Here is a 144,179-nt window from a genome sequence, read left to right on the forward strand (position 1 = left end):
TGGAAATCTCTGGGTTGCTCAAGCAAACTGGATAGAACACAAATAATTACCCAAAATTTGAGCCTCACACAAATTATAAAAAAAATTTTTATATTGTTTAAATGCAAATATGAATTCAATGAAAGAACTAGATGAAACATAGATGTACATGTTAGGTAAGAATTTTAAGATAGAATGGCAGTGCAAGAACTTTAAAGACGGACAACTCAGATTGTACAAAATGACAAATTCTGAAGTAGATGTGAAATAAAACTAAAGGTCAAAGCAGAAGAGATGGCTCAAGGTCCGAGTATATAGGTGGCATGTAGAAATCCTGGGCTCAATTATAAATATAAATTATAAATAAAATAACAATATAAGTAATATAATATATAATATAATATAATAACATAAATAATATATTTCTATATTTTCTATATATTTTTATATTTTATATATCAATAATATATAAATAATATAAATCCAAATTATAAATAAAAATATTTTTAAACTGAAGGACATATAAAAAAGTGAAAGGAAGTAACTGTAAATATCTGACAATCTTATTTCCTTTTATAGATGATCAATAAATTATTACTGCTTTAAAAGCAATTCTTGTCTAGTTGCTCCAATGCAAGAATGTACTCTTACCCTGAGATTATTAAAACAAGGTAGGAAGCTTACTCATTAGAATTCCTGACTAGGAGCAGCTGATCCCGGTCCTGTGCCATTATTCTACAAGAGTGTTCCTTAGAAAGGATATACACAGGCATATTGGGAAGATATGTCAAAGCACAAATAGTGGTTCTTTTGCACTTGGAGTAAAAATGTTCTTGTTCCATGCATTGTATTTTCTGAAGTTTTCTAAATTGAATATATTATGTTTGAAAAGAAAGAAATAATTTCATTCCTTTCATGATTTATTAATATATAAATACATACTTATCTATAATACATGAATTTATAATTTTGTTGTGTGTAATAACAAATAGTCTTATTTCTATCAGCCCAAGTTCTAAATTGCACACAATAGAAACAAATTCTGGCTATGGTAGGCAAGTCGGGGAATTATTAAGGTTGTAACAAGGAGCTTACTGAATTGCAGAGAAGGTAAAAAAACAGGCTTGAAGCTGAACAGACAGAAGCATTTCTCAAACCACACTGCCAAGTCTGGGGAGAAAACAACAGCCATTTTAATCAAGCCTTCAAGATTCATATCTGAACCACCTCTATTTCTGTACTTTCTTTCTTTCTTTCTTTCTTTCTTTTTTTGGTTTTGGTTTTGGTTTTTGGGCCACACCTGGCGGTGCTCAGGCGTTACTCCTGGCTGTCTGCTCAGAAATAGCTCCTGGCAGGCACGGGGGACCATATGGGACACCGGGATTCGAACCAACCACCTTTGGTCCTGGATCGGCTGCTTGCAAGGCAAACACCGCTGTGCTATCTCTCCGGGCCCTATTTCTGTACTTTCTTAGAACAAACACAACTGTCCCTTCTACCAGAGAGAGAAGTCCTACTTCTTCCTCTTACTAAGTCCTTTATTCAAAGCCCAGGACATATTTGTCAGAATGGCCCCATGCCCTTATCCCGAATATTTGGAAGAAACAAACATTTGGAATTTTCTATCTCTACAACTATCTTCATTTTATTGACTGAGGTAGAGAATTATCTAGACTTAACAAACACACAATAAAAAAAGCCCTCTGCACTCCTATGCTCACCACAGCACTATTTACAATAGCTAGAATCTGGAAACAACCTAAGTTCCCAATAACAGAAACTGTAGTCTATCCACACAATCAAATACTATGCAGCCATTAGAAAAAAAATAAAATTATGACATTTACTTAAACTTGGATAGATATGGAGATTATTAAGCAGAATAAAATGAGTCAGTGAAAGTGATTATATATATATACTTAGAATAATCTTACTCATCTGTGGAATATAAGTAAAACAAGACATAGTATGGTAATAATATCCATAGACAATGAAATAAGGATCAGAAGTCCAGCCCAGGTTAGAAAGCTTGCCATAAAGAGCAGGGAGTACAGTTAGAGTAGAGAAGAGTCTACTAGGACAATGATAGTTGAAACTGATCATTCTGGACAAGAACTCAGTGCTCAAAAGTAGAGAAAGTGACATGCAAGGCACCCCTCTATTAACACCCCTCCATTTACAATTAATAGTGCAAACCACAGTGTCTAAAAAAAAGAGAGATAGGGAGAGAGAGAGAGAAACAAATTGCCTGCGTAGAGACAGGCAGGGTGGAGGGCTGAGAGGGAAACAGGAGACATTGGTGGGAGGAAGGGTGCACTGGTGAAGGGTTGGGTACATTCTATGAATGAAACCCAACAATGACCAATTTTGTAACCATGGTGTTTAAATAAAAAGAGTTCACATGCTGGGAAGCCCAGGGAACAGTAAATGACCACTATAAAATATACTAAAGGAAAAAATATTTTCATTAAAAATACAGAACGGCTAGAACAATAGTTTAGAGAGTAGGGCATTTGCCTTACACATGGCTAGTCTGGGTTGGATCACTGGTATCACATATGGTATTCAAGCTTGCTAGGAGTGATTTCTGAGCACAGAGCCAGGAGTAATCCCTGAGTGCTGCCGGGTGTAGCCCCAAACAAAACACAGAGGAGAGGATCCTGGGGAAAGTTGTTTTAGTAAGAATGGTCAAAGGAAATAAGCATCAAATTTGGGCAAGGGTGAAAAATAATTCACTAATTAGTATCTCCCATTCTTCAAGTAGAAATTTGAACCTCAATATCATTATCTCCCTAGACCAAGAGGGGCTGAATCTGCACAAGATCAATAAGGCTGCAGGAGGCAGATCCAGAGATTTTTGGACCCGAAATCACATCAGCAGTGCCCAGGTGATAAACAGAATCTAAGTCAAAGACAGAGACAAGAGCGCATGGCTGCTCCACCTTGCACACTCCTCCTTGTCAAGGAACACCTGCACTGGACATAGAAAACATCACACTACAACTGCAATGATGGGAAAACAATGCAGGGCCCCACCATGCTTAGAGAATGAAGATGGTATCTCTGATGACCTGAAAAATACCAACCACCTATTTGCCCTCTCAGTTAAGGACTTCAGAGAAGAAATATGGAAGATGTTCACAGAACTCAAAGAAAACATGGAACAAATAGAACATGCCACAAATAAGAATCAATAAGACCTGAAAGTAGAAATAATAAAACTTCAAGCTGAAATAACAGGGCTGAAAAACTTGGTAGGTGAAATGAAAAATACCACTAGAAAGTCTCTCCAACAGAGTAATAGAAGTGGCAGATAGGATCAGTGAGCTAGAAGCTGAAATGCATAACAACTCCATACAACAGAAGAGGCTGGAAAAGAGCCTCAAAACAAGTGAACAGAAAATGGGAAAAGTCCTCAAAGAATGTGATCAGATGAAAATAGAAGTCTTTGATAAACTCAACAGAAACAACATAAGAATCACTGGAATTCCAGAGGCAGAGGAAGAAAACTCCCATGAAGTTTCAATAATCAAGAAAATCATTGCAGATAAACTCCCAGATCTAAAGAGTTATTCAACTAAATCCTGCAGTGCCCGAAGAGTACCAGCCAAAAGAGATCCAAAGAAAAACACCCCCAAACACATCCTAGTCACAATGATGAACCCCAGAGATAGGGATGGAATACTGAAAGCAGCAAGATCAAAAAGAAAAAGTACATTCAAAGGAGCATCCCTAAGATTTACTGCAGACTTGTCACAAAAAACCCTCAAAGCCAAAAGGCAGTGGTGGGATATAGTGATGAAACTCAACAAAATGAATGCATCACTAAGAGTAGTTCACCCAGCCAGCCAGACTTAAATTCAGGTTTGAAGGAAAGATACACAGCTTCACGATAAACAATATCTTAGAAATTTTACAGGCTCAAAACCAGCCTTAAAGGATGAACTAAAAGATCTACTTTAAGATAAGATAGACCACAAGACATGCCAAACTCCTACCAAAAGATGACACTAAATACCATGACAATAATCTCTCTCAACAACAATGGGCTAAATGCACCTGTTAAGAGACACAGAGTGACCAAATGAATCAAAAAGCTAAATTCAACGTTTTGCTGCCTACAAGATACACATCTGAATAGCCAGAATAAACACAGACTCAAACTCAAAGGTTGAAGGACAATCATTCAAACAAATATCTCCCTTAAAAAAAGGCTGGAGTGGCCATGCTAATTTCAGATCACACAGACTTTAGGCTTAAAAAAGTTATAAGGGACAAGGATGGGCATTTCCTAATAAAAGGGATATGTACAACAGGAAGAAATCACACTCTTAAATATATACGTACCCAATGAGAGACCAGCAATATATTTAAAACAACTACTAAAAAACTTGAAGATATCAATAACAACACAATAATAGTGGGAGATTTTAACACTGCCTTGTCACCACTTGATAGTAAACAGGGCTGAAACCTAACAAGAATATACTAGCACTAAAAAGAGTAATGAAAGAAAGTGGCCTAGATATACAGGGCTCTCTCCCCATATAGTACTAGATACACATTCTTCTGCAATGCACATGGTTAATTCTACATAATAGACCACATGCTAGCCCACCAATCATACCTACATAAAATAAGGATGATAGAAATTGTACAAACTACCTTCTCAAACCATGATGGACTAAAATCAGAAGTGAATGACAAGCAGACAAGGAGGAAAAAATTTAAAGCCTGGAAATTAAACAACTCACTACTGAACAGTCAGTGAGCCAGAGACCAAACCAAAGAGAAAAATCAAAGATTCTTGGAAACAAACGAGAACAAAGACACAAAATACCAGAATCCGTGGGGCATAGCAAAAGCTGTATTAAGAGGAAAATGTATAGCTTTGCAATCCATCAGGAAGGAAGAAGGGGCCTACATAAATAACTTAATGTCACAAATTACGAAACTAGAAAGTGAACAAAAATGGATCATTATCTCGCTAAAATTATCCACAACTATTGGGGGTTAAATGTGAATTCTTGAAATAAAATTCACTTCTAGAAGTTACCATGTTTTTAATCATTTATAACTTATATGAATTAATTTTGAGTGTTTGCCTGAAAAAAGGAATGGAGGTGAGTGAGGTGGAAACAGGAGCAATGGTGAGGGAAAAGGCAACACAAAAGTGGGGGTGTCATGTTAGAAGGCAGCTGAGGGGGGACTGGGCAGACATCAGAAATAGATGTAAACCTGTAAAGCAGACGAAAAGTTGAAATACCAGACTGATGTCTACTTTAGAAATATGTTGGAGACATGTGTGGACCATAGATAAAACAAACAGAACCGAAATTTTTCTTTATAGATCTAAAATGTAGATTTTTATTACTTTTCTTTCATCACCTCATAGTCAACCTAGTCCCCAATAAAAGAAACTAGAAATAGTGTCTTACCAGCCAGACCCAATAGAAGCCCATGGGATAGGTTGTCCTCGATCTGCTTAAGCCCTGGAAAGATACAGACATTCCCCACTTTTCAGAGGCTCCAGTGAAGTCACTTTATGTTTACAAAAGACAACACCTGATCATAAACTTGGATTTCCACTTTTATGTCACTAGATGAAAACAAATGTAAGTTTCATTGTTGCTTTGTGACTGTAGATCCTGCCTGGAGTGCAGGCCAGCTCCTTCCATTGGGGAAGTCTGTGGACAATCTGGGCTACATGGCCCAACTATTACTCCAAGTTAGAGTGTATAGTGTTGTATATGATTTGATAGATCATTTGTAGGGACCTAACAACATGAAGATATGGTTCCACAGTGATGGTAACTGCTTCAGCCTCTTGGGTTTCTGAGAGTTTTCACAGGAAGGCTCTTTACAGTCTTTGTTGTGGGGTATGGGGTAGATTTAGCAGGAGGCCTGCTGACATTGGAATACCCAGGGAAGCGGCCCTTTCTTGCATTGTCTCCTCAGAATCAGCCCTTGAGAAGTGTGCTGGATTATAGAACAGGTAGGGGCTCGAGTGATCGTACAACAGTAAGGCACAAAGCTGATTAAAATAGGTTGATAGAAATAAGCACACAGCTGACCCAAGTTTAATCAATCCCTGCCGTCCCATATAGTCCCTCAAGCCTGCCAGGAGTGATTCCTGAGTGCAGAGCCAGAAACAATCTCTGAGCACTGCCAGGTATGGTCCAAACACCCCCCAAATAAATAAAACAAAAATATTATAGAACTGTGCCTGTTTCTGGATCCCAATCTACTACTTATTTTCCATCTACTTAGTATTTACCACCCCTATTCTTCCCCTATTTATTCTTCCCCTATTAAGAGGGGGGAATCGCAAGTCTTCCATTTATTTTTTTCAAGTGGGGGGCGCAAAATATTGACATTTGCTTGGGAACTTAGCATATAAATTCAAGGCACCAGCTCTTTATTCTGGCTAGACATCAGATCACAATTAAATCTTCCTCAACTTCTGTTGTCCTGGTAACTGCTCTTATTTAGAGAACATGAAGGGTGAGCTTGCCCAAAAGGGTCTGGAAGGAGAGCAAGAGCTTATTAAAGAATCGTTCTGATGTTCATAACCCAGCTACAGGCTGTGCCACAACAGTAAGCAGGAAAGCTGGAAAAGAAGCCCCCTCCAGGTTATATTCCACTCGCTGCCATCTATTTGGGCTTTGCTGCCGTTAAGTGGCCATGTACGTTATAACAAGATTGGCTACGGCACACCAAAAATATTGACAATGACTAGTACTTTGGATAATCACAGATTGCAAATCCTCTTAAATGCATTCAAGTCTAACAGATATATTTAGACTTAGATGAACAGTGGGGGGGGGATTTCTTAAAGTGTCAATTGGTGTGAATGAATAAAGATGGTTTTAAAGGAGCTATGTTGTGGAGGGATTAAGTCCAACTGGAAACATTCACTTTAAGAAAGAAAGGCTCCCAGCTCAAGAGAAAAGCTCCCCTTGATTTGATTGAGGTGGGTCCAGAGACCTCAGGGCTTGTGCCTGATCTCCACTTGAACAAAGAAGAGGTTTACATTGTGCCGCACCCCCTGTAAATGAGGCTATGTTTAAAGCAACAGCAAAGAGGGGTTTTTAAGTAGCAGTCATTTTTATTTTGGCTTAACAGATTTTAGCAGAAAAACTCTGAATATGAATTGGCTTCATTTTTAAATCCAGAAGAGAATTTCTGAAGCAGCCATAAGGTGCCACTTTAGTCAGAGGCAATTTAGGAAAGCTCAGAATAGCAAGACAGAGAAATCAAAATTTGTTTGGACATCGGAAGGGGGAAAAGTTACGAATTACATTAACTTCATTTCCATATCCTCCCGGAGAGAGGATTTGCTTTTTAAACTCCGACAGAAAACTTCCTGTTTGGGAGGTCAGGGAAGGGAAAGGAACAAGGGCAGAAACTCTAAGGAAAGATCATATTAAGGCATTATTGCTTAGCACGTTTTAATGGCAACAATATAAAGTGTTTGAATACTTAAAAAAATTCTGCAGAATTTCTTCCCAAAGGCAAGGGATTCTTTTAAGCATGGTATTCTTCCTATCCTTCCTTGTTAATTTGGGCATCACTAAAAATAAGGGAGAAACTTGGAAATAATTTTATTTTATTTTTTTGGACACTTTTTTATGTTCCCAGAAGATCACCAGAAAAGTGATTTCATCTTAAATTCACCATATAGAATGACCTGGAAAATATATTGGTTGCTTCTGAAAGGAAATAGCATCAGAGGACAGTCTGTACTTGCGTTTCTTTCAGGTACTACTTCTAAAGTGGCCTTCAGCATATTCTTCTGGCCTATAAGAAAGCTACTTAATGATGCATAAAACTAATTATTATAAAATAAGACAGAATCTGTATGGTAGCTGCTCACAGTGTGGAAAATCACACTTTTTCATGGCCTATTTTCTTTTAAAATCCATGCCCTTTTCCCATCCCTAATGTGTTCTGTATATGTAAAATAAATACTCTTCACAGCAGGACCCAGGCTTGGAGACCTTAAAACTCAATAAAAAGAGTCCTGTAGTTTAATGGTCCTTAAATGCTCGACATCTTTTTCACTTAATGTAAAATCCATCTGATATAATAGCCGTGACTGAATTATAGATATATAATTTTTTTCTATTAAATGTTAATCTTCTGACTTGGCAGAGCAAGAGAAGCTCTAAATTATTAAGAAGGCAATAACCTCTCTAAACTCTTTTCTGAATTCAGAATATTCCCAGGACTGCTATCTTTAAAAAACACTGCAAACCTGTTTAAAAACTAAAATAAAAATTGGACCCGTTTAGTCCATCTGTTTGGTGCCAAATAACAATGAGAAGGGACATTATTTTTTTGTGATGTCTTGCCCATTACTTCTCTGACTGTATGCATTTGATTAAACATACAGAACTGAGAAAGCAACAACCTTCACAAGGCTTGGCTCTTTTTCATTTACATGTGACATTTTTGTAACCTTCCCTTTGGGGTTGAATTCATTCCTCATCAATGTTTGTTCATGCGGGCATAAATAATGAAAATGCCCTCTAATGCATAAGTGATACCACATGCCCAATTATGCTAAACATGAGCATTCTCACTGCCCAGGGAATCTTGCTGGAATGCCATCTCTGCCACAGCTTCATCATTTGAAAAAAAAAATCTTCTCTATAATTTTCATGGGTCCAAAGCTTATATATAAAGTAAAAAGCAGAAGCTATGAAAAGAGTGAGAGAGAGAGAGAGAGAGAGAGAGAGAGTGTGTGTGTGTGTGTGTGTGTGTGTGTGTTTAGAAGAGGTTGAGTCTTGTTTCAAGTAGTCATTGCTAACAGACAGGGAAAAATTGAATTTCCCACAACAATATCTTAGCTCCATTGTAGCCAGGAACATAATCGAATGAAACAAGAGCTGAAATGCTGCTTTTCCCTTTGTACATGATATATTTTCCAGTGCCATTCTTTTCTCTCAGAAAATTATTCATTATAATTGTTTTTTTTTTCTCTGAAAAATATTCACATTTAGCAGCCAAGAGCAAGGTCCAGACACGTGCAATCATATTTTACATGCTCCTCACAGCATTCCTCTTTCAATCCTTGTTTTAGAGCCAAAGGAGCTATTACTTTAATGCAGAGGAAAAAAAGATCATCACAAGGGTGCAAGATTCAGTGATGAGGAAAATAGAACAGGAACTAGGAAGTAGCTACTTCCCACCAGGCTTACAGTAGATGTCAAAAGCTGGCAAGCACTGTTCTCTAATGTCTGACATTATTATAAACAGGCACTGATATATCTATTCATCGCAGATACCAAACATTAAAAAAGCAAACCATAAAAAGGTATTAAGCTGAATTCATTAGGTATTTTATATAGTACAGATATAGCTAGTGATTACAGTCACCATATTATTTTAAAAATGTAAGATATTCATTGCATGAATATTTGATCACATTTTAATAGCTCTTTGTAATATAGACTGTCAAAAAGAATGAGTTTTTCTGATAAATCAAGAATGGTAAGGAACAAACAATGTAAAAATAATAAAAGCTCCTAAGAAAGAGCTGCACTTTGGCAGAAATTCAGTGAGTTAGACAATATTCCAACTGACTCTCTCCTCTTGCATTAAGTTCATATATCTGCATTTTCTGGACACTCAACAGCAGAGAGACTAGCCTCACGCATTACATATGTTCCACTTATTTACTTCTAAGAGGCTTTAGCTATCTGTATTGTAATACGAGACTGCCTCAGACAGCTAAAGGTGAGTGAATGAGAATACCAGAGTTAATTCAAGGGGATGATCTGATACATCTCTACACAGCTGACTGAAAATAGATGTCATCATTTGCAATTTGCACCCCATCTTCTCAACAACATTCACCAAAAGATAAGGTTTGACACAGTTTATAAATCTTCACAAGCATGTTCAAAACAATATTCCACAAAGAATATTTTATTGATGTAGAAGACAAAATAAAACACATATATGTTTCCTTTATGACCCTTAATGAGCATTAGGCAACATTAAAATGTAAGGATTCATTTAAGAACTTTGCTCTACTCTAGAGCTTCCATACATGACCTAAAACTATAAATGAAAACTAACACAGGCGGCAACATTAAACATAAATGAAAGAATCCAAATGTTGCTTATGTAAACTGGAATCTCCATCTAACAAGAAATAAGATTAAACCCAATCCTGATTTTACTATTTTGTTTCCACACTGAAAAAAAATATGATGGCTTATTTTTAGTGGGAGAGCTTTTTCTGGTGATTTTATTTTTAAACAAAAACAAGATTAAAAAGAAAAATCTAGTTTGGGATGCTAAGGCACATTTTACAACTGAAGAAAGCATAGCTGAATTATTAATTTGTTGATCTTATTAGCTAACAAATTAGTATCTTTCAATTTGAATGGTAAACAAAATATTAATAAAATTTGCAAAACAAATTTTCTTTAATGAGATGTAGTTAGTAAAAATGGCTGATTACTTTAGAGAATTCTATAAACAGCAAATTGTTTTTGCTATATATATTTTACAGTTTACAATATTATTGCACTTCTGTCAGAACCTTAAAGATCTATTTCCTAAAACCAATTCTCTAAAGCTAATTTTGTAAGAAACTGCATTTCACATTATTAATCTCATTAGTGCAATTTTCCTATAAATAAGTGGGAAACATTTGGAGATTGAATGTATGAGTGCTTGGTTACTATAGTAGCAAATGTCAAAGTAATTGCTAAATAAAGTCTAAAATTTTTGACACTTTGAAAAATTAAGTATTACCAAAGTTCTCTAAATATGGTGGCAAGAAAAGTCACCACAAGTAAATTTTAAGATAACTATTTGTAAAGATTATGAGGTGATTTTTTTTCTATAAATTCCTAATACATTCCACCCCCTGCCTTGTTCTTGATAAGTATAACTTAGCACTGCAAACCATTTCTGACAAGAAACTATTGAAAAAGGCTCAAAAGTTACAAGTGTAAGAGAAAAATATCAGTACCTCCAAAGGAAGCCAAAGATACTCATTAAGTTATTTCAATAAAAATGCAACCTGGCCAGCCAAGTTACACGTATCCCTTAAAAATCACATCAGTCTCATGGCTCATTTGAATACTTAAAACATCTTTGAATCCACTCATCAGTGGATACCACCAAGTTCATTTTTTCGTTAAGAAATATTTACATGATTATTTGAGCCTAACTCCTTTCCAAAGGGACTCATTCAATAGCTCATAGTTTATTAAGGGCTTAACAGTTTAGGCAAAATGGCATGTTGTCCTGTGAATTGAAAACACATACAATATGGAATTGGTGTTAACTGGAGAACTCAGTAAGAGAGTTATCTCATGAAAAGACCCTACTGATGAAACGAAGTATACTTTATTTTCATGACACGATTACAGTAAGGCTCTATTGTGGCACAAAAAGCTCAGCACCAGCAGGAAAGGCAGGAGTTGGCTGGTTAGCACCAATGCTAGCACACCAGTCCCTGCCGCATTTGTATAATCTGAAGTAAGGCTGCCTGCACATCTTCATCCATATGACCCTTGAGAAAAGAGGGCAGAAATATTTTATGATTAGATGCAAAGCAATATGCAAGTTGGACAGTGAGGTTTCTACATTCCTTTTCCCTTTCCTTTGCTTGATCACCCAATGAGGCTTTGGTATAACACTTCCTATTAATATCAAAACTTTTGCTTTTTGACATCTGTTTCTATAACAGAAGGATGATTAAATTTCAAACATTAACCAGAGTTGACTAAACTAAAATTTTGTTTTGTTTTTGGGCCACACCCAGAGGGCACTCAGGGGTTACTTCTCGCTCTGCGCTCAGAAATCGCTCTTGGCAGACTTGGGGGACCATATGAGATGCCAGGAATAAAACCTGGGTCCATTCTGGGTGGGACACATGCAAGGCTAAATGCCTTACCGCTGTGCTATCTCTCCAGCCCCTTAAATTAATTTTTTTTTAGTTAATTTTATGCTGTCTGAAGGCAAGACTAATTCAGAAGCCAGTTTTTTTTGTTTGTTTTGTTTTTTTTTGTTAAGTTTCACTAGAAGTACATAGAAACAAATTTCAAATTCTAGAAGCACAGGTTCCCTGGAGTTGAAAGGCTTGCCACCATGTCGTGTCTTTTAGTCCCCATGTGTTGCTTCTCCCTTGGCTAATTAGTCAGTCCTTTTTTTTCCTCTAATATACTTTGCTTCGTTTTCATTTCTTGCTGTTTATTCCTGAATATTTTTCTGCTGTCCACCAATCTTGTAAATCATGTATTTCCACTGAGTTATATCTCAAGCTCAGACCCTGGAAAGATTTTGTTTTAGTTTGGTTTTATTTTGAAGTCATACCTAACAGGGCTGAAGGCTTTCCTCCTGGCTCTGTGCTTGGGGAGAAGGGAGGAGCATATACAGTGTCAGGGATAAAACTGGGGCCATTTACATGCAAGGCAAGCATCTTAACCTCTTTATTATCTCTCTGGGCCTTTCACCTTGGCAATTCTTAACCTTACTTTCAAAGAATTTAAAGCTTAATAAATATTATTGATAATCTCCCAAGAGAACCATAGTTTTCTTAAATGATTTTAATTCTGTGCAATCTTACTTTCATTTTTGTATTTTTAGAAAGGATCCTGAGCTACTAGGAAGCAGTGAAGTCCTTTCCATTCTTTTATTTCAGCTGACAGTCATGTGTGGATGTCGAAGTAGTGTCATTATCTCACAATACCATTAGTGTATGCTGCCATCGTATACTGCCAAATTGTCTATAAAGTGAGTGACAAGCAGATGGAGATAAGACTAAATTTAAGATGTTGTGTAGCCATATAGCTTTGTAAATTTCTCTGGGTGATATGTGAGCCATGATTGCAAAAAATAAAAGAACCACAATTATTTTTAAATAAGCATATGGAGCATAACTGCTTTAAACACAATGATTCGCACATAAGCTTCCTTGCAAAGTTTTAAAAACGGTCACATTTTTTTCTTTTTTTTCTTTTTTTTTTTTTTGTGGTTTTTGGGTCACACCCGACAGTGCTCAGGGGTTACTCCTGGCTCCAGGCTCAGAAATTGCTCCTGGCAGGCACGGGGGACCATATGGGATGCTGGGATTCGAACCGATGACCTTCTGCATGAAAGGCAAATGCCTTACCTCCATGCTATCTCTCCGGCCCCCTACTGTTTCGTTCCCAAAGGAGGAATAGCACCTTACCTGTGCAGCACTAAGGAGATGTGTCCGATAAATTGCAATGACTTCTTGGTGCTGTCTGTCAGCATCCTAGAAGTGTACGAAGACAGAGAAGTGTAAGTATCATGTTCTCAAATACACAGAGGCTGACAGTATTGCTGTCAGGGCTCGGGCAATATTACAAAGCTGTGATATTAAGGTGTCCTTACGTCTTAGAACAAACTTGTTGGTTGAAGCACCAGAGGCCAATTTCTACAGCAGTAACTACAGAATAAAAGTTTAAAAAATATATGGGGACATTCTAAGTGAACATGTATCCTATGTAAAAGGAAATGTTTGCCTAGGTAAATAGCTAATATTGTGATATTATTAGAAACTTATCAGTGTATCCTCTGGTCCTTGTACAAGTTTCCTGTCTTGTCTTTATACTTGACATGTGGCAGCCTCTCCCTCATGTTACTTTTGGCTCAAAAATCTTAGGTGATGGAGCCGGCGAGGTGGCGCTAGAGGTAAGGTGTCTGCCTTGCAAGTGCTAGCCAAGGAAGGACCGCGGTTCGATCCCCTGGCGTCCCATATGGTCCCCCCAAGCCAGGGGCGATTTCTGAGCACTTAGCCAGGAGTAACCCCTGAGCATCAAATGGGTGTGGCCCCAAAACCAAATCTTAGGTGACAGATCATGACAAGTGAGAGACACTCCACCCTCATCAGCTTAACCTTCAATCACTTCCACAAGGTGACCTCAAATGTGGCTCTTCAGATTGCCCCTGCGCTTGATTCCATTTCACTTCTGCATCTTTCTTCACACCATTTTCATTTGCAGAAAGAGACTATTTTCCACCCACCACTGATCTTTTTCTACTCTTACTACCCAAAACTCTTACAGGAAAGAAACCTTTCTAGCTCTTTATGCCTGTCAGTGTCATGAATACAAAATATAAGATATTCCTGATCATTGAGATGACTATCATATCCTTTTGGTACCCAAGTCTGTAATTGCTGTGATTCATCTGTGATTCATCAAATGTCACGGGCACTTCCAGAAGTAGATTTCTTCTATTAAAAACAAGTTTTAAATAATTCTTCAGAATAGGAAAATACTGGCAATAATTTCCATTTGACTGGACTTTGTTTTGTTGAACATTTCAATGAGTATGAGATAATTCTGTTTAAACATCAAGTAATTGATTAGCTCTTATCTTTATGAATGAGGAAGCTATAAAATAAGGGTAGTGTTCATGTTTCTTGCTTTTAAGTGGCAGGGCTTAGGAATGAGCTCTCATTTTTGGCTTTTTTTTTTAACATGTAAAGAAGATATAGCCTAACAGATAAATCTATCTGAACTGAAAGTTATACACAAATAGATGACTTCTTTTAATGCAGAAGGATGTATGGTGTAAACCCGTAAGACAGCCTCTTTATTCAGTGCACAGAGGGTTATTTTTAAGCATCTTCCTTTTGCTTGTTATACCAACATTTCAGAAACCATTCTGCAGTTTCTGGTGTCGAGTTTCTGGAACAGATATCATATTTGGAGTCAACAATTTAATTTCAGGATCAAATCCTAACTGGATAAGCAGAAGCATCATGTATTTTAATTTTTTTTCCCCTAAAGAATAAATGTGAGGAAGAAAACCTAGTAGGACTGTGGTCAAGAGAAAATGGAAAGATAAAATAGGCAAAATGCTTACTTAGTGAGGTGCGTACATTGAGTATAGGCACCAAGTATTGTTAATAACTTCTGGAAAGTACTACTATATTCTTGAATCTGAGCATAGCCACAAATAAATCTAATTTCTAAATGAGATTTGACAAAGGAGCTGATGAAGGTGCATCCAGTGCTGGGGACTTACAGCCAGCTGCTGCTGCAGGGTCTTCACTTGGAGTTGCAGGCTGTCCACCAGTTGGCTCTGTCTCTTGCTGGGGCTCCCACTCGCATAGGTAAGTTGCGAAAGGCCATTGAGGGCCTGCTTTAGCCTTTCCACATCGTTAAGCAACTCAGTTATCTTATGAAAAAGAAGGAGAGAGAAAAGTAATGTGGGAAAAAAGTATGGTATTTATTTATGTTTCTTTGTAATGAACATCTTTTTTTTGTCTTTTTTTTCTTAGATTTTGGGCCACACCCAGTGACGCTCAAGGGTTACTCCTGGCTGTGCGCTCAGAAGTTGCCCCTGGCTTGGGGGATCATATGGGATGCCGGGGGATCGAACTGCGGTCCGTCCTAGGCTAGCGCTGGCAAAGCAGACACCTTACCTCTAGCGCCACTGCGCTGGCCCCGTAATGAACATATTTTACCTATAAATCATTTCTTGAGATACCAAACTTGTTTTGGAGTCTAACTGAGGAACAGGTGTTACCAAAATTCTCTATTAGCTGTTTATGCAATCTAGAATCCAATTTCTTTCGTTAAATTCCTGTCAGTAATTCCATATAAAAGCATTATCAAAGTAACAATAAATGCACTCACTGGGTATCCCAAGATTTGAGGATGATATTAGACTTTCTACTTTTAGATATTCTATAAGTAATGTAGGCAGACTCTACTCCAGGTCATTTAAACTAATAAGATGGCGGAAGGTTTTCCTACAACAAAGTTTGAAAAGTAAACCAGCATGCCTCACGTAAAACAGTTGATTTATGTATCTTGTTCCTCTCAAGAATATAAGAGTTTAGGGGCCGGGCGGTGGCGCTGGAGGTAAGGTGCCTGCCTTGCCTGCGCTAGCCTAGGACGGACAGCGGTTCGATCCCCCGGCGTCCCATATGGTCCCCCAAGAAGCCAGGAGCAACTTCTGAGCGCATAGCCAGGAGTAACCCCTGAGCCTCACAGGGTGTGGCCCAAAAAAAAAAACCAAAAAAAAAAAAAAAAGAATATAAGAGTTTTAGACTATTTTGTTTGAAAGAGGAAAGAGGCAATCTAAAAGAATAGAATAAGTACTTGTAGGCTTTACATCCAAGCAGAGCTTGCATTCATTAGCTGCCTGAACTTGGATAATGTCCTACCTTTCTTTGAATCTTATTTCGCTTTCTTAAAAGAGAACATTTTTCATGGTTAAGAAAATCAACACCATCATAATTAGATGCTTAGCACACAGTACATGTTCAATAAATGGTAACAACTAGGAAGAGATGATAATGAGTTGCTATAATCATTATATCTTATTGTACTCAGAATCACCTTCCAAACAAGCTGAGGGTATTAAAATCCTGGATTTTAATTAGTACGAAAATTAGTGCTTGTGACATGGCACTGAGGAGAGCTGTGGCTGCGTGTGCTTTTACCCTAGAACTGAGAATAGCAAGTAGATGACAGTAATCACTGTTGGGCAGGTAATGCTGCTCCCTCACCCATCACCCTGATCTCTCATTTCCACAGTGCTCATCTTTTATAACTGCCAGTTTTGAAGATATAGCTGAGTCTATATCATGTAAATTGCACCATAAGAATGAATAATGAGACAGAAAGTTATGTTGAAATGCAGCTAGAAAAAAACTAGTTGGGAGGGCCAACCATACAATTCTGATATGGGAGTCAGCAAGGTGAAAATAAACTGTCGGGAAAGATACAGTTTACCATTGGGCAGTTTGGACAGTGAAGAGAAGGACGTGTGATGAAGTGCTACTTAGAAGATACACAGGATTTCACTGAGGAGAGGAAAGGCTGGAAATCTGGGGCAACGGGGCCCAGTCTAAAGATGATATGAGCACAAACTACAGAAGGATAGTGGCATGGGTAAGTGTCAGCATCAAGTATGGCATGATTCCCAGCCATTTAGCTTCCTGCAGCCTAGAAACTAGCTTTTTACCTTCTGTGCATCATCAAATTCCTCACATACTGTAAAACCCAGTGGATTTCAAGAATTCACTAACAGTCTGGTAAACTTTGAGTCTCTATATATCAACTCAATTCTTGTTGAGGAATAAAGAGAAAAATGATTCTGGGTGTATGTGTGTGTGGGGGGGAGGAATAGTGAGAGAAGAGAGAGAGAGAAAGAGAATGACAGAGTCTTGACTCTTCTCAATTCTGAGGGTTCTTGCACACCAGAATTGAGACTGGAGGGATCATGTTCAATGGTCATTTTGTTAATACTTTTGTAATCCTGTCCCAAGAACCCTGTTCTGCTCTGGCAGTTTTTCTCCCCCCCTGAAAGCCACTCAAACTGCTGGAGGCCTACCTTATTATCTTTTGCTTCAATTTGTTTAGTAGACTCTTGTATTCTTCTCTGTAACTCTGTAATGGTTGTTAAGGACTTGTCACACCGTTCCTGCCGATCTTTGATTTCTTGCTCAATGCTGAAATGAAGCAATTCTTTCTCATCTTTTGCAGAGAGTTTCTTCTTTTGGGCCTGCAAAACTTCCTCACACACTTCTTCATATTTTCTATTCAGATTGGCCAACTTCTCGGTTAGATTGGAAACCTGTATCTCCAAATCACTTTTTGTTGCTTTGTACTTGGACAAATCAATGACCTCCCTGGTCTCTAATTTTTTTAAGGCTTGTTTGGTATTTTGAACCTCAGACTGAAGTTTGGAGACTTCATCGGTTTTGTTTTGGCTTTCTTCTTCCTTTTTTCTCAAACTAGCTTTTATGAGTCCAACTTCTCTCTCCAAGGCTTCCTTAATCTGCAAATGCTCTACCAGGGGCACAGAAGAGTTCTTTTGATTTTCTAACATCTGCTGCAATTTGGTCACTGTCTGCTGCTCCTTCTCATAACACCTTTGCTTAGTCTTGAGTTCTTCCCTTAGATTCTCAATTGTACCGTTCAGAGACGTTTTTAAGGTTTCAACCTGTTCCAATGTTGCTTGCTGTTTCTGCACAAGAGTCTGTGCTGCCAGAAGCTCAGAAACCTGTTTGGCATTTTCTTGTGCTAGCTTCTCTTTCTCCTCCTTTACTTCTGTGTATTTCTGTGACAGGTCTTTTAACTTATTGTTGAGCTCTTCTGTTTTCCTGCTTAATGCTCTTTCTATTTCATGAGAATTCTCAATGAGAAGATTCTTATCCTTTAGATCCTTCTGAAGAATGACAATCTCCTCCTTTAAAGTGTCATTCTCTTGCTTGCATTTCTTTGCCTCTTCTTCCCTGACATTATATTTGCGTGTCTGCTCTGATAACTGCTCTTTAAGTTCTTTCTCTGTGGCTTTGAATTTTCTTTCACACTCTTCAAAGCTGATGATTGGCGCGTATTTTAACTTAATGCATTCTTGTATTGTGTCAAGTTCCTTCTTCTGGGCTTCCATCTCAGCCTGCAGCGTCACAATTTCTTCTTGGCCTTTTTGGTAATCAGCCAAAATTTCTTCATTTTTATCCTCCACCTTTTTCATGCTCTGATTTATAGCACTCATCTTCTCGTCATGTTCTTTCCGGCTGATATACTCAGCTTTTATTTGGTTCTCTGTGTTCTCTAGGTTTCTTTTTAGTATTTCGTTCTTAGCTTTTATGCTTATGAACTGTTGATTCATGTCTTCACATTTTTTCTTCACATCCAATAATTCTCTATTAGACTTATCTAATGTGTTACTCAGTGCACTTTTAACCTCTTCATGGATTTTGGCTGGTACATACTGATTATTCATAGTCGCTTTCAAGTTAATGTTTTCAGACCTAAGTGAAGATATTGTCTCTTGGTCTTCATCATTTTTTTTATTAAGTTCAAATAATTGTTTTTTAAGCTCTCCAACATTGGATTTCAGAGCATTTATCTCTTTTTCATGTTTTTCTGGAGGTATGAACATAGTTTCTATATGGCTGACATTCTTAGATAAATTGTCCTTTTCCATCAGCAATTTCTCCATTTCCAACCTCTTTTCTGTATATTTTTGTGTCATATCTAAAAGCTTTTTATTCAAATCACCAACAACTGCACCATGGGACCTTTTCATTTCTTCACTTACTTTTAAAGGAACATAGTGATTTTTCATTTCAATCTTTAAGTTATGTACTTGCTGATTGAGAAGCTTATTGTCCAGACAAAACTTTTCCATGTCCTTTTGTAATGTCTGATTTTTCAAAGTTAATTCACTGATCTTCTTCCCAAGCTCCTCAGACTTTTTCTCTGCTGTGTTCTTGAGCTGCTCATGGTCTTCTGGTTTAATATGCTGAGCAAGTTTGGCCTTGAAATTCTCAAGTTCTCTCTTTAACTGTCTAATTTCACAATGTGATTTTTCATATTCCTTTTCCATCTCAGCTATTTTTCTTGCTTTCTCATTGATTTCATTAGACAATAAGCTCTTCATGTTTTCAAATTTCTCCGCTGGAATGGAAAGTGACAGCTTTGCTGACAAGTCTTTTAACTGGCTTTCCATTTCTATTACCTTCCGCCCTTTCTTCTCTCGTTCCACCTCACACATACTAGCTTCCTTCTGCAATTGCTTATTTTCTTCTTTCAGCTTGCCTTCATCCCTCTTAAATTCTCCTAATAACAACTCATTTTGTTTGATCTGGTTTCTTAATTTTCCCACTTCTGCTGAAGCACCTTCATATTTTGCTTTCATGTCTCTCAACTGATCTTTTAGGTCCTCTATGAGTCTGTGATTCCCAGTGGCTGCCTCACTTGTGAGATGCTCTTTCAGGGCGAGAAAATGTGTCTGCATTTGTTTAACTTTACCTTCAGATTCATACATTCTCTTCTGCACATCTTTTAAAGCATCTTCCAGCTGCTTTATCTGCTCATCTGAATCCTCCTTGACTCTTTCACATTCTAATGCTAAAGCTTTGCACTCGGCCACCTTGTGAGCAAGTTCGTTTTGGAGCTGGAGTCGATCCTGTTTTGCTGATTCACAGAAATTTCTCATTGCTTCTAACTCCTTCTTTAAAATTTCATTTTCAGAATATGAAGTTTGATTGGGTAAGGAGAGCTCCAGTGGTCTTAACATAGACCTGCTTTGCATATGGGCTGGTATACCTTTGGAAGCACACTGCAAAAAATGAGGGGAGAATCAATCACAAAAGCCTAAAGACACACATTTACCAAATGTATAGAAAGTTTCTATGTCATTAGTAACCAAGGGATTCAAGTTGGTATGTGGGAACATATAGTTATAATTTTGAAGTAAGCAAAACAGTTCTAGGTATGATTTCCATAAAAGATTCTTAGGCAATGACACTTTGAAAGTCTGAGTACTGAAGTTTTTTTCTGTCAGAACAAAGAAGGAAAAACAGTTGGGGCCTCTGGAAACTTTTCTCTTCCTTCCCCCAGACAAAACATTTACTCTACATCAGGGGTCTCAAACTCGCGGCCCGCGGGCCGTTTGCGGCCCTCCGTACAACATTTTGTGGCCCTGCCCTAGAGAAATCTTTTTGTTTTGTTTTGTTTTGTTTTGTTTTAGTTGTTTGGGTCACACCCCCAATGTTCAAGGCTTACTACTGACTTTACACTCAAAGATCACCCCGAATTTGCCTCCTGTGGCCCCCAAGTAAATTGAGTTTGAGACCCCTGCTCTACATGAATATCAACTATCAAAAATCAGTTACTAGGGGCTGGAGTGATAGTGCAGTGGTATGGCGTTTGTCTTGCATGCTGCTGACCCAGGATGGACCTGGGTTCAATCCCTGGTGTCCCATATAGTCCCCCAAGCCAGGAGTGATTTCTGAGCGCATAGCCAGGAGTAACCCCTGAGCGTCACTGGTTGTGCCCCCCCCCCCAATAAAACAATCAGTTACTAGCTCTGTGTCTAATAGCACACCATATACTAGATCTTCCAATTTTAAAGACATTAGGGAAAAATGCATATGCCATTTTAAATCTGCAAATAACAGCATTATGCATTATTTAAATTTCAGTATGATATGACTTGATGAGTACCTGCACTAACTCCAATATGTTAATTATAAAAAACCATCTAACTAAACATAGTACATATGTGTCATTAAAAAAGAGCAATATTTACTCAACTTACAAAAAAGAACATTTTTTTCCCCTCAAATTAAAGATGGGTTAGATAAAAGTTGGCATATGAGGGGCTGGAGAGAGACAGTACAGTGGGAAGGGCACTTACTTGGCATGTGGCAGACCAATCCCTGGCATCCCATAAAGTCCTCTGAGCCCAACAAGAATGATCCCTAAGTACAGAGCTAGGAGTAATCCCTTATTACCCCTAGGTATACCCACAAATGAAGTTGGCATATGATCTTATAAAATTTTGACATCTTCCTCTTAAGTATTATCAAAAGAAAAATCACTCAAATTCTTAGTGGAACCATTCATAATTTAAAAAAGACATAATAATCATTAAAGGCTAAATTTTAACTATCTACATAGTCATTTTTTTTTTTTTGGAGGGAGTGTTTGGGTCATACCTGGTGGGACTCAGGAGTTACTCCTGCTCTGCGCTCAGAAGTCACTCCTGGCAGGCTTGAGGGACCATATGGGATGGCAGGATTCGAACCAGGGTCTATCCTGTTTTGGCCACATGCAAGGCAAATGCCTTACCGCTGTGTTAGCACTCCCACCACTCTATCTACATAGTCTTTTAAAACAAGAGCCTATTATGAGTACTAAAGTACTGATAAAAGCTGTGTGCTATGAGTATATCCCACTATTTTACTAGGTAAATATTATTGCTTGCTAAATTTGAGCTGCCTTTCTATGGATAAAGAAGAAAAAAATGAATAGAGTAATTTTTGGGGCTCAGTCTGATTCTAAATGTTCAACTTACCAATTACCTTTATACTAAGACTACTAGTAATTTACTAGCAAATGATTCACATGGCTTCACAATTTCTGCATTTTTTTATGAGAATCAAATATATAGTCTTTTGAACTACATTAAATTTATACCCATTCTCCACTTAAAATCTTAGAGCTTTGTAGTCTACAGTGATTTTAGACATCACGTAGATTGGTTTTCTCTGTAGGTACATCAAAAACTTTCAAACCCCAAGTATTTATCAGAGTTGCTAGAAATGAATCCTGTATATCTAATAGAAACTAGAGAGAGAAACAGATAAATGTTTTTCTAAGAAAAGCAATTTATATTACACCTTAAAAGTCCTATTATGGGGCCACAGCAATAGTACAGTGGGAAGGGTGTTTGCCTTGCATGAAGCCAACCCAGGTTCAATTTCTGGCTTCCCATATGGCTCCTCAAGCACAGTGAGGAGTAACTCCTGAGTGCAGAGACTGAGTACAGGAGTAACCCTTGAACTCCACCAGATGTGGCCCAAACCCCACCCTCCAAAAAAAATTCTATTATGAGGTGACATTATATCTGTATATAAATGTAAGGAAACATATTTCAAAACTCACACAAATAGTATTTAAATTATTCATAACTGTCTTTCCCTATATAGGAGCAAATGTGAAGAATTAACTGCTTTTAATGAATGGAGACTTACTATGAAAGACAATGAAATTGGAATTCAAATCTCTTATTTCATTTACTGCCATGAAAAACACTGTGAAGGGCATTTTTAACAGTGCTGTTAGAATCTGCTTTTGTTACATTTGAGAATAAACTTTCCTTTTCTCTTGGACTATTGGTTTTGTCTCTTTAATCCCCAACTTTTCTTTGGTAATGAAAACTGTGCTCAATGTATGTATACTAGATAAACTACAGTAGTTTTTCTCTTTTAGAAAGGTACAAATATATTTAAAATTTAAAAAGTACTTACTTGTGAATCTGTGGAGAACATTTGACCTTGTTTAAGAAGCATATCTTCTTTACCTAAAAATAAGATTGTTATATCTTAATTTGAATTCCCATCCCAAAGCAGCCAACTATTAGGTATGACTTATACTTACTGAAACATTCAAACAAAAGAAAATTGTGTGTTTTATGATAATTTTATATTATTCTTGCTCTCAAAGTGCATATGTTTCTTATTAGATCTATAATGCAATAAAATATTTTTGTGTATTCTGAATATATATATATTAAGTTCATTTTCAGAAATATGTGATTGTTAAAAGACTAAAAATGCCAAAAGGTCACTATAAAATATGCATCTTATACTCAGTGAAAAGAGAAGTGATGTTCTTTGTAACCTACAAAATAAACTTATATATTGTATTTAGTTAGAGGGAAATTTAAATAAATTCATCTATTATATTTAATTGGGTAATTTAATATTCCCTGTGAAGCAGTGAGATTTATGGAAAAATAGTTTTAAGTAGAGAATAATCTTGAAAATTGTTTACAGGACTTCTAGTAATTTTTAAATATTCTTTTAATGGAATCACCATGAGATACACAGTGACAAAGTTTTACAATTGAGTTTCAGTCACACAATGTCTAAGACCCACCAGTTACCGATGCACATTTCCTACCTCTAATGTCCCCAATTTCTCTCCCTGTCTCTGCCTTTATAGTAGACATTTTTCTTCTTTCTCTCTTTTCCTTTTTTTTCTTTCAGACACTGTGGTTTGCAATATTGCTAAAAGGTATCATACATATCATTTTACCTCCTTTCATCACCCAGTTTTTGGCCAATAAATTTTAAAATGCTAACCTGCACTGAGACTACATATAAAGATTTCACCAAATCAGAAAACTATGCTCATGCTTTTTTCCCCCATAAAATATGAGCCCCAAGTATCACAAGATAATGTCTATTAATTGACAAACTTGGCAATTCAGACAGTGGTTAAAATAGGTGGTTAAGGGAATAGAACCTCAATGATTATCAGATTTTACAATAGCAGCTACACTGATCATCCTAACCTCTTCCTAGACCCATGTGCTGAAGCATAAACACACATGTACTGTAGCTGAATGGAATTTATCAGCAGAAGTTATAAGACAGTAATATAAAATTATCTGGCATAAATGCTCTTTTCTGCTTCAACTAGGTGAACTGTAATTAGAAACTGTTTATACTTACGGTTACTGAAATGGATTCCCGATCCCAAATGATCACCCTAAAATCAGAAAAGTACATTAAAATGTAGCGTTATTTTGTTAAGTTCTACAACTTAACAGCTATCTATTTTAGCTCTAAATGGCCCAGTCACTAAAACCATGTTTTCAGCATTCCTTGTTCCTCCTGAGAATCATTCTACTCAAACGCACCAAAAGATGTAACACTAGCACCAATTAGGAAGATCAGCTGGGAATAAACTACTTCACTAAACATTGCAATAAAGTCAGTCAAGTGTTTCAAGAAAAAAATTTTAATACTCAAATGGGGAGGGTGAGTTCCAAATTAACTGAAATAACAGTGTAATCTTTGCTGCGTCTTTACCTCAGAAGGAAGAAAGTACATTCATATCAAGTATTCATTTTCCTTTACCACTACTGGGGGTAGAGGAACCCTTTCTCACTGGCTGTAAAATAATAACTAAAATACCACTCACCATTGAGGGCAAAGAGAGAGAAAGCAGGAAATAAAAACCAAGGCAAAGGCCTTGCCTTGGTCTAACACATATATTAAATATATTATATATAAGTATATATAATATAACATGTAAATTAAAATATACCCTCAAAGTAAAGAGATAGCTCATATTTGCATATTTGTGTGTTTAGCAGTAAAGAAGTATGTCAAACACTGAGAGATCCATAATTAAGAATAAAATTTAATTCCATGACTAAATTAATGTCACCTCTATTAGAATAGCATTTGTAAACTTAATTATTCTGTTTGTTTCATGTAGTAGTTAATACTAGGCTTCAGTAAAATTGATCAACATGATTATGATTCCCTGAGGAAGACATACCCATTATACTGAATAAAAATGTTACAAAGCAAACATACAGTCTGACCCTGGCTACTGAATGTGAACTAAGCAGGCAAGGTCTGGAAGGTGACAGACTATCAGGGGTTAAGAGCACCAGAATGAGTCTCGAATGCAGGCCGGGGAGGAGGGGAATGAGGGACATGGTGATGGGAATGTTGCACTAGTGAAGGGGGGTGGTGGTGTTCTTTATATGACTGAAACCCAAATACAATCAGGTCTGTAATCATGGTGCTTAAATAAAGATATATTTAAAAAAAAAAAGGAGCAGGATCAGTGACAGGAAGTAGCAGGTATAAAGAGCTTTCCAAGGCACTGGGATGGACACCTCTTTGATGTGGGTATATTCAGCTTGTAAAAATGCTTTCATTTACATACTTTACCATGTGTATTCTTCAATTAAAAAATGTGTTTTAATGGCTCTGGCTCCAACATAAGTAAAAGTTAATTGATTCAAACAGAGAAGTATAGGATCTGAGCCTCATCAAGACTCTCAAAAGTGTCCTAATTAATTCATAAAATGATGATATGGATTTTCTCTTTCTGAGATAATCTTGGAAATGCCAGTGCATCTCGAAAATACCAGTATCATAAGACTTTGCTAGTATTACCATTATAACTACTAAAATCTATAAGCAAACAGGAAGTTTTAAAAAGGTATTAGCAGACAAAGATGAGGTTGGGGGAAGAAAAAAGTCAAATAAGCTAAACGTTAGTTATAGTTCAATGATCTTTAACTTTTATAACAACTCTGGAGAAAGAAATAATAGCCCCAGCTATACCAAACAGGCAAAAACTTAAACACTACATAAGCTTAGTATTTAATGCTTCATATGCTCAATTTCTCATTATAAAGAAGACAGTAAATTCAAATTCAAGTTGGATTCTAAGTCCTTTACCACTATCCTTCTGAATTTTATGAAATAATTTATTTACATTTCCAATACCTCAAAACATTTAAATCTATTTTTCAGAGCTTCAATCGTTCTTAAGCTTTCTTCCTGCTGTTTTTCTTTAGTTGCCAATAGGGACTTCAGCTTTTCTTTCTGAAATGGAAAGGAATAAATTCATAGCACAATCACCTGGTGCTAGAAATTATGTGAAAACTGTGTTCTAGAAAATGTACATTAGGTTTACATTGAAGACCAGAGATAATAAAATTACCAATCTAGTAAATTTTTAACTGTAATAGACCTGATGATTTTCAAAAATTACTAATAAAACACATAATATAAGTAATTAATATTTTGATTTTTCAAATGACTATTTTGGGTCCATCATTTTATGTTTAGAACAGTGCATCTTTTCAGAAAACATTTTCAAGTAAATGAGCAAAAGCAATAACAACTAAGCCACCACACTCAAAGCAGAACTTTGATATCTAAGTGCTTTCCCCCCCCCCCCTCTAAATAACCAGAAATGGAATCCTGATCTCCTTGTCAGTTCAGGATCTAAACTACTGCAAAACGTCTTAGTTTACATGAAATTGAATAGCTTGAAAATAAATTCATCATACCTCCCTCTGTAGATCATCAGCAACCATAATTTCCTACATTCAAAAAGAAAAAGTTTATTTTCATTTTGGGAAGTATAAATGACAACTGGTTTTTCTAAAATATCAGCACATCTTTACAATTGGAAAAAAATGTAAAAAGAAAATATCTTTCTTCTATCACAATGTTCAGAAGTACAGTGAGTTCTGAAAATCCATCTTTCAGCAACTTGTACTTTATCTTTCTTCTTAGAAAGACTAAAATATAGCTGTACACTATTAGTATTCCCTCTTCTTATGTTTGACATTAAAGGAAGCTTCACATAAAGGTCTACTAAGATATAACTCTGTCCAAGAACAATGACTTGATTTCATTCCTTTGGAGTCTAACACTGATTTTGATGTAAAAGGAAATTAACAACATTAAAACAGCTTTGGCAATTTTTTACTATTATGCAATTACTTACCTCATTAAGCTGTAGTTGTAAACCATTGACCTTATCTAATAATATTCTCTGTTCTTGTTGAATTTTTCTCAACCTGTCTTTCAAATCTTCGTTTTCAATCTCCAGGTCCTTAAATAGTAAAAAAAATAACAGGTTCTAGAATACCCTTAAAAGAACAATTCTAACATAAGAATTTTTTTTGCTATCATATACAAATAGGTACACATTTTTCTAGCTTTTGGTACAATGAAACAATAGTTTCAATGATAAAATGATTTCTAATATATAAACCATAACATAGAAAATTACCACCCCAATTATTCTAATAAATATAAGTATATAAGACAATTATGATTCTTACAAACTGAAAAAAACAAATATACTACCAGAAATAAAAAAATAACAATATTTTTACTTTTGCTTACTACCTTTCAAGTTTATGAGACTATTTAAATGCTTCTTTTAGATCATCATTGCATAAGGCTATTCTTCACTTTCTTAATATTACAAAGTAAATTATGAAAATACAAATAACATTAATTGGTTTTATCATTTGGAAAATAGCAATTCCATTTGTATTTTATAGTATGTTGTTCTAAAATAAACCACTTAATTATAAATTCTGTTTTAACAAGTTAGTGTTTTTTTAACACTTAGGCAAGCTTTTTATATGTAAAAATGTTAAAACAATGATTTTTCTAAATAAAATAAAACTTTTATTTTAAAAGTTCATATTTTCGGCAGCACATACACTATAATTGGAATGATACAGAGAAGATTAGCATGGCCACTGCGCAAGGATGACACGCAAATTCGTGAAGTGTTCCATATGAAAAAAAAAGTTCATATTTTATTTTATTTACCTTATAACTGTATAAAATTATTTTTCTTTATTATCTTTTCAAAACGTTTTATTATAGTTCAGGTAACATGGTTACTAAGTGTTAAGATTTATATTTACACTTAAAGTTTTTGGACCATTCAAAATGCCTGTTACTATCCTTATGTTCCTTCAAGTCTTTAATCAAAGCAGAAAATGCTTTCAGACAACGTTCAGTTTGTATTTACTTACATTAATTACCATCATTTTATAATAATTTTAATAACTGCAAATTATAGTATAGACTCCAAGATATGCTAAATGTAAATTATACAAAATTGCTAATTATTTGATCTCTAGTATATGTTTTAAATCCTTTTGTTTCCTTTTTGTTTTTTTGGGCCACACCCAGTGATGCTCAGGGGTTACTCTTGGCTATCCGCTCAGAAATTGCTCCTGACTTGTGGTCCATATGGGACACCCACTGGGGGATGGAACAGTGATCCAGCCTAGGTTAGCGCAGGCAAGGCAAATGCCCTACCAATTATGTCACCACTCCGGCCCTCTTTCTATAATATAATATATACTCATTCATTCAAACATTAAAAATTCAAATATCAAAACACTTTCATAAGGGATTAGGCAAAGCTAAAGAGTTGCAAATTATAACAAGCTGACTTTCTTTTTCTTGCCCATTTCCCACTATTTTTCTGCCTCCCCTCTTTCTCCAAACTATACTATTAAGAGCAATCATTGCAAAAGAAAGTAAGAAATTTCTTTTTACCTGAATGTTTTGATGATCCCTCTGGTTTGACTTCATATTTACTTCATCTACAAAGTGTGTCAAATTTCGCTTTGGTAAAACATGAAAACATGACTTAGCAAGTATGAAACAGAGAAAAGTACATTTTCCTCCAGGTGATAGGCCAAATAAGTGATTATCAGCCTATATTAAATGTTGTTGTTCAGAACACAAGGTGGCAGTATTTCCACTTAAAACTCCAAAAGAAAATTGTTTTTAAGAATACAGGTTAGGTTTTAAGCCAAAAGGAATACATTTTTAAATACTAAAAAAGAAAAGAAACTAAATATGTATTTGAAGCATTACTTTAAGCATCTATCTTAACTAAGTTCTCCAGAGTTTCACAAAGGAGAACTTGTTCTAGACACAGAACTAAAGTTACACTACAAAGTAGTCACTGACCATTCTCAAAGGATGACTAGCTTTCAAAAAGCGGAGGAGGATTTGCGATGATATTGAAAGAAAACACGGAAATTACTTATTTCCTTGAACACCAATGAGAGAAAATTTCAAAGAGAATGGTAAGAGACAGACACTTCTCTGAATAAGTAAAAGATCCCTAAATTATTTCATTAGGAACATATTCTGTTTTTATACACTTACTGCTTTTAGACTGATTTCAATTTAGAGATTTGCTTTAATAAAAACAACACAATTATTAAACAAAAGAACAAATAACCTTTTTGAAAACTCTAACTTTTAAATCTGTACAATTTAGAAACTTATTTCTTTCCAAGAACTTTAAAAAAATACTTTAATTCTTTAAAACAATTTGTGAGTGTGTGTATCCGTGGAGATAGACAGAGACAGAGAGAATAAGAGAGAATGTGAGTTACCTGAGACCTCAGAAATGTGAAGTATGCACTAATACTACCACTAAGCTAAACCCCTTCAGTTTCAAGAAATTTTTTGGTAGTCCCTGTTAACTTTTTGTTGTTGAGCCTTCATTCTAGTAAGTTTAAATTTAAAATAGAAGGACAAGTTTCATAAAAATATTCTATATCCACAATTTGGCACAAACTGTCTCTTCCCTGATTCAGCATTGTTCTTCCATAGATTTTGGCCAGTCTCATCAGAAATAACATTATGTGCTTGGCTTTCTCTCAAAGGGTAACCTGACCTCTCAGAAATTTCTCTTGCCTCCTTGCTGTGTCCACTCTGACTCTGGACTCCACCCTAGACACGAGAGAGAGAGAGAGAGAGAGAGAGAGAGAGAGAGAGAGAGAGAGAGAGAGAGAGAGAGAGAGAGAGAGAGAGAGAGAGAGAGAGAGAGAGAGAGAGAGAGAGAGAGAGAGAGAGAGAGAGAGAGAGAGAGAGAGAGAGAGAGAGAGAGAGAGAGAGAGAGAGAGATATGTACTACCTGGCCATAGGTGTCTCCCACACAGCCCTGCGCTTCTTCCTAACCTTCAGATCTGCTCGGCTGTCACTTCCTCACAGAGACTTTGCTGACCAACACAATCTAAAATATCCTTTTGTTTGTTTGGGTGTTTGTGTGGTGGCCACACAAACAGTACTCAGGACTTACTCCTGACTGTGCAAAGGGATCATTAGTGCTTTGGAAACCATATGGGATGCCAGAGACCAAATGCAAGTCAGTCATGTACAAAGCATATGCCTACTCACTGTACTATTTCTCTGGTTCCTCTAAAATAGCTTTTGCCCTTGTTATCTTTTTCATCTCATAATTCTGTGCTGCCTTTCTTCAGAGCATCTGCTATGGTACTAAATATTCTTTTGCTTGATGCTCAATTTCGTATTAGGTTGAGAATTCCATGAGGTTGGGATTGTGTATCATATTATTCCCATCAGTCAGAACAGTAATTGTTGCTCTATAGAATAGATAATCTGCTAAATGAGAACTGAGTTTAAGTTTTATATTTTAAACTATACTGTATGTTGCTAGCAGAGATTACATATCCTTGGACATAAAAGTATAAGTATGTGTATATATTCATATGAATGTATGAGAACAAAACCTATATACAGCAATTTTAAGCACACTCAATAAATAATGAAAACAATTAATTTTACTGCTTCTAGCAAATAATTAATCCGTGTATTAATCTGGGTAATTCTTAAAGTAACATATCCCCATATAAGTATTTGGCTCTACTTTAAATATCTGTAGATTTCAGAAATGTTTTTTCGGGGCTGGAGAGATAGCATGGAGGTAAGGCGTTTGCCTTTCATGCAAGAGGTCATCGGTTCGAATCCCAGCGTCCCATATGGTCCCCCGTGCCTGCCAGGAGCAATTTCTGAGCATGGAGCCAGGAGTAACCCCTGAGCACTGCCGGGTGTGACCCAAAAACCACAAAAAAAAAAAAAAAAAAAGAAATGTTTTTTCTCCTATTCTATGTGAAATGGACAGTAATTATCATGTCAGTATTTACTTTATTTCATTTTGCCTCACTTATGCTATCTGAGAAAGGAGAGAAGTTGAAATAGGTGCTCTAGATGGGAGAGCATCTGCAGACATGACTCATGCAGGAAGGTGCCATTTCACTCTGAGGGAGAGAGGAAAGCATGCTTTGACACAGATGTCCCGTTTGAATGAGAGGCAGAGAGATGACGCAGAAGATGATCAGAATTTCGCAGAAGGTACCTGATTACTTTCTCCTCAGGGTTTGGAAGAGCTCAGGTTCCACTCACTAGAGAAAAGCTGAAAGCCTGGAAAGGAACAGTGAGCAGAAGAAGAACACTGCCTACCCTGGCTTCTGAGCAAGACAGAGAAAGTACAGTGAAACACCTCACTTGCTTTAATTGGAAGAAATTAGGGGAAATGATAAGACATTGGTTCAAACTGAGCACAAAACCAAGGTTAGATCATGATTTGAAAACCAAATTAGGTATAAGGCTTGAATTACTTCAGGTGTTATATCAAAATCACAATATAACTTTAGTTTCAAATTCTGTGCTCTTTCTTACTGTATTGGAAGCATTTCCCCTTAATAGTGAGTATCTAATACTATTATTAAAGTAGTAAAAGTATCTATGAACTCCCAGGTAAAACTGATCATTTAAGAATCTCAATAAGTTTCAATATCTCAAGGTTAATAGGGTTTTTGTTTTGTTTTGATGTCCAAGGCCAGTAATCATGAATGCTATTTTATTGCTCACTGGATGGAGTCATTGCAATTAAAATCCATTGACCTAGGGGATGGAAGATAGTATAGCAAGCAAGGTTCCATTTAACCAACCCAGATTCCATCCCAAGAACCCCTATTTGGTCCCCTGGGCCTGCTAGGAGTAATGCCCAAAAACAAGCTCCAAAAACAAAACAAAAAAAATTCATTGACTTATGCTAATTGACAATGTCTAGGTCATCTTCTTTATACTTAGGCTCTATATGGGAATGATAAACTGAGGTGAAAGAACAGCAATGCATTTACATTCAAAACACATATAATTAGTTAAATTTTGTTTTATTTAAATTCAATTTAATTATTAAATTTATATAATAAATATGAAAAAAACCTAAAATACCTACCTGTTGTAAAGATGGTCCTTTCTTCCAAAGTTCTCTCCCTAAACATTAAAAAGTAAAAAGAGAAAGTGGATCAATGAAACAGCACGTTAACCTAAATGTATCTCTATTTCCTTGTTATAGAATTAAATCACAATTAAGTAAATGTAGAAGTTTCTTTTAAAGCCCACTACTATTCAGTTAAAGAAGCTGTGGCATATTGTATATGCCCATAAACCTGGCAGTGTTTGTTTTTTAATGTGACAACATCCAAATACATAAATGTTCAATGCTAGGGAGGAGAGGTAAGAAAAGATCAAGAACTAGAAATAGTTTAATTAGAAGATAATTTGTCAATATCTGTTTTAAAAATCTTGAAAGAAATGTGCATACTTTGAAACCTAGTGAATCAATTTCTAAGAAATGCCCCCCCCCAAACTAAAATACTATGCATAACTTACTAAAATGTTATTTATTTTGGAAAATTATAAACAACATCTACAGGAAACAGGTTAATTAAATCTAATGTAAGGGATTTGACATAATAGCTTGGGGACCATATGGATTCCCGGGAATCAAACCGAGGTCCTTCAGGGTTGGCCGTGTGCAAGGCAAATGCCCTACCGCTGTGCTATCAATCTGGGCCCCTCTCCTAATTTCTTATTTCACCCCACAGTACAGCTGACTCAGAGAATCTCTGACAGTATATTGCCTCAAGACACACGACTATGATGTAACTACATCAAGTCCTGATACAAAGATGAATAAATGCTGTAAGGCCTGTCCCCAGCTCTTACAAATGACACTTCTGCCACCTAAATCTTTCAAGAACTCTTAAATTAACTTGGACTTTTGTAGTTCTGAAAACTACTATTACCTTTATACGTATTTTCCGAGGCAGTTTTTAATAGGGCAAGAATGTCCAGATTGTCACCAATTCTTGCATAGTAAGAACTATCCTTGCCCAGGGTGTCCAGCAAACTAACATCAGCACCATTTTTAATTAAGACTTCTACAGCATCTCTGCAACCATACTCACAGCCCAGCATGAGAGCAGTTCTAAGAAGAAAAATAGAAGAATAAAAAACCCTGAGAAAGATGCAAGAATATAGTTCAGAAATATTTTAAGGACCTCCTCCTTAAAAAACAGATATTACTTTAAAACATCGTACTTGGTACAGAAGCCAGTTTCATTTCACATTTTTATCTAGTCTAACTTCACTACATTTATAAAAATAAAATCTATTTTGTGTCTTAGTTTACAGAGCTGAGAACCCACACCAGCTGATATATTTATTACTTCTACTATCAAATTAATCTTTTCATTCCAGTCCATCAATACTGTACATGTAAATTACCACAAAAACTTGGCACTGTTACACCATTTGCAAAAAATAGATAGCAATAAATCCTAACTATTCAAATATCTTTATTGATCTATCAGGAAAACCTACTTATAATTTGTTTTTCTTCTCAAGAAAAAAAAAAGTTTAAATTCCTGATCCTGGTATTCCTTTTCAAAGAAATCATCACATCTTCAGATTTTAAAATTTGCATCCTCAGAAAACTCTTCTTCAATTAATCCCATTAACACAAACCACTACTTTGTTATCAGCTGTCAAGCATTTTGTAGTGTGTCAGTAAATAGTCTTCATGCTGCAAAACAATTCACAGTAGACATGTAGAAGGGCCATAGAAGCAATTTTTTTTCTGTATATAACTCTATCAATGTATTCCTAAGGAAGAGCCCTCTTGGTTTTTGCTATGAATATTCTATTTTCATTTTAGGTTCACCTATAATTGTAGTGATATAATTTTATCTACACAGGTGTTAATAAAGTATTTGTTATTTAGGAAGTTAGGTCAGCTGAGTGCAAGGCAAGCGCTCTACTGACTGTCCTATCTTTCTGACCTATACAGTCCAGTGGTTTTCAAAATTCTGACACATGCAGACAGTCAAAATTCAGAGAAATATTTCTTCAAAATGATCACAAAGGCAGATAAGTTTTTGTGAATTTATATGTAGTAGTATTTTTGTGTATTAGTTTTTAATTCTAATGTAAAGCAAAAATTATGGCCAGGCGTATATGTTAAACAGAAATACATTTTGAAGGAGAGCAAGAAATTTCTGAATGCCAGTGTCAATCTATGGACCACACCAGTACTGGCAGAGACCATATAATTTTTTTTGAGACCATATAATATTGCCCCATACATTCGTTTTGTTGAGCTTTCCATTAAAAAGAAACAAACACATTTGGACAATGTAAGATATGTCAAAAAAAATAAACCATTAAGCATAGACCAATAAGGTTATCCTTCTCTGATTATAAAACTTATTTAATTAGAGTAATGCTTCAAACCATGACTATAGAACTATAAACTTCAAACTATTACAGAAATATTGAAACAAAATAAACAAAGAAAGTCACTTTTTTTAACAATAACATTATGATTTAATTGCTTAAGAACTTCTTCCTTTGAGCTGTCTAAACAATGAAAACAAAGCTATAAAATATTACATCTAAAGACTTACCAACTTCCAACAAATTACAATAGGATGCATGTTTAGATGTAAAGAATAAAATTAAGTAAAATAAAAACCCACAATAATTTTTACCAGTAATCATCTATAAAATCCCCCCAATTTGCATACTGAAAAGTTGTAAATATCAACAAAAAATATCATACTGAAAAGTTTCGACTAGTGGAGATATATTTCACATATTCTGATATTCTGTTGTCAGAAACATGTGACCAAAAACATCAAAATTAGAATATAGCTAGCAACTATATATGTAGCAATAGCTATATTGCTACATAAAACAAGTAGAGCTAATGATAGACCAAACCTAAAGAAGGGAAAAGGGAAAACTATAGAAAGAAGTCATGAGCATACACCGACTAAAAATAATGTAAAATACAAAAATAAACTAAGGATATTCTGAGGTACAGAAACAAATTCAGTTATGGAGAAGTAGTTAAGACTGGTACCTGGACAGGATAAGAAGAGAAAATGCCTTTAGAAAGTCTTCATTGAAACACATCTGGCTCCAGCCCACCAATTAATCACATTTGAGTGAATCTCAAGTGTCACCATTGAAAACCACATAAATGGACACTTTATGTTTCATCCTTATTTCTTATTTGTATCCATTTCATTGAAGACTTCTTTAAACATTCATATAACTGGGATGTAATTCCTCTTTGTTTTTTTTCTAAGTCTGATAAGAAAATAAGTCCTTATCAGTGTTTTCATTCCATATTTACCCTGTCATTTTTCTGTGCTTCCCTCTGCTTCATTCTTAAGTCCCACTCTAGGGTGTGTGTGTAGGGGAGGGAGGTGGTATTAGAAGTGGATGCTAATTCCAAAGAAGAGAGATCCCCAAAAATCAAAATCAAAAGGCCAAGACTCAGCCGCTGACAATCACTGTGCATGCAGCTGATGTCTGGAGAGCTGTGATAAAAGAATTACCTGCTTTGTTTGTCTCTGGAGTTAATATCCGCCCCTCTATCTATCAGCAGTTGACATATTGTTGGCCTACACATCTGAGTGGCTAGAACAAGTGGTGTCCGCCCATCCTAAGCAACAAGAAAAATAAAACAACATCAGGAGAACATATCTCCCTAAACATAAGTGTAAGAATATAGGAGTTAGAGTGAGAAAAACATAGCATACTTACTGCATCTTTCACGTTCACTGAGGCTCCGTGGTCACAAAGGAGCTGTATGCTCGAAGGACAGTCTGCCATAGCTTCAGGGAACAAAGGGAAACCATACGTATTGATTACCATAATAAGTATTCATAGGATTTTGCTAGGTCCCTATTAGGCATAAATTCTTTAATTTCTAAACTTCACAAACTTCACAAGCCTCCTTCAGTATAGTAAGCGACAACTATCTGGAATCTCACGAGACAAGAACATCTAATAATTTTGTATCAGTTATTGAGACTAAGGAATTCTGTCATCGTTGTCATTAGATAAGAACATGCTGCTATTCTCAGAGCATATTCGGATTATAAAACACATTTTCCATTTATGTTTTTAAACAAGGCTATAAGTGATTCTTAAGGTGTTAACTTATTTTATATCTAAAATGTCATATAATTTTCACTAATACATAGATTAGTAAAGATGTAATTTATATTTCTTCTAAAAGTTGAACTTTATAATATCTCCTTTAATAATATAATGTAAAATATTGTCATCTTAAATAAAATTTATATCATAAAATCCCATGATGCTTTTCCTGTTACAATTTATTACTGAAGCCATACAATTGAGGTCAAGGGATAGATAGTACAGGGCTTAGAATACTTGCTTTGCATCTTCCTGACCCTGGCTTGGATCCCTAACACTACATACATATGGTCCTCCAAGCACTGCCAGGAGTCACCTGAGCACCACCAGGTGTGGCCCAAATACACACACTCACAATTCATAAAGCTGGATTGTGTTTACTTCCCCATGCAATTTTTTTTGCTAAATATTTAGTAGATGTTATTAGAATATTAGCACGAAATATACTGACAAAGTCAACATTTGAGGGGTAAAATCTAATAGAAGAAAACAAACCAACACAAGAAAATACAGCCCAGTAAGTATTTCACAAAACTTTAATCAGCCCTAATAGACAACTTTAAACTAAATGCATTAAGCCAAGAATTATACCATTAATAACCAATTATATATAACAAATAGAAATGTAAAGCATAACAAATTCTGGAGTATATTGAACACACAGTATTAAAGGACCTTGATGGATAGCACTGGTTGTACACTGAGCTCCAGTCTCCCTCGCTTTCCAGGATAATGAAGCTGTGCTAGGCACCAGGATTCAAAAAGAGATTTAGTCTCTCATCTCTCTTACAGAGAAATCATGTGTGAGACATATCATGCCAGTGGAAACTGACAGAAGTGATTTCAGCTAACTTTTGAATGTAGGGCTTTAAAAAGTTGTGGCATATTCTGCTATAATCATTTTTTTTTCTTTTAGCAGGAAAACAGAAGAGCCTTTCCTTGGCTGTATTTTGAAGACAAGAACAGGAGGACTCCAGGTAATGATGGAACTGCAAATGAAAGCAATCTGGGCTCTTGGCTGATCACAGAGAGCAGAGGCAAAAGCCAGTCTGAGAATCTGGACTGCGATAGCAAAGAAATAAACTGATTTTTTGTTTTTGTTTTTGTTTTTAAGTCAATGTTATTCTGTAGTTTCTTTATTAGGGCAGCCATACCTTATCCCCAACTAGTACAGTGCAGAGCAAGGCACTGATCAGATTTAAAAATGGGGTACAGCAGTAACAAATACCTAAATTAAATAGGATTAGTTTAGTGGCTTGAGAAAAGGTGGTGAGTAAACAAAGAAACCTGTTGATTTTTCTCATCTCCAGTTAAATATTGGTAATGCTCTATGGGTCTGTAGTAATACAGAAAGTATATCCAGGGAACTTTTCTTGGGGAAAAGGACAGCTCAGACCTGTAGTACCAGGTACATCAGCTTTCTTATTTTGGTAGGGTATCATACTAAAAGGAGGAGGCAAGCAAGAATAGGCCAAGATGTAAATCTACAGCATCTATAAATCTGCAGGTGTGGAGAAGGCAATTATTTCTCTAGAACAAACGACAGGATATTGTTGCTCAAAACTTTTCACAAAGACCTCCCATTAAGAAAACAAAAAGAGGTGGTGAGGAGAGGAAGATTCATTCCTGGAAAAAAACACCAGATTAAGAATATCTATAATTATTAATAACTTATTTCAAATGCTGTGAGGTGGTACCATTAAAAGAGAGTTAGGAGGTCTAGTCCTAAAGATAAGAAATGAAAATTAAAAACCTGTCCAGAAAAAATAGTTCCTGACATTTGGAAGAAGCTGGCAGTAAACAGACCAGAAACCTATCAACGTTTTAAGGGATGATACCCCAGACCAGGTGACTAAACATTCATGATTGGTCCATCCCTAAGGGACCACAACTTAGGACTTTATCTCCAACACCAAGTTTATATGTAACTCTGAGAGGGAACAGAACCTTTCCCCAGGCAGAAATAATGCCTGATATAATTATTGTATAATTTCAGTAGTCATTCATTTATTGAGACTAATTTTATATCCTAACAGAATATATCTTTTGAGAATATTTTCTGAACATTTGAGAAAAATGTACATTCACTTTGGTGATGTTGGAAATTTGTTACCATTTGATTATTTAATTAAAGTCATTATTTCCTGATTCATTTCTTTTATCCAAATGATCTTTTTTTTTTTTTTTCGGTTTTTTGGGTCATACCCATTTGATGCTCAGGGGTTACTCCTGGCTAAGAGCTCAGAAATTGCTGGCGTGGGGGGACCATATGGGATGCCGGGGGATCGAACTGCAGTCCTGATCCTTGGCTAGCACTTGCAAGGCAGACACCTTACCTCTAGCGCCACCTCGCTGGCCCCTATCCAAATTGATCTTTTAATCTAAATGCATTACTGTAAAGTGGTATGTTTGCAATTCCCTACTATTATTATATTGTTGTTAACATATCCCCTTTAAGTCTGATATTAACAGTTTTATATATTTAAGGTTGATCTGTATTTGGTGCATATGTATATATAGTTCATTGTTATTTGTTTTGTTTTGTTTTGTTTTATTTTGAGCAATACCCAGTCTGTTCCTTGGGTTTACTCTTAATTCATGACTCAGAGATCACTCTAAAGGATACGCAGAATATCAAATGTTGATCCAGGGATCACTCTCAGGTCAGCTGCATGCAAGATGAATACCTTACATGCTCCATCGTTGGCACATGTATATTAATAACTCTATCTCCTTAAGGGTTGGCTTTTTGATCATTATACACTTCCTAGAACACTTGAGGGTAGGTATAACTGATTCATCATCTTTGGACTTTTTTTTATCTAGCAAATCAGCCTACCTGAATACTCTCAGCTTAGACTAATACATTTCAAATTCACATCCATAAAATATTCTTAACATTCTTTTCCTCTAGAATTATATAAATATATTCATTAAGAAATTAAGTTAAAAGCTTAGCCATTTTAGCAATGAAGTTAAGTATCTGCTACAGAAAAGCCTCTGCCTACCTGCATCATGAAGCGCAGTCCGTCCCTGCAGGTCAACATGCTCATAGGACTATTGTACTGTTCAAATAGAAAAAATTTAAAATTTAGGAGTTTCACTTAAAGCAAATACCAATACTCAAGTAACATCTGTTATTCAATCTTAAAATATTCCACTTATCAAAAAACCAAAGATACTAGACAAGTCACTAAATATTTTGACGTGAAACAAATAAAAAAAGCATTAAATTGTAAAATGTAACAGTATTTCACCAAACAGAAAAACATATGGCACATTACAATAGCATGGGGATAGAGAAACTGTTATTATTTGGGTACTGTTTCAGCAAGAATTAAAACTTGAACAACAGATTCAGAAAGACAAGTGTGATCATTTTGAAACCTGGAGGCAGAAAATGTTTAATGGAAATATATGACTGGATTCTTTGAGCTGAGAACATAACATAGTCCACTAGGTTCACAGAACGTTGTGTCTTCAGCCTGATTAAAAGTTTAACATGGAAGTAAGTAATCTAAGTTATTAAATGTTTAACTAGAAAGAGAGATGCTATCCTAGGTCATTTAATTTCATGTTGTATACTGACAACAGAAAATTCCAATCCCTAGCTAATGTCAACAGGAAGGTCAAGCCTTTGTTATTTATTTTTAAAACACTCGAGTTATGCAATTGACTTCCCTCAGAGTTTCTGATTCTATTGTCCACATTCTTCCATAAATGATGGAAAACTATTATGTAAGCTAAAAAAATAATCAAACTACTATTTTCTTTGATCTCAGATGCCAGGAACACATTAAAAATACACCTATTATTTGCAGTTAAAATAATAAAGTTTTCCTTATTAAATTTTTTATTACCTGTAGAAGGTTTTTTGCAGACACAATGCATGTCCATACTTTGCAGCCATATGAAGAGCACTTCTTCCTATAATATAATTTACATATATGGAATTTTTCACAAAAAAACATGATTTACTTTTAAAAAAAATAGTTTTGACAGAGAATTTCGTTGCTGGTTTTTGTACTTTAATAAGAAATTAATAAACACGCCAAGAACAATAAAGTCAGAAGAAAAATTAAATACAGAAATCCATAAAGAGCTAGAAGTTCACCTTAAAAAAATAACCGAGCAATTAATGAAATACTGACATAGTCAAGGAGGGTATAAATAATGAAAGACAGAGTGACAGAATTCACATAACATTTCCAAGACAGGGAAGTACAGTTGTGAAATGGAGACAGAGATTAAGCCAAAGAAAGTACATTTTATAGTATCAACTAAAATTTGAAGTCCATTAAAATACTGTGTCTTGGGGCCGGCGAGGTGGCGCTAGTAGGTAATGGCGTCTGCCTGCAAACGCTAGCCAAGGAAGGACCGTGTTTCGAGCCCCCGGTGTCCCATATGGTCCCCCCAAGCCAGGGCAATTCTGAGCGCTTAGGCCAGGAGTAACCCTGAGCATCAAATGGGTTTGCCCAAAAAAACAAAAAAAAGAAAATACTGTGTCTTTAGATTAAGACTGACTCAATAATATGCCATTGAAATGTATTTTAAGGGAAATCACAAAAGTTGGGGGCAGGAACAGATTACTGAAGGTAAATTTGCAGTACTAAGTCTTTCTCCAAATTCTATATCTCCTAATTGGTATTCAATATTTATATTAAATTGTATTCAATATATATATTAAATTGTATTTTTTATATAGTATATATATAATCTTTGAAGGTGAAACATAAGAAATTTTACCAGTTATCACAATCTCTAACCTTTAGTGCTCTAACTTCACAAGCTTAAATCACAATTTGGCTTCAGAAGTAACCCTCTCTAAGAACAGTAACAATTACATTTTATATTCTTCTCCTATAATTTAAGAAACTGATTTTTAGTTTCATGAGTTAAATATGTAGTTAAGTTGATTTTATGAGTTAGTGCGCGCTAAATTTTCCTGGGTCTAATACTTCAGTGTATCTGACTAATCAGTTTTGGGGGGGAGGGGAGAGCAAGTCTAGAAATTACTAAGGTTTAGATACAACATATTCAACCATTCCTGAGCATTCCCTGATTACAAATAAGTCAGATATAATGCATTCTAAGTTTAATATGCTGCATGTTATGAACAAGCGTGCTAGAAACATTTCACTAACTGGTGAAATACACTAACTGGTGTTTGCAAAGGACGAGTATGTCATTGTATAATGGAGGTAGGCACCATGTGATAGTCTCTTATGTACCGAGATGCCACAGAAATTTGGTCAAATAAAAATGAAGACTAGGACAGGACTTGAGCCAGTAATTAGGGTTAGGGTTAGTATTAGGGTTACAGCCAGTAAGACATTTGCCTTGGACATGGCCAACCTGGGTTCAATCTCTGGTAGCTCATGTGTCCCCCTGAGCCCCGCCAGAAGTGATTCCTGAGCACAGACACAGGAGTAAACCTTGAGCACCACTGGGTGTTGCCCAAGAACAAAAATTGTTTTAAATATACCATTATATATTACATTAAAGCTTCATATCTGCTAAGACATAGGTCATAAATAACAAGACTACACTATCTTGAAATCTAGTTCTTTTCAACATACTTTTATAGTACTCAAAATAAAGAGGTTAAGATAAAAGACATGAAAATTCTTTATCAAATTTTAATCAAAAATCTTTAATTTGGTTAACATAGTATTAAAAAACTACATAACAGCAAATAATATAAGCTTCTTGCTCACACAAAAGGAAGACAAATAATGAAATCAAGCAAATAAAAAAGATTTAAAAAGGTAAAAAGTTCATTACAAAGAGTATGTGGTAAAATAGATTATGACATGATGTCTGCTGAGACTGAAAGCATTTGAGATAGAGGAGGGAAGGCGGATGTCACTAAATTGCCAGTAAGCAAAAAATGCCAACAACATCAAAATAGAAAAAAGAAAAAGATACTTTGAATCTTCTTGAATTAGAATCAGCACAACAGGTTATCTTAGGATTCTAAATCCCTACCCCAAAATAGAAACTAGATTTCTATGGGCATTATAACAAAGACAGACTGACTACAACTCATCCAAGGTATAGGCAAGTCAAGGAAAGATCAGTGTCTTGTGGCTTCATTAGCAGACACAAGGAGTAAGCGCGTTAATGTTTGCAAAAAGCTTAGCGAAGTAGCTGTGTACATGTTCTCTAAGTGTTTCCCATTTTTCCTGTGGTCATTATTGGTGATCTGTTGTGAGGTGGTTCCACATCACATGTAATGGACATTATTTCCTTAGATTACCATCTGCTGAATAACCTTGTTAGAAGTTTCCCATTACAAGTAATGTGGAAATATGAACTAAATCACATTAAAAGGGTTTTTCAATTCTGAGATGTTAGGATTCTTTAATATGATCAAGATAACATTAGACTTCAGGCCTCCAAATACTGCTCTGTTCAGTAATCCTTTCTCCTAAATTACGTGCTCCTAAATTACTTACTCCCTCACTTCCACAATCCGCCCCCTACTCCCCAATGATACTCAGAAATAAACCTTCTTTTAGTATTTAAAAAGAGAAAAATAAAGGATTTCTTTAAGTTAATTAGTACTTGGGCTTCACGAAGAACATTAGCAATAGACAATGATTGCATCCTCTTTCTGCTTTGTAAATGATGGTGGCTGTAAACATACCTGCAGAGTCACTAGTTGTAATGTCAACTCCATGTATAAGAATGGCATTCAAACATTCAAGGTTCCCCTTTGAGGCCACAACATGGAAGCTAAATACAAAAAAGTATGTGTTATGCTATGAACACTAACAAAGAACAATTAAATGCCGCACTAATATCAACTTTTATTCAAAATACACACACTTATCTATATATGTGATTTTAAAAAAAGCATGCACAAACATAACTATGATTCTTAATCATTAAAAACTCAAACATATTTAATTCTATTATATAAATAACAAAGGCAGAGATACTTGGAGCTTGATAAATACACTGGTTTTTATATCAGATTATTTGACTTAGTTTCAAATGTACTAAAATTGCCACATACAAACAAAAAAGTTAAGTTATAGCAGAATGACAAAGTTAAAAACATTAAAAATATACCTAATCTACCTCATCTTGGAAACACCAAATTAAACGTGGCATATAAAGATATAAAAGCCTTTTAAAAAGCTAACTAAGCTACTCTTGAAAACACCCACCAAAAAGAAAATGACTTCAGTCAACTTCTTCCCAGTTTATCAACATCTACAACTTAATTCTTTGATTTGCTCATGAACCAACAAGATGATGTCACACATTTGATTGCAAGATGAATATGTTACATCAAAATGGCATATGGATTATTTCTAGCTAAAGATCATGAGGAACAACAGAAACAATCAGAACTATTTACCTCCCCCCTCCAAATTGCCTAAAAGATGAGATAAGTGGCTGTAAACACACACACACACACACACACACACACACACACACAGTATAAGGGTTAAAGCTTTGTATCCTGGAGACCTCATTTGATTCCTTGTCACCACAAGGCCCCCCCATGCACCAATAGAGGTCACTCCTGAGAACAAAGTCAGGAACTATATATAACTCCCCTGACCATCACTAACCATCGCCACCACTAAAAAGAATTAGGTAAAGCTCTGAACCAGGGCAGAATACCGAAGATAACTGGCGACCAGAAAAGCTTTTTTGCACATGGCAACATTTGCTTATCAGACATTTGCTATTCTCATCTCCCCTGTCCCTTTGAGTCCCTACCCTTCTATTGCTTTTTCAACTGCTTGTCTCTGAGTCTCCATGCCTTTTAAACTTACCTATCTGCGAACTTTGCCTTTCTCCTATTAATCTGTTTTGCAGCATCTTAATTTTAGACCAAAATCTGAGAAGGGAAGAAGGAAAAAAATTTCTTCCCTGATGCACATAGGTGAGAATAAAAATTAATGTTAAGCCATCAAGTATTTGAAACAAAAGATAATAATGTTAGCCCATATTGTTAATCATCAAATACTGTGGACAACTCACAAGTATTTTGTGTGCAGTAAGAACTGAAATAGGCTATCAACCAAATCCAAACTGGAAAATACAGAACTTGTTGACAAAGGAAAATGAACTTGGGTTGAAAACAACAACAACAACAACAACCAGGTCCTCTCAAACTCAATTCCAAGGCCTGTGAATCAAAAAGTACCTTGGCTTTTACTCCCTACAAGAATATATCAAAAGACTTAATTGGGAGTCTTAGATTGCCTATGGAAGCTCAATACCTGTATAACAATACATCTTAAGATGTGTATTCCTAAATATACAAGTAGTCTCCTCCACCACTTGTTTTATTCGAATACCTTTTCTTTTTAACTCAGTTTTATTTATTTGTTCTATTTTAATATATACATTTTTTCTCTATCCTTACCATTTTTGGTGCTGCTTGGTACAAAAAGCCTTGACTGGGATAAAAGCTCAGAACAAAACCAGACGACAGAGACTGTGTGTGCAGCCTGTCATCCTTACCCAGAATAGTACCAGCAACACAATATTACACCATACGTTGTTGTATGGGCACAGTAAAAAAAAAAAGGAGGGGGGAACCATAGACACAGAAACAAGATCTTATCTTCTAGGGATAAGAACTCACTTTTTATAGCAGAAGGGTGTCTCCCATCCTGAATATGTGTCATGTGGATACAACCCAGTACCCAGGAGATTGGGCAGTGTTAGTCCAATACCAAACCCCAGATCCCCGACGTAGAAATGATATAGCTCTGGGCAACACCACCAGGAACTAAGCTCCATTGGGAGATTTATAACACTACTCTGGCACCAACTTGTGCCAGTTTTGATAGGACAACGAGGAAAGGAAAACTTGACCTAAGACCAGGCTGTCCTATCACATCACCTAACACTAAATGAAAATCAGAAGAGCTACCTACTTTGAACTGTGAAAAATAAGAGCACCAAAAACAGAAAACTGACTTTGACAACTGTGACTGAGCACAGGCTACCTTGGGACTAATAAGGAAAACCCTACCCTAGGCTGTAGTCCAGGACACATAAAAAACAACAACAACAAGATGTCTTATTGCAGAGGTCCAACTTGGACAACAGAGACTGAGCAGAACCTTTGGATCCATAATATCCTAGGCTTCGGCTTAGGGACTGAACGAAAACAGGGAGCAAGTGTTACAGAAGACTGAACACCACAACAATGATGGATAGGAACCTCTAGAACCTAGACACTCTATCCTAGACCCTGACCTATAACCTGCGCAAATACCAAGATCGCTAGCTACAGTGGCTTGATTTTCTCACACACAACCGAGAGGAAACTTTCCTGGCATCACAAAAAAGCCTTTGGGATGGGGTAATGAGTATATATGGAGCCAGGGGTTGATCCCATGATGGTATGCTTCAAGAATGGAGAAACCCTGAATCTTTTAGGCCACAGGAATTCCCTTTCTTCCCCAATGCTTGCTGTGCCTATGCAAAAAAAAAAAAAAAAGTGGGGAGAACGCCAAACCCTACCATTCCAACACCCATACTTTTTCTTGTTTTGTTTTGATTTGTTAGTTTTTGACTTTATTTTCCTTCTCTTTTTTCTTCTACTTTTCTCTTTCTTTTTCACGCTTGTGGTTATTATTTAGAGATTTATTTTTATTTTTAATTGCTGGGTCCATTTTTTTTCTTTTTTTTTTCTCTCTCTTCTTTCTTTTTTGGTAGTTGTCACCAAACTTTTTTCTCTCCTTTTTCTTATCCTTTTTATCTCCAATGATGGTGGAATGGATGCTCAATCTACAACAAGCTGTAAAGTGGAGACCAGTTGTACTAGCATACTAGGGGGTAGAGGAGGGAGATATGGGATGTATACTGGGAACAGGGGCAGAGGGAGGACTGCATTGGTGGTGGGAATGCCCCTCATTCATTGTCACTATGTACCATAAATGATGCAGTGAAAGATTTGTAATGTACTTTGGTCACAATAAAAACTAAAAAAAATTTAAAAAATTTTTCTATTATTAAAAAAAAACAAGTCCTAAACTAGTACAATAAATACTGAACACACATGGTAACATGGAAGGTGCGATCACCAAGCAAGGTACATATGTGTTGGGCCACATTCTCAGCAGTGGTCTTTGTGGATCATATAATTTCAAAAGTTTATATTTCCCCATACCCTGAACCATGAGTACTCCTAAATCACCGTTATTCATGTCTTAAATTATTTGCCCTAAGTGGCCAGAGCAATAGCATAGTAGGTAGGACATTTGCCTTGCAAGTGGCCAACCAGGTTTGATACCCAAAATCCCATATGTCCCCTAAGCCTACTAGGAGTAATTTCTGAGCACAGAACCAGGAGTAATCCCTGAGCAATGCCCAGGTAAGGCTCAAAAACCAAATGGATAAATAAATTCTATAAACTTACTATTCTACATAGAACTTCTCAATTTCTGATATATAAATTCAAGATTTATTTCCAATGTGGTTTATCTATCTATCTATATCTATATCTATATCTATATATCTATATATCTATATATATATATATATATATATACACTCAGGTATACACTCAAAACAAGCAGGACTGTTCTGATTTACTTCCTTTTATATCCCCAGAACCAAAAAAAGTACAAGACATTGGACCTATAATTTTCTTTTTGTTTTTCTTGGGCCACACCTTGTGACACTCGGGTTACTCCTGGCTTTGCACTCAGAAATAGCTCCTGGCTTGGGAGGCCATATGGGATGCCAGGATATCTAACCACTGTCCATCCTAGGTCAGCCATGTGCAAGGCAAATGCCCTACCACTGCACCACTGCTGCAGCTCCTGGACCTATAATTTTTAAAAATATTTTTTTATTCCTTTCCATTATGACTTTTTTGTGTTTTTTTTTAACAGTATAGGCTTTAATCTTACTATTTTATTTTTTTGCTTTGGGGTCATGCCTTTGTGAACACAGGCTATACCTATTTTCAGAGTTTACTCCTGGTTCTGTGCTTGAATGAACTATATGGGGGGTTGGGGCCAGAACTTGGATCAACTTCATACAAAACAAGCACTCTACTAACAGTACTATGTCTCCAGCCCCAATTTGTTTGTTTTCTTGTTTATAGGTTTGGGGGAACACACCCAGCAGTGCTCAGGGTTATGCCTGGCTCTGCAGTTAGGGATCATTCCTAGTGGTGCTCAGGGAACATATGTGATCTCAGGGATCAAACCCAGGTCAGCCACGTGCAAATCAAATGCCCTATCCAATGTACTATCACTCTGCCTTCCCCCAATTTATTTTTGTTTTAACAAATATTATTGTTTTATGCATGCAGTACTATTATACCATGTGCCTCACAAATTTTAATAACTAAAATGATTAGAGATAAAAATCAGGGCATGACTTGGACACTTTCCATACAATACAAGATTCAGTCATACCTCTTTATTGGAATGATGACAGATATAAATGTAAACTAGAACCAAGCACTAAGTAAGACAAAACTAGGTTTGTGTACAATTTGAATAAAAAAAAATGTTTGTTAAAGGGAATATGATGGATAAGTTCTCTTTATAACAAAATTAAATTGCTATAAGGCTGAGGGTATCAAATAATATCTTAATGGAAGTTAGAAATCACACTACCAGATTTTTGGGGGGCAATTTTCTTCAAGAAAGAGTTTTAGGGCTGGAGCGTTAGCACAAAGGTAGGGTGTTTGCCTTGTATATGGCTAACCCAGCACAGACCTGGTTCAATCCCCAGCATGCCATATGGTCCCCAAACCTGCCAAGAGTAATTTCTGAGTGCAGAGCCAGTAGTAGCCCTTGAGAGCAACCAGGTGTAGCCCAACTCCCCCCCCCCCAAAAAAAGGAGAGAGTTTTAATCTTCCAACAATCTTGGGGATATCATTTTTTGTTGGTTTTCATTTCTTAGCTCACGAAAATTTTAATACTTCTTTAAAAAATTAGAGGCACAGTAAGGACAAAAAAAAATCATAACACATCCACATTACCTACTCCTGCTTGCTAGGAATGGAAAGACTGCTTCAGAAAGAAGACATACCAATAATTCAATGCAGAGATAAAAAGGAAAACTTGAATGGACATTTATAGAAGTATTCATGTGAAATTTAAAAAGCCAGCCTTAAATAAAGCATAGTTTGCTTCTGTATCAGTGACCCAGGTAATCTGAACACTCCCTACCTCCGAGGACAAGTCAAAAAGTTTAAAATATAAGATATATATGGAGCCGGAGAGATAGCATGTAGATAAGGCATTTGTCTTTCATGCAGAAAGACGGTGGTTCGAATCCAGGTATCCCATATGGTCCCCTTAAAATTTCTTAGTCTAGAGCCAGAAGTAACCCCTGAGCACTGCCGGGTGTGACCCAAAAACTCAAAAACAAACAAACAAACAAACAAACAAAAAACGATATATGCTTGAAGACTTTAGTGAGCCAACAAGATGGTGAAAAGGAACTAGCCTTTGATGTTAGAATGATCAGAGGTCCATCAAGGCAAATCTGGTATGTGTCTACTGTGCGCCTGGATACCTAAGTCCAAGAAGAGAGTTGGGAGGCTGAAGAGCATTTCTGACCAACAGAGATGGGAGGGAAATGGAGATGGGCATCAGAGCTCTCCCTGTGATGGAAGGGATTCTTAATGAATCACCCAGTTTTGTCAGTAAAGGTGCAACCCAAGGAAAGAGCTGAATATGGAGAAAACATCCCTGAAGAGATTACAGCTAGTCTCCAAACATTATATTTTTGAAACAGGACCTAGGTGAAAAAGACTTCCCTTTTTTACCTTTATTTCAAAAATAAAAAGACATTCAGATTAAAATTCCTATAATTAGATACAGAAAATATATTTATAACATGTCTTATATTTTGATATAGAAAATGTTTTTCATTTAAAAAGAGTACAGTACATAAACAGAAGTTTTCTTATACTATAAACCCCAGAAAAATTCTACTTCTACAGTGAAAACTTCACAGAATAGTCAAATATTTGAATAATTCAAGGTCAAAGTTCACCAAATTACACATGATTTTTATAACTCTGGTCAAATACTTTGACTCAAAATTCAAAGAATGGTTGGGAGGAACTGAAGAAATAATGTATCATTCCAAAGATTTCCTTCATCTTTTAATGTCTTGGCATTTAGAAAGAAAATAAATATGAAAAACAAGGTCACTTTTGGGTTTACCTAAGTATAATTTTAAATTTAACAAAAATAGGGCTAGCACTCAAAATAGCCTGTTTCTGAAATATCAAATTGCCTTCTGGATGTTAAAGTAATACTTTAAAAATTAAAGGTTTTTTTAACTTATTATTATTCTCATAACTACTTAATTTTAAAATTCATTCTTTGCTATTTACCAAAGCATTTCAAGCTAGTGACCCATATCAAATATTAACTACTCATTTCTGATATCCATTCTGTAATTAGTGTTTAGTTTCCAGTTGTAATATTCTAAGTCTTACAAATATAAGATTGAGAGGAATTTTAGGAAATGAGACTTTTCACCTCTAGTAGGAAAGTTTTCCAGAAATTTCAATAGCAATAATTGTAAAAAGTAGTACCAGAACTTAGATCCACCTTTAACCCAATTAATCTCCACCTTCAACAGGAAGAAAAGTGATGAGAATAGGGCAAGGGTGAGTGAAAGAAATAAGTTCATAAGCATATAAATAAGCTTGTAGTCCACCTCAGAAACAAACAAACAAAAAAAAAGACTAAAAAGTGGGATTACCTGTGTCCCCCTGAGCAATAAGAGTTATTCTGCCTACCTTTCTGCTCTAAACAGCCTCATATTAGTGAAACTGCAAACGATAAAAGTAAGCTGTGGAGAGAGGAATAGAAAAACAAAACGAAGAATTCCTCCAAGATAAAACTCAGGTTCACGTCTCATCCCAGAAGTCTCTTCATGAGATAAGAATAAGCTATTAACCTCTGTAAATTTCTTACTGATTGTAGAGAGCCACTAACAGAAGGCTCTAAGAGAAGTAACAATGCAAAAATCATAAACAAATATGCACCAAATTATCCAAGCTGTGGTTTGCCACAGGAATCACTAAACCACAAGATCACTGAGTAGTACTTTAGCATTTTCCCTCTAATCTAAAAATAATTCAAACAAACAACATCTTTAGTCCAAAGTGTTTGATAAAGACATTTGAAAGTCTTCCACAGATGTAATTTGTACTTACGCAGATCTGCCTTCCACATCGAGCTTGGCTGGATTGACCCCCTTTTTAGCAAGGATTGAGGACACTTTTTCTACATCTCCCCTTTCTGCTGCCTTCATCAACCGGTCATCGTATTTGTTCCAATCTGGTACATGCTGCAAGGAGGAAAAAAGAAAAAGTAATCATGGCATACCGCTACATTTGTAGTGGTACTTTCTAAAGGAAGGAAGCAAAAGAGAAGGGAAAGAAATACTGTGAGATATATCAATTTTTCTCTTGTATACTGTGCTTCTTCCTCCCCACTGAGCTAGCTTTATAAGAATAGTTACAATACCTTTCCGAAGCACATAACATTACAAGAAATCAGTTAGGGGATGGAGCTATTCAATGGCGATGCTCAGGGTTTATTCCTGGTTCTCTGCTCTGTGCTTACTCCCAGTGATGCTTAGAGGACCATAAGCAGTGCCAGGGAGTCGAACTGGGGTTGGTCAGGTGCAAAGTAGGCATGCCTTACCCATTATACTATCTCTCTAGCAAAACATTCGAAATGGTAGTTTTGAGGAAAAGATTCTTTTGAGAATGTTCCTCAAATTTTCTTTACCTTTATTCTTAAAACCTTCAAAGCAATAAAAGGAAATAATTACTGAACATCTACCCAAACACAAATTACTCTAATAGGCTTTTTATTTTGGGGGGCGGTATACAGTATTACTTCCCTTTAATAGATAAGAAATATTAAGATTCTGGAGATATTAATAATCAAAGTAGCTAAGAGTCTAGCCACAACTTTTCACTCACTCACAACTTCCTCAATCTCTGTGACTATCCTATTCTCTAATTTAAATTACCATTGGTCCTGGCGACAGATTGCAATGTATGTGTATATAAAAGAATGATCAAAGGCAATATTTAAATAGGAGGATTGATACATCATAAATTTTATTTGTGTTAAAATATTTTACTTGTGATGAAGAAAATATATTCAAGACTTTCTTAAATCAAAAAAAAAAAAAATGAGGGCCCGGAGAGATAGCACAGCGGCATTTGCCTTGCAAGCAGCCAATCCAGGACCAAAGGTGATTGGTTCAAATTCCAGTGTCCCATCTGGTCCCCCGTGCCTGCCAGGAGCTATTTCTGAGCAGACAGCCAGGAGTAACCCCTGAGCAATGCCGGGTGTGGCCCAAAAACAAACAAAAAAAATCAAAAAAATTAATCTTTTCCTTAGCAAGCAGAAATGCCATAACCGAAAAAAAAAAAAAAAACAGAACCAAAAAAAATACATATCAGGCTTACTATACAAAAGTATATTTGGCACAATTTGTAAGTTTATTTGGGGGTTTGGGAATAGTCAACTATTTTTTCATATAAATAATGGCTAACAGTATTCCCAGACCACAAAACCTTACCAAATCCTACCAAATGTTCTATTTTCAGATAGCAGGGGAAACAGATACCCAGATACTAAGGTTTTAGCCTTTAAAAATATTCCATTGCAGGGGCCAGAGCGATAGCACAGCAGTAGGATGTTTGCCTTGCACACAGCTGATTATGGTCTGACCTTGGTTCGATCCCTGGCATCCCGCATGTTTCCCTGAGCCAGGAGTAATTTCTGAGACAATGGTCAGGAGTAACTCCTGAGCATCACAAGGTGTGGCCCCCCCCCAAAAAAAAAATCCACTGTAAACTTTCTTCTGTGCTAATGACCACCATTATTTCTACAACAAAATAAGTTCCTATTTTTCTCTGTACAAAAGCAAATCCTATGTCCACATATACAAGTTTTTTTGTTTTGTTGTTGTTGTTGTTTTTGGTTTTTTTTTGTTTTTGGGTCACACCTGGCAGTGCTCAGGGGTTACTCCTGGCTCTGTGCTCAGAAATCGCTCCTGGCAGGCTCGGGGGACCATATGGGATACTGAGATTCGAACTACTGTCCTTCTGCATCTAAGGCAAATGCCTTACTGCTGTGCTATCTCTCCGGCCCCAAATACAAGTTCTTAGGAGAAAAAGTACAGCTCTTACATGAAGCATAACCTCTAAACGTTTGATTAATATTCTATCTAGCATCCCTTCAAGACCCTGCCTTTAATTCTCTTAACCAGTTTTCTAGTCAAATAAGCAATAGATTCATTAGAGTAGCTAAAGTAAACAATGACTATAAAAATGGAACAGATAAAAAATAAATGTATTACAAGTTTTTACTCACTCATGAAATTTACTCTCGCAGAACCTAGTTCAAGAACCTATACATATACCTATGTTTAATTTGGTAAATTTGGAGGTGTACATCAAACTTCAGAAATTCAAATTCCCCATCTTGAATAACAGATTAGCTTCACTTATTATCTCCAAGTCTAAACAGAACTAGATATCAGGCATCTACTCTTAAGCTTTAAAAGTAAAGTTTACTTACTCTAAATTGGGGAGTGGTAGTAGAAATAAGCAGAAGAGACTTTTTTTTTCAAATGCCAAAGGGATTAAGTCATGGTTAGCACAAAATACTTGGCCAAGATTGATTAGTTTACTCTTGCAGTTAAAAACCTCAATTTCACTTCCCAGTAAGCTTGTTGGCAGAAGAGCCATTCAAAATACTGAAAATGTAAAATCTAGTAATAATGCCTCTATAAAACTTGCCAAAGATTATTAAAGCTTCATTGTCACGCACTTTTATCCAGCCCTATTTCACCATGCAGTTTTCTGCTTTAGTCCAGTGTCAGTTAACAGAAAAAAACTGCTCGATTATAGATTCCAGGATACTATTTGTAAATGAAAATGAAACAAGAACTTTTTGTTTACTGTCACTAACCCCAATGTACTAATGAACTAAATCAAAAAGACCAATGCCAAAATAAAAATCAATTAAATAGTAACGCATTAAAAAATAATCAAGAGTTCAGAAAGACTAGCCAATAATCTTTAATGACATTGTACGACAGGGATACCTACTCTGTTCTTAGGAGCACATGTAAGCCAACAGTTCATCATAGACCGGATTCAGTTTCTTGTTGCTAACAGCAAACTATTTTTGCATTGAATTACAAATCTCTTGCACTCACAAAGCAAACCTCAGGCAAATTCTAACAAATGGCTGTCGGTCTCTACAATTCTTCCTTTTCTACAAGCTTCATGCTGGGTTCCACTTAGCTTGGATCTCTAAGGATTGTTTCTTCCTCTTCAGGATCCTTCTCCGACTTCATCATGCTTGAAAATTATCTTCCTTGCAGTGCAGCAACGGGATTAAGAGTAGCCAAAAGTCAGATACTGTAACTCCCACGTTGTTATTTTTTAGACGCTGTATTTTAACGACATGCCTTTCAGCGACCCCACTGAAAAACTCCAACAACACACTGCATCCTGCTGCTTCAACGCTGCTGCAGCGCCTGATCGAGTGTCCACGTCTGTGTTGTCCAGTGAACACAGCCCTGCCTGCCTCCCATTGGTAGGTTTTATTTTGGATTCCATAGGATTTGACAGCTGAGTGACAGAAAGGAGCTAAGAATATACTGCCAATGCATACTTGTCCTCTGAGTAATAGATTTCAGGTCTACTGGGGCAAAGAGATTGTAAAACATGCTTATTATAGCAAAACAACTCTTGGGACATGACAATATTATTAAGAGACACATTTAGTCATTTCACAAAACAATATTTAGAAGCAGTTTCTTTGGGGATCATCTAACATGAAGTTAAAGTAACTTTGATCTGTGAAATATGAAATTCTTATTTAAGCAAACGTGTCACAATTGAATTGAAGGGAACACACACACACACAAACAGTAACGCTTTCAAAATTTTCATTTTCCTGTGTACTCCTATCAGTGTTCTGTATCCCACCAGGTTTCATGTTACAGCTGCTGCCAGTCTGTCTCTTCACATGTTAAATGAGAAGAGCCAGAAGCACTGCCAAGACAGTAAATAGACTACATTATGATAAATATTTCTCAACAAATTTTATATTTAACTTAGTCCTCTTAAGTTTAGCACCCTGCCTGATATGGCAAGTAAATATTTTATCAGTGGGAAATCAAACTATCTAGAATAAGGAGATTAAAAAGAAACATAAAAACTGATTAACTACTAAAGGAAACAAAAGTACATGAAACACTGAGCTAGACAATGGGACAAAATCCCCATGTGGGAACAAAGAAGACAATGTACCTACATTCTCTATGATGCAGAACATGCTTATATCAACATTCCTTACATTATCAAGGACGATAACAAACAACCGTAAGCTACAGGGTGTTTTTCACCTTCCAGCTAGTACAATAGTAAGTGAGTAATTCAGACTTCCTCCCCAAAAGCCAGTAGACTTGGAAAATTGTTTCATGGGAATGTAAAATATCCCAATATGTTTACTGAACATAAAATATATTATAAATCATGCTGTCAGTTAAAAATTCAGTTATGAGCATCATGTAGAAATACTCCCTATGACTTAAATTTAAAATGTTAAGTCCATATTTCAACGACAAAATAGTCATATAATGTATTGCTTTCCAAACAATATTTCTGCTACCCCCCATCCCCCACGTCACATTAAACATCACAATGAATTCTTGGCAAGGCACAGACACTCCACCCACTCACTTTATTTCACCCTTCTTCAGAGGAAATCTGGGGTAGAACTCAAGCTTGTCCTCGGTGAACAAAGCAAGCACATTCTTTCTAGAAATAGGACAGCAAAAGCAAAGGAAATAAAAAGAAAGGGAGATGTATAAAAGCCATAAAAGGAGCTGTCCATAATAGGGCTGAGTGAAGAGTCTGGATTTACATGCCATTCATAACCAGGCCTCCCCAGCCTGCTCTCAATCTCCTGTTCATACTTTCACACCTTCCCAGCTATCTGGGCTCAAAGCAAATTCTCTTCTGAGTTCTGTCCATTGCCTAGGTCTGCCTCATTTTCCTCTTTATTCCTGTTCTTTTCAAATGTAATTTTCACAGAGGATTTTTCAAACCTCATCCCAATTCCACTGTTCCCGCTCTCTCTCAAGCTTACTGCAGGATTTTACTTTTCCTCAGATAAGTAATACTTATATGAGGTGATAAGTACTTATCACTACTTATCCCCACTTATCACTACCTATCATGAATTATGCTTACCTCATTAGTTTATGTGGCATTTGTCTCAAAAATTAGCAAAGCAATCAGTAAAAATTGAATTCAGTAGCATGTGGGGTATATATTCCATTACTAACTGGGATTTATTCTTGGGTGAAGAATGGTTCCACATATGAGAATCAATCACTATAGAACACGATGATAACAGAATTCAAAGACAAACCTCCACAATCATTTCACTTGATGTACAAGTGCTTTCATAGTCAAAGCACTCAGTAAACTAATAGAAGGAAAGAACTTCATCATAAAAACAACTATATGTAAAAAGCACTCAGATAATATACTCACTGATCAAAGACTAAAAACTTTATCTTTGAGATTAGTAACAAGAGACTCACTACTTTTATGCACATAGTCTTATTTTAAGTCACGTCTGAACAATGAGACAAGAAAAGGAAATAGGAGTTGGAGAGACACAGGAGTTAACACGCTTTCCCTGCACATGATTGACCACGGCTCAGTCCCAGCACCAAATATGTGGTTCTCCAAGCACTGCAAGAGTGATCCCTGAGTACAGAACCAGGAGTAAGCTCTGTGCACACATTAGATGTCACCAAATTGCCTTCTCCACCAAATAAAGGAGACAAAAATCACCCTAATGAGTAAAATGATCACTTTATAGATGCCATAAGCTTCTTAAAATATGTTGAAAACTCTATAAAAATGTTTTGCAAACACAGAAATCAATGAGACCTAATAAATTAAGCAAAAAGGTAGAGAATAAAAATAACCACATAAAAATCCATTGGGGGGAAAATCCATTATGAGGTACAGAGTAAAAATATAGGGATTAAGGCACTTGCCTTGCATATAGTACACCAGTTTCTATCCCTGGCACTGCATAATGTCCCTACCAGGAGTGACCAGGAGCAGAAAGCATTCTCAGTACAGAAACACTTCAAAAGAGGAAAATCAGAAAAAGATCTTATAGACAAAAATTAAACCATCAGATGCCAGCACCGTTCTGCCTCTCTACTCTGTTGTCCTGCATTTTCGGTCTGATTTCACCCTTGGTGCGGCTCATCAGCCAGCCTGCTTTCCTTTGAGCTTTCCGGGGAGTCTGCCTTCCCGTGAGCCTTCCGTGGAGGTGAGCCGACAAGCCCAGAAAGGGAGGAGCCACCGAACTCTGCTGGATCTCAGATGCCAGCACCCTTCTGCCTCTCTACTCTGCTGTCCTGCATTTTCGGCCTGATTTCACCCTTGGTGCGGCTCATCAGCCAGCCTGCCTTCCTGTGAACTTTCCGGGGAGTCTGCCTTCCCGTGAGCCTTCCGTGGAGGTGAGTCGACACGCCCAGAAAGGGAGGAGCCACTGAACTTCGCTGGATCTCAGATGCCAGCACCCTTCTGCCTCTCTACTCTGCTGTCCTGCATTTTTGGCCTGATTTCATCCTGGGTGCGGCCCATCTGCCAGCCTGCCTTCCTGTGAGCCTTCCGTGGAGGTGAGTCGACACGCCCAGAAAGGGAGAAGCCAGAGGAGCACGGTTGCTCCGCTCCCCTTCGCGACGGTGCACAGCATTTAGCCAATGAATACAATCACAACACGTAGAAAAACACGCAGTACTAGTGTGACAATGGGGAAACAACATGGGCCAGTGCCAGACATAGAGAATGAAGATGGCAACTCTGATGACTTGAACATGATCAACCACCTAGTCAGTCTCTCAGATAAGGAGTTTAGAGTTGCAATATGGAACATGTTCAAAGAACTCAAACAAAGTATAGAAGAGAAAACTAAAAAGAATCAGGAGAATATGAAGATAGAAATGAGAAAACTCCAAACGGAAATTTCAGATCAAATAACAGGTCTGAGAAACTCAGTAGATGAATTGAAGAAAAACATGTTTGAGATTTCCCACAGGTTAACAGCAGCTGAGGATAGAATCAGTACACTGGAAGATGAGATACATAACAATTACATACAGCAGAAGAAATTGGAAAAAAGCCTCAAAGCAAATGATCAAACAATGGAAAAATTACTCAAAGAATGGGAACAGATGAAAATAGAAGTCTATGATAAGCTCAACAGAAACAACTTAAGAATCATTGGAGTCCCAGAGACTCAGGAAGAAAATCTCCGGGAAGAATCAACAGTCAAGAACATCATTAAAGAGATACTACCAGAGATAATGAATACATGTGATCAAATCCTGCATGCCCGAAGAGTGCCAACTAAAAGAGACCCCAGAAAAAACACCCCAAGACACATCCTAGTCACAATGACGAATCCCATAGATAGAGACAGAATTCTGAAAGCAGCAAGATCGAAAAGAGAAATTACATTTAAGGGAACATCCTTGAGATTTACTGCAGACCTGTCACCAGAAACACTCAAGGCCAGAAGGCAGTGGTGGGACACAGTGACAAAACTCAATGAAATAAATGCTTCGCCTAGAATACTGCACCCAGCAAAACTCACTTTCAGGTTTGAAGGAACAATACATAGTTTCACAGACAAACAACAGCTCAAAAACTTCAGAGACTCAAAACCATTCTTAAAAGAAAAACTGAATGGCATACTTTAAGACAAGGCTTACCAACAGACACACCAAACTTTAATATAAAGATGGCACTAACTCCCAGGACAATTCTTTCTCTCAATGTCAATGGACTAAATGCACCAGTTAAGAGACACAGAGTGGCTAAATGGATCAAAAAACTCAATCCAACCTTCTGCTGCCTACAAGAAACGCACCTGAATAGTCAGAACAAACATAGACTCAAAATAAAAGGCTGGAGGAAAATCATCCAAGCAAACAACACCCAAAAAAAAGCTGGAGTGGCCATATTAATATCAGATGATGCAAACTTTATACTTAGGAAAGTTGTAAGGGACGAAGATGGACATTTTGTATTAATCAAGGGATATGTACAGCAGGAAGAAATCACCCTCCTAAACATATATGTACCGAATGAGGGGCCAGCAAAATATTTAATACAACTGTTGACAAATCTGAAAAATAATATCAATAACAACACAATAATTGTGGGAGACCTCAACACGGCATTGTCAACACTAGACAGGTCAATCAGACTGAAACCCAACAAGAATATACTAGACCTGAGGAGAGAAATGGAAGTAAGAGGCCTAGTAGATATATACAGGACACTCCACCCCCAGAAGCCTGGATACACATTTTTCTCTAATGTACATGGGACATTCTCTAGGATAGACTACATGTTAGCACACAAAACATATCTCCATAATATCAAGAGGATAGAAATTTTGCAGGCTGCCTTTGCTGACCACAAAGCCCTGAAATTATATATAAACTACAAAGGGACACAGAAGAAAATTTTAACACCTGGAAGTTAAATAGCCTCATACTGAATAATCAGTGGGTCCGAGATGAAATCAAAGAGGAAATCAAAACCTTCCTGAAAACAAATGACAATGGAGACACAATTTATCAGAACCTATGGGACACAGCAAAAGCAGTACTGAGAGGAAAATTTATAGCTTTGCAAGCACACATCAGGAAAGAAGAAGGGGCATACCTGAATAGCTTAATGACGCAGCTCATAGAATTAGAAAGTGCTCAACAAAAGGATCCAAAAATAGGGAGGCAGAAGGAAATAACAAAGCTGAGAGCAGAAATCAATGAAGTGGAAACCAGAAAAACCATCCAAAAGATCAACGAAAGCAGAAGTTGGTTCTTTGAAAAAATAAACAAGATTGATAGACCACTGGCAAAACTAACAAAGAAAGAAAGAGAGAGAAACTTGATAACTCGTATTAGGAATGAAAAAGGAGAGATCACTACTGATATGGTAGAGATTCAAAGGGTAATCAGAAACTACTTTGAGAAACTCTATGCCACTAAAAATGAAAACCTGGAAGAAATGGATAAATTTTTGGAATCTTATAATCTTCCACGATTGAATGAAGAGGATGTAGCATATCTAAACACACCCATTACTATTGAGGAAATTAAGAAAGTAATCAAATGTCTGCCCAAAAACAAAAGCCCAGGCCCAGATGGATTTACTAATGAATTCTTTCAAACCTTTCAAGAGGAACTACTACCAATCCTGGCAAGACTCTTTCATGAAATTGAAAAAACAGGAAAACTTCCAAATAGCTTTTATGAAGCCAACATTACCTTGATACCTAAACCAGACAGAGATGCTACGAAAAAAGAAAATTACAGACCAATATCGCTGATGAATGCAGATGCAAAGATCTTCAACAAAATCCTGGCAAATAGGATTCAATGCCTCATTAAGAAGATCATCCATTACGATCAAGTAGGTTTCATTCCAGGAATGCAAGGCTGGTTTAATATCCGTAAATCTATCAACATAATACACAACATCAACAGCAAGAAAAATAAAAATCACATGATCATATCAATAGATGCAGAGAAAGCATTTGACAAGGTCCAACACCCATTCTTGATCAAAACTCTCAGCAAGATGGGAATGGAGGGAACCTTTCTCAATATAGTTAAGGCCATCTACCACAAGCCAGAGGCAAATATTGTCCTCAATGGAGAAAAACTGAAAGCCTTTCCTCTAAATTCTGGCACAAGACAAGGCTGTCCTCTCTCACCACTCCTATTCAACATAGCACTGGAAGTACTCGCTATAGCGATTAGGCAAGAAAAGGATATCAAGGGAATCCAGATAGGAAAGGAAGAAGTCAAGCTCTCACTGTTTGCAGATGACATGATACTCTACTTAGAAAACCCCAAAGACTCTATCAAAAAGCTTCTAGAAACAATAGACTCATATAGCAAGGTGGCAGGCTACAAAATTAACACACAAAAATCAATGGCCTTCCTATACACCAATACTAATAAGGAAGAAATGGACATTAAGAAAACAACTCCATTCACTATAGTGTCACACAAACTCAAATATCTTGGAATCAACTTGACTAAAAATGTGAAGGACCTATACAAGGAAAACTATAAAACTCTGCTCCAAGAAATAAGAGAGGACACGCGGAAATGGAAGCATATACCCTGCTCATGGATTGGCAGGATTAACATCATTAAAATGGCAATACTCCCCAAAGCACTGTACAGATTTAATGCGATCCCCCTAAAGATACCCATGACATTCTTCAAAGAAGTGGACCAGGCACTTTTGAAATTTATTTGGAACAATAAACACCCTCGAATAGCTAAAGCAATCATTGGGAAAAAGAATATGGGAGGAATTACTTTCCCCAACTTTAAACTTTACTACAAAGCAATAGTTATCAAAACAGCATGGTATTGGAATAAAGACAGGCCCTCAGATCAGTGGAATAAGCTTGAATACTCAGAGAATGTTCCCCAGACATACAATCATCTAATTTTTGATAAAGGAGCAAAAAATCCTAAATGGAACAAAGAAAGCCTCTTCAACAAGTGGTGTTGGCAAAACTGGGTAGCCACTTGCAAAAAATTGAACTTAGACCCCCAGCTAACATCATGTACGAAGGTAAAATCCAAATGGATTAAAGACCTCGATATCAGCCCCAAAACCATAAGATATATAGAACAATACGTAGGTAAAACACTCCAGGACATTGAGGCTAAAGGCATCTTCAAGGAAGAAACTGCACTCTCCAAGCAAGTGAAAGCAGAAATTAACAGATGGGAATATATTAAGCTGAGAAGCTTCTGCACCTCAAAGGAAATAGTGCCCAAGATACAAGAGCCACCCACTGAGTGGGAGAAACTATTCACCCAATACCCATCAGATAAGGGGCTAATCTCCAAAATATACAAGGCACTGACAGAACTTTACAAGAAAAAAACATCTAATCCCATCAAAAAATGGGGAGAAGAAATGAACAGACTCTTTGACAAAGAAGAAATACAGATGGCCAAAAGACACATGAAAAAGTGCTCCACATCACTAATCATCAGGGAGATGCAAATCAAAACAATGATGAGATACCACCTCACACCACAGAGAATGGCACACATCACAAAGAATGAGAATAAACAGTGTTGGCGGGGATGTGGGGAGAAAGGAACTCTTATCCACTGCTGGTGGGAATGCCGTCTAGTTCAACCTTTATGGAAAGCGATATGGAGATTCCTCCAAAAACTGGAAATCGAGCTCCCATACGATCCAGCTATACCACTCCTAGGAATATACCCTAGGAACACAAAAATACAATACAAAAACCCCTTCCTTACACCTATATTCATTGCAGCTCTATTTACCATAGCAAGACTCTGGAAACAACCAAGATGCCCTTCAACAGACGAATGGCTAAAGAAACTGTGGTACATATACACAATGGAATATTATGCAGCTGTCAGGAGAGATGAAGTCATGAAATTTTCCTATACATGGATGTACATGGAATCTATTATGCTGAGTGAAATAAGTCAGAGAGAGAGAGAAAAACGCAGAATGGTCTCACACATTTATGGGTTTTAAGAAAAATGAAAGACATTCTTGCAATAATAACTTTCAGACACAAAAGAGAAAAGAGCTGGAAGTTCCAGCTCACCTCAGGAAGCTCATCACAAAGAGTGATGAGTTTAGTTGGATAAATAACTACATTTTGAACTGTCCTAATAATGACAATGTATGAGGGAAATTGAGAACCTGTTTAGAGTACAGGCGGGGGTCGGGTGGGGAGGAGGGAGACTTGGGACATTGGTGATGGGAATGTTGCACTGGTGATGGGTGGTGTTAAAAAAAAAAAAAGAAAAAGTATAAAAGATGCACTACAATTTAGGATTAACTGGTCTGTGTGCTGCTAACTAAAAAAAAAAATTAAACCATTTACTAAAATATTAAAATAGTACCACAGATTAGGAGAATTAAGCAGACTTTGTAGCCCTTCATGATTTACAACCCATATGATTAGAGAATACAATCATTATGACATTTGTCCAATCCCTTTCCATTGAAGCTATCCAAATTTCTGCTGATCTGAAATTAAGTCTCTGATATAAATATTCAAATACCCTTAAAAATTTAAATATCATAAATTCAGATGGTTTTTATAGTAAGCTTTTTAAGAATGATAACACCCATATTTTCAATATATCTTCAAATGGGAGAGACTGAACAATTTTAACTGAGGAAAACAAGGCTAAAATAAAATAATAGCATTTATTCTGGGACTTAAATTTGCAAATTTACTCAAACTCAGGTATTAGCCCAGATTTTGACCTCTGATGTCTTTGTTTTAGAAGAATTTAGAGGGGGGAAAAGATGAAGTATAGAAATAAAACTACAAAAAGTAATTTTTTTTTTTTTTTTGGTTTTTGGGCCACACCCAGTGACACTCAGGAGTTACTCCTGGCTAGGTGCTCAGAAATTGCTCCTGACTTGAGGATCATATGGGACACTGGGGGATTGAACTGCAGTCCATCCTAGGTTAGCGCGGGCAAGGCAGATGCCTTACCCCTTGCACCACTGCTTCAGCCCCCAAAAAGTAGTCTTAATAATAGATGATACTTTGTTGATATTTTAGCCAATATGATCTAAGTTGTTAGGGAAAGGGGTAATATATTCATGTATATGTAATGCATACATAATAGTTTAATATGACTAATTCCCAGAAAGGTCATTGCTATCTGGAATCTTGTTCTTGTTAGTCATGGAATAGATTTTAAAAGATAAAACTCCCTACTATTGACTTTCAGGTACAAGAAGGAGTTGATTTAGTCTACCTCAAATATACTTTCTCATAAGAACTAAGAGTTTATCAAACAAAAATTGGGAAGAGTTTGTATAAAAATGGCAAGGATAAATTGTGAGGCTGGGTAACTCAAATAATTCTGAGAAGACAGTGATGATGAGACCTAACTGAAAAGTCAGTTGGTGTGTAAGAAGTTAAATTTCAACCTGAAAAAATAACCAGTGAAAGATGCATAGCAGGTTTGAAAGAAGGGAAGCACAACAGAAGAGTTGAGAGGGTAGAAAGGAAAGCAGACACCACCAAATTGAAGTGTAGGATTCCACACTCTGGTCAAATATTTTTCAGACTTCTTTAGTGACTAAGGCAACTCTTTTTTTTTCTTTTAATAATGCTCCTTTTATTACTTTAAAATTCAAGCCTGAAAAAAAAAACAATTCATTCTGGCACACTAATTTTTTTAACTTCCAAAAATTTATCAGAAACAACAACCAACTGAATTTTAACTTGCCTTGAAATGTGTATAAAACTGAACTTGGTAATGTTTGTAAGCTTAGATTATCTTAACATAGTAGATATCACAACCCTGACTGAAACCTAAACAAATTGTCATGACCTAATCTTAAAAATCCACCATGAAAGAAAAACATCACCCTCAATAATAAAATTTCACAATCCTCACAATCCTATTCTTAAGATAAGGCACGTCAAGAAAAAAGAACACAGAAGCAACTAAAGGAAGTTTTCACAGAAGGAAAAAGTCCTTTAAAATACTAAACATTTCAAATTTCCCTAAATACTCAATTAAAACAAGTACAACAGGCCTTACAATTATCAACATTCCCTATTACTAAACCCAGGCAAGCTCTACCACAACTGAAAGCAGAACAGGAAAAAAGCTCACAAAGCATAAACATTCCTTGAAGATTAGGCTGTACAATTAAGAACTGTTCTACAGCTCGTTGGGTTGATGATAGTTAGAAATATTTCTCCCATTCCGTTCAGTCCAAAGGTAATTTATTCCTCCCTCTTATGTAATAGCAAATCAAAGCTTACATAACAGAAAGGGAACGAAGGTTAAAACAAACCAGCAAAAAAAAATTAAAAAAACCTTTACAACCAGTTTTCCTTCTCCTTAGATCCCGACTCTATTCTTAAAATGCCAACTTTACTTCCGTATGTTTCCACAAACCTTCCACCATGTGATCTGAAAGCTGAAACTCAAAGAAGGAAATGGGAGAAAGGAAAATAAAAAGTATTAATCATTTTCTGATGAGGCAATACTAAGCTTCAACTTCTTTTATTGGATTTTTAATGTGAAAGTATCAAGTATAAAATGGTGACAATGATGGTGGTAACAATAAAGGAAACATCTTCAACAGGAAATGGAATAGAAAAGTCTTTGAAAACAGGTAAATAGGGCTAAAGAGATAGCACAGCTGTTTAGGCATCTGCCGCTATCCCTGGTGCATCAAGGATGCAGCCCCAGAAGTTTCCTGAACACCACTGGATTGGTCTGAAGGCCCCTAACATTGCAAAATAGCCTTGGGAATCTATTCTCAACATAGTGGGATCTAAACAGCAACATGGCATCCTAGGGTCGTTATAGTAAAAAGAATCACTAGGAAAGGCCTCCAGGCCTCCTGAAATATTGCTTCAGAGGCCTTCGTAAAATAATAAGAGCAGAAAGACTGCAAAGCATTGCTTTCACAAAATGTGTGACCACTCTTTTTGACTCATCATTAATATAAATATTAATATGTACTCCTTCCATACCACAGATTATATTTATTACTTTATACAACTACCTAGGCACCAAGAAAAATTATTGAAATTATAGATATGAAATTAACTCTTGAATCCCGCCATGTGTTTTGGCACTTGGAAGACATTTTAAATGACCTCTGCTCTTCTGCATGTTGGGCCATGAACCACCCTTCACAAAACAGTTCCTGAGGGCATGACAACATAGGTGAGCTGTTCCCACCAATGAAGGGCAGAGCCAGAGAAGCCCGGCTGCTCGGCTTCATGGCCACACATCACATATCTCCTAGCCAATTAAGCACAGAACAACATGTAAGAAAACACCACACTACAAGTGTGACAATTGGGAAACAACACAGGCCAATACTATGCATAGAGAATGAAGATGTCAGTTCTGATAACCCAAAAAGTGCCAACCATTTATATAGCCTCTCATGTAAGGAGTTTAAAGAAGAAATATGGAGGATACTCATAGAACTCAAAGAAAGCATGGTCAAACTAAACAAACCACAAACAAGAATAAAGAAGAAATAAAATAGAAACAAGAAAACTAGAAACTGAAATAATAGGACTGAAAAACTTGGTAGGCAAAATGAAAACCTCACTGAAAAGCTTCTCTACCAGAGTAACAGCAGCTGAGGACAGAATTAGTGAGCTAGAAGATGAGATGCAAAACAATGCCATACAAATGGAAGAGGTCAAAAAAGAGCCTTAGAGCAAATGATCAGACAATGGAAAAAATCCTCAAAGAATGTGAACAGACAAAAATAGAAGTCTTTGACAAACTCAACTAAAACAACATACGAATCAAGAGACCCAGGAAGAAAATCCCCAGAAAAAATATCAACAGTCAAGGACATCATTGAGAAGAATTCCTAGAATTAAAGACTGCATGCAACCAAATCCTACATGCCTGAAGAGTAACAGCTTAAAGAGACCTAAAGGAAAGCACCCTAAGACACATCCTAGTCATAGTGATGAATCCCACAGAGAGGGATAGAATATTGAAAGCAGAAAGGTCAAAATGGAAAATTACATTCAAAGGAGCGTCCTTAAGATTTACAGCAGATCTGTCACAAGGCACCCTCAAGGTTAGAAGGCAGTGGTGAGAAATAGTGCCAAAACTCAATGAAATGAAAGCTTCACCTAGAATACTGCACCCAACCAGACTCACTCACATTTAGGTTTGAAGGAAGTATGCATAGCTTCACAGATAAACAACAGCTCAAAAACTTTGCAGACTCAAAACCAGACTTAAAAAAAAAAAAAATTGAAAGGTCTACTTTAAGACAAGACAGATCAAAAGACACACCAAAGTCCTACATACGATGACACTAAATCCCATGGCAATTAATCTCTCTCAAAGTCAATGGACTAAATGCACCAGTTAAAAAACACAGTGGCAAAATGGAACAAAAAGCTAAATCCAACGTTCTGCTGCCTACAAGAAACACATCTGACTAGTCAGAACAAACATAGACTTGAAATCAAAGATTGGAGGACAATCATCAATGCTACCAACTTCCTTAAAAAAGCTGTAATGGCAATTTTAATATCAGATGACACTAACTTTAGACAGAAAAGTTATAAGGGACAAATATGGACATTTTGTAATAATTAAAGGATATGAATAACAGGAAGAAATCACACTTCAAAGCATATACGCATCCAATGAGAAACCAGGAAAATATTTAATACAATTGTTGACAAACCTGAAAGAAGACATCGATAACAACACAGTAATAGCTGGAGACCTCAACACTGAGCTGTCAACACTTGATGGGTCAACCAGGCTGAAATCAAACAAGAATATACTACTCGAAAAGGAGAAATGGAAGAAAGCAGCCTAGTAAATATATATATCTGACTTTACCCCCAGAAAACTGGATATAAATTTTTCTCCATTGCACATGGATCATTCTCCCGGATAGAGTACATGTCAGCCCATAAAACATACTTCCACATAAAATCAAGAGGATTAAAAGTGTACCTTCTCAGGAATACCTTCTTAGATAACAATGCACTGAAATTGGAAGTGAACTACAGAGATAAACAGAAGAAAAACTTTAACATCTGGAAATTAAACAGCTCACTACTGAACAACCAGTGAGTCAGAGATGAAATCAAAGAAGAAATCAAAAGATTCCTTAAAACAAATGTGAATGAAAACACAAATGATCAGAATTTGTGGGACACAGCGAAATCGGTACTAAGAGGCAAATTTCTAGCTTTGCATGCACACATCAGTAAAGAAGAAGGAGCTTACATAAATAACTTAATGATACAGCTTATAAAATTAGAAAAGGATAAAAAAAAGAGGAACAAAAATAGGTAAACAGGAGGAAATAACAAAGCTTAGAGCAGAAATCAATAAAGTGAAAATCTGGGGCCGGAGAGATAGCATGGAGGTAAGGTGTTTGCCTTGCATGCAGAAGGACGGTGGTTCGAATCCCATCATCCCATATGGTCCCCTGAGCCTTCCAGGAGCAATTTCTGAGCATAGAGCCAGGAACAACCCCTGAGTGCTGCCGTATGTGACCCAAAAACCAAAAAAATTAGAAACCTAAAAAACAACCTGAAAGATCAACAAAATAAAAAGTTGGTTCTTTAAAAATAAAAAAACAAGACTGATAAACCACTAGCGTAACTCACAAAGAAAGGGTGAGAAAGAAACTTAATAAAACAAATTAGAAATGAAAAAGGGGAGATTCAAAGGATAATCAGAGACTACTTGAGAAACTCTGTACCATGAAACATGAGAACCTGAAAGAAATGGATAAATTCTTGGACTCATAATCTTCCACAGTTGAATCAGGATGACCTAGCATATCTCAACGGACACATTTTATTGAGGAAATTAAAATGGTAATCAAAAGTCTTTCCAAAAACAAATGCCCAGGCCAAGATGGATTCACTAACAAAGTCTTTCAAATCTTTCCTTTTTTGTTTTTGTTTTTTGAAACCACACCCAGTGATGCTCAGGGGTTACTCCTGGCTATATCCTCAGAAATTGCACCTGGCTTAGGGGACCATAAGGACTATAATGTCTGTCCAGGGTCAGTTGCATACAAGGCAAATGCCCTACTGCTGTGCTATCACTCTGGTCCTCTTTCAAGAAAAACGACTACCAATACTTTTCAGGTGCTTTCAGAAAATTGAAGAAATGAAAGGCTCCCTTGTTTTTCTAAAGCTAGCATTACCAAAACATACCAAAAGCAGGAACATAAAAGCACAATACAAAAATGCCTTCTGCACACCATCATTCATTGCAGCCCTATTTACAATGGCCAGAATCCAGAAACAACTCAGATACCTGACAACCGACGACTGACTAAAGAAACTGTAGTACATATACACCATGGAATACTATACAGCCATCAGGAAATATGAAGTCATGAAATTTTCCTATATATCAATGATATGGAAACTATTATGCTGAGTGAAATAAGTCAGAGGAAGAGAGATAGACAGAGATTAGTCTCACTTACTATGGGATTTAAGAAAAGTAAAAGACATTATTATAATAATACCCAGAGACAATAAAGAACAGGATTGTATGGACCAGACTTCGATATGAAGCTTACCACAAAGAATGGTGAGTTCAGTTAGAAGAAATACTACACTAACAACTATCATAATGATTATTAGTGAGTGAGAGAAATAGAATGACTGTCTCAAATACAGGCAGGAGGTGGGAGAGGAGGGAGATGGGAACATGGGTGGTGAGAAGGATGCACTGGTGAAGCTAGGTATTCTTTTTATAACTTGAAACCAAACTACAAACATGTATGTAATCATGTGCTTAAGTAAGCTATTAAAAAATAAAAGAAATTTACTCTTTCAAATTTAATACATAACATTTGTTTTCTTTCTTTTTTTTTCCCCCTTTTTTGTGCTGCACCTGGAGGCACTCAGCAGTTACTCCTGGCCTCTGAGCTCAAAGATCGCTCTTGACATTTGAGATACTGAGATCAAACCCAGGTCTGTCCTGAATCAACCACATGCAAGGCAAATAGCCTACCACTCTGCTATCGCTCTGGCCCCATTTTTTTTAATATTAATTACATACTTTTTCAATAGAACTCAAATTCCTATGTAAACATATGAATATTTTTAACCACAAACAAATTATTAGAATATTTTCAAACCTGTGGCTTCCATATGCAACTTGTACAATCAAGCCCTTGGATTGTACAAGTTGCATATGGGAAGCCACAGGTTTGATTCTGCTATGCCTGGTTTCCCTAGCAACACCAGATATGGTGTATCCCCATGAGCCCCTCAAAATCTGAGAAAAGTTTACAGTAACTTCTGTCTCCTTTTTATACACACCTAATAAACAAAGTAAATTATTTTAGTGAGATTTAATATTTTAATGCCAACATGGCACAGATTTTAACAAGTACTCAGTTTCTAACAAAGAAAAAAAAGAGGCAAACATTTTTTAAAGTTTCTGATGGTATTTAATCACAGTGAAAATATAAAAGACATTTTATGTTTCCTTTAGCATTTTATTTTTTCTTTAGCTTATGCAAAGAAATATTAATTAAGGAACATGTTACTAACTAGAAAGAACTCTTCCAGAATTTACATAACACATAACAACCCCTATAAAACTAGCCATAGATTACCTGATTTTGAGAATGTGCCTAAAATTATTTTTTGTACAACTGAGTGTTAACATATGTGATGCACTTCCCCAGTAAACAAAAACTTGAAGCACAAATCCAAAATCTGTCATACTTTTTTGTTAAGGACTTTGTCAAGGGGATTGGCAGATAAGTGTATTTAACCTTTGTCTTCTGATCCGGGTTCCAGAATGGAGTCACAGTCTGTAGCAGAAACATAGCTGACCAAAGACTAACATAAGCTAGTAGGAAATGTTTTAAGTGTGTAATTTTGAGAAGCCACTGAAATTCAAATTAATTACTATAACAAAGCTAAACAGTGCAGAAATTGCTACCAGAAGTGAGGAAACATAACCATCAAAAATAAAAATGTGACGTAAAGCTGTGGTACAAGGTTGAAGGCAAGGTAACTAGTACCGAGGATTACAAAGATTGGAAGCCACATAATATTAACAGTGCAAAGAAAACTGCTACAGCTTTAAAAACTGTAGTATTGCATGGTTAGAGTATAAAATATAGGCTCTGATTATTAACTACATTTGATAAAATCCTTAAACTCTTGAAACCTTTCTAAATATTAAGAGCAATCAAGATAAAAGGATCACCTTACATATTTAGGTAAAAAACCCTTTTCAACCACACCTGAATTTAAAAGAAGTGAGGTGATTTTTGGAAAAACCTTATATAACCACAGAATGAAGAGAAAGGTAATAATTGTGAGGGGTGCCAATTGTGTGAATAGAAGTGGGTAGTTCTGATTCCACATATGGACCCTCTTGGGGAAGAGAAAGAGACTGAAGGCTGCATTAACTCACTGGTGATGAATGATTTAATGAGACAAACCTACATTATTTATCCCAAAGGCAGAGCTCAGAAACCTAACAGCATGACTAGTGGGCAGCGTTAGAAAGAGGGCAGAGCAAGAAGAAAGGAAAAAGATCCCTTTGCTCCAGAGTATCTCCTGGAAAAGAGGAAGGCTTATCAGACCTCAAGCTACCGAGGCACTTTTGGAAAAGAAAAAGAGAGGAAATAAAAACATTCCAGTATGGAAGTACTAGACTAGTCCCTATATAATTCCTGGAATTAGCACATGACCAAAGTGTGCCTCAGACCCAGGAAACAAAGCCTCATAACAGGAAAGCACCAGCCAACCAACCATTCATGGGCTTCCTGTAGTATCAAAAGGATTAATTGGGTGAGTATCCAGATACGGATGACCATTGAAGATTGTGCTTGAGAAAGAAATTCAGGTATGCCTTTGTCAAAGTCACTCCTCATAGCCATCAGATGCTTCATACAGTGAAGAGTTTCTGACCTGAAGTCTAAGAAATGTAGACAAGTCAAGGCCAAGAATAAGAGTATCCTTTCATCTAGTGGTGTGATTGGGTGTCTAAATATTTAATACCTGAAACAACTTGGTAATCATGATGTTCTAAAAAAAATTTTTTTTGTTTTGGTTTTTTTTGGGGAAACACCCTGTGACGCTCAGGGGTTACTCCTGGCTATGCGCTGAGAAGTCGCTCACTGGCTTAGGGGTGACCATATGAGGACGCCGGGGGATAGAACCTCGGTCCATCCTAGGCTAGCGCTGGCAAAAGCAGACACCTTACCTCTAGCGCCACCGTGCCGTGCCCCCCCCAAAAAATTTTTTTAAAGAATAAGATTATCCCTCAAGACAGACATCTGGGGAAAATCTGATGTCACTTGCTTTGTCACTTGCTTCATTTACTAAATTAATTGTCTTGCTGGGGAAGCATTTATAGATATTCAAGTTCTTGTGCCCTTTCAGGCTTGCAGGGCCCATCATATTACTAAGAACAGAGCAGGCTTCCCAGGGAGATGGGGCTTGCCTGGCTATTGAGGATCTATCAACTCATCCGAACCTGATTAAACACCTGAAAGTATGATGCAGTAAAAGCTTATGGTTTCGTTTTTTTGGAACAGTTATTCAACATATTCAAACAAGATTATTTTTCTGCTTCCAAAGCTTAGAGAGAAAAACTCTGGGTTAAGATGGTGATATTTCTGCAGGCTTTGCCCATTACAGCCACAGTTCCCAGGGAAATCCCTGTTTTTTCACTTTGACTACTGCTGCCACGTACAAAATGAGCAAAAGAGTATTTTGAGGACTCTGGTTATAACATGTCACCCCCATTATTACCAAGGGCTGACTCAACTTATCTGGCTGGCTAGATAAGTGTCCCCTTTCTTCCTCTCTGGCCCATATGCCTTCCATTCTCAGCTTGTATGTGGATCAAAAAGGACTGTCTTCTCAAACACAAACAGACTTTTCTTCAGCAGTTTGTGCTCCCTTGCTAGAATCTTCAAACAAGGTCTCAAAATGAACCAACTACTAACCAGGAGTCCTTCTTTGTCACATTTGTTGGAGAATAATCAAATTGTTCAAAAGAAAAGCAGTAGACTGGGGGTCGGAGTGGTAGGTGAGTGGTAGAACATTTGCCTTACACATGGGCCTATCCAGGACGGATGCGGGTTTGATCCCTGGCATCCCATATGGTCAGTCCCTGGAGCCAGGAGCAATTTCTGAGTACAGTGCCATGAGTAACACCTGAGGCCACCAGATGTGGCCCCCCCCCAAAAAAAAAAGCAGTAGACTAAACTCAGGGTCTTAAGTGAACCTGAGCATATCCTGGGCCCTTGTTCTGAAAGAAATAAAAGAACACAAAACAAAAGAAACAAAAGAGTATACATACAGGAACATAAAAATGAAGTCCTTTACCAGGCTTCTTTCAATAGCTAGATACACAATTAACTTTTTGGAAGGAAGCAGAAGATCAGAGCCGAGAAATGCTCAGTTTACTCTTGACTCTATTATCTTGGATCACTCCCAGCGGGCTCAGAAGGTCATTGTAGTGCCAAGGAATAAAAAGTGGGTTGGCTAACATGCAGTGCAGAGCCCTATCCACTGGACTCACTTCACCCTCCACATATACTTTTAAGGCTCAAATAAGAACATGGCACACAGTATTTCATATTAACATTATCAATATTATTTCAATTAAGATTATTTATGAAGTAAATATTATGAACTTGGTGAATTCCAAGGAATATTACATTGCCAATCTTTCTGGCTCCCTCTACTGGTGTCTGAGTGAAGCTTTTTTAATGTTACTCAATTTGTTTAGAAATGATACATGTGATTTGCTGTAAATAAAAACATTTTAAAATAAAAATTAGAGTATCTTATTATGTCAAACATAATATAGAATATGTAAGCACAGGTGGGATTAAAGACCTTATTAATATTAAAAACCAATATCACTTTGATAAGCCATTTTAAACTTCAAGAATCTCAAGAACTTCAAGAAATTGTCAATGTTCAAAGATGGTGAGAAGTTTGTATAGCAGTCAAATTTTAGTGCTTTCAACAAAGATTTGTATTTGAAAAACCTGGGTGAAACAAGTCTCATTTTGATCACTTATTTGCTATGATTTTTATTAAATCTCTCTGAACTTCAGTTTTTCTCAGCATATGAGGAAAGCAATATCAACTTCCTCATTAATTTTTTAATTAAGTTAATATATAGTTCTACTTCTATATGCTCCAAGGTATTGAAACAGAATAAATGCCCAAAAGGTACAGTCAAATATTATTGCTTACCAACACTACCCAGATACTGAGTAGGGATTAGAAAATATATACTAAAGATTTTATAATAGGGAGTAGAGAGATACAGCAGATATGGTGCTGGCCCTGCACATAATAATCTGGGTTCCATCCTAGGGACCTACATAATCTCCTGAGAACCACCAGGACTGATCCTGAGCACAAAGTCAGAAGTTAGCCCCAAGCACCACCAGGTGTGGCCCAAAAGCCAATAAAATGATAAGAATTTCTATATAACTGTAAAATTCAGATGCAACTTGAATTTAACTTGAAATGCAAATTAACTGTACTAAAATAATTTCCTATTCTGTGAAGATCAAAATCTATAACACGACTTCTAAGACTCTTCACTCTGCCCCTTTTTACCCTCTGAGGTGTATGTAATCCTGCAGTTCCAGTTCCTTCACAGGAACCTGGGTATGGCATTTCCTTCCTTCTTAACAATAACTCACTTTTCTATGTCTCAGATCATATCTTTCAGAGAAACTTCTATGACTTCCCAAGTCAAGTAAGACCTTCCCTGTTACATATTTTTCAAAAAGCTTATTCAATAGAGTTATATCTGAATATATAAACATATCAGCTCTGCAATACTGCACCACATATTTGTCTGACTACAAGGGTCTTCAAGGTAAGGAAGAACCCTACATCCCTTCAACCAAGCAATGTCTATATAGGCACGTGTAAATTAAAGTGATAACAAGCTAAAATTATAAAATTTTCACTGAATTAATTGAAATTAATTTTCTAAACCTGATTATAATGGATAAAAAGGTTCATATAAGCAAGCTTTAAAAGTGCTTCTAAGGCTGGCTAGTGTTCGTAAATTCTGATAGGAACAAATCCACAGAAATTTAATATATACAGATTTAACAAAATACCTACTAAGAAAAGCAATCATTTTATCATCACAGGAAATATTTGCAACCTAAAGAAACTGTGATGTATCTACACAATAGAATACTGTGCATCCATTAGAAAAAAAATGAAGTCATAAAGTTTTGTTTATACAGTGGATGGACGTATTATACTGAGAGAAATGAGTCAGAGGAAGAGGAATAAACATAGAATAATCTTACTCATTACTGGGATATAAGGAAAATAAAAGACAGTATGGAGATATCCAGAGACAACAGAGATGAAAATCAGGAGAACCATTCCATGTTAGATAGCTTGCCACAAGAAGTGGAGTTAGAGTAGAGAAGGTCTAATATGGAAAGGATATTCATAGGGCATCCCTTCATTTGCAGTAGTTCAAATCACAATGTCACAAAAGAAAAGAGAGAGGGGTAGAGTAAGACACACATACACACGACAGAGTGTGTGTGTGTGTGTGGAGAGAGGAGAGAGAGAGAGAGAGAGTGAGAGAGAGTGGAGAGAGAGAGAGAGAATGAAGTAAAATGCCTGTCCCAGAGGCAAATAGAGGGTGAATGGGAAGAAAGAGGGCATCAGTGGAGGGTGAGAGGGAAACTGTTGACATTGGTGGCAGGAAATGCACACTGGTAAAAGTTGCTATACATTGTATGACTGTAACTCAATCATTAACAACTTTATCTGTGGGGAAAAAATACTGTACAACCTGGTAACCCAGGTGTTTAAATAAAAGTAAACAAATAAATAAAGAGAAAAGCCTAAGTATATATATATATATATATATATATATATATATTAAATATATATAAAATATATATCTGCCTTGAATGACTGTGGAAAGGAAACTGACCACAGCATCAGGTAATCCCTTCTCAACCCTGTTTGAACAAAAGGAAATCTTTCACCTTTTACAATGGTCTCCAATCATAAGGAGGATCTTGGGTGAAAGAACTCTCAAAGTTTCACAGTCTCCAAGGAGAGGACTGACTTAAACTGAACTCAGCAATAACATTTGCCCAAGAAACAGGAATCAGAGTGGAGACTCAGTTTAAATAAGCATGAATGTATCTGAATGAGAACTGAGGTGCATTGAGGAGAGTTGTCAGAAATTCTAGCATTATCCATACAGGAACAATTCATGATGATAGAGATAATAAAGTCATCAAAATATCCTGGACTTTAAACATTTGAGTATTAATGCTAATTACTGATGGTATTTTGATTTTAGTTTCTATAGCATAAACAAAGACTGAAGGATGTATTCAGCTTATTAAGTCTTTTGGTTCCCACTATGCATTAATAAAATGACATGATTCAAAAACTTCAGTGAATTCTTTTTCTTTTTTTCATTTTCTTTTTTCTTTTCTTTTTGGTTTTTGCATCACATCCAGCAGCACTCGGGGATTACTCCTGGCTTCACACTCAGAAATTGCTCCTTGCAGGTTCAGGGGGGACCATATGGGATGTCGGGATTCAAACCTATAACCTTCTTTCATGAAAGGCAAACACCTTACCATCCATGCTATCTCTCCAGCCCCTAAACTTCAGTGAATTCTTAATATAACTAAGAGGTTATGATCTAATCAAGAGTGAGTTTTCCACTTAAACCACCTGGAGGTGAATTTATTAAGATAGCCAAAAATTTCCCCTACAGCCCTCTACCAACAACTTTAAATTCAAACTCTTAGTAGATTGACATTAGTAACACCAAGAAAACTGTAAAACTGTAAGCAGCACTGATTTTCCCCCTTAGAAGCTTCTTAGCTGCTCTTTCCATAATAAAATTTAATCTCTCCAAAACGAATATTTTAAAAATACAAATTGATATTTTCAAAATAGCTTCTCTAATAATTGTCCTCAATTATTTGACTTTAACTTTAAAAAAAAAAGTCACAGATTTCTTGGGGGCCGGAGCGATAGCACAGTGGTAGGGCGTTTGCCTTGCACGTGGCTGCTCAGAACGGACCTGGGTTCGATCCCTGACATCTCAAACGGTCCCCCATGCCAGGTGCGATTTCTGAGCGCATAGCCAGGAGTAACCCCTGAGTGTCACTGGGTGTGGCCCAAAAACGAAAAAAAAAAAAGTCACAGATTCCAGTATACTGAAAAGACATGAAATATTAAGTCAAGATTGTAAGATCATAACTTTAAATACACAAGGGAAAAATGAAAAAAAAATAACCAGTTACTTGCTATGGAATTTTGAATTAAAGAAAACTTTCTTTCATTGTATTTTCTATACTTTCCAAATTATCTATAATGAATATTGCCCTATTCAAGTTTCTTTTCTTTTTTTTTTTTTTTTTTTTTTTTAGATTTTGATAACAACTTTATTCTTTTTTTTTTTTCTTCACAGAATTATTTATGGTACATAGTGACAATGAATGAGGGGCATTCCCACCACCAGTGTTGTCCTCCCTCCACCCCCGTTCCCGGCATGCATCCCATATCTCCTTCCTTTTCCCCCCAGAATACTAGTGTAACTGGTCTCGACTTTACAGCTTGTTGTAGATTATCTATTCTGTTGTCGTTTGAGATAAAAAGGATAAGAAAAAAAAATATGGAACGCTTCACGAATTTGCGTGTCATCCTTGCGCAGGGGCCATGCTAATCTTCTCTGTATCTTTCCAATTTTAGTATATGTGCTGCAGAAGAGAGTACTCAACTTTCTTTTCTTACAAGAAACAAACACCCACTCAGTTGCCTTAAGGAAAACACAAACAGGATTCATCATAAAGTTATACTAGGGAAATATCACAGAAAAAAATAATGGGAACCAGAATTGTGCTGAGCCAACAAGATCTAGAGCAAGGGTGGTCTGGATTAGATTCCATTGGAGGAACTTAATGAAGACAGAAAGCAGAGCTGCCTGCCAAAGCTTGGCAGCATACTTTGCTCAGCCTCAGTCCATGTATATCTTTCCACTCACTATCAGCCCTAAACATTCTTTGCTTTCATCTTAAATGCCAAATGTTGGGGCCAGAAGATAGTACAGCATTAGGCCACTTGCCTTGCATTTGCCTGACCTGGTTAAGTCCTTGGCACCACGTGATTTCCTGAACTTCTCCAACACTGTCGCAGGGAATTAACCCCAGAGCTTCTGAGCCCTGCTTAGAAGGTCCATAAGTAAAAAAAAAAAAAAAACAAACAAACAAAAAATAAACTACAACGCTTAAGAATAAAATTTAAGGGGCCAGAGCGGTGGCGCAAGGGGTAAGGCGTCTGCCTAGCCCGCACTAGCCTAGGACGGACAGCAGTTCGATCCCCGGTGGACCATAGGGGATGCCTGGGGGATCAAACCGCCGTCTGTCCTAGGCTAGCGCGGACAACGCAGAAACCTTACCACTTGGGCCACTGCTTCGGACCCTAATTTTAGACAATTTTAAATTGCATCAATTTCTTAAAAAATAAATTCCAGTTGGATCGGGAGAGATAGCACAGCAGTAGGGCATTTGCCTTGCATGTGGCTGACCCGGTTTGATTTCCAGTATCCCATATGGTACCCCAGCCTGCCAAGGGCAATTTCTGAGTGCAGAACCAGGAATAACCCCTGAGCGTCGTCTGGTATGGCCCAAAAATCATTCAATCAATCAATCAATCAATCAAGTTTTTTTAAAAAAAATCCCACAGTAGAAAGAAAGGATACTTTAAAAAAAAGGAAAAGTCTCCTTCCACTTATCTGGCCTTTTTAAAGAGGATGAGGATCCTTTATACTAGGTACAATTATATCTATTTCTATAAACATATCGAACAAAATAGAATGTCTATTGTTTCTCTTCATTTTATTAAATAATTATTGTATACCAACTAAAAATATAGATAATCAAGACAAATAGGTTACTTTAAAATTATTTTATATCTTATATAGAAATGACATGAAGAACTCTAAAACTAATTGGCTCTATTTTAAATGGATAGTTTTCTAAGTTTTATGGAGCATACATATAAAGTATTTTAAATATTTCATCATTATAGAAACACTTTTAAACTTTTCATTTGTCCTATACAGATAATTTACTAAAATGAAAATAGTAATGAAAGTGTTCTCAAAAACTAAATGCATAAAATGTACATAGGAGAGATGTTTAATGTTTTTATTATCATATTCCCTCAAATTGCTTTAGACCTTTTACTTGTGATGAGCAGTAATCTCAAGCCTTCGTTTGAAAAAATATTTTATTTCAGAAATTTTTTTCAAAGACACCCTGAATTGAATAAAAAGAATGATAAGGGTCCTTTTGCTAAATGTATTATTTCCTCTGTTCTTGTATCAAGACACTTCTTACTACAAGCCAAAATATGGTAGGCAAACCATTTGCATCAAAATAACCTAGTGTGATAACCAGAGTAATAATACAGTGGGTAGGGCATTTGCCTTGCATGTGGCTGCCTTGTGTTTGATCACTAGAACTTCATATGGTACCTTGAGCCACCACAGGAATGATCTTTTAGCACAGAGTCAGGAATAAGCTCTAAGCACTGCTGAATGTGGCCTAAAAACAAAAAAAAGGAGCAATTCTGAATGTTTCACATATTTTATATCAGTCAAGTAGTTGTTTTTAAAACATAGATTGAAACTGACATGGAATAACTTTTGGCAAGTAGATCTATGGTCAATTTATATGTATCTATCTACCTATATGTATGTATATGTATATGGCAGCCATGTCTGGCATGCTCAGGGCTTGCTCCTGGCTCTGTACACAGAAATTACTACTGGTAGGGTTCTGGGGACCATATATAATGCTGGGTATCTAACCCAGATTGGCCTAGTACATGGCACAGATCCTATCTGGTTTACTTTCACTTTAGCCCTCTATTTATAGTTATAGTAAACTATTCTAAAAACTAACTTAATATCCAATTAGAATTAAAATAATTTGTACTGACTCTGATAGACTTTTTACATTTTCAACATACTTTCAGGCTACTACTTGCTATACTTGAGAAATTGCAATACTTTAAAAAAAAGCAGTATATTTACTATTATCCCAAGATTGTAGTTATTTACACTAATGTGATTTTCTCTTTTGTTTTTGTTTTGGGGCCATACTTGGCAATGCTTAGGAGTTATTTCTAGCTCTACTCTCAGTAATTACTCCTGGCAGGCTTGGGGAATCATACGAGATGCCAGGAATCAAACCTGGATTGGCTGTGTGCAAGACAAGTGCCCTACCACTGTGAGTTGGCTCTGGACTGGACTGTCTCCAGCGCCCCGAGGTAATTTTTCTAATCACAGTTAGTAATTGTTGTTACTTGTACTCTGTCAACTGATAGTGCCAGATCCTAGAAATTTGCTAATGGCAAGGCTACACATTGTATGCAACAGTTTGAGCTTATTACTTCGCAGACACTGACTAGGATTCACTGTGTAAGAGTCTTTAATTTATCGTCTTACTCTTCTGAATTTTAAGGATGTCAAAAATACTTAGTGAGAAATCTAGAATAGTGCAGTGTGCTTTAAAACCAATGATTCATTAGGCCAGAGAGATAGTACAGAGTAAGGTGTTCAGCCTGGTTTGATTCCCAGCACCGTATATGGGATCTTAGAGTAATTCCTGAGCACAGAGCCAGGAATAAACACTGAGTACTGCTGGGTATGACCTTTCCCCATAATTAATACATACACACAATCTATAATTATATAAAAGATACTCGGATTATATTTTATACCTCGGCTCATATGCTGTCACTTAAAAGGAAAAATATGGGGGCCAGAAAGATAGTTCAACAGGTATTGTACTTGCCTTGCAAGTACAACCCTGATTTGATCCCCGGCATCCCATACAGTCTCCCAAGCACTGCCAGGAGTAATTCCTGAGCACAGAGCCAGGAGTAACCACTGAACACCACCAAAAAATAAAAATAAAATAAAATAAATGCAATGAAATAGTATCAGTCACAGTGCTTAACAAGAAACCAAAATCCCTGATAAATTATATATTTTGACTTCCAAATAAGTCTCACAGATTATCTAATTTTTATTTTCTTCTACAATCTCTCCTGAATTTCAATATATCCATGAATATATTATCTTAAAAGACCACTTTTTAAAAAAATTGTATTAGTTCTAACTGAAAGTATATGGAAAATACAACTAATGGCAATTCTATATTTTTTCATTATTATTATAGTTTAGGTAACTTTTCTAAGTTCTGCATCCAGGACTAATTTTGGATGAAGGTATCTCTTAAGGGGAACTTAGGGAAACCAGGGGACCCTACAGTCAAAGAGGCTAGCAACTTAGTGGGAGGGCTGACTACACAGTTCTGCCCTAGTCCCTCTGAGGTTCAGGGGACCATCAGAACCACCTTGGTGGTACTCAGAGAAGCCCCAAGGCCACACCCATCAATGGTCAGGTGACTCCAGATTTATCCCCCACAATGCTTAGGGGACTCCAGCGTTATATCCAGCAATAATCAGGGGACTCCACTTATACTCAGAAATTATCAGGGGATTTCAAGATTACAACCATGAGATGCTCAGGGGACTCCAGAGTTACAACCAGAAATGCTTGAAATGCCATGTAGTATGAATCAGCCCTTCATGCATTCTAACCTCTGTACTATTTCCCTGAATCCTAGAGTTTTATGATAACCTACTAATTGGTCTCCTGGCTTCTACTCTAACTCTCCACAGCATAGTTTAATCTCCACACAGCTGTCAAAGTATGTGTTAAGACATATAAGATGATGTCATCTCTTTGCTTAAAATATTTAAAAAATTTAATATTCTTCTCATCAGCATTTGACCTAAAAGTAAACATTAGGTAACAATCCAACCAATCTAAATTGTGAAATATTCTGTTAACAAGCAAAAGCCAAAAGGGAACTACTTCATTGTTTAGATTAGGATCTAAACACAATCCTAAATCCTTACCCATACATGATGCAAACTTCAAAAGATTATTGACAATATATTTTTTACATTCTCTTCTTTGTTCATATTATTACTTGACTCTATTTTCAAACATGAAGATACATTCCCAACTTAAAGCTTTACTAACATACCCTCCGCCAAGAATTATTAATGGGAGAAAGAAAACAAAAACAGGTATAAATATTCCTACCATAAAAAAAAAACCATTAAAGAGCAAGAGAGATAGCAGGTAGGGCATTTACTTTGCATGAAGCCAACCTAGTTTCAACTCTAGTACCAGATTCCCACTAGGAGTGACTACTGAATACAGAGTTCAGAGTAGCCCTGAGTACCCCTGGGTGTGACTACCAAAAATGCAAAACAAAACAATACAAAGTTCATCTGTTATTGATATCAGATGTTGATATCAATACTGTTTTACCTGATATAGGAAAGAATGAAAAACACAAAATATACTATTAGAATATAACATTCTGCCCTTTCATGAGGTCACATCTACTAGGAGGGTATCTTAGCCTTGGAACTACTAATGTTTCAGGTCAGATAAGTCTATGGTAGGGCTGTTCTATGCAAGGAAGTATAGCACAGAAATATTTGCAAGCAAATGAGTACCCCTACCCAAATCAAAGCAATCAAAAATGTCTCCAGATATTACTAGATGTTCATTAAGTAGGACTAAAAGTGCTGAGTTCAGAAATATTCCTATAAGAGAATGATTTGATTTTACTCCTATAAATTTTCAGTTATTATCCCTGTAAAACTAACTTTTTATCTTTAAAGGGTTCAAACCATTTTAAAACACAAACTTAAATTATAGACATGCAAGAAGTTTTCAAATTCTCAACAGTTTCTATGTTCAAAATTCAAATTTTCATAGATAATATTTAAATCATTGCTAATTTCTATAATTTAACAGGAACTACAATTATGTTTTTGAAAGCATTATGAAAGAAATAATTGGACTATAAACTTTAAAATCTGGTATATGATAGATGTAGAAGCCCCAGATACACTTATTTGGGGAAACTAACATATTAAATTAATTAAATTAAGTAAATGAAATTAAAAAAAATCAACCACTGGTGTTCTCTCCCAACCTCTAAATTAAAAAAAATCTCTCAAAACCTTATTTCATGGTTAATCCCCACTCATTTTATGATGATAGCAATGAAATTCCACTCCAAATTTCATCTTTCACTCTAATACCAATTACAAATATGAAACACACTTCATAAAATAAAGCTCCTGCAATAAACTACAAAGTAATGGGGCATGATCAATAGCATAGCAGGTACAGTGTTTGCCTTGACTGCATTTGATATGGTTCCTGCCAAGAATAACTTCTGAGTGCAGAGCCAGGAGTAGCCCATGAAAACTCCCAGATGTGGTCCAAAAACCAAAGGGAAAAATATATGTATACAAAGTATTGATATATAAAATTAAAAAAATCTAAGTCTCTAGACTTAAAATATTTTAAAGGGCAGGAACTATATTAGAGCATCAAGCAGTCACAGACATAAAATACTAACTGATATAAACTGTTTTCAAAATGTTTACATTCCTGAAATGCTATGAATAAATCCAAGCACCTCAAATGTACACCAAATATTGTCAATCTTTATTGAAAGAATTCTCTAACTTACATTCATGTAAAAACCTGTGACAGCCGTCGCCAAGTGAAGTTACAAGTACAAAAAGTATTTAGAAGATCTACAGATTCTCTGGATGAAAATCAATAGTTTCTCCCTCAGAAAAAAAGAAAAGAAAATGGAATAACAATAAGGAACCAATGAACAGTGAGACCAGTGTGAGTGGGCAAAGATCCTACATTCCAAGTTTAAGGAAAGATTCACTTTTAGGTCCAAGTGCTAAACTGAATGTTTTTAATTAAGCTAATGTGAAATCAGAAAGTTATTTATGGTTGGATTTCAGGTATACAATATTTCAACACCAATCCCTTCACCAGTGTCCTTGTCCCCTCCACAATGTCCCTCCCCACATTTGCTTCCTACCCACCAGTCTGCTCCACAAGAGGTGCTTTTTTTTTTTAAAGCCAGTCAAATTGAGCAGTGGGAGCTTATATACCAACTTTTGTGATACTGATGTTAATAAGTTCTGATAAACCACTGCCATAGGACCAGCCGCTTTTCTTTTATTGTAGTTTTACAGTGCTATTGCTAATAGGGTTTCATATATAACATTTCACCTTTCACTATCACCTGCTCCTTCCTATTAAATGCTACCCTCTACCATAAATATTGCCCTTACACTGTTCTATTTGCTAGTCCCCTTGAGAGGCATGTTTCCAACTGAATATAAGTTCACATATTCTTTACTTCCATTGTCTTTTGGTATTCATTATTCCACAATTGTTTCTTTATATTCTTCATGAGAGAGATCATTCTCTGTAGGTCTCTCACCTTCTAACCACCTTCATTCAGCATGATACACATCAGGTCCTTTCAAGTAGCAGCAAATTGCAAGACTATCTTTTCTATGGCCAAGTAATAATTCCATTGTGAATATGTACCATAGTCTCGTTACCCAGCCATCTACTCTTGGACACTTGAGTTGTTGATAGATTTTAGCTATTGTGGATAATGCTATAAAGAACATGGGGTGCAAATGTTGTTTTGGTCCTTGGAGTATATTCCAAAAAGTGGGGTTACTGGGTCAAATACTAGATTTTTGGGGAGCCACACCTGGTAGCACTCAAAGGGTTACTCCTGGCTCTGTGCTCAGAAATCCCTCATGGCAAGCTTGGGGTACCATATGGATGGAATCCAGGTTAGCCATGTGCAAGACAAATGCCCTACCCACTGTGCTATCACTCCAGCCCCAAATTCCTAGATTTTTTTAAAAATAAAAATTTTAATTAAATCATCATAAGATAGATAGTTACAAAGTTCTTCATGATTGAGTTTCAGAGTCCAACACCCATCCCTTCACCGGTGCATGCTTCCTATCACCAATGTCAATTCCTAGATTTTTTAGGAATGTCCATATTGTTTTCAAGAAAGGCTGAAACAGTATACATTCCCATCAGCAGTGAATGAGAGTACCTTTTTTCACATATTCATAACAGCACTGGTTATGCTTGTTCTTTTTGATGTGTGCCAGTCGCTGTGGTATAAGATGATATCTCTGTTTGATTTGTATCTCCCTAATGATTAGTGATGCAGAAAGGTTTTTCAAGTGCCTTTTGGCCATTCATATTTCTTCTTTGAGGAAGTTTCTATTTATATCTTCATTTGTTTCATGGGGCTGGATTTCTTTTCTTGAAAATTTCTCCAGTGCCTTATATATCTTTGATATTAACTCCTTATCAGATGGGTGCTAAGTAAATAATTTCTCTTTTTCTGTGATCTGATTTTGATTCCTGGCCATCGTTTTGCTGGAGGTTCAGAAGATTCTTAGATTAATTTGTTCCATTTATTTATTTATGCTTCTACTTGCTTGGTGAGTGGTGTTTAACCCTTGAAGATGCTATTAGTTTCAATGTCATGGAAAGTTTTGCCTACATTTTCTACTATGTAACTTATGGATTCAGATCTGATGTGAAGGTCTTTAAACCATTTTGATTTGATTTGATTTTTGTGTATGGTGTTGGAAAAAGGTCTACATTATTTTCTTTTTCTTTTGCCTGTGATTGATTAGTTATCCCAACACCACTTGTTGAAGAGGCTTTCAATGTTCCACTTCATACTTTCACCTTTTTAGCAAAGATTATGAACTGATTGTCTACCTAAGGGTCTATCTCAGGATATCCAACTCCAAGTCCAATGATTTGAAGGTTTGTCTTTATTCCAGAACAATTTTGTTTTAATTTTGAATTTGGGAAAATGATTCTCCCCAACTTCTTTTTCCCATACATTGACTTAGCTAGTCATGGGGTTGGAGGTGGGGTTATTATTCCAAATTAATTTCAGGAATGCTTATTTATTTGGAAAAAAAAAGTGGCATGAGTGTCCTTATAGAGACTGTATTGAACCTCTACAATGCTTTGGGGAGTGTTGCCATTATGATGATATTAATTCTCCCAATTCGTGATCAAGGGATATGTTTCCTTATGTTCCCTTTTATTTCCTTAAACAGTGCTTTGAAGTTGTCTTTATATAGGTCTTTCACTTCTTTAGATAAGCTGATTCTAAGGTACTTGATTTTTAGAGGCACAATTATGAACAGGGTTGTTTTTTAAACATCTCTCTTTTCCCTTTCATTATTTGCATAGATAATATGTGGACTGTTGCATATTAATTTTGTAACCTGCCACTTTACTATACAAATCTAATGTTTCTTGAAGCTTTTTTGTAGAGCCTTTAGGATTTTCTAAATGTAATATCATGTCATGCACAAAGAGTTAAAGTTTGAAATCTGGATGCTCTTAGTATGTTTTCCTTGCATAACTGCCCTGGTAAGTACTCCCAGTACAATATTGAACAGAAGTGGCTACTGCAGGCAACTATATCATGTTCCTCATCTTACAGAGAATACTTTTAGTTTTCCCACACTCTATAATTTATGGTATAAGGTTTATGGTAGGTAAATGGCTTTGACCTATGTTGAGGAAAGCTCTTTCAATTCCCATTTGTTGAGAATTTTTATCATGAATGGGTAATTAATCTTGTCAAATAATTTATTTGCATCTGTTGATATGATCATATATTTTTTCTTTTACAGACATTGACTAATTTATGGATATTAAACTATTCTTGCATTCCCAAAATACAACTTGACATTGGTGTATGATCCTTCTGCTAATTTGTTGGATTCTATTTGCTAGTATTTTGTTGAGGATCTTTGCATCTATAATTATCAGGGATACTGACCTCTAATTCTTTTTTTGTGGTGGCTTGTCTGCTTTTGGTATCTAGATGATGTTTGCTTCATAGAAACTGCTAGGGAGTGTTTGTTTCTTCAATTTTCTGGAGAGCCTGAAAAGGACTGGCAATAGGTCTTCTGTAGAGGTTTGAAAAATTCACTAGTGAATATATCTGGGCCTAGATTTTGTTTTGAGGTAGATTTTGATTACCATTTTGATTTCTTCAACAGTTATACTTCTGTTCAGATGTGTCATATATTCTTGGCTCAACCTTGGGAGGTCACAGGAGTCCAATAATTCATCCATTTCTTCTAAGTTCTCTCGTTTCATGGAACAAATATTTTCAAATCAGTTATCTCATGATTCTTTGAATTTCATCGAGTTTTATCACTGTATCTCAACCCTGTCTTTGAATGGGGAGGAAGGGGGTGGTTCTGTTTGATAAATCTGCTGTAAATCTTAAGGATGCTCCTTTATATATAATTTCCTTCTTTGATCTTGTTGCTCTCAATATTTCATCTTCATTTATGATTTTTGTCATTGTGATGAGGATGTGTCTTGGAGTATTTTTATTTAGATCGCCTTTAGCTGGTACCCTTTGGACTCATGAATATGGGTCTATGTGCTCTCCACTCTGGGACTTTCTCAAAAATTATTTCTTTGACTGCTGCTTTTTCATCAGGGTTTCATTCCTGCCCCTCTGAGATGCTAATAATTCCTATGCTGTTTTTCTTAAATTCACCGCAAAGTTCTCTTGTAGTATGTCTATTTTAAAGTACATGTACTCACACTTTAAATGGAGATACTATCACTTAGTCATCCAAACTTTTACAATTACTGTTACTAACTGAATCCCTGTTATCATCCAACTCTGAAAAGCCAAAGTATACTATGTTTTGCGTAATTATTAATGTTGACATTTAATAAAGGTCAGTTTCATATTAAAATGGCTACAGGATAGTTTTCTCTACAACACAAACTGCTATTCCATGTCCACTTATGGTCCTGATTACTGAGAACCTTCAAGGCTACACAGTCAGAAGCAACACAGAAAGTTTTTAACAACAAATGTCCTACGCAATAAGCCTCATTGCAATGCGTGAGACTTTACATTTGATTTAAAGAGTATACTAAAACATGCCACCACACCCAAAAGTGTTTATAATGTGTCCTAAGTATAATTCCTTCCTCCTTTGTGACTCACTCTTTCCCACGCTATGAACAATTGGAATGCAATGAAATTTAAGTAATGAAGACTGCTGCTCTATTTATCGAAAGCATGTATAGAAAAAACTTCCAGAACCTCTTGCAATAAAACTCTTTAATAAGGCTAACTTGAAGTGGTTTGGAGACAAGCAATAATAGATCCAGAATCTTTCACTAACTTATTTTATCCCTTCTTTTCCCACATTTTAATTCTCAAAGGCATACATAAATAAGTTTAAATCTACCTTTCCAAAGGCCACTCTTCCACCTCTATACAAAATTGTTTTTCAAAGAATGTGCAAGCCCAAGCATTCTCATCAAAACTGGATAGAAGGAGATGTTACCTCAGCCAAAATAGTTATGAAAGTTATGAAACATAGAGTTTTTAGTTTATTACCTACAGGTTCTTGTTGCCAAGTATCTTAACAATATATTCAGTAATTAGGCAAAATTAAAGAAAGTAGTCAGAAGTTGTTCACATGCAACAGTTGTCAGCAGAAAACTTTCAGACCTAAGAATTTGTGTTCCCAGTAATGAATTACCAAATAGAATTAGGCTCTTCATTTTATATAAATGAGTTTGCTATAAATTATATATTTTAATTATAGTAACATTAAAATAGAAAAATTCATAATGACTATTATTATGGTTAACCTATATCGTTATTGACTTTTTTCAATGTCAACATTTTCTACAGATTTTCTTCATATGATTATAAACAGCACTGTATATTAGTTTTCTATTGCTGCAGAAACACATAAAGACAACTTTTTAGTTCCATAAGTCAGAAGTCCAAGTGGAGCTGATTCTGTTTTTTGGTTAGGGAGTTTTAAGGTCAAAATCAGGGTCAGGCCAGATTCAGCTCTTCTCAGAGAAAGAATTTGCCTCCAAGGTTCAAGAGGTAGTACAGGAATTAAAATGTTTCCCTTGCACACAACTGTCTCTATTTCAATCCCTGGCTCTGCTTATGGGCCCAGAGTATCACTTGGAGTTATCCCCAAAAAAGTACAGAGCCAAGATATATTTTCAGCTATACCACATAGTTCTTGTTTATCACCAGATATAGTCCAACCCCCTATTACCTCTCCTGACAAAGAGTTTGTTTCCAGGCTCATTTTCAGTTGCTGGTAGAAATCAATTACCTGATTCTCAGACACTATAGAACATAGGTCCCTATTTGTGGATGGTTATCAGCCCAAAACCTCAATTCCTTAAGGACACTCATTCCTCCTCACATCTCTATAGCCAGCAACAATCTTTCTTGTACTTCCAATCTCTCTGGTTTCCAATGCTGCTAAAAGTCAGAGGTAGCCTGATTTCCAAGGAACTCATAAGATTAAAATGTCTACCTGGATAATCTCCTTTTTGACTAACTCAAAATCAAGTTATTCTTCACCATAATTACAGCTGTAAAACCTCATTTGCCACGTCATAATATAATCATGTGCAAATTATCCCATCATATTCAAAGAAGATTAAATGAGAAAGGTATCACAACAGAAAATAAATCTCTGATTTGTATACATAAAGCTTAAATGTCATCTCACCACTCAACTAGAAAACTTTTTCAGAGTGCTGAAACTCCAGTTTCAGTCTTGTTAAAGAAATGAACTGTAAGATTAGTTTAAGACACAAAGAAAATTCTGAGTATTAAATAAAACAAATCAAAAAAAATTTTTTCAACCAAAAAGAGTTGAAGTCCTCCCTACTTAAAAATAAGAAAGATGTTCCTGCAATTTTAACACCATGGGAGAAGAAAGGGTGATTTAAGTATTCAAGTTACAACAGAGGCTTTGACATTTAAGGGGGGAAACTAAGCATAAAAATGAAAGGAAATAAATATTAGTGCCAAAATCATAATTCCTGATAAAACCAGAACTCTAAACCAGTAATAATTTCCATAAACTTAATAATTTCCTAAAACTTAAGTTTAGGTATAGGTTGTAAATAAATACAAATTAAGAAAGACAAATGAGAAAAAAAATTAGGTCACAGTAAGGCAGGTCTTTTTAGGGTTCATGAAGGAAAATTAGGAGTAAAACATGGGATCAGAGTGGCAGAGCCTTAAGGGAGCTAACATTGATATAATTCAGTCCTTTGCCCCACTACACAAATGTGGCAAACAAGAGGAGAAGAACAGAGGCATACAGTGACAAAGAAATATATGTTGAATTATATGTGATGCAATTAGATCACAGATACTTTTGTTAGTCTCCAGGAACATTACAGTCTAGACAAAGAAGGAAATTCTTTATTATTTGGAGGGATGGTTATATGTAGAGGTGGGAAGCAGTACACAGGCTGTGCTTGGGGTTTTCTCCTGGCATTGTGCTCAAAGATCATGCCTAGCAGTATTTAGGGACCATATTTAGTGCTGGGGATCCAACCAACATCAGTCTCTAGCAAGGCAAGTACCTCTACTCCTGTAACTATCTCTGGGCCCAGAACTGTCTCTAAATCTCAGCTATTAATGGGTCAAAAGTTAGGCTGACTCTCAACTCAAATAGGCTAGAAAGAGTCCATACGTTTCCAGGAATGAGAAGAAAATGAGGTTAGGCAATGGAAGTGTTAAGATACACAAACTTATAAAAGTATACCTCATTTTAGAATTAAGTTTTGCTAAATATGTTTTAGTCTCAGAATAATTATAACTGGTACAGTGTCAAATACAGAAGTAAAAAGCTCTCAACAGAATTCCAAAGACTTGTTCCCAGAAAATAAGTCAGGGTATTGTCTGTTGGCATTACCAGTTGAAAGAGCGCATTGATGGCTACAAATAACACTCTGCAATGAGAAGTTTCTATAACGTTTTACACAACTTCAACTCTATGTCAAATGCACTGTAATGTTTTCCACTACTTGCAAACACTCTGTATCTCATTACTTTAGTCTATGATAAAAATTTATTGTGAACTTGGGGGAAAATGTATATTTTGCTACTTTACAAAGAATTTTTCATCCCGACTCTGCTTTTTTATTTTTAAGAGACTCAAAACTTCTCTATACAAAAAAAAACAACTTCTCTATACAAAATATAAATGTTAAATTCTTCATATTCTCCACTCTTGCAACCAATTTTGAAAAGGAGTGCAAATTACAATTCAGGTATTTTCATTCTACATAATAAATGTTACTGTAAACCCCATAAAGCAAAATTTTCTACTTTTCAAGGGGAGGTGAGAACAATTTAAAGTACACCTAAAAAAAAAAATGTAAGGATTTATGGGTACATAATAACTATTGATAAAATTTCTATTTTTAATGTTCTTTTACTTCTAAGGTATTTTCTTTTTCTTTCTTTCTTTTTTTTTTTAAATACTCAAAATCTCTGGCATGGTACAAAGGCAAGTGGATTATTCCCATCTTACAGAAGGAAAAGGTGAAAGAAACTGCTATTAATGATTCTTCCAAATTCACAAAGAGTTTTTTGTAGCAGTCTGAACTCAACAGATTTCTGACACCTTACCATTCCTGATATTTTTGCCAATAAAATTTTTCTTAAGATGGTATTGACAGTAAGATTTATTTTTATTTTATTGAAACCATTATGACCTACAAAGTCCTTTATAATTGAACTTCAGATATACGGTGAATCAGGGCCAGTCCCACCACCACTGTTGACCTCCCTCCACCAATGTTCCAAGAGTGCATCCTATACCACCACCCTTTGACCCCTGGCCTGTCAGTATAACAGTTCCATTTAAATTTAGATTGCTAAAATTAGGTCTCTTGAGATATTGTTGTTGACTTTGGCTTGATGTTTAGTTCTGTCCTTTTTTTCTCCACCAATGCACCTGAGACTATTTAGCCCAGGGCCCCCATTTTTTCTTTTTTCTTAATTGTATTTAAAAAATACAGAAATATGAGATAAAACAAAGTAATCCATGTCCCAAAGTTCTATAAAAAAGGCAGGAGCCCCTATTTAAAAGAAAAAAAAAAAACAACAAGAAAAAGGGGAATAGCATTTTTTTTGCATAGACACAGCAAAAGTTGGGGAAAATAGAAAGGAAAAACCTTTGGCCTAAAAACAGGGAGACACCCCCCCCCCCATCATGAAGCATCCTGCCATAAGACCAACTACAGGCTCCGGGCATACTAAGTTGTCTAACCCCAAATCTTTCTTCAGGACCCCAAAAAAGTTCTCCTCAATCATAGTTGTTGCAGACAGGTTTGTGTAATTAGAGATCTATGTTAAAGTCAGGTGTCATGGAACTTCTTCTGGTTTCAACAATAAGATGCTTTAAAAATTGCATCCTGAAAAAAAAAGGGGGGGGTGGCCAGAGAGATAGCATGGCGGTAAGGCGTTTGCCTTTCATGCAGAAAGTCATTGGTTCCAATCCCGGCATCCCATATGATCCCCCGTGCCTGCCAGGAGTGATTTCTGAATGTGGAGCCAGGAGTAACCCCTGAGCACTGCCGGGTGTGACCCAAAAACCAAAACAAACAAACAAACAAACAAACAAAAAACATAAAATTGCATCCTGGATGGACACGGTACATATTGTGCTGAGTGAAATAAGTCAGAGGGAGAGAGAGAGAGAGAGACACTAAATAGTCTCACTTATCTATGGGTTTTAAGAAAAATAAATAATGTAATAATAATAATAATAATAATAAGTAATAATGCCTAGAGATGAGGGCCAGAAGGACTGGCTCACAATATGAAGCTCACCTCAAGGAGGGGTGAGTGCAGTTAGGACACTAACAACTACCATGACAATGTTAATGAGTGAGAGAAGTAGAATGCCTATGTTCAATATAGGCAGGGGCTGTGGATGGAGGGATATGGGGGTGAATTGGTGGTGGGAATGTTGCACTAGTGAAGCGGGAGATGTTCTTTTTGTGACTAAAACCCAACTACAGTCATGCTTGTAATCACGGTGTTTTAATAGAGATTTTAAAAATTAAAATAAAATAAAATTGCATCCTGGCTGATAGAAAAGTGGATAAGAAGCTGCCTTATCTGAAACAGACCCAAATTTAATCCCAGGCAGCCCATATGGTCCTCAGAGCCCATCAGGAGTGATTCGTAAGTGCAGAGCCAGGAATAAACCCTAAACACCATTCGATGTGGCCCCAAAATAAAAACAAAAACTGCAAACCTATTTATGCAGGGGAAAGTAAAATAATAGTTTATACTAATGAAAAATATTGACTTTTATAAAAATTTGAATAAACCAATATAACAAACAAAAATGGCCAGGTATCTATGGCCAGTTTAACCTATGATATCTACTTAGTAGTCAAATTTTGATAAATTAATTTAATTCCATATTAATATGTCATCATATATATAGCAATAATTTATATGCTATTCAAAATGGTACTGCTTTATTCTTTTGGGGGGCACATCTAGTGGCACTCAGGGGTTACTCCTGACTCTCTAAGAATAACTCCTGGAAGGCTCGGGGGACCATATGAGATACCAGGAATCGAACCTGCGTTTGCCATATGTAAGGCAAAGCCTACCTACTGTGCTATTGGTTTGGTAAAAAATGGTACTGTTTAATTCTTAAATAATGTCTGTGGCAATTTTTGAGGTTAGAAAAAAGAAATTAGGGCCCAGAGAGATAGCACAGTGGCATTTGCCTTGCAAGCAGCCGATCCAAGACCTAAGGTAGTTGGTTCTAATCCTGGTGTCCCATATGGTCCCCCGTGCCTGTCAGAAGCTATTTCTGAGCAGACAGCCAGGAGTAACCCCTGAGAACCACCGGGTGTGGCCCAAAAACCAAAAGAAAAAAAGAAAAAAAAAAAAAGAAAAAAGAAATTAAATAATCTTGACTATACCCTGCATTTTGTTTTGTTTTGTCTTCTTAGGTTTGGGGGCCACACCCAGCAGTGCTCAAACCTGACCCATGACTAGAAAAACAGCCCAACCTTTAGTTATAGGTACAGACTGCACTGTTGGCAATCCAAGCTCTGAGGAAAAAAGACAAAAGTGAGTGAGTTCTACAGGTTTCTGGCCTATTGGCAACTGGTGGGTCATTGTCCTTCTGTCAGAGAAAAGAGCAATATCCTATCATGGTTGAGACAGAGGTTTCGAGGCAAATTGCTAAGAGAAGAGGAAATTCAAGTGACCTGAGACCAAGCGGCAGCAGGGATTTCTCTCTTTGAGTCCATTTCCACTTGAATTCCAGGACCTAAGTATGGAGGTTTTTCATTTCTTTGCCATTGCCCTTCAACTCCCTGGCACAACCACTGAAACAAAGAATGCTAACTACAAAGACAAGGCGCCATCTGCAGGAAGAAGAGAAGCCTACCATATTTATCAGTGTATAAGACGACTGGGCGTATAAGACGACCCCCTAATTTTGCAGTTAAAACATAGGTTTAGGCCTATATTCGCTGAATAAGACAGAACATTCCTGTGCTGCAACTGTATGTACCACAGTGAGCCAATCACAACAAGCAAAGATTCAAACGTTCTAATGTAATAGACGTCCTCTCTGACTCTGACCAATCTGAGCAAGCTTTTGACAGTGTAGATTCGGGTCCAGAACATTGTCTAATTTGCATGCATAAAAAGCCTGCTTGGATTGGCGGAGTTAGAGAGGCGGTCTGAGCAGCCTTGCAGTGACTGGTGCAGGATCGAGTTGGAAAATTCGTTTTGTGGCAATATTCAGACAATTTTCGTTTAGAGGCATATTGAAACATTTTTCGGGATATACTTGGCGTATAAGACGACCCCCGATTTTTCAGTTGATTTTTTTTTTTGTTTCAAAAGTCGTCTTATACGCCAGAAAATATGGTACCTACATGAAGGAGAAGAAAAATTCTGCCATCAATAGCCATAAAAATAAGGGGGCAAGGATCATGTATTGATAGGCCCCTGAGACAATGGCAGAAGAAAGAGGGTATGGTTTGGAACACTGAATTCAGAAAACCCTATAATTAACAGTATTATAAACTGCTGTGTTCCAAATTAAAGATAAAATAATTACTAAAATGAAAAAAAAAAGGATTTAGGGACAGCAGTGGAAGGATATTGGCATTTTCATGATAAGTGTGGTGCATAACAGTGTGCCTGAAGCATAAATATTAATACTATTGTAAACTATGCTACTCAAAATAATAAATATACCCTCAAAATAAATAACAAACTTCCAGAAGAAAAAGTTAAAGAACACAGAAATGGAGGAGGTAACAGAGAAAAGTCCATCTCTAAATTCAAGCTAATTGAACTTAGAGAATCTCAACTCTAAATAGAGAGAAGCAAATCCAATATATGAGAAAAGTGCTACTAGAGAAGAAGTGTTTCACCAAGAAACTGAAGATAATAAATCACAAATATTCTGCCTATTAAGAGCATATTGAAAAAAGTCTAATGTGCTAAGTATAACAAGCAGACTCATTCTCACAGAAGAATGTCAGAATTCAGGGCCGGAGGTAGCACAGAAGTAGGGCGTTTGCCTTGCACACGGTCAATCTAGGACAGACCTTGGTTCAAATTCATAGCAGCCTAGATGGTCCCCCAAGCCAGGAGTGATTTCTGAGAACAGAGCCAGGAGTAACCCCTGAGTGTCACAGGGTGTGAGCCAAAAGCAAGAAAAAAAAAAAAAAGAATTTCAGAAGTCAAATATAATCAAATCATAGCCATGGGGTTGAAGAGAGTACAACAGGTAAGGCACTTATCTAGCATGTGTCTGACAATGGTTCAGTCTTTGGCACCACATTTGGCCCTCTGATTAAACCAGAAGTGATCCCTGAACACATCACTAGAAAAAGCCCCTAAGCACCATTTAGTGTGACCCAAAATACTAACCTAAACTAAACTAAAGTAAACTAAACTAAAATCACAGCAATGATGCAAATGAAAGAGAAGAAACAAGATTTAGAAAAAGATAAAGCAAGTCTAGGGAAAATATTCGTCACCATTAGAAAGGTAAATATTAATGTCATGAGAGTATCACAAGGGAAAGAGAAAAAGAAGGGAGGAGAGACTATGTCCAAAAACTTAACAGCTAAGAATGTCTCAAACCCAGGAAAGAAACATAGATATGCAGAAAGCAGAAAGAACATCAACATTTTTCAGGCCAAAACAACCTATACCAAGACATACGGTTAAATTATCAAAAGTCAATAATAAAAATATTGAAGTCTACGACTAGAAAAGAAAAAAAATACATACAAAGGTACAATCTATCAGGTTTTCATCAAATTTCTAAGAGAAATTCAACATGATGGGACTTCTTAGTCACACTATGAAAAGACAAACTCTACCTCTAAGGATATTTTAGATGGCAAATGTGTCATTCAAAAATGATAAACAAAAGCAAACAAAAATAGTTTACTGCCATTAGATATGCCTTGTCCCCCAAAGAGTTAAAAGTTCTTCTTCATGAAAAGAAAAGAAGATCACAAAATCTTGAGCAAGGGGATAAACAATAAGATAGTAACAGAAAGAAGAACAACAGCGATATGAGACGGAACTACAATATATAAAGGAGAAAGAAAAGGACAGATCAGATAGCCAATGGTGATGGGTCAATATCAGCAAGCACACGCTGTGCACACAAAGGCATATACACACACAAAGATTTCTTCAGATACTCAAAAGTATAATGCAATTCCCATGGTAAGCACGAAACAAAAATCTGAGAGAAAAGAAAAAATGGAGAAAATCTGTAGAATAAACCGTCCACAAAGAAAATAAAGAAGAGAAAGAAAGAAAAAAAACTGAGAGAAACAACACTGTACTGTAGATGTACAATATACCACTGAATTACTCCTTTTAAAAAACTTTTTATATACATGAATCTCACCAGTTTAAAAAAGTTCTTAACCACAATCATTAGCTCCATTGTCTATATTCTTTTCTAGACTCAATGTTTTCTCAGTGCAACTGTATGATTTCACAGCGCCACTACATTGCACTTGCTGTTCTTTCATCTAGAAAGCTCTTTAAAACCCTCAAACAGCCTCTAGCTTCACCTACCAACTTCCCTGACCACACCAACTTACACACCCATACTTTCATAGGAGATCGATGTTTACACTTCTCTATTGCCATGTATGTCTAGATCTCTTAAAACTCATGACTGGGCTAAAAGATAGCTCAAAGGGCTAGAGCACAATCCCTGCACACATGAGGTACTAGTTTTATTGCTGGCACAGCCATGGTATCCCATAAACTCTGGTGGCATCCAGCACTGCTGGCCCCAGCAGCCCACAATGACACTACTGGAAGGAAAGTCAAAAGAACTGAATAGTCACGTCTACACAGCTAAGGTGAATATTGCCAGGACTGACCCCAGGACCCCCCAAATAAACCCTATTTAATAAGAGAAAATGTTAACCAAGTATAAATTTTATACTTGATCTTTCATGTTATAGAAATATCAGAACTTATACAAATGTAATATTATAAAACTAAAAACTAAGTACTAATATTAGTACTAATATATGATCCATAGAGCTACAACTCAGAGACCATTCTATTTCAGTCATACCCCTGTTCACTTCCACCCACAATTTATTTTGAAGCAGGTGCCAAACTGTAACTCATTTCTACTATAAGCAGTATATTTTATCAATGTTTCTCTGAAAGACAGAAAGTTATTACCACTGTCACATTTAAATATTTTCAAATAACATATCCATAGTATATAGACATTTATTTGGCATTCACATTTCCTAAATTGTCTTATAAACTATTCCATTTTCAATTAGCATCTAAAGAGAGTTGGCTCTTACAGCTGGATAATGTCCTTACTCACTTACTCTCCAGATGTTTCCACTATCTTTTTCTTCTGATTTTTGAAAAAACTGCCATTTATTCTGTAATTAGCCAAGATCAGAAGTTTTTTCATTGATTCCCTCATTCCTCTGCCTCTTATATTTTCTATAAAATGAAAATTAGAGAGGCCTATCATATTTAGCTAGGTTCCTTTGGGCAAACTATTGAGAGGAAGTACTGAATATTACTATGGAAAAGTAAATTAGATCCATTTGGTTACTTAGTCTTTCTTTTTGAAACATAAGTAATACTGAAAATCACTATCAAGACTAGATTCATTTGTTTACTAACAATTGCAAAATTGTCATATTCCAATTCTATTACCTCATTTGAGATAAAAATTTGCCCCTTCTAGAATCTTGAGGGAAAGTATAATGTCTCATACTTTTATTTTCTGGAACATAAAAAACCATAACAGTTGCCTAGGATCTTTCAAACATGTTAAATTTCCATTTTAGCTGTTATTTTCACAATAAACTAATTTATTTAAAGATTTCAATTCACTAAAACCATGTCATCCATATAGAAGATCAAAGTATCACGCAATTCCTGCTCACAACCTGAAATTGCCCATTTATTCAATGAGGATCTAATAATTAACTTATTCTTTAGTCTTATTTCTGTGTTCCATAAATGTTTTCCAAAATAAATAAGGTAACTACTGAGCAAGGTTTAATTCTTGAACTAATATGCTAACTCTTACTAAAATAATTAAAACCTTTAACTACTTTTCTTTTTTTGTACTCATTATAACCAAAAGTAATTCAGTCCTTCCTATTATAATGAAGTTCAGCAATTGGATCAACAGCATGACCTGGACAAAATTGCTGCCGGGCTAAAATCCAAAAGATATTGAGCGGACTTCTTTATCACATGCTCTTCCTCCAAAAAAAAATCACTAGAAAAACAATGCAGGACTTGCACTAGAAAATTATCTTTAATGAAAATGAGCAAACAGTAAATAGTGCCCAATTATCACAAGTTTAAACTGAACATGACCATGTGTGATCATAATTAGTCACATTATCCCAAAATCATTTTAGTAATAATAACATCAATATATTTTAAAACAACACTCAAATCTCGGAATGGAAAACATGATCCTTAATTCTCAGAATCACAATGACAAAATCTCAATCCTTTATTTCTTTCTAAGCATCTCAAATTCTGCTCTCAGTAGGAACCAAAGGATGTTTTTGAAGACTTCTTTTTCAATTGCTATATTTGTATTCTTAAATTCTTTTAGGAAAAAGCGATATTATCTCAGGAGTTTGAAACTGGGGGAGGATTAGGGCCACACCCGGCAGGGCTCAGAGGTTACTTCTGACTCAGAAATCGCTCCTGGCTCCTCCTAAGGGAGGATGGGATGCCTGGGATCAAACCCAGGTCGGTCCTGGGTCAGCCATGTGCATGGCAAACGCCTTCCCACTGTGCTATTGCTCTGGCCCTAGGAGTCTAAGATATTAATAATGCTTAATAAAAAATAATTCCATTCTAGGGTATTTGCCTTGCCTTTAGCTGATCCAAGTTTGATCCCCAGCATCCCATAAGGACCCCCAAACACCACTGGGATGACTGCTTAGTGCAAAGCCAGGAGTGGCTTTATAGCCTAGGGGTTAGAGCACAGGTCTTGCAACACCAGGAGTAAGCCCTGAACATCAGTGGTTGTGGGCTCCCCTCAAAATAAAAAGGGGGGCCAGAGCTGTGGCGCAAGCAGTAGGGTGTCTGCCTTGCAAGCGCTAACCTAGGACAGACCTTGGTTCAATTCCCCTGGCATCCCATATGGTCCCCCAAGCCAAGAGTGATTTCTGAGTGCATAGCCAGGAGTAACCAACCCCTGAGTGTCACCTGGTGTGGTCCAAAAACCAAAACAAAAGAAAGAAAAGAAAACACTCAAGTCAGAGATTAACAATTAAGAATCTTCTCAGCTTTGAACAATTCAAAGTAAAATCAATCCCCTTCCAAAATGTCTAGTTATGAGGGGCCAGTGGTTAAGATGCTTGAAGAGACTCGGGTTTGATCCCTGCACTACAGGCATAAAGGTTCCCAAGCCTAACCAGGAGGATTCTGAGCACAGAGCCAGAAGTAAACACTAAACATTGCTGAGTGTAGCCCAATGCAAAAAACAAACAAAAAGGATGGTATATTGGTCCAATATTGGTTTTGAAGTACATTTAGTTCTTAATTTTAATGACCCAAATTTCCTATCCTCAACCAACTGAAATTGGAAGTCTATTCATACTGTATATGTAATTGTACACATAATTACACATATGTGCATATAACTGACAATATCTGAAAGCATTTAATAATTCTCTTCAGAAATATGAACCTTCAATTTAGTAAATAAAAGTCAATGTCTTTTATTTTTCTTAAATCCCATAGATGAGTGAGATTATTCTGTCTATATCCCTCTCTCTTTTATTTCACTCAGCATAATAGTTTCCATGTCCAATCATGTATAGGAAAATTTTATGACTTCATTTTTCCTGATGGCTGCATGGTATTCCATTGTGTATATGTACCACAGTTTCTTTAGCCACTCATATTGTAAAATTATTGTAATAATACACAGAGACAATAGAGATGAGAGCTGGAAGGACCAGCCCACGATATGAAGCTTACCACAAGAGTGGCAAGTGCAGTTAAAGAAACAACTACACTAACAACTAACATGACAATGACAGTAAGTGAGAGAAATAGAATGCCTGTCTCAAATACAGGCAGGGGGTGGGGGAGAAGGGAGATGGGGCATGTTGGTGATGGGAAAGTTGCACTGTTGAAGCTGGGTGTTCTTTTTTAGAACTGAAACCCAACTACAAACATATTTGTAAATATGGTGCTTAAATAAAGATATTATTTAAAAAATTAGAATAAACTTTTGGTGACAAATATAAACAAATCAATGAAACAAAAATTGTAATTTTTATGATTAAAAAATGCAACTATCTTCAGATTTAACAAAGAATCTAAAATGTATTTTACTCAGAGTTTAAAGTTGCAAACCACATTTATTCATATATGATAAACTCATCCCATTTAGTGAATAATAAAGTCATTGGCATATTTAAAGATGTATTATTCAAAAATATCTAAGTGACTTTTTTCTGCTTGTAACCTGAATTATATTTTAACATGTTAAGGTAGTATGTCATATTTTACTCATACTACAAAATATTAAATACCCAAATCCACTGGAGATATATCTCCATATGAATAACATTAAATCCTTATAAAATAAACATTTACATTTTTTTTTGTCAAGTCAAAGCTGTACAGAGAAAATTGTGATCATTTTCATGGTAACTAAATAAAGGCTTTAGTATATCCATGGGTGACAAAATAAAAGAAAAAAAATATTTCTTAATTTAAATTAGAAAAATTCTGTTTGAATCAGACATAAATGTAAAACGAATAAATTAAATTAAATAAATTAAAACAAATGTAAACGAATAAATTAGAAGTAACTAGAGGGGAGTATTAGTCTAATACTACAAATTGAAAGTTTAAGTTACAAGATAAAAGCTTATCAATTCAATTATATTCTAAGTATAAGAAACCACTTTCTACATAGCAAAATCTACCATAAATAAAATCCAAAGGCAAATAACCAATTCATTTTAAAAAGTCATATTGAAAAAAACTAATTTCTCTAATAAAAGTATATGCAACTGCAGTGAGAAAAATGAACAGTATGTAAGAAAAATGGAAAAATAATCCTAGAAAAAAACATGCAAGGACTCAATATGAAATGATGCTCAGCTTTACTCAAAAAAAGAGAACTTGAAAGCCACTTATCATATATTCAATACCACTAAATGACATCTGTCCATTTTTTATTTAAAAGGATAATAATGTATGAGAGGAAATTTAAAATCTTAAAAATTAAAAATGCACATTTCATTTTAACTAGCAATTCCACTTTTAGGAATTTATCCTACAAGTATATGTATAAAAATATGTTCATATACACACATGTGAATTACACACATACAAGTAGTAGAGACTCGAGATACTTGTAGACAATCATTACAGCATTGTATACTTAGCAAAACATTTTAATGAGTCTACACATTTACAATGAAAAAAATGGAACAGCAAGAAGTGTTCTGTCATTTCTATTAAGACAGACTATCATCATGTTTGCTTTTATATGCAAAACTTTCTAAAGTGACATATTAGCAAATGATAACACCAGAGTCTTAAAGCCAGGTGAACAGATTTGTGGAAAGGCACTGGTGGGCAAGAGACTACTTCCTATAGATATTTTGTTCCTGTCAAATATACATGTTACATTTCAAAGCAAATAAAAGACATTTAAAATGTTTTGTTTTGTTTTGTTTTTTTTTTTGTTTTTTGTTTTTGGGCCACACCCAGCGGTGCTCAGGGGTTACTCCTGGCTGTCTGCTCAGAAATAGCTCCTGGCAGGCACGGGGGACCATATGGGACACCGGGATTTGAACCAACCATCTTTTGGTCCTGGATCGGCTGCTTGCAAGGCAAACACTGTTGTGCTATCTCTCCGGGCCCGACATTTAAAATGTTTTAAAGGAAAAAAATCGCTCAACCATAACAGTATGCATACAAGTACGTTATTATTTAAAAATATATTCTAGTGGTTCTTAGTTTGGTTTTGTTATTCATTACACTCACCTATTGCACTCATTTATTTCAAAATTTTACAAAATTATTTTAAGACTAAATTTAAACTTCAGAGTCCTATTCATATTATATGTTCTATTACATGTTCTCTTTATTTGTATGTTATTATTTCAAGCACAAAATAGAACAATCAGTTTACTGAGTGCTCAAGATTTAAGCTTACAGAGTGGCAATTCATGTTACAGATGCGTAAGTGCCAACTGGCATGCTGGTAACACCAATAACAACTAAATTCACTGTCTTTCAAGAAAACAGTATCAAGATGAAGCGATTAAAAAATTAAGATATATAAACCTCCAAAAGAATGTGAATCCTGTATAAAAGGCCAAGATAGGGGGTCGGGTGGAATAGAAGTCACGCAAATCTAAGAAAGCTTATCTTTCAGAAAGCTCAAAACACCACCTGCATCGCCAAAGAAGTTAAATCTTAACTACAGATTCCTTCACGATCATTAAATGACACTTCTGCCAGTTAGTTTTAAAATAATAAGAAACAAAGGAATAAAGGAATCTCTCCTTCCATAAAACTCATAAAACCGCCTCTGTTTTTATCAAACAACATTTTCAAACAGTGTGCCATCAAGTCATCCTTTATCTTTATTATTGAGAATGAAAGAATCTCGCATTGTCACAATTTCAAGTCTGCCTTTAAAAGGGTAGGAACAATTCTGAATTAACTCAAAACCAAAGCAAATTAAATAATCATCATCTTTTTTTAAGCCTAGGCATTTTGGGTACAAAATCTATACAATTAAAGACTCCCCTCCCCTTTAATGACTTTGATGAACATCTGGGCATTTGTGGGTTCAAGTCTCTTTTGTACCTCTAACAATATATCACCATTAAAAGAAATTTTTTGTGAAGTCTTTTAAATAAAGAATGGAGATTTGGGGCCAGAGAGATAGAGATAGCTTGCATTTGCCTTGCATGCAGAAGGAGGGTGAGATAGATGCATTTGCCTTGCATGCAGAAGGACGGTGGTTCGAATCCCGGCATCCCATGTGGCCCCCTGAGCCTGCCAGGAGCGATTTCTGGGTGGAGAGCCAGGAGGGAACCCCTGAGCAAAACCGGGTGTGACCCCCCAAAAAAATGTAGATTTACAAAGTTATTGATAGTTGAGTCTAGGCATCTACTAGTTGCTTTGAGCCATTTTAGAGAACCTTTAACTCGGGTGACAAGAGAATGTGATGAGACAGCCATTCCTTCCCCCCTCACTCTGCCAGATGTTGGAACATCTGCAACGATGTTCGGCTCTGCAACGGGGCTGTTTCTCGAGATTTCGGTTCTGCTGCCAACTCTGCGCCAGGAGTGTGCAATGAGGCCGGCCAGCTGATGCACCCCGCAGGCACGACCTCGACACGCGGGGTTGGGGGGGCTCAGTTGTGTGTCCCCCCACCCCACTTAGGCCCGCGGCGGGGGTGATCCACGGCCCCCTAGGAGACAGACCCACCTCCCCAATTTCCCTTCGCCTGGATGCAAAGCCGGGGTTCTGTGTCTGGGGGACAGCGAGGGCCGCGGGACTCACCGCGCTGAAGGCGGCGGCTGAGGTGGCTGAGGCGGCAGAGGCGCCGGACGACGAGGGGCCGGGCGTGTCCTGCCTCCTCAAGCGGGACTTGAGGGTCTTCATGGCCAGCTTTCGGCAGCCCCGCTCTTGCTCGGGGGCCCCCGCGCGCTCCCCCGCGCGCCGAACCTCACGATCTTTCGGGGAGCAACCCGGAGCGCGGACAGACCCGGCCGGCCCCACCTGCCACCTGGGCCGGGCCCGGCCGCAGGCTCCGGGGCTGCGACTTGGGCTCCTCCTCCAGCCAATCACCGCGCAGGGTTGGCGGGGGCGTGGCTGCCTTCGACCAATCGGATTCCGGGAAGGGGGAGGGACTTCCCTTTCAAACTTCATAACACCCTTCCTCTGCCTGCTGGAGGAAAGTTGTCGGGAATTTGTGCTTTGGAGAGGGAGAAGTACATACAGGTGAGAGCTCTGCAGCCTGGAGAGGCCCAAGCCACTAGAGCGCTCTTACCTTTGTTGGTGGAGCCTCTGGTCTAGAGGGGGAGTAAAGGACATGCTTTGCACACAGAATGCCCACGGACATGCTTTGCACACAGAATGCCCACTTGGAGCCCGGTCCTCACCCCCACCCCAACACTACCAAGAGTTGACTCCCCATGTACTTGAGCTTGAGTTAGCCCTGAACACCTCCACTTCTGACCCAAAAAACTTAAAAATAAGTAAAACTTACACTTTGACAAAGATTTGTGATCCATCAAAGCCTGTGAGAACTCACTGCTTGGAAGGAAAAATTAAAAAAAGATAGAAGCAAAATGAACCCACTAGAGAAGTAAGTTGTCAGAGTGGGGAGGGGAAAAAATGGACATTTTAAAAAAGTGCTTCCGAAAGAAACAAACTACAGACTAAAATGTTAATTCACTAGTCCTACTAGTCCACTAATATGGGCTAATAATGAGAATCATTAAAGGAAAATGTAGAAATAGGTAAGTCAACATTACCTCGTAATTTGCTGTTAACCAGCTATCTTCAAAGGGCTCCCTCCATAAGAGTCTTTTTTCCCAGCAAAATATTTATTTTTAGGGTGCACCCATATGAAAAGACAAATAGTCCACCTTTCTGCCTAACAAAGAACTTTTTTGTCATCTGGAAGGTCAATTGCTTTCCTTAGATTTTCTTAGGGTAATTCAAATACCGAAAAGTTTTCAGATGGTGCATTCAAAGCCTTGGTGAGTGAAAATTAAGTAACAATGAACAACCTGAGAAATTTGTTCAATTTTCTCTAATTTAGATCTACAGAAAAAAAAATAACGTTTACTGCTTCTTTTCCTTAAGATCCACAGCCATTCTGTTTCCTTTAGCATTCTGTAGGGCTGGTGCATGGTTAATTACTGTGTCCTCTCCTGTCCCTGAAAAAATGTAAATGAAATCATACCAGGACATTATAGAAATATCCCAATCAATTACCCAGTCTTGAGTTTCTTATTCCTGTCACTAATAAATTACCAATCATCATTAGAAATTCTTACAAAATGCTCCTCTCTTACTCAAAAATCTTCAGCAACTAATGAATAAAATGTAACTTCTTCATCTGGTATTCGTTTCACTCTATAACACAGACCCACTAACTCCCCAAATTACTCTTCAAATCATTCATATGATTTTCCTTCTCAATATTCACATCTGTATGCATGCATAATCCTTCTCCAATGATTTTTTTTCCTCTGTCTACATTTATCTAACAATGCTGCTCCCCAAAAGTCATTGGAAGGGAGAACAAAGCACAAGGGGGATTCTTGAGTACCTTATTAGATTGTCTTAATGCTACCTACTAGTACGTGAAAAGTCAGTGAGCCTGGAGTGATAGAACACAGAATTCGGACTCCTCTTGTACCAGCTTCTTTGTCTGGTTTGAAGATAAGTACCTGTTTGCCCACTTGACCCTTGGCTGATTCTTAAATCTTAACTGCCTTCCAGTAGCTCTGTCTCCCCGGCTAATTATTGAGTTATTAACTACAGCTTGATGTTAACTATGGGTTTTCTGTAGCATCCAAGTTCTCAGAGCCCTGGTGACAGGCCTCTTTTCAAGTTATTACTGGATAATACTACAGAAACAGCCACAAGTACAACTTGAATCAGTTTCTAAAAATGTTAAGCAAGTTATTTTTATGAACTGTCTGAATGATGTCCCCCATGGTATCTGTGTCCAGTGGCCCTGATGGATTTTTTTCAGACTAGAAATTTGATAGCTGGAGACTGCTTATTCCCATTTAAGAACCTCTGAAATAAATAGTACCAGTTTGAATTTGCAGTATAACTTTTTTTTCCTTATCTAAAAGCCCTTACAGCAAGTAAGACATTATTATTAGTATGAAGCCAGACAGGTTATTAACACCATCATTTTTGTTCAGGGTGAAAGACTGAAAAACTACATGGAATGATAGATTTACTGCCTCATCCTGAATGCTTTTTTTCTTTGTTTTTCTTCTATTTCTTTAAAATATATGAAACCAGCAAGGAAAATGTATAGTTTAAAAACTTATTTTTATAGGTAGGTATTACATGCAAATGGTAAAGATATTTTTTTGAATACAAAAGAGGAAGACATGTCTCCTTTCCTTTGGCCTCTACTATCTAGGAACCTGTATTCTAGACCAGGGAACAAAGCTAATATAAATAGTTCAATTGGTGAACAAGTGCTTATTGAACTGTCTAGTGCAGCAGATGTGGGAGGTATTCAGGAAGGAAAAGATCAGGAAGTAAGTGTGCAGGAAATGTGAGTACCCAATGTTGGGTGGAGTTTTAGTGAGTGTACAGAGGTAAGAAGAACACCCAAGAGGACTGTCCTGAGCAACAAAAGAGCAATGCTGGAAATTGCTTACTAGATGGTAAAGACAACAAGATAACAAAGACAATTTTTTAAGAAGGAGAGGGAGCAAATATGGAGCACATAAAATCAAAATTTACACAGAAAAATATCCCTTTTTTAGACAGAAAGCTCTCCCTCGAAGCAAACTTAATTCAGTTAAGATCTCCTGATTCAACAAGCTCTTCACTTAAGAATTCCAGATTTCTCTTCATTTTCAAATCTTCCTGCTATTGCTAGTTGCCCCAGGAACCCTGCTCAGCAAGTCAATAATTCCAGGGAGAAGCCCAAGACCTGGATCATTCTCTCCCAGCTCAACAAGGTGGTAGCCGTCAAAACCCTGTGTGACTGGGGTCATGAGAAGGAACAACACCACCCAGCTCCCATACTGTGACTGTGGCAGTAGGAATGAGAGACCTGAGGCGGTTCTCACACCCTCTTGTCTTGCCACAGTCAAAACTTAGTTATATTGCGTAAGAGCACTTTTAAAAAATAACTAGGTCATCTTTGATTCTAAATTTAAAACCGTCTGCATTTCTAGTAAGCTCTCCAATGACTCCATTCTAAAAAAGGATAGTGAGAAAAAAAGTGGAAAGAAATTCCTTCTGTTTGATCTTGCTCCAGCAGAGAGTTGTCATGTCTCTGCTATAACAATCTTGGTGTACTGTCCCATTCTCCTCCTAGAGACAACTCAACCTATGTCTCTTTTCTCCTTGGCATTTACAAACTGTCATTTACCTGTGACACATCATTTACCTTTAGTTTCAATTCTGAAAGAGAGAGCAAAAAAATCAGAGAGGAACATACATCGTCAGAAACAAAACTAAATTTTCCCATTGTAATTTGAGCTTCTACTTAAAAGTAAACAGTAATCACCATAATTTCTTTGAATTCAGAATTTTGGAGACTTGTTTGTTTGTTCATTTGGTTTGAGGATCATACCAAGAAGTACACAGTGGTTACTACCAAATCAGTGTTCAAAGGTTATTCTCATCAGTACTTCAGGGACCATGTGGTGCCAGGTATTAAATTCATACTTACACCATGCAAAGCCCTTTGAATGATTACTCTGGCCCTTAATTCAAAAATTCAATGTCATGTAAGCACAACTAGTTTCAATTAGTTGAAATTAAATTTTGATATCATGTCTTGATATAAAAATCTCTAGAAATATATCATTTCATTTTATTGAGATGATCAATAATCCTAAGAGAATTTGGTTAAAGGCAGAAGCTGTCAGCTGCCTCCTTTATTTGAATACATGTCCTGGAATTTAAATACCTACAAGGAATTTAGTTTGGAGAGCAGAAACTGACTTTCTAGTAAACATTTCCTGGACCTTAAAGTTTTCTTACCATAGTCATGTTACTATAATATGCACAAACTATAAGACAAATGACTTTAGCTCTATTAAATATGTTAAATAGAGACGTTTATTGTTTGATATAGAAACTATGGAAAATAAAGGCTACCTCAGTAGTTCTTTTGTTGTTGATTTTGGGTACTCAGAACTTACTCCTGGTTCTGTGTTCAGGGATCACTCCAGGTGGACTCAGAGAAAATGGAATGCCAGGAATTGAACCCAGTTCTAGCACATGAAAGTCAAGCTCCCTAACCCATTGTACTCTTGTCATGACCCAATACAACATATTTATAAATCTTTCAATTTGTTATCTTGGAGACTGGAGTCTCCAGTAGGTAGAGAGCTTGCCTTGCATGTGGTTAACCCATGTTCAATCCCCTGCCACAGATATGGTCCCCCAAGCTCATTAGCAGTGATCCCTTAGCACAAAGCTAAGAGTAAGCCCTGAGCACTTCTTAGTATGGCCCCCCAAAAACAAAGTAAATACATTAGCTTGTCCTTCATTTACTTTTTACCTTTTAAACATCTGTCAAGATAATAGTATGTAATTCTGATCAAGTGATTAATTAATAGTAAATTATGATTGTTCACCACTGACAATTACTCCATGACAGTTTTCACTAATCGCCCTAATGAAATATCATTGCAGAGTAAAACAGGGTAGATTTATTGTCAAATGTGCTTGATAGCCATCAAATATGTGGTCTCTAATAGTCATTCAACACTGACCTTACAGTTAGTTAAATATAGATTACTACAGTAATCTTGATGGAAATAGTAAATAATGCTTGAAATTATACCAAAAGGAAAGTCATAGGAAACATAATGCATATACAAATTTTCTTAAAAAGTTATATGTAGAACTGAGTAGATAATTTAAAGGATTAGAGAACATTCCTTGTGTCATGCCCATGATTCTGAATTTGATCCCTGGCAGCATTCTCTCCCCTAAGTACTGCCTGGTGTAGTTCCAGTGGTCTCTAACCCAACTGGTCTCTAACACCACTGACCCACTTACTGAATTATAGGGCATAGTAGGCCAAGTATCCCCGAGTCTTCTAAGTATTATTTGAGTTATCCTCCTAAAAGTTATATGTGAAGGTATTTACTGTGTCATTGTATTCAGTCACACATATTATATAGTTTATATTATAGTTTGAGCATATTTACGAATTGTGCCGATATTTATGGTCTTGATGTATGCAGTTAACTCCACAGTACCAAAGAACCCTCACTCGTGCTCCTATGTCTCCTCCAATCCATCATTTCCTCCCTTCCCCATACCCGGCTATGAATCTGGTGTTCTCAGTTCTGTATTCAGTGTTTGCTATTAGGCAATAATATTGTCCATAATTTTGTTCTGTTTCCCTGTACATCATAGATGAATGAGAACGTATAGTATTTGTTCTTCTTTTTTTTTTTAAATTCTTTTTTTAATTTTATTTAAACACCTTGATTACATACATGATTGTGTTTGGGTTTCAGTCATGTAAAGAACGCCACCCATCACCAGTGCAACATTCCCACCACCAATGTCCCAAGTCTCCCTCCTCCCCACCTAACCCCTGCCTGTACTTTAAACAGGCTCTCCATTTCCCTCATACATTCTCATTATTAGGAAAGTTCAGAATGTAGTTATTTCTCTAGTTAAACTCATCACTCTTTGTGGTGAGCTTCCTGTGGTGAGCTGGAACTTCCAGCTCTTTTCTCTTTTGTGTCTAAAAATTATTATTGCAAGAATGTCTTTCATTTTTCTTAAAACCCATAGATGAGTGAGACCATTCTGTGTTTTTTTCTCTCTCTCTGGCTTATTTCACTCAGCATAATAGATTCCGTGTACATCCATGTATAGGAAAATTTCATGACTTCATCTCTCCTGACAGCTGCATAATATTCCATTGTGTATATGTACCACAGTTTCTTTAGCCATTCATCTGTTGAAGGGCATCTTGGTTGTTTCCAGAGTCTTGCTATGGTAAATAGTGCTGCAATGAATATGGGTGTAAGGAAGGGGTTTTTGTACTGTATTTTTGTGTTCTTAGGGTATATTCCTAGGAGTGGTATAGCTGGATCATATGGGAGCTCGATTTCCAGTTTTTGGAGGAATCTCCATATCGCTTTCCATAAAGGTTGAACTAGACGGCATTCCCACCAGCAGTGGATAAGAGTTCCTTTCTCTCCACATCCCCGCCAACACTGTTTATTCTCATTCTTTGTGATGTGTGCCATTCTCTGTGGTGTGAGGTGGTATCTCATCGTTGTTTTGATTTGCATCTCCCTGATGATTAGTGATGTGGAGCACTTTTTCATGTGTCTTTTGGCCATTTGTATTTCTTTTTTGTCAAAGTGTCTGTTCATTTCTTCTCCCCATTTTTTGATGGGATTAGATGTTTTTTTCTTGTAAAGTTCTGTCAGTGCCTTGTATATTTTGGAGATTAGCCCCTTATAGGATGGGTATTGGGTGAATAGTTTCTCCCACTCAGTGGGTGGCTCTTGTATCCTGGGCACTATTTCCTTTGAGGTGCAGAAGCTTCTCAGCTTAATATATTCCCATCTGTTAATCTCTGCTTTCACTTGCTTGGAGAGTGCAGTTTCCTCCTTGAAGATGCCTGTAATGTCCTGGAGTGTCTTGCCTATGTGCTGTTCTATATATCTTATGGTTTTGGGGCTGATATTGAGGTCTTTAATCCATTTGGATTTTACCTTCGTACATGATGATAGCTGGGGGTCTAAGTTCAATTTTTTGCAAGCAGCTATCCAATTGTGCCAACACCACTTGTTGAAGAGGCTTTCCCTGCTCCATTTAGGGTTTCCTGCTCCTTTATCAAAAATTAGTTGATTGTATGTCTGGGGAAAATTTTCTGAGTATTCAAGCCTACTCCACTGATCTGAGGGCCTGTCCTTATTCCAATACCATGCTGTTTTGATAACTATTGCTTTGTAGTACAGTTTAAAGTTGGGGAAAGTAATTCCTCCCATATTCTTTTTCCCAATGATTGCTTTGGCTATTCGAGGGTGTTTATTGTTCCAAATGAATTTCAAAAGTGTCTGATCCACTTCTTTGAAGAATGTCATGGGTATCTTTAGAGGGATAGCATTAAATCTGTATAATGCCTTGGGGAGTATTGCCATTTTGATGATGTTAATCCTGCCAATCCACGAGCAGGGTATGCATTTCCATTTCCGCGTGTCCTCTCTTATTTCTTGGAGCAGAGTTTTATAGTTTTCTCTGTATAGGTCCTTCACATTTTTAGTCAAGTTGATTCCAAGATATTTGAGTTTGTGTGGCACTATTGTGAATGGGGTTGTTTTCTTAATGTCCATTTCTTCCTTATTACTGTTGGTGTATAGAAAGGCCATTGATTTTTGTGTGTTAATTTTGTAGCCTGCCACCTTGCTATATGAGTCTATTGTTTCTAGAAGCTTTTTGGTAGAGTCTTTAGGGTTTTCTAAGTAGAGTATCATGTCATCTGCAAACAGTGAGAGCTTGACTTCTTCCTTACCTATCTGGATTCCCTTGATATCTTTTTCTTGCCTAATCGCTATAGCAAGTACTTCCAGTGCTATGTTGAATAGGAGTGGTGAGAGAGGACAGCCTTGTCTTGTACCAGAATTTAGAGGGAAGGATTTTAGTTTTTCTCCGTTGAGGATAATATTTGCCGTTGGCTTGTGGTAGATGGCTTCAACTAGATTGAGAAAGGTTCCTTCCATTCCCATCTTGCTGAGAGTTTTGATCAAGAATGGGTGTTGTACCTTATCAAATGCTTTCTCTGCATCTATTGATATCATCATGTGGTTTTTATTTTTCTTGTTATTGATGTTGTGTATGATGTTGATAGATTTACGGATGTTAAACCAGCCTTGCATTCCTGGGATGAAACCTACTTGATCATAGTGGATGATCTTCTTAATGAGGCATTGAATCCTATTTGCCAGGATTTTGTTGAGGATCTTTGCATCTGCATTCATCAGCGATATTGGTCTGTAATTTTCTTTTTTTGTAGCATCTCTGTCTGGTTTAGGTATCAAGGTGATGTTGGCTTCATAAAAGCTATTTGGAAGTGTTTCCGTTTGTTCAATTTCATGAAAGAGTCTTGCCAGGATTGGTAGTAGTTCCTCTTGCAAAGTTTGAAAGAATTCATTAGTGAATCCATCTGGGCCTGGGCTTTTGTTTTTCGGCAGACCTTTGATTACCATTCTAATTTCATCAATGGTGATGGGGTTGTTTAGATATGCTACATCCTCTTTCTTCAACTGTGGAAGAATATAAGAGTCCAAGAATTTATCCATTTCTTCCAGGTTCTCATTTTTAGTGGCGTAGAGTTTCTCAAAGTAGTTTCTGATTACCCTCTGAATCTCTCTCATATCAGTAGTGATCTCTCCTTTTTCATTCCTAATACGAGTTATCAAGTTTCTCTCTCTCTCTTTCTTTGTTAGGTTTGCCAGTGGTCTATCAATCTTGTTTATATTTTCAAAGAACCAACTTCTGCTTTCGTTGATCTTTCGGATTGTTTTTTGGGTTTCCACTTCATTGATTTCTGCTCTCAGCTTTGTTATTTCCTTCTGTCTTCCTATTTTTGGGTCCTTTTGTTGAGCATTTTCAAGTTCTATTAGCTGTGTCATTAGGCTACTCAGGTAAGCTCCTTCTTCCTTCCTGATGTGTGCTTGCAAAGCTATAAATTTTCCTCTCAGTACTGCTTTTGCTGTGTCCCATAAGTTCTGATAGTTTGTGTCTTGATTGTCATTTGTTTCCAGGAACCTTTTGATTTCCTCCTTGATTTCATCTCGGACCCACTGGTTATTGAGTATGAGGCTGTTTAACTTCCAGGTGTTAAGGTTTTTCTTCTGAGTCCCTTTGGAATTCACAAATAATTTCAGAGCCTTGTGGTCGGCAAAGGCAGTCTGCAAAATTTCTATCCTCTTGATATTATGGAGGTATGTTTTATGTGCCAGCATGTAGTCTATCCTGGAGAATGTCCCATGTACATTGGAGAAGAATGTGTATCCAGGTTTCTGGGGGTGGAGTGTCCTATATATATCCACTAAGCCTCTTTCTTCCAATTCTCTCCTCAGGTCTAGTATATTCTTGTTGGGTTTCAGTCTGGTTGACCTATCCAGTGTTGACAAAGCCGTGTTGAGGTCCCCCACAATTATTGTGTTGTTATTGATATTATTTTTCAGATTTGTCAACAGTTGTATTAAATATTTTGCTGGCCCCTCATTCGGTGCATATATGTTTAGGAGAGTTATTTCTTCCTGCTCTACATACCCCTTGATTAATATAAAATGTCCATCTTTGTCCCTTACAACCTTCCTGAGTATAAAGTTTGCATTATCTGATATTAGTATGGCCACTCCAGCTTTTTTATGGGTGTTGTTTGCTTGGACAATTTTTCTCCAGCCTTTTATTTTGAGTCTATGTTTGTTCTGACTATTCAGGTGTGTTTCTTGTAGGCAGCAGAAGGTTGGATTGAGTTTTTTGATCCATTTAGCCACTCTGTGTCTCTTGACTGGTGCATTTAGTCCATTGACATTGAGAGAAAGAATTGTCCTGGGAGTTAATTCCATCTTTATATCGAAATTTGGTGTGTCTCTTGGTTAGTCTTGTCTTAAATTAGGTCTTTCAGTTTTTCTCTTAAGACTGGTTTGGAGTCTGTAAAGTTTCTGAGCTGCTTTTTGTCTGTGAAACCATGTATTCTTCCATCAAATCGGAAAGTGAGTTTTGCTGGGTATAGTATTCTGGGTGAAGCATTCATTTCATTCAGTCTTGTCACAATATCCCACCACTGCTTTCTGGCATTGTTGTTTCTGGTGACAGGTCTGCTGTAAATCTCAAGGACGCTTGCTTGAACGTAATTTCCCCTTTTGATCTTGCTGTTTTCAGAATTCTGTCTCTATCTGTGGGATTTGTCATTGTGACTAGGATGTGTCTTGGGGTGTTTTTTTTGGGGTCTCTTTTGGTTGGTACTCTTCGAGCATGTAGGATTTGATCACCTATAATCTTTAGCTCTGGAAGTTTCTCTTTAATGATGTTCTTGACCATTGATTCTTCCTGGGAATTTTCTTCCTGGGTCTCTGGGACTCCAATGATTCTTAAGTTGTTTCTGTTGATCTTATCATAGACTTCTATTTTCATCTGTTCCCATTCTTTGACTAATTTTTCCGTTGTCTGCTCATTTGCTTTAAGTTTTTTGTCCAATCTCTCCTGCTGTATGGAATTGTTATGTATCTCATCTTCCACAGCACCAAGTCTATTCTCAGCTTCTGATACCCTGTCCCAGAGCTTATCCATTTTGTCATTCACTTCGTTTACTGACTTTTTCAGGCCTGTTAATTGATATGTTATTTCAGTTTGGAGTTTTGTGATTTCTGTCTTCATATTTTCTTGGTTCTTATTAGTGTTCTGTTCAACTCGATTCATGGTTTCTTTGAGTTCTTTGAACATATTCCATATTGCTAGTCTAAAGTCCTTATCTGAGAGGTTGATTAGTTGGTTGGCCATTATCTGGTCATCAGAATTGTCCTCTTCATTCTCTATGTCTGATGCTGGCCTGCGTTGTTTCCCCATTGTCACACTTGTATTTTGGGTTTTTCTACGTGTTGTGGTGGTATTCATTGGCTATATGATGTAGGCAGCACACTTCTCTGGCTCCGCCCTTTCTGGATGGGCTGACTTGTCTCTAAGGGAGGGGAGTCCTCCGTGGGTGAAGCCTCACACTGGATCAAATCTTAGGCCCAAGCATTCAACGGAGAAGACAGTACGAAGAGGAATGCTTGCTTCTGTGTTATAGCTCAGTTCTTAGTGTGATTTTTTCTTCTTGTTACGATGGTGTTCTTTTCTTAGAAAGAGCGCACGGCCGCGTAGCGAAGCGGAGCGGCCGTGCTCTGCTGGAGCCTCTTTTGCCCCACTCCCAAGAGTTTCACGCAAGAGGACAGTAGAGAAACATTTACAAGGAGCACTCACAGTTGGACTCCACTGGGCGGGTGCAGATTCGTGGCTTTTCCCTGCCTGATGTCCCAAACAGGGCAGCTGGCTTCTGCGAAAGCCCGCCGGTTTTCACGTTCTGGAGACCCGCCCTATTTCCTGTCTTCATTGCGGGCCTGCTGAGGCGAAGTTCAAGAGGAGGGTATGACTTTGCTGCCTGTGTTGTAGGATGGCCCCAGTTTTTCACTTTGCAGCTGGATCTTCTTGGTGACTGGGGCGCTGGAGTGCTCACCCCTCTCCCGATCTCCCCTTTCCAAGCTGGTGATGGATCTCCTGCTTCTGTGCCCGCCTGGGCACTTGGAGCGTGCTGGAGGCGTGTCGTATTTGTTCTTCTTGCTCTGTTTTTACTCAGTATGATTCACTGTGTAGCAAACTGCATGAGTCATTTCTTTTACAGCTACATAGTATTCCATTGTGTATGCGGCCTCACCAACGCATGGATTTATATTTTTATTTCATAATTGGAGCATAACAGTGACACAAGACCCAGACACCCGAGAAGACCACAACAATCGTGAGAAACTTGACCCTTTGGTGGATTATCCCCACGACAGTGGAACATTGGTAAACATGGCTCCTGTTCTGAACGGCTTGATGTTGCTCTGGTCCATCTACCTGCATATCTCAATCTGGACTTTACAGCCAGGCTTCCTAAACATTCTCCTACATACAAGCCCCAAGAGAGGAAGGGTGCCTTCCCAGTGGTGATGAGTTCTTGATCTAAAGGCCTTCCCAGGGCTGATAATTTATTGTTTACTACTTGCACTAAACCAGAGATACCTTCATCTCCCAGAATGATGAGCCAGCTACCATCTCTACAGCCTTAGAGTCTGAAAATGGCTCAATCAGAGATTCCCCTGGGTCCCAAGTACTGAGTCAGGTGGACAAACCGGTGCTGGCAACCCAAGTCCTGGGCACTTTCAAATGGTTCAATGTCTGGAATGGTTCTGAATTTATCAACAGAAATGACACCAAAGAAGATGTCTTTGTTCACTGGACAGCTATTAAGAGAAATAATCCCAGGAAGTTTCTGTGTAGAGTTCATGATGGTGAGACTGTGAAGTTTGATGTTGTGAAAGGAGACAGCTGTTAATGTATCTGGACCTGGTAGAATGCCAGTGAAAGGTAGTAGATAGATATTCCCCAATCGACATAGGATCTGACAATGCATCCCCTGGACTCATTCAGATACCCCATCCCTAATGATGACAGATGCGCCCTCAGGCAGGACAGAAGCAGGCAGTGAAGGGGAGAGAGTTGAAGTCTCTGGGCAGTATCCCAGATGCCGACGTCTACCATTTTTCCTCTACCAGAAGCACTTTTTGCCAGGACCACAGCCCTCGGACCTGCAGCAGCTTCTCCAGAAGACGTCAGCAGACACCACAGAAGATGGAGAAGATGGAGGATCTGAGCCCAGCCAAAGCCCAATGGAGGAGAAGTTGCTTTCAGAACCTCTTGTAACTTTCTCTGAGGTTAATCTCTTGGCCCTATTTGCATGGTCACTATATTGCTGGTTAAGATGTGTTTGGATCTTTTTGTTTTGTTCTAAGTCGCACTGCAAACAATATTTTGTATCTAACTTTAATATTTTAATATTTGATATTAGTTTGCACAATTTCAGGGAAATTCATAATGTTGTTAGAGTTTTAAAAATTCTCAGCTATCCTAGTGAATGTTTGCCAATTGCAAAATTGCTCTAGTGTCTTTGTATACACTAATACATTAGTAGGTGGAAAACTAACTTGGATAGATGCTTATTACAGACTTGGTGTAAGAATGTTTAAGAATTTTCATTTTTTTGTCATCCTCCATTTCACAATACAGACCAGGCAAAGGGCCTGGGTTGAGGTGTATATGGGGTGTATTTACTGTACCTCCTCTTTCTATACAGTCAGTGTAAAGAACACAGCCTGTGGTAAGAATTGGGAGGCCTATCTTTTCTTTATATATATATAAAATCCTTCACCAGTGCAACATTTTCATGACCAATATCCCAAGTGTCCTTCCTCCCCACCCCACACTGGCCTGCACTCTAGACAGGCTTTCTACTTCCTTAAGAAGTACTTTTACGTAAGACTTTTCAAATTATGGTTCTATAAAAAGACCTTGGGGTTTGATAATGGGTGTGTTCAGAGCCTGTAGTTATTCCCATGACAGTATTCTTCAAGGGTGGAGAAACTCTGTATCTCCTAGGCCAAGGGAATTCCCTTTCTAATTTCCCCAATAATTTCTGTGCCTATGCAAAAGGAAAAGAAAAAAGCACAAAACCTTGCCACACCAGCTCTCCTTCTTTCTCCTTTTTCTTTTTCTCTTTTTTATTATTTTCTTTTTTTTTGTTCTTGTGGTTGTTATTTTGTTGTTGTTGTTGTTGTTGCTGTTGTGCTTTTCTTGGTAGTTGCTGGTCTTTTGCTTATTTTGTTTGTTTTTTGTTATGTTTTTCTTCTTTCTTCCCTTTCTTTTTTTAAATGGATATTTATAGCCTCTAGATCCTCAAACATTTTAAACAGGGGGCCACTTCACTGTCCTTCAGACTGTTGGAGGGCCAGATTATAGTAAAAACAAAAATTATGAACAAATTTCTATGCACACTGCATTTATTTAGAAGTGAAGAAACAAAATGGGAATAAATACAATATGTGGCCCTCGGGCCGTAGTTTGAGGACCATTGCTCTAGATGGACTCCTCCCAGGATTTTTTTTTTCCAACAGAACCACATAATTTGAATCATATTGTTCTGCCTCTTAAATTGAGGGGGGGAAATGGATGGTACCAGGACCAGTCACATGAACATTGAGTGGAAATAAAAAATTATCAGACTTAAACATCAAACCCAAAGTCAATGACAATAGAATTGATACCCAATCTACAGCAAGCTATACACAGAGGTGACCAGTTACATTAGCAGTCCAGGGTGCAAATAAGGGAGATATGAGATGCATGCTGGGAACAAGGGTAAAGGGAGGACAACACTGGTGGTGGGAATGGCCCTGATCCATTGTCACTATGTACCTTAAATATTACAATGAAAGATTCTTAATTCACTTTGGTCACAATCAAAATTATTAAAAAAAAGAATTTTCAAATTATGTGTATCTGCAGAAAGGCTCTAATGTTCATGTTCAGAGAAGTCTATGAAAAACAAATTGTGATATGTACAAGAGATGTAAAAGGCTGGTTAGTTTGAGAATGATGTATGCAACTTAAGCTTTGATGCTTTGATTTCTGATTTGAGATTCCAATTTCTGGAGGAGAAAAGTAGAACAAAAGTTTTGTGACTTTTCTCATTTTTTTTGTTTTATTTAAAACAGAAAAGGTGAATATGTAAGGTAATAGCCAGCTATCAATCTCAAACAAAAGTGTTCCCTCAACTTCCTTGTTTTCTAACCTCTTTTTTAGATATTCTTTTGATAAAAGCCCACCTGGATTACTAGAGTCCCCTCCAGCTTTGGGGTAATTGTTTTGAATAAAGAAAAAATTCTGGCTTTGGGCTCGGGAGAGAGAGACATGGCAGAATGAGTACATGGCAGAGAGAAGATGGTAGATAGGTAGTGCATGACAGAGAGAGGTCATGAAGTAAAAGTAGGCTAACTCCAAGGAATCTTTTGACTGGTTTGGATTTATTTCTCCTCTGCTATCCTGCTTCATCAGACCCATTTGCCTAAGGGATTAGAAACATGGGTGCCTGGGACTGTCTCACCAACTCGTGGATTTTATTTTATATATATATATATATATATATATATATATATATTATATATATAGACCACAACTACTTTGTCTATTCATCTGTAGATGGTTTCTGTACCTTGGCTATCTATTATTGTACTAACTAAGCTCTGTGATGAATTTAGGTGTAAATAGATATTTTTGGATTAGTCATTTTGTAATTTAGAGGTAGATGCCAAGAAATTAAACCACAGAAAGTCTTTTATTTAAAATTATTTTATAAGCTATCTTCACAAATTCTACATCTGTATATTCATCTTTATTTATTTTTATTTATTGGGGGGGTGTCTCCCAAATAGTGTTCAGGAGGTCCAGAAATCTCTCCTAGAAATTATCAGTCAACTGGGTAATAGTTTAATAAAAGCGCATGGATGCAGTGCTGCTTAGGCCCAGGAATTTTTCAGGCCACTACTGTGGTGTTTGAGAACTTACAGAGCTACACTCAGCCATGCTCAGGATCCTTCTGGCTGCACATGATGATGCTTAATGGAATGATGCATGTGATATTGGGATCAAAACAGGATGGGTCACATGCAAGGCATGTGTCTTACCCCTATACTATCTCTCTCCAGCCCCCATCTGACATTTAAATTAAAAATTGAATGTATAAGTCTGGGGAAAATGTGTATTTTAAGTTTAATCATTTTCTTGCATATCATATAAGGTTGATTTTTATGCAAATATGTATTATATTTATGTTTAAATTTAATTAAAGTCAAACTTTTACTTCTTAGATAATGATATAAAATTTGTCTTCTAAAAGCCCCTTCTTCAAAACTATTTGTACCAGCATTGCTAACTCAATGCATAATTACAATGCTTGTTTGGGAGAAAATTTTAAAGGAAGTTAAAATTCTTTTAGACAATGGTCTTATTCAGTATTGCACATAGGCTCTTCCAACGATTTAAAAGCATGATTTAACTATTCAAAAATGAGTTCATTATTATATATTTCAATGGTTTGTTTATGTATACATATACATAGTACTTTTATCATAGTAGTTATATATGTAATAAAAATCTTAAATGATTTTTGGCTGAAGAGAGACTAAAGAGGTAGGGCCATTGCCTCGCATGTAGCCAACCCTGATTAAAAATCCCCAACATCTCATATTGTTCCCCCAATCCCCACCAGGAGTGATCCTTAAGCACAGAATCAGAAGTAGGCACTGAGAATTCCCAGATATGGACCCCAAAATATTTATATATATATATAGTAAACATTAATGGATAATGTATACTTTTCCTGTTGCTATTTTATGTAAGGTGCTGGAACAAAATATGTAAAATAATCAGCAAATCAAAAATTTGAAATCTACATTTTGGACTTCAAAAGAGTTAGTTTAATTTCATCAGACAAGTGAGAAGCAAATATGTATTATGCTTCATACACTTCAAAACTCTCCCTGACCAAAACAGCAATTAAGAATAGCTCCTTTGAACCTTTAAAGGGTGTAGTCCATAAATTTGCTTAACATCAAGGCAATAGCATGTTAAAGCAAAGTAAAAGGTGCATTTCTTTTACCACTAAGATACGAAGTGCTGAGAGAAAAATAAGTTCTCAAGCTATATCAGCATTGACGCTCTTAAATGCATGTATCATATCGACAAATGGAAGTAAACATAAAACTGTGGAAATAAACTTGCAGAGGCTGGGCTCCTATTAGGCTAGTTAAACCCTAATTAAAGTAACCCTGTAGAATTTCCAAATATGAATCACAGCAATTCACCTGGTAACAAAACAGATCATTCATACTGTCACATTAACATTCAAGCCAAAAAAAAGTCCTCTACTGGCCTCACTTTGCTTCAAGTCAATACTATCAAGCATGTGAGTGAATATTTGCAATTTTAATATTTTTGTTTTAACTACACTTGTCTCTAAAAGGAAGCTGAGGTGATTTATAACAAATGTCACTACTATATTACTAAACACAAGAAGAAAATAAACCGACGGAAAGACAAATTTATATGCACTAGTGGGAACACTATTGGAACTAGTGGCCTGAATTTAAAACTTGCCTTTCAGTGGCAGAGACATAGCACAGGGATTAAGGAGACGATTTTGCACTGCTGATTCCAATTCAACCTCTGGTACCACATTGTACCACAATCTCTGAATACCACCAGGTGTGATCACTGCCTAACTAAATGACTTGCTAGGACAAAACAAAAATGGAAACAGTTAGTGGCAAGCTAATTTGTAAAAAGAAAGTCATAGCATGGTCTCAGTAAAGTTTTTCAGATGCTGCATGAGAGAGATCAATGTCTCATGTAGATGTAATTTCACTTACATTTTTATGTTTTTTAATTAAAAAAAAAAACCCCTTTGCCAGTGCAACATTCCCATCACCTATAATATTCCACGTGTCCTTCCTCCCCACCCTTAGAATTTCACCTTATATCCCAAGTGTCCCACCTCCCCACCTTGTAATTTCACTTATAAGAGTAAACATTATTGTAGACAATCTGCTCAACTGCGTTTACTATTGTAATGTTCAGAAATACTTCTGTTAAATGATGTGGTGACATTACAAGAAAAGCAGCAGGGACTGAGATAGATGAAGGACCTGCTCAAGTGGAGTTCAATGACCAAAATTTTTTTAAGATCATGACATATGAGGAGAATAAAGAGTGCTAAATAGAAAGGGAAAGAGCTAATAAAGATGAAGTAGTCAAGGAAGTTCTTTCTGGAAAAGTGACTTTGCAATAATGTTTGAATGACAGTCAGGAGCTGGCCAAGTATTGATGCCAAGGCAGAACACTCTAGACAGAAAAAACAGAAAACACAGAGTCCCCAGAGTAGAGCCAGTTTGGCATTTTGTAGGAGTACTTTGAAGGTCAAAAAGGCTGGTGCATAATGGATGAAAAGTCTGAATAAGATGAGTCGAAGAGGCAGGCTGGAGACAACACAAGTACACCTTGTAGTGTAAGGTAAGGATTTTGAATAATTTCCCAAAGAAAGATTTTTCAATTGACTTTCTAAGCAGAATAGGAATCTAACTGGTAAAGAGACAAAGGGATCTTTCTATTTTTAATCATAAATAAACAAAGGGAAGGCAGAGAGATAAGCAACAATTGGAATGTCTACGAACAGAGTTTGCTTACTGGTCAATTGGATCTGAAGAGTAAGACTTTTAACAACTAAGTGCATATGCACTGCTGTTTATTGAGTGGGGAGAATCCTGGGAACTGTGTTTTCAAGAAAACTAAAGAGTTCTATTTGGGGGCTAGAGAGTTAGCCTTGTATACAGTCATGCAAAAAACCCGAGTTTAATCTCTGATACTTCATGGTCCTCTAAATCAATGAAAACCACATGAGAATAGACCCTGAGCATCATTGGATGTGGCTCCAAAACAAGGAAACAAAAAAATTAAGGCTATATTGGTTTGAATTTTCCATTGAGCAAGTAGATCTTTAAGTGAAACTCAAAGGAGAGGTTAGGTCCAGAGACAGCAAATTACAGGAAAATTAATGGAATTTAGGATATGAGGTCAGAGAGCTATGGAAAAGGGGACCACAAGCTGAGACGTGGATATTACAATATTTAACAAACAAGCAAATGAGAAGGTGTCAGAAAAAATACTTGAAGAAAATGTGCAGAGAAAAGGCAGAAAACCTTCCTGTGGCGACACTGTGGCTTAGAGAAGGCTGTTTCTAAAAGGCCTATCTTGTCACAGTGTGAAAGATGGAGAAGCAAAGAGGCAGATGAATGACCACTAGATTTGGCACCAGCAATGCTATTAACAGCTTTGACTGAACAATTTCCAGCCATAAGTTTAAGAAAGAATGGAAATTAGTGACTAGAGTGATATTACAGCAAGTTAGGGGAGTTGCCTGGCATGCAACTGACCTAGGTTCCATCCCCAGCACCATGTATGGTTTCCTGACCTCACCAGAAGTGATCCCTGATGCAGACCCAGGTACGTGCTCTGACTACCTCTGGATGTGCTCCCACCCAAAAAAAAAAGTAAAGTAATAAAGTATCGATCATGACAAATTCAATGTGAACAGGAGCAAAAGCATGCGCATAGCATGGGGGGAGGGACAAAATGATAAAAAGGCCCTTTTATATTTTTTAAGATTGACAAAATTATTTCAGTCATTGTGTTTTACAATACTGTTAATGGTTAATGGTTTCATACATAAAACGTTCCTGCACCACACCCTCCAATAGAGTGTCAGCTCTCCTTTATCACGTTGTCTGCCCACCCCACCCTTCCTATTCACCCATACTCCCTGTCATGGTAAGGTTTCTACTAAATACTAGTTCTCAGTTTCTGTTTTCTTTTGGCATTTGTTATTTCCTTGCTATGTTTATATACCTGATTATATTCCACATATGAGGAAGATTATTTTAAATCAGCTCCTCTTCTGCTGACTAACTTAACTAAGCAAGAGTCTCTCCAGATCTATCCAAGTAGCAGAAAATCACATGAAATCTTTTTTAATTAATGCCTGGTATTTACTCTGAGACCAGCTCTGAGTGAACTTTATCCCTGTCTTGACCCATTTCAAAGTGATTCATTTCCCCAACTAGCAGGGAAGTGAAGTGGGTAAGGCAACTCCCTTTAAAATCTGGAACATGGTTAAGAAGTTAATCAAGGGCACCAGAAACACTGGAAGAACATGCTTAATCCAAATATATGTAGTTCATCACCAGAGTTTCAATTCTGTAGGTCTGAAGTAAGTAATGGGGATTTTTATTTCAAAGTGAAGCCAATAAATTTTTTGTAGGTGAGAGATCCAGTAAAAGGGAAAGAAATGATGCAACAAAGTTAATGAGTTAAATCCTTGAGAATGAATTAAAACCTTAAGAAGTGAAAAAGACAAAAACCTAGACATATCATTCACAGTCACAGGCTACATTAGAAAATATGGGTATTGATACGTGTAAATTGGTGTAGAAAAAGAACTATACTGATTGCTTCCATTTTCTCATAAATCATAGTCAGTAGTGAAAGGAAAATAGGCAGCAAGGACACAGACAAGGTTTGGGGTGTTTGAGAATGGAGACGGTAAAAAAAAGCAGTAACTTTTCAATTTTACTACTCCAAGATAGCAACTTGATCTGTTTGATTTAAGAAATCCCTGAGACTGTGAAGATAAATTTCTCAACTGATAGTTTTCTATCATCAAAGTTGTCAGCTCAGGCAGAAACCTCCAAAATCAAAACAGTCAAAAAGTAAACATAAATTTGTTTCCAGGCTACACAGATTGTTCAAACATTAATTAATGTATCATATCTCCCCTTTGTGTATGTGTGTGCTTCCCACAGCACAAAATAATACTTCTGTTACTACAACATGCCTGAAATATATTTCAAGATGATTGTGTGTCAAAAGCTGTGTAACATCTTAACATGTGATATTCAAGTAATATCTCCAGCCACTAAAGGAGCTTTGTGTTCTAGTATTGTCATCTCACTTTTATAAGTGATGAGGCTGGAACTTACAAAAGTTACATTATACCAATGTTAAAGACTTCACATTTGCTTATCCAATGAAAAAGTCAGCCCTGTAGTTCTGTATAGAGTGATGGAACTGCATGTAAAACCAAAATCTAGTTCATAATCAAATAAAAAATTATCTTTTCATTCAAATGAATGGTGGGTTTGGTTTTGGTTTTGGTTTTTGGGCCACACCCAGTGACACTCAGGGGTTACTCCTGGCTATGTGCTCAGAAATCGCTCTGGCTTAGAAGACCATTTGGGACTCCAGGGGATCAAACTGTGATCTGTTCTAGGTTAGTGCATGCAAGGCAAACGCCCTACTGCTTGTGTCATGGCTCCGACTTCTCAAATAAATGGTTTTCCATTTTTTATGCCACTATACTGTGGAAAATAAGAAAAGTATTTCATGGACTTCTAAGGCATAAAAATTTAAATTATTGTTTATAATAAAGATATAGACATGTTATAAATAATACTTACACATCATATTATCCAAACCTCATGTTCTGAGCCTCATGTTCTCAAGGACTAGTAAAATGTTTCTACAGATTTCCATTGGTCAAGAAACTGGAGGCTGAAATTACTGCTGTAAATAATTTACTATAGAAAGTTTCTAAAAACTTCAGACAGAAATTCTAGCACTGAAAAATAAAAATTCAGAAAGCTGTGTAGATGCAATCAAGTCAGTCAAAGAAGAGATTTAACCAGTAGTATATTGATAAATGCTTACCAACTGTATTAAGTTTTAGAAAAGGGAAGATTCCAGTGATTAATAATTTACCTGATGTAAATATTTACATGATGGCTTATGAAATATCAATCTAACATCAACTAGCTCACTAAAATGCTTTAATATTTACCAACAAGCTCTTGCAATCAGGTTTAATATACCACCAGAAAAAGATAGTAAGACTTCTTCTAACACTAATAAGCCCCCTGTTTCCTTGGGTATATCTAACTTTAAAATCTCATGGTTTTTAGAGGTCTGAGATGAGAACCCCCTCCCCTTCCTATCAGTCCACTGAATGAAATAAAAAAGGGATTTACATCATGAATTGTACTTATCTGAGTGTACTTTTTCAATAGAATTAGGAATAGGTAAAATGTCAATTCAGTCTTTGCATTTTGTCTGTATTTTCTATTACTTTTTTCTAATATATTAAAAGATTAAATGAATACAATGTAAGTAAATATAGAGATTCACATAGTGATCATTTTTATGTTTCAACATGTCAGTGTAATTCCAGGCCACAATTAAATAGATGACTTCTTCAAGTAAGTCCCTTATGGAGCCAAGGAATAGTACTGTGGGTAAGGTGCTGGTCTTGTATAGAGTCAAGCCAGGTTTGATTCCTGGTAACCCACATGGTTCCCTAAGGCTTTCCAAAAGCATGATCTCCAGGAGTGATCTCTGAGAACAGAGACAGGGCCATTGAGCATTAATAGACATGTTCAAAACTGCAACCTGAACAATAAAAACAAAAACAAAATGAACCACCAAATATGGCTTAGAAGCTAGGGTTGAAATAAATCCTTAGAGTGAAAGCAAATCTTCTTTTAGATGTTTTCTATATTTTTAAATAATATCTTTATTTAAGCACCATGATTATAGTTGAGTTTCAGTCATATAAAGAACACACCACTTCACCAGTGCAGCATTCCCATCACCAATGCCCTCCACCAATCACAGCCTATATTTGAGACAGGCATTCTAGTTCTCCCACTCATTGACATTGTCATGATAGTTGTCAGTGTAGTTATTTCTCTAACTGCACTCACTGCTCTTTGTGGTAAACTTGATATCTTGAGCCGGTTCTTCCAGCCCTCATCTCTTTTGTCTCTAGGCATTATTACAATAATCTCTTTTACTTTTCTTAAAACCCTTAGATGAGTGAGACATTCTGTGTCTCTCTGTCTCCCTCTGACTTCTTTCACTCAGCTTAATAGTTTCTGTTGGCTTACTGATGCTGCCCTAATCAATAATTGTACTCCACCCTAAGGTGTGACCTGGTGATAGTATATTGAATTATTCCTTACTTGGTATTCTGCTCCCACTCTAGGGTGGTACCTGATTCTTGTCAATAAAAGCAAGGATCTTAGGAAGGCTGGGGCTCATTCTTTGGTCTTCTTCTACTGAGCTGCACTCCACCTTAAGAGCAGAAAGCTTTTGTGGTTTGAATTCCTTGCTTGTGCACTAAATTTCCTGAATCCATTCTTGTACCTTTTCACTGTGTGAATTATTTTCTGCAGATTTCTACAACTGGAACTGTCCCCCCTGACCTAATGGGACAGGGGAATGGGAACTACCTTTCCTGTCTGGGAGCTTGGTGGGAATAAAACCTTTACCAAACTCCAAGAGAACATGACACGTCAGTTTCCAATTACCATCCATGCATAGGAAAATTTTATGATGTCATCTCTCTTGATCACTGCATAATATTACATTGTGTATATAAACCACAGTTTCTTTAGCCATACATCTGTTGCAAGGTATCTTGGTTGTTTCCAGATTCTGGCTATTGTAAATAGCGCTGCAATGAATATAGGTATGAGGAAGGCATTTTTGTATTGTATTTTTGTGTTCCTAGGCTATACCCCTAGGAATGGTATAGTTGGATCATATGGGAATCCAATTTCCAGTTTTTGAGGAATCTCCTTATTGTTTTCCATTAAGGCTGGACTAGAGGCTTTCCCACCAACAGTGAATGAGAGTTCCTTTCTCTCCACATCTACACCAGCACTGATTGTTCTTGTTCTTTGTGATGTGTGCCAGTCTCTGTGGTGTGAGATGGTACCTCATTGTTGTTTTGATTTGCATCTCCCTAATGATTAGTGATGTGGAACATTTTTTCATGTGCCTTTTGGCCATGTATTTCTTCTTTGAGAAACTGTTCATTTTTTCATTCTATTTTTTTGATGGGATTAGATGTTTTTTTCTTGTTAAGTTCAGTCAGTACTTTATATATCTTAGAGATTAGCTCCTTATCTGATGGGTATTGTGTGAATAGTTTCTCCCATTCTGTCGGTGGCCTTTGTATCCTAGTCACTATTTCTTTTGAGGTGCAGACGCTTCTCAGCTTAATATAGTCCTATCTTTTTATCTCCATTTCCACTTGTTTGGACAGTGTTTTTTTCTCCTTGAAGATGCCTTTAGTCTCAATGTCATGGTATGTTTTACCTACGTGTTCTTCTATATACCTTATGGTTCTGGGTCTAATATAAAGGCCTTTAATCCATTTGGATTTGACCTTTGTGAATGGTTTTAGATTGAGGTCCAAGTTTGCTTTTTTGCATGTGGCTGACCAGTTGTCTCAACACCACTTGTTAAAGAGGCTTTCCTTGCTCCATTTTGCATTTCTTGCCACTTTATCAAAGATTAGTTGATTGTATGTCTGGGGAACATTCTCTGAATACTCAAGTCTATTCCACTGATCTTTTTCCAATACCATGCTGTTTTAATGTCTATTGCTTTGTAATACAATTTAAAGTTAGGGAAAATTATGCCTCCCATATTCCTTTTCCCAAAGGTTTCTCAAGCTATTCGTGGGCATTTATTCCAAATGAAATTCAGGAGTGTTTGATCCACTTCTTCAAAAAATATCATGTGTATCCTTAGAGGGATTGCATTAAATCTGTACAATGCTCTGGGGAGTATTGCCATTTAATGATGTTAATCCTTCCAATCCATGAACAGGGTATGTGTCTCCAATTCCTGTGACCTCTTTTATATCTTGAAGTAGTGTTTTGTAGTTTTCTTTGTATAGATCCTTCACCTCTTTAGTTAAGTTGACTTCAAGGTATTTGAGTTTGTGTGGCACTAATGTGAATGGGATTGTTTTTTAATGTCCATTTCTTCTCTATCATTATTGGTGTATAAGAAGGCCATTGATTTTTGCATGTTAATTTTGTAGCCTGCCACTTCGCTATATGAATCTATTGTTTCTAGAAGCTTTTTGGTAGTCTTTAGGGTTTTCTAAATATAATATCATGCATCTGCAAACAGTGAGAGCTTGACTTCTTCCTTTCCTATCTGGATTCCCTTGATATATTTTTTTTTTTTACCTAATCGCTATGGCAAGAATTTTCAGCACTATGCTGAACAGGAGTGGTGAGAGAGGGCAGCCTTGTCTTGCACCAGATTTTAAAGAAAAGGCTTCTAGTTTATCTCCATTGAGAATAATATTTGTCATTGGCTTGTGGTAAATGGCCTTGACTATATTGAGAAAAGTTCTTTTCATTCCCATCTTGCTGAGAGTTTTTATCAAGAATGGGTGCTGGACCTTATCGAATGCTTTCTCTGCATCTATTGACATGATCATATGGTTTTTCTTTTTTTTTGTTGATATGATGTATTATGTTGATTTATTTACATGTGATAAACTATCTTTGCATTCCTGGAATGAAACCTAGTTGGTCATGGTGTATGACCTTCTTGATGAGATGTTGGATGCTATTTGGCAAAATTTTGTTGAGGATCTTTGCATCTGTATTCATCAGAGATATTGGTCTGTAGTTTTCTCTTTTTGCAGCATCTCTGTCAGGTTTTGGTATCAGGGTAATGTTAGCTTCATAGCTTCATAGAAACTATGAGTGTTCCTGTTTCTTCAATTTCATGAAATAGCCTGAAAAGTATTGGTAGTAGTTCCTCTTGAAAGGTTTGAAAAAATTCATTAGTGAATCCATCTGGTTCTAGGCTTTTGTTTTTGGAAGACTTTTGATGACTATTTTAATTTACTAAGTATTGATCAGTCTGTTTAGATATAATTCAACCATGGAAGATTATACGAGTCCAAGAGTTTATCCATTTCTTCCAGGTTCTCATTTTTCATGGAATATAGTTTCTCAAAGTTGTCTCTGATTACCCTTTGAATCTCTGTAATATCTGTAGTGATCTCCTCCTTTTCATTTCTAATCTGGTTTAGTAAATTTCTCTCCTTTTATTTGTGAGTTTTACTAGTGGTTTGTCAATCTTGTTTATTTTTTCAAAGAATCAACTTTTAATTTCATTGATCTTTCTATTGTTTATTAAATGTATAATTCATTCATTTCTGCTCTAAGCTTTGTTATTTCCTTTTGCCTACCTATTTTAGGTTCCTGTTGTTTATCATTTTCTAATTTTATAAGCTATGTCATTAAAGCTATTTATGTAGGTTCCTTCTTCCTTCCTAATGTGTTCTTGCAAAGCTATAAATTTTCCTCTTAATACTGCTTTTGCTGTGTCCCACAAATTCTAATAATTTGTGTCTCCATTGACATGTGTTTCCAGGAGTCTTTTGATTTCCTCTTTGATTTTACACTTGACTCACTGGTTATTCAGTGAGCTGTTTAATTTCCAGGTGTTAAATATTTTCTTCTGTGTTTCTTTGTAATTCACTTCTAATTTCAGTGCATTGTGATCTGCAATGATAGTCTTTATGATTTTTATCCTCTTGATTTTATGGAGATATGTTTTATGGGCTAGAATGTGGTCTATCCTGGAAAATGACTCATGTGCATTGTAGAAGAATATGTATCTAGTTTTCTGTTGATAGAGTACCCTATTATATCTACTGGGCCACTTTCTTCCATTTCTCTTTCAGAGCTAGTATATTCTTGTTGTGTTTCAGCCTGATTGACCTATAAAGGGGTGAAAGGGCAGTGCTGAAGTCTCCCACTGTTATTGTGTTGCTATTGATGTCTTTCTTCAGATTTGTCAACAATTGTATTAAATATTTTGATGGTCTCTCATTGGATGTGCATATGTTTTAGAATGTGACTTCTTTCTATTGTATATATAACTTGATTATTACAAAATGTCCATCTTTGTCCCCTATAACTTTTCTGAATCTAATGTTTATATCATCTGATATTAAAATGGTCACTTCAGCTTTCTTAAATAATAATAAATAAAATAAAAATAATTTTCTTAAAATAATTGTTTGCTTTATGCTTTTCCTCCAACCTTGATTTTGAGTCTATGTTTGTTCTGACTATTCAGATGTATTTCTTGTAGGCAGCAAAATGTTAGATTCAGCTTTTTGATCCACTTTGCCACTCTGTGTCTCTTAACTGGTACATTTAGACCATTGATGTTAAGAGAGATAATTGTCCTGGGATTTAGTGTCATCTTTGTGTAGCAGTTTGGTGTGTCTGTTGGTCAGTCTTTTCTTTAAGACTGGTTTTGAGTCTAAAAGTTACTGAGCTATTGTTTATCTGTGAAGCTATTTATACTTCCTTTAAACCTGAATGTGAGTCTGGCTGGGTGTAGTATTCTAGGTGAAGCATTCATTTCATTGAGTTTTGTCACTATTTCCCTCTGCTGCTTTCTTACCTGGAGGGTGTCTTGTGACAGGTCTGCTATAAATCTTAAGGATGCTCCTTTTAATGTAATTTACCCTTTGACCTTGTTGCTTTCAGTATTCTATCCCTCTTTGTGGGATTCATCATTGTGATTAGAATATGTCTTGCTGTTCTTTTCTTTGGATCTCTTTTAGCTTGTACTCTTCAGGCATGCAGGGTTTGGTTGTATGCACTCTTTAGCTCTGGGAGTTTCTCTGCAATGATATCCTTGACTGTTGATTCTCCTGGCAATTTTCTTCCTGAGTCTCTGGACTCCAATGATTCTTATATTGTTTCTGTTGAGTTTATTAAAAAAAAACTTCTATTTTCATCTGTTCACATTCTTTGAGTATTTTTTCCATTGTCTGATCGTTTGCTTTAAGGCTCCTTTCCAATCTCTTCTGTTGTATGAAGTTGTTATGCATCTCAACTTCCAACTCACTGATTCTGTACTCAGCTGCTGTTACTGTATTGGAGAAGCTTTCCATTGAGGTTTTCATTTCATCTACTGAGTTTTTCAGATCTGTTATTTCAGTTTGGAGTTTTCTAATTTCTATGTTTGTGGTCTGTTCAGCTTGATCTATGCTTTCTTTGAGTTCTATGAACATCCTTTATATTTCTTCTTTAAACTCCTTATCTGAGAGGCTAAGTGGTTGGGACTTTTCAGGTCATCAGAGCTGCCATCTTCCTTCTCTATGCATGTTGTTGGTTTGCAATGCTTTTCCATTGTCACCCTTGTAGTGTGCTTTTTTTCTACTCGTTATGGTTGGGTTTATTGGCTAGAAGATGAGAAGCAGAATGATCAAGCTCCTCTGGCTCCCCCATTTGTGGACAAAGATTGCCTACCTTGCTGATGTGGGTGGAGGAGACTTTTTTGCTGGGGGCTATTATGGTTACAGGACTGATTCAGGCAGGGAACAGGAACAAAGCAAGCAGTGGCCATTTTAAAAATATTTTTCTATATTTTATTGTTTAATGATATAGCAATGTTGCAAGTATTATGGAAACAGAATTATTTTGTTACCTTAAACAAAAATCTAGACAATGCTATCAACAATTGAGACTATAGAGGCCTGAGAAATTGTACAGCAGGTAGGGTGCTTGCCTCGTACACAGATAACATTGGTTTTAATATGGTCCCATGAGCTCTGCCATATGCAATCCCTGGAAACAGAACCAGGAGTAAACCTTTAGCACCACTAGTCTATATTGAGGCTTGAGCCCTGTTTAGAGTTCTTGAGATTACTTCTTGTGCCTAAGGACAAATATCAGAAAATGATTAATGCCTGTAAACTGTAACAGGGTGAGACAGAGCAAGAGATGGAGAATATGGTCTAAAAGTTGTAAGATGAATGTAACCTAGATTATTTAGTGTTCAGTAAGTGTTCACAACTTTCCTCTGAGGGATCTGGAAATCAGAAATCAAGGTTTTTCAATATTCCAAGAAAGATCAGACATAGAAGGAGAGAAATGCTCATATACCAGAGTTTGGAAATTGCCAGATACTGAGATACAGAAGGCTGTGAGTGTAGGAAGTTGTGGAGGACGTTAGTATAGCACATATACAGTGGCTATCCCATGTCCAAGTGGAGAAGACAAATAAAAGATTGTATATGAACCTAGTATCTAGAAGAGAGTCTGGAATAGGTAGAGCAGAATTGGAAAGTCATGAGCTTATATTTGGTATAAAACTGCACGTAGCCACCAAAAGAACAAAAATATAAAAACAAGAGGACCAAGGCCTATGCTCTGGAAGACTTTGGTGTTAACAAGTTGGGAGAAGATAAAAAAAAAAACCTGACAAAGGAAATGGAGAAGTGTTATCTAAGAAGGATGAAAGTCAAGAGCAAGAAGTCCTGGAAGTCAAACAAAGGAATTATAAGAAAGAAGGGCTGTGACCAGCTGTTCCTGGTGGAGACTGTGAATTACCAGAGGTCACTGGACCATGATCCGGGCAAGTGCTTGATTGGATAGCAGGTACAAAGAGCAATGGCTTTAAGAGGAAATGGGAGGAGAAGACTTGGGAACTACAAAAATAGATAATTCCTTCAAGAATTTTAGCACAAAGGAGAGTGAGGAAGTGAGCAGGAGCTGGTAAAGAAAATAGAATTGAGGGAAGTTTTTCTAATATGGGAGTTTCCAGATAAATTTTAAATATCACCTTGTTTCAGTCTTTATACATTGTTTGCATTCTTTTTCTCTTTATTTTCCAAATAATAAAATGTTTAAATGAAAAGGCCCATATACACACTCCAGTTTTAGCATTTTTAGCATATTGCCTAACTTCTCTTACCCTAATAGATCATGACTACCCTAGGACAGTTATCTTATTTTTTTCTTTTTGGCCTATAGGCTAATTTGATTTACTAGTTATCTATTACTGCTGCAACATATTGTCTTGCACACAGCTGACTAGGTTTTTTTCACCTAGCACTTTCAGACATGATCCCGAGTACTGCCAGGCATGATTCCAAGCACAAAATCAGGAGCGAGTCCTGAGAACTGTGTGATTCTTAGACAAAATAAAACAAAAATTAAAGTGACATGGGTCTCACTGGGTAAAATCAAAATGACAACAGAGTACTACTTTATTTGTTTTTTTTTCCCCCAGTTTCCAGAGGTTTTCCTCACTTTTTAGTTTCTTGCTCTTCTTCCATCTTTAAAGTCATCATCTTTACATCTCTTGCTCTTCTTCCATAGTTACATCTCTTACTGATTCTGAAATCAACTGCAAAAGGCTCTCTGGTTTTGAGAAAGCATGTGATTAAGTCGGATCCCTACTGATCATCTAGGATAACATCCCATCTCCAAGGACTTAATTGAATACATCCAAAGATCCTTTTATCTCATAAGGTAACATATTCAACAGGTTCTGCTGCTTAAGACATGAACATCTTTCAAGATCATTATCCTAATTATCTAGGGATTTCCACATAGATAAACATTGTAATACAAACTTAACATCATTTCTCTTTGAACTTTTAGACTGTTTTTATAAAAGCCTGGATTTCATGCAAGACTGATCTCTCTGACACATTTCTTTTTCACTATATTCACTGCACCTGATAAGTACTTAGTTCCTGTTTTGAATACATAAATAAATATACTTGTTCTTCCATATGAGCCACTGTAAGTGGTAGTTTCCTCTTTGAACTTGGCATACAGGGGTCTTCAAACTATGGCCCGTGGGTCACATATTGTATTTATTCCCATTTTGTTTCTTCACTTCTAAATAAGATATATGCAGTGTGCATAAAAATTTGTTCATAATTTTTGTTTTTACTATAATCTGGCCCTCCAACAGTCTGAAGGACAGTGAACTGGCCCCCTGTTTAAAAAGTTTGAGGAACCCTATCTGATCCCTTCAAGGGAAATTAACTTTTGCAAATTCATTTTCCTGGTCCTCAATTACTTCCTCCCAAGTCCAATTTCACTTTAGCCCTTCTCTTCCTCAGACACCTACTGGTTGGCATTACAAATAGAAGGACCAATTTTTTTAATTAATTTAAGCAAATAGTATATTTACATATATATATATATATGTACACCGTACACAAAAGTTTTCTTTTTGTTTTTTTTGGGGGGGCCATACCCAGTGATGCTCAGGGGTTACTCCTGGCTATGCACTCAGAAATTACTCCTGACTTGGGGTAACCATATGCTATGCCAGGGGATCAATTGTGGTCCTTCCTTAGGATAGCACGTGCAAGGTATGCAAGGCAAATGCCCTACCACTTGTGCTACTACTCCGGCCCCAGTACACAATATTTTAATAACAAAAGGAGAGCACTGAAGAGCAAGTTGGCAATCCCTCCTCTTCCAGTAGCCAATTCCTTTTCCAGAAGTGAAATCTATTTCTGGTTTCATTTTTTTTTTTGAAGTCAGGAAGCCAAATCTAACAGAATTAAACATCATCTAACATTTGCATTGAGATTATGATATTCTAAGACAAATTATCTGTGTCAATGTTTCCTAAAGCTACCTAACATATCACTAAATAGAGATGCAACCACTTATGAAACCTTTATAAATAGGGCCTAAAATGGTGACTTTACTATGGTAGCATTTCTGACATCTGAAACAGAATGAAAGTGGCTAGTTATTTGTGTGGGAAAAGAAATTGAGGGAACCATAATGGACCTAGAAGTCCATCCAGATATATGTCAAAGCAGATCTCAACTGTAAGCAATGTCAATATTATTTCAATGACCAGACACTCAAAGCCAATAAGAGGGAAACCCAAGATAACAAAAGGGCTGGGTGCTTATGCTCCTTTCCAAACAACCCTGACACATCTCCCTCCACTCCTTTGACAGTCCACCCTTGTCCTCAGGCAGACATGCTTCCTCTCCCTGGCCCCTGCCCTCAGAAGAATATTCCTGCACCTTGGCTCACATCTGCTTGCTTCCTCAAGTGCATTTCACACAATTGCCCACACCTTATCTCCTGAACTCTCACCTGTCCTGGTTGCTGGGTCACCTTATTCTCTCTGAACCCTCTTTTATCATTCCCTACATCTCTCCTGTACTGGTTTCTCAGGCAGCTTCACAAGTATCTCTCTTTTTTCTTTCTTTCTTCTCTATCTCTCACACACATACCATGCCATGAAAAAAACAACAATTTTAGACTCAGTTCTGAGGAATAGAACAATCAGCATGTGCATAGGGCCATCCTCCTTTGAGATCCTTCAGGGAGAACCCTTTCTTCCTTACCTTTTCTAGCTTCTTGAGTTTCTGGTTGTACTATTCTTTCTGTTCCCCACTACAGTTGCTGCTGCAAAGATTGGGATTCTCACACACAACTGGCTGTGGTGTTAAAATACTTTCTGGCTTAGTGCTCTCTGATGGAAGGGGGTCAGGTCACATTCCTTTAGTTGAAGAGCTCACAAGCATTCTGGTTATAGTGTTTTCTGGGATGATAGGGGTGCTCATAAGGGTGCTTAGAGCTTAAGCATAATTTTGCACTAGGGAAAAACTCTGGGTGGATTCAGAGTATTACATATAGTGCTAGGGATTGAACCTGGGTTAGCCAAGGACAAAGCAAGTGCTTTATTCCTGTACTATCTCTTCAGCCACCCCAACCCATTAATATTTTAATAATCTATTTTATAACCAAGATAAATGAACCAAATCCTGGGTCTCTGCAGTTTATATCCTAGTAGACACTATAAATCTAAGGTGAGAACAAATTAAAGATAAAGAAATTTTAATATTTTCTTCCCTCTTTTCAAAAGGCTATTTTGTGCATTCTTACATGAGGGGCTCTTGTCCACTTGATTGGTCACTGTTTTGTAGAATGGTGCTAGGAATTGAATTGTGATTCTTAGAAAAGATATGACCAAGACCTATCCTGGTGCCTTTGAGTACGACTTTGTTTAGTAATGGTGTCATTTTAGAGGTAGTTAATAAAGATGAGGTCATAGTGAAGTAAGTAAGGTGGGTCTTTTACACAAGATGACTGTCCCAGTAACAAGAGAGGACGTACACAGAATAGATTCATTTGTGGAGAAGCAATTTCTGGTCACACTGCAGCCACTAGAAGATATGATCTCCCTTACATTTACCTACCTCTCCCTGCCCAGGCATGCTTAGTTATAAAATAAATGGGTTTTTAATAGAGGAAACAAGATCAAATAAACTTTGTAACTAAAAGATCAACTATTTGTAATTTAAATGTCTTGAATTAACAGACAGGAAATAAAAAAGATTCAACAAACTTGAAAAAGTATCATTATTATTAATATATCCTCTTCCACATTTTATATTCTTCAATATATCTTGATATTTCCAGTTATGGTTTCTTTTTTTTTTCATAAAAGTTCCTTAATTTTTTCTTGAATAACAGGTTAATTTGTTGTAAATTCTTTTAACTATTATCTGTCTGAAAGTCTCTTTATTCCACCTTCATATCTGAATGATGACCTCTCTGGATAAAGTATTCTTGGATTCTGACTGCATATATCATCCACTCCCTCTGGCATATGGAGTTTCCGTGGAATATAATTTGTATAGTGTTATGGGATTTCCCTAAAATATGACTCTTTGCTTTGCTGTGTCACTTTTAAGATTCTTTATCTTTGACTTTTACCATATTTATTATAACATGATTTGTGCATATACTTAGGTTTCTTCTCTTTGGAGCTTTATGAAATTCCTTGATCTGGGTGTTTAACTTCTTTCTTAGGTTCAGGAAGTTCCTAGTCACTGATTGTTCAAATAAGAAGTTTGTTCCATTCTCTGTTCTTTGGGAACCTCTATAATGTGAATTTTGTCCATTTGATACTGTCCCATATGGTTTGTATTTTATCCTTACTGTTTTCAATTTGTATTTTTGCCGATGTTTTTCGGGATGGTTTCTATTACTTTAACCTTGAAGATTAATGATTTGACTTTCAGCGTCTTTTATTCTGCTGTAGACTCCTTCGACTCCATTTTATTTTTTAGTATTCCTACTATATTCTTTATAACTTTTATTTGTTTGAACTTTTCTCAAAAATTTTGGTCGAATTTTCTGCCTCTTGGAGCCTGAGAGGTGGCGCTAGAGGTAAGGTGTCTGCCTTGCAAGCGCCAGCATAGGACAGACCATGGTTCGATCCCCCGACTTCCAATATGGTCCCCCCAAGCCAGGAGCGATTTCTGAGTGCATAGCCAGGAGTAACCCCTGAGCGTCAAATGGGTGTGACCCAAAAACCAAAAAAAAAATTTTTTTTCTGCCTCTCTCTACTTCCAACCTCCTCAATTCAATCTTAAGGCCATCTTAAGGACATCGTTAGTTTTTAGAAGATTTGCATAGCTCTGTCATATTAAGAGTTATTTACAGTAATGGCCTCTGTGATACTCGCCTCGTTTCTGTTTTCCACTGGAGCAGTAAGATAGACAGCCTGGGGAGGGTATCCAACTTAGCCACTCTGAGCAGGCTATTTGGATAGCTGGCCACTTGTATTAGGTATCTATGAGTTGTGACCCAACTGGGCCAGAGCCCAACTCACCAGGTATAATGAGAAGCCTACATGATGCCACCAAACATTGTTCAAAACTGCCAGCTCTGCTCCTCCATAACCAGCCTTGCTCATACCCAGATTTTAGATTTTTTCCTGTTCTTGCTCCCCAAAATCCCAAGAAGAGGGTGGCAGCAGGGGTGGGAAACAAGTATCTTCCAGCAGCTTCAAATCACCTTTATGTATCTCAGCCTAGACTTACTCTTCCAGCCCCACCTTTCCAAAGTTGCCTATGCTAGACCTCCTCCCTCTCAGCACCCAGTATTCTTGGGATTTGTCATTAAAGGAAGGTGAAGGAGCCAGTGTCTCAAGGATGGGCATTTCCATGGACCTGGGATTAGTTCCATCAATTCATTGCCAGTCATGCCCACTTCTCCATGCACACCAGAACCAGTCAAAGTCTTGATTACAGACATGATTGTACTTAGGTATCAGTCATATAAAGAACACTCCCCTTCACCAATAACCCCAGGCTTGTTGTGGGAAGGACCATGTTGCCATTTTATCATGGTTCTGTGGGGTTCATTGGCCTTAGTCAACCTCTGACAGCATCAGAATGACACTCCATAGCCATCTTGTCCCATGCCTCTCCACCATTCCTCTCCCCAAATTTGTGTCTGAATTGTGGGTTGTACAGAAGAACCTGCAGCCACAGTTATTTGACTGTATCTTGATTAAAGTCTTACAATATATAGTCAGGCCAGTATAGCACATTACTTATGATAAAGGGACTTATTTATACCTGAAAAAATGTTATTTCCAGGTTTTCTTAATCATCAGTGTAGGATTGTAAGCTCCAACATCTTTTTGATTATATTAGATATTCCATGAAGGCATGGATAAGCTAGTAGCCAGCACTTGAGTAGACATAGAAAGGAACCATAAAATTCACAGCTGTAGGCATTTGGCTCCATCTGTAGCTCTGAGTTTTGGTTTAACTAGAAAGGACTGAGAGTTTGTGGGTTGAGAATGCCTAGAACCAACTGTAGCACCAAGGAAAAAAGAAGAGTCTGACTGGCTGTGAGGGCACAAAGGAGCACATCAGATACTGGATTAATCCTTGGGAGCTTGTCAAGATCTTTCCATCTGTGGGACTTCTATTTGCTGCTCAGCAGTCAGATGTGGTCTGGAAAAGAATGTGTTTGTCATCTGGGTACTAACCATCTTGGTAAGAGTCTCTAAGCCCCCTGTTAGCTTGGCTACCTGCAAGTATGGGTGGGGCTCTCTATATAAATTTTCCCTCAAGGATTGTGTCTATGGACAGTGATATCCAATAAGGAAGGTGTCTAATCAGATCTGCTCTCAGCAGTTAAGAGAAGCCACAAATATGGCCATTCAGGGGAACATAAAGGTTAAACTCAGGTTAGCTATGTACAAGTTCCCTACCTGCTGTACTATCACTCTGGCTCTGTAGTTTTCTTTTTTGGTGAGAGAATCTCTGTCTCCAATCTACCCAGATATTCTTCCATCCTGGCTGTCAAAGCTTTGTTAATCAAGACTTCAGATTGATCTCTCTATAGATTAAGTCAAATTTGGGTATATATTTGCTGTGATTGAAGGAGGAGAAAAACAAATTATCTTATCTGACCATATCACAGTAATTCTGGTTTATAATCTATTTGTTTCATGTACACATTGTTGTAAATCAATAGCTGTTTTTGATATTAAGTTAATCACTAACAATCTTATTGTTACTTTAGGATGAAGGATTAACTTTTACATGCACTTGATTTCTTACAGGATCCTTTTCTATGAAGATATGTATAATATGACACCATTCACTTTTGCAGGGGCATACTAAAAAGGAGGAAATCTTATGTATAGTACAACTTATCTTCTAGGGAAAAGAACCCATAGATTTTATAATACAGGGTAGCCTACCACTCTGAACACTTGTCATGGGGACTCGACTTTGACTCCATGTGATTGGACAGCAACTGTCCAATCCCAAATCCCAGATTCCAACTATAGAACCAAAACAGTTCCCTGTTATAGCACCAGGAATCAATCCTTCCCCACCCCCGGGGAGTTCCTAATACCACTCTGGCACCAACTTGCACCAAGTTATATGACATCCTGATGACAAAGGAACAACAACAACTTGATCTAAGAGCAGGTTACCCTACCTCATCACCTGATGGTAATATGAAATCAGAAGACACTCTGTCCTTTGATCTGTAAAAATACCAAGATCATTAATTACAGAAAACTGACTTTGACAACCACAACTGAGTGGAACTCTTCCTGGACCAATAAGTAAGACCTTAGTCTAGGCACCAACCTAGGTTTTGTACAAAAACCAAGATCTCTAATTTCAGAGGTCTGACTTTGACAACTGTGACTGAACAGAACTTCTGGAACCATAAGGAAAGATTCAATACTAGGCTTCAATTTAGGAGCTGTACAAAAACCAAGATCACTAATTACAGAAGACTGACTACAACAATTGTGATAGAGCAGAGCTTCTAGAACCATAAAGAAAGACTCTATCTTAGACTTCATCCTATAACCTGTGAAAATACCAAGATCTCTAATTACAGAGGACTGCTTTTTTGTCAGCCACAACTGAGCAGAATATTTTCTGGCATCATATAAAGACCTTGGGGTTTGATAATGAGCATGTCTGGAAAATGTCATTGTTTCCATGACAGTATGCTTTAGGAGTGGAGAAACAGTTCTTCTCTTAGCCAAGGGAATTCCCCTTCTAATATCACCAATACTTATTGTGACTATGCAAAACAAAACAAAACAAAACTTGCCACTTGCCACACTAGCCCTCCTTTTTACTTTTCCTTTCTTTTTTCTTCTTATTATTGTTTTGTTGTTCCTTTCTTATTGCTGTTGTGTTTTTTGCCATTTTTTCCTCCCTTTCTCTTCTTTTAAATGAATATTTATAGCTTCTAGACAGGCTCCCCAAGCCTTTATGTTGTTGTTGTTGTTGTTGTTGTTGTTTTTCAACAGAATCACAGAGCTTGAATCATTTTGTTCTGCCTCATAAATTGAGGGGGGGAAAGTGGATGATAACAGGAGCAAATAGTCGCTTGACATTGAGTGAAAATAAAATATGATCAGACCTAAACACCAAACCCAAAATCATCGACAACAGAATCAAGATCCCCAATCTACAATGAGCTATACCCAAAAGGGGAACATGTTACACTAGCATTTCAAGGGGCAAAGGAAAGAGGTATCAGATGCATGCTGGGAACAGGTTTGGAGGGAGGGAGGACAACACTGGTGGTGGGAATGGCTCTAATTCACTGTCACTATGTATCTTAAATATAATGTGAAAGACTTTTAATTCACACTTGTCACAACAAAAATTACAAAAAGAAAAAATAAAAAAAAGAAGAACATGAGAAATACTCTGCAGTTGGAAGTTGCAAGTGATAAATACTCTGCAGTTGGAAGTAGGAGTTGGGGCAGGTAACACTAAGGCAGTAGTGAAATGAAGTTGTCACTGTGGAGGAGAATGGGTGCTGAAAAGTGGTAAAGTGATAACTCATGAAAACCTAACAGTAAAAGTATTGTAAAGCACAGTGACTAAAAGAAAAAAATTTCCTGCTATAGAAACAGGATTTTGGGTTGGAGGGAAACTGGGGACTTTGGTGGAGGGGAGTGGACACTGGTGATAGAATTAGTGTTAGAACATTGTATGCTTGAAACTCAATCAATAACTTTGTAAATCATGATTCCTCAATAAAAATTTTAATTAAAATAAATATATAAAACTTGTTCCATGGGGCTGGAGAGATGGCACAGTAGTAGAGTAGGGTGTTTGCCCTGCATGCAGCTGACCTGGAAGGGGGTATCCAGTATGATTCCCGGCATCCCATATGATCCCCCAGCCTGCCAGGGGCAAGTTCTGAGTGCAGAGCCAGGAATAACCCCTGAGCACTACTGGGTGTGCCCCAAACCAACCAACCAACAAATAAATAAATTAAGTTAAAAATAAAAACCAGTTTCATGTGGTATATCTTAAGATAGAGTTGCCTATAAAATATCTACATCCAGAAGAAAGGATTGTCAGATCTGAAAGTAAAGATCAATTCAGATGCTGTTTACATATGTAAAGAGTCACTTGAATCATGGAATCAGTAAGAATCATGGAACCAGTTATGGAGCCAGTCATGGAATCAGTAAGAAGTAAGTATTCAGAATGATATAAGCCTAGGATAGAGTTTGAGAAATAGCAAGATTTTAGGGGATGAGAAGAGATATAGGCCAGAAATGAGAGAGAGAGAAAGAGAGAGAGAGAGAAAGAGAGAGAGAGAGAGAGAGAGAGAGAGAGAGAGAGAGAGAGAGAGAGAGAGAGAGAAGGAAAGTCCCAAACTCTAGGGTCACAAGAGGCCAAATGTCAGTAAACATAAAGTGCAAGTGTTGACAGAAATAAATAGCCACTTCCCTGTTAACTCAGCCTCACATGGAGCATGGCTTGTCTGAACACTTGGAACAATTCTTAGCCACTCTGCTCAGTTTTCATTCATGAGAGCAAATAGACCAGAGGCACTCCATTCAGCAAAGTTCTATTTGCACAGTTGGTCACAATAATTTGTGACAATTTTTCGGCCTTTATTCCTGGGATTTCAATATTTTAGCTTAACGATATGCAGAGCAGAAGTTGAATAACAGAACTGCAAGTCTTCAAAACTAGCAAATAATCCCCTGCTGGCATGACAACCACTAGTTTTTCTAAATAGTACAGAAGGCCTATAAAAACAGTTCCTCAAAGGAGGCTGTATGGGATCTAGCGAGTCTCAGCTGCCCTGCATTTTCACTTCCACAGCATCTGTTCTGTAAGCATTATAGTCATTGGCAATTCTCTGGTTCAGTTCACACCTTAGACTAGTAAATTTGAAGAAACTAGTTGACTTCTGTCCTTCATTCTGTATTCTCTCTCTCTCTCTCTCTCTCTCTCTTGGTTTTTCGGGCCACACCAGTTTGATGCTCAGGGGTTACTCTTGGCTAAGTGCTCAGAAATTGCCCCTGGCTTGGGGAACCAAATGAGACAATGGGGGATCAAACCGAGGTCCTTCCTTGGCTAGCACTTGCAAGGCAGACACCTTACCTCTAGCGCCACCTTGCCGGCCCCCATTCTGTATTCTCTTTGCATTAAATGCACCACATTTTTTTTCACTAGTAACTATTGCAAATATTTCCTTGATCATTTTTGAAATTGTATGTGTTTAAATAAAATGCATCACAAAGTTGACCATTTGTTTACAGATAAGTAAAAGCTGTTATTAAAAAATGGAAAAAATGGGGCCGGAGAGATAGCACGGAGGTAATGCTTTTGCCTTGCATGCAGAAGGTCAGTGGTTCGAATCCCAGCATCCTATCTGGTCCCCCAAGCCTGCCAGGAACAATTTCTGAGCGCAGAGCCAGGAGTAACCCCTGAGCGCTGCCTGATCTGATCAAAAACAAACAAAAAAATGGAGAAAATAAAATAGCAAAAAAGAGAAAAATAGATGAAAGAGAGAAAGAAAGAGATCGAGAAAGAAAGAAAGAAAAAAAGAAAGAAAGAAGAAAGAAAAGAAAAGAAAGAAAAAGTACAGTAGCAAGTTCACTTGTGAAAATTACCAAGAAGTCATTAATAAAATGGCAGAAGATTTAGTAAGCTCTTGTTATATGTCCAATCTGTGAAATTGTTAAATCAGAGTGTTCCTTTAGGATTGACATCATCAAAGAATGAAGTTATCCAGAAATTCAAAGCTATAATACTATGAATTTTAGGGGCATATACTCAGCTACAGGGCTTCCTAAAAGGCCTGGTTCAAAAATGGTGACTGCATTTGTGAGTGTGATTATAGCTGCCAGACTTTTTCAGAAGATGGAAGATATGAGGGAGGGTACCCTCACTTGCTACCAAAAAAAACCCTGGTGATATCAGCCCAACAACAAAATTGAAATGTGGTCAAATTGATGTCCCTGCAGGGAATCATAGAGGGTAAGTGATGAGACAGCCATTGGGGAAGCTGTGATTCTGGGTGATGGAGACAGCAAGCTTAGCTTTGACAGGTGGCGGCTTGACCCACTCACTCCTCCTGAGATGGCCAGTTTTGTGCTGCATGGGCTGATGCATCCATAAGCTTTTATAGCTTAGATCTTGTTCACATCTTGTTCGAGAAATGAGTGAGTCTATGAAGCTGCCCCGGTTCGAGCATGGAGACTGCATTTGTTCCCTGGCCATTTTATATGATGGGTCTTTTGTATTTTTCCTAGACTTTTTTGTTTTGTTTTTGGTTTTTTTGGGCCACACCTGGTGACACTCAGGAGTTACTCCTGGCTATGTGCTCAGACATCACTCCTAACTTGGGGAACCATATGGGATGCCAAGGATTGAACTGTGGTCCATCCTAGATTAGCGCTGGCAAGGCAGATGCCTTACCGCTCTGTGCCACCGCTCAGTTCCCTATTTTTCCTAGACTTTTTTTAAATCATATTTTTGCTCATTCACTTGGTTCTGGATAATATTTGGTTTGAGAATTATTTCATTCTTGATTTTATTTCTCCCCTGAGACATTGCTGCCATTAGAAGACTATTGAAAGCACTGGTTTCTTTAATTCATTTCTCTGGAATTATCCTGACTCAGAGATTTATTAACCTTATAATAATTACCAGTATTTGTAAAATATGGGCAGTAATAATATATGCAATCATGATTATAGTATGTTTAAAGTTGTAAGGCAGGAGATAATCATATTAAGTATTAGTTCTATTCTTTTAAAGATACATTAATGGGGTCTGAACGATAGTAAGTACAGTGGGTAATTAATTTGCCTTGCATGCAGCCAACCCAGGTTCAATCTCCAGCATGCCAATTGGTCTCCTAAGCTTACTAAGTGTGAGCTCTGAGAACAGAGCCAGGAGTAAGCCCTGAACACTTCCAGACACTGCCCCATCCCAAAAAAGAAAATCCTTCAATGGAGCCAGAAAAATAGTACAAGGATAAGGTTGTCTGCTTTGCATGTAATCAATCTCAGTTGGCTCCCAGCATCATATATGGTCCTGTGGTCCTCATAGCACTACGAGACTAGGAGTAATCTTTCTTTTTCTTTTATTTTTTTATATATTTTTATTTAAGTAACATGATTATAGTTGGGTTATAGTCACAAACAGAACACCTCCTTCATCAGTGTAACGTTCCCCACTCCTGATGCCCCCCTCTCCACTTCCATCACCTGCCTGTATTCGAGACAGGCATTCTGCTACAGTTTTTGTTTTTAAGTTCAGTAAATTGTTTTTTTTTTTTTTCTTAAAGGATAAGGGTTAAAAAAGAATAATAAAGGTGTGACAGTGGCAATTACCGTTGTTTGCATAGGCCCAGAAAGATATAGGGAAAATGAAAAAAAAAAAAAGCCTTGGCCTGATTACAAGAAGGCCTCACCCCCAAAGTTTATTGGCATAAGACCGACTCTGGGCTCCAGGCATACCAGTCTGCCCAATCCGAGTCATTCTCCATGGTCCCGGTGAAACTTTGTACACTTTAGCTGTTGTTGATATCAGGTTCCAATATTTAAAGATTCTGGATTCTATGCATCTCTTTCATTGAAGTCAGGCTGATGTGGAGCATTCTCGAGACTAAGAGTAATCTCTAAGCACAGAGCCAAGTGTCATCACTAACCATAGCCAGGTGTGACCAAAGACTCCATTAATGATTGAAGGTGTAATGATAGGAGATATAAAAAATAGGCTAGTGTCATGTCTGGAATAGGCATAATACAACGAATTTCCTTATTTCAAACATTTATGTTAAAATGGAATGAATCAAGAAATCAATTCTATTATATAAAAATGATGTGCCAGTTATTAAGTGGTCTCTTTTAATCTCTGAACTGCCCTTTATTTCTCAATGAGAGTTGGCTTCTATGAATATTTTTTTTCACATAACATGGTGTTGAACTATTTTAACAGTTCTATTTGTTTCTTTCAGGCTAAAGAATGAGGTGAATTTTCTGCTTAATTATGCTTTCTTTTCTGTA

General features: G+C 36.9%; 1 protein-coding gene and 3 non-coding genes across 4 annotated transcripts; 1 reads left to right on the plus strand and 3 right to left on the minus strand.

The window, feature by feature from the left end:
- Positions 1 to 11,330: 11,330 nt before the first annotated feature.
- Positions 11,331 to 102,614, minus strand: UACA (uveal autoantigen with coiled-coil domains and ankyrin repeats). Its single transcript, XM_049783938.1, has 20 exons — positions 102,513 to 102,614; positions 50,100 to 50,233; positions 42,573 to 42,661; positions 39,784 to 39,850; positions 39,247 to 39,310; positions 38,932 to 38,980; positions 35,525 to 35,595; positions 35,317 to 35,423; positions 32,719 to 32,900; positions 31,866 to 31,903; positions 28,361 to 28,429; positions 26,778 to 26,885; positions 26,335 to 26,367; positions 25,766 to 25,864; positions 23,966 to 24,002; positions 22,757 to 22,809; positions 17,323 to 20,061; positions 15,004 to 15,156; positions 13,178 to 13,243; positions 11,331 to 11,515 (listed from the first exon to the last, which is right to left on the minus strand). Exons 1-20 carry the CDS (start codon positions 102,612 to 102,614, stop codon positions 11,444 to 11,446), a joined length of 4,332 nt encoding a protein of 1,443 aa, XP_049639895.1. The 3' UTR covers positions 11,331 to 11,443.
- LOC126027834 (U6 spliceosomal RNA) lies at positions 27,488 to 27,591 on the plus strand. Its single transcript, XR_007502334.1, has one exon. It is a non-coding gene; the product is annotated as a U6 spliceosomal RNA (small nuclear RNA).
- LOC125996405 (U6 spliceosomal RNA) lies at positions 76,238 to 76,344 on the minus strand. The gene has a single exon (XR_007491262.1). It is a non-coding gene; the product is annotated as a U6 spliceosomal RNA (small nuclear RNA).
- A 12,884-nt stretch (positions 102,615 to 115,498) lies between the features above and the next one.
- On the minus strand, positions 115,499 to 115,634 carry LOC126031481 (small nucleolar RNA SNORA51). Its single transcript, XR_007503345.1, has one exon. It is a non-coding gene; the product is annotated as a small nucleolar RNA SNORA51 (small nucleolar RNA).
- Between the last annotated feature and the right edge of the window lie 28,545 nt (positions 115,635 to 144,179).

This window comes from Suncus etruscus, chromosome 1 (genome assembly GCF_024139225.1).
Source record: "Suncus etruscus isolate mSunEtr1 chromosome 1, mSunEtr1.pri.cur, whole genome shotgun sequence".
In the NCBI taxonomy this organism is placed as follows: Eukaryota; Metazoa; Chordata; class Mammalia; order Eulipotyphla; family Soricidae; genus Suncus; species Suncus etruscus.

Bases quoted from the DNA above. Each gene is read 5' to 3' on its own strand.
- UACA (XM_049783938.1), bottom strand. From the start codon at position 102,614: ATGAAGACCCTCAAGTCCCGCTTGAGGAGGCAGGACACGCCCGGCCCC. The intron at 39,851-42,572 runs GTATGTTTACAG...ATTATATTATAG, and splicing joins TACAACTAGTGACTCTGCAG to GAAGAAGTGCTCTTCATATG. The intron at 35,424-35,524 runs GTAAGTATGCTA...CTTGTTGCTTAG, and splicing joins CAGTGAACGTGAAAGATGCA to GATGGGCGGACACCACTTGT.